Genomic DNA, 121,896 nt, shown 5'->3' with positions numbered 1-121,896 from the left:
GAGTTCCACAAAATCCCTACCCTCTGGAGAGAAGAAATTCCTCCTCGTTATGTCTTTATAGGACAACCACTAATTCTGAGATTATGCCCCATGATCTTACACTCCACACAATGGAAACCCACATCTACCCTGTGGAGGACCCTAACAATCTTGTATGTTTCAAGAAGATCACCTCTCATACTTCTAAACTCCAATGAGTACAACTACTCAACTTCTCCTTACAAGATAGCCCCTCGTTCTGGATTAGTGGTGCTGGAAGAGCACAGCAGTTCAGGCAGCATCCAAGTAGCTTCAAAATCGACATTTCGGACAAAAGCCCTTCATCAAGGGCTTTTGCCCGAAACGTCGATTTCGAAGCTACTTGGATGCTGCCTGAACTGCTGTACTCTTCCAGCACCACTAATCCAGAATCTGGTTTCCAGCGTCTGCAGTCATTGTTTTTACCGAGATAGCCCCTCGTGTCTAGTATAATCTTTTATGAACTTTCTCTGGACTCCTTCCAATGCCAGTGTATCTTTTCTCAGAGAAGGGCCCAAATCTCTTCACAGTATTCCATCTGTGGTCTGGCTAGTACTTTTTATAGTTTTAACAAGAATTCTTGATCTTTATACTCCATCACCTTTCCAGAGTTATGCCAACTGGCTGCTAATCAAGTGCATTTTGGCTCCTTCCCTTTTTAAATAAAAGGTGTAACACAGGAAATCTGCCAATCCTGTAGGATATTCCCAGGATCCAAGCAAATAATTGCTGTAATTGAGATTTACAAGTTGATATTTAACTAGTTTGACCATGTTATGAACATGACACTATGTACTGGAGTGATACCCTCAGTTGGAACTTCTAGTTGGACCTTAACCACTGCCTTTCGACACTTTGCCTTCTGGGTTGGTGCAGTAAAGCTGAAACAGCCCCACCACAGAAAAGGTCTCTTGTTTGTTTTCCAACTCAGTGGGACAACACCTTTTTTGCTGAAAGCAATTGTAAAATGTCTAACATTAGCTTCCCTTCCGGCCCATCTGCAGTATCCCCAAACTTTACAACAGATTGCATTTTCATCATAGAATCCAGAGTGAGGAAGCAGGCTGTTCAGCCCATCAAGTTAGCACTGATCCTCTGAAGAGCATCCCACCCACACACCCCCTACCCTGACCCATAAACCCTGCATTTCCCATGACCAATCCACCTAACTTGCACATCTTTGGACTGTGAGAGGAAACCCACGCAGATACGGGGAGAATGTGCAAACTCCACAGAGAGTCATCTGGAGCTGGAATCTAATCTGGGTCCCTGGTGCAGAGGAGCAGCAATGCTAACCACTGAGTCATACCTAATTTTCCCTGAAGTGAAACTTCAAAATGAAGCAAGTGTGCATTGTCATAGCACCTTAATATTACAAGATATCCCAAAGAAATTCATTCACCTGCTCTTATTATTTTGTAAAGAGTGGTGACTGAATACTTAGAGGCAATTGTTTAATGAAGGAAGAAAGTAGAGAGAGAAATTCCAGAACTTAAGGTGTAGACAGCTGAAAGAATTTCAGGATGCAGTGTTCACAGTTCATACTTACTGACTTCCTAATCTAGCATCTTCCCAACCTTCATATTCTGTAAACATCAATTCAACCAAAATACCATATCATATACTACACCATTGCCCACTTAACTACTTGTGCTCAATGATCTACAATACCTAGTCACTTAAAATTCTCAACTTCATCTTTAAAGCCCTCATCTCCTCCTTGATGTAATCATAAGATACCAAGACGTGGAACTTGCCTCCAGTTGCTCAGAGCACTCCATCGCTTTTCCCACTCTTGTTTCTTGTGCAGCTCTCCTTCCTTTCCCACCACCTTTTGTGATCAACCATCAGTCCAGGGCTCTGGTATTCCCTGGCTAGACCCTCAATTTGTCTCTCTCCTTAAAGACTCCCCTTAAATCCCAGCTGTTTCCCCAAGATTTGGATAATGCCCAATTGTTTGGTTTGACATCTATTTTTGTCAGTCAAACATCTTTGCAACCTCTTGGAGTGTTTTTTCCAACAGTAAAAGCACTGTATTTGCTGGTGCCTTATGTTAGTATTAATTTAAAATTGCAAGCTTTTTAAAAATTAATTTGACTTCATTCCAGATTTTTTGAAAAAAATTAAATTTCACCATCTGCTGTCAGAGAATTCAAACCCAGGACCAAGAACATTACCAGGTTTTCCAGGCCAATATGCTCGTGGCATCATTGCTAGACTATCACTTCCCCCTAATTAACTGTACACAAGGCAAGGGCAAAATTGTAATTTACAAAGAAAATAAAGTCTCAATTACAGATTGCATAACGATACAGGAGCAAAATCATGTTCAGTTTTCACACAGTTAATGGAAACGCCAATGAAACCTGAACGGCATACAGACAAAACAAAAATGAAAAAAAATTCCCTGAAGTGAAACTTCAATAAATAGAAACAAACATGTATTTACATAGCGCCTTCAAAATAAAAGTCCAAGGTGCAGCACAGGAATACTACAGACAAAATCCTATGTAGCAACAGGCACATCCCAAACATTAGATATAATCGCAACTTTTTTGAGCAAAGTTTGGATCAAAATTCTGGAATTTTGATTTGAGTTATTGCAGTCACATGTATCTAAGTACAGTGAAAAGCTTTGTTTTGCAAGCAGTACAAGCAGATCATAAAGACATACAGATCATAGGATGCTGAGACAGAATGAGACACACAAGGTCACAGCTGCACAGGAGATGCAGAGCACAAGCAACGCTATTTGAAGTTAATGGCGATCTTGCTAGCGAGGCCCATTCAGCAGTCTAACAGCAGCAGGGAAAAAGCTGTTCTTGAACCACTGCGTCTTCTTCCAGACAGAAGAAGTTGGAAGAGAGCGTTAGTGGGGTGGGAGGGTCTTTGATGATGTTGACAGCCTTTCCGTGGCAACAACAAATGTAAACAAAGTCCACGGATGAAAGGTTGGCTTCTGTGCTTCCCCCAACAGCATCTTATGGCTACCTACAGCACACAGACTACAGTAGTTTAAGGAAGTAGCTCACCACTGCCTCCTCATGGACGCTAAGATGATAATAAATACCAGTGACACAGTCATGAATTAATGAAAATAAAGAATTGTTAACAGTGCTGGAGCACAGGGCAATGTGGAAAGAACCACACCTCAGTATAAAGCGTTACTTCAAATGAAAATAATGTAGTGAGAAAGAATATTCTTTTGGATAGGGATTTTAAGCAATGATCCCCCTGCATCTCACAAGATGGAACATAATCCCCATTATCTCTTCCCTGCAAATTAAACACTTGGGCTTTAAAACTTCACCTCGTGAATGAAATGCTGCAGTACCCTTTTCACACACAAGAGGACATGAGTTCTCCAGATGCAGCACAATTTGCAGGTTATACAAATTAAAATATGGAAAACAAAACAGCACAAAGCAGTTTCACTGATCATTGTCCAGACCTGGAGTCTGCTTTCTGCTTCAGCCAAAAACACTCCACTACCCTCCGTTAAATCAATCTTCCTCTGCTTTCTGATTTAAACTGCTCAGGTCTAACCTCATCCATTTCTCAGTGTTCTGCATTACTCACCCACTGGGAATCACCACCATGCCCCATCTCCTCTTTGCTTTAAGAAAAATCTCTAATAAATTGCCCAAAAATCTCATCTAATAAAACCACAAGATATAGGAGCAGAATTCGGCCATTTGGCCCATTGAATCTGCTCCACCATTCAATCATGGCTGATAAGTTTTGCGATCCCCTTACTGTTCAAGAATCTGGATATCTTGGTCTTCAATACACACAATGACTTGGCCCCCACAGCCCTCTGCTGCAATGAACTCCAGAGAGTCAACACCCTCTAGCCAAAGAAATTAGTCATCTCAGTTCTAAAGGGTCATTCCCTTCACTCTGAGGCCTTGAGTCCTAGTCTTTCCCATTGATAGACTGGACTTGAAGATTTTTCTATCTAGGCCTCTCAGTATTCTGTAAGTTTCAATCAGGATCCGCCTCCCCCATCCCCACCCTCTAACCTTCAAGTACAGACCCACAGTCCTCAAACGTTCCTCATATGACAAGCCCTTCATTCCCAATATCATTCCTGAGAACCAGCCAATGTAAACAGATTACTTGAGGTTTTATAATTCCTCGCTGCTGGCAGTGTTGAGAGGAGATGGAAAGTAGGACCCCATTCCCAGAACGATATACACAATGGAGCGATCCCAAAACATAACCTTGTTCCCTGTCCACTTTCAACCTGGGAGATATTACCCAATTCCTTCTCTCCACTTTCTCTGTGCGACCAGAGTTTAAAATAAACTTTTATGTCAACCTCTTGGATAATCTCCTGTGGGACTCCCTGGCTGAAAGCTTTGTGAAATCCCTCGGCCGCCCGTCCACTTCATAGGTTGACTCTTTAAAAGGGATGAACTCAGATTTCTCCAGCTTCCTCATTTCCCCTCCCCCCACCTTGTCTCAGTCCCAACCCTCGAACTCAGCACCACCTTCCTAACCTGCAATCTTCTTCCTGACCTCTCCGCCCCCACCCCCACTCAGGCCTATCACCCTCACCTTAACCTCCTTCCACCTATCACATTTCCAACGCCCCTCCTCCCTACATTTTATCTTAGCCTGCTTGGCACACTCCTCATTCCTGAAGAAGGGCTTATGCCCGAAACATCGATTCTCCTGCTCCTTGGATGCTGCCTGACCTGCCGCGCTTTTCCAGCAACACATTTTCAGGTCTGAGTATAGTCCTTATTAAAAAACAAACAAACCCTTACCGTGCTCTTTTCATTTCAAGTAGGTACACAAGGCAGGTAGAAAGTGAACAATGACAATTATTTTATTTGCATTTTAGAATATCCACTATGTAACTTTAATGATATGTACTCCAGCACTTTTGGCGACACGTGTATTGAATTCAGACATAACGGTCGGTTGACTAATGAAATGCAATGTCACAGGTGTCAGGATAACTACGTGCCTCAGTGATTCACCTCGATTTAAAAGTGGGCAAAGAGGTGGGAAATATACGTGTCACCCCTTGTGACTTTGGCTGGTGGGAAAAACTCTGACGGCGATGAAGTTACCAGTGATCCGATATACCACTCGTAAAGTACAAATAGTGTCATGGAGAAATCATTTAAAAATTCAATTCATGCTTTTAACACTTAAATTATTCCTGTACATAACTTTTTTTTAAAAAAATGATTAGTAGCATACCACAGCCTAGAAGATACAAAACAAAACACTGTAATTTACAATTAAAGACCTGATAAAAGTGGGAGGGGGAAGGAAAATGCTGGCATTAAAATCACAAACATTAGCACAGTCCATCAGTTCCTTATTTTGAAAAAAACAGAGCTGGCGGGGGGAAAAAGAAACTGTTGAAAGGGATTTTGTACAATTTGCACTTTGTTTTTCAGAGGAAAAAAATGGATTAGTTTGTCAAATGGGAAGTAATTTCAAACCCAAGTTTTAAATCAAAAGCAAAACAGATCATTTCATGTGGCGATAGCTGGGGTGTTTGTGGGGGGGGGGGGGGGGGGGGGGGGGGGGTCAGATAATGAGGAGTCACAGAGAGGGACAACAGTTACAGGGACACTCCAAGCGGTGAGTGGAGCTGTAGTTCATCTTGATCTTTCACACGGTTCTTTCAACATTAACCTTCAAAACCTCCTTCAGTGGTATAGCAGCTCGCTGAGTACAGTCCTTTTTGATGCTGTTTTGCCCCTCCCAAGTGTAGTGCATCTCCTTCCATTGCAGATTGAACAGCATGTTCCAGGCAGCCGAAAATGACCAAAAGGCTCCCCAAGTTCCCTTCACATTATTGGACAACCGTCAAAAACGCCATCCCTTTGGTGTCAGGGGAGAGCAAACCTTGATGTTGTAAGAAGTCTTTTAAAAACAAAAAAAAAGTGCCTCATCCATAATTAAAACATATCTGCAAAGAGCAGCCACGTTAATTAATTATCCTTTCACGAAAGAAAACCAGCTGCTGGATGAAATTTGTGCAAAAAGAAACAACTGTAAACGTTAAATAAAATCATTTGGACCTCGTGCCATTGGCCGTGGGGCTCTCAGCAGTCAGCTCGGAGTTTGGGTTTTCATTGAGCCCTGAATAGTCCTTGAGCTCAGTGTTGTTTGAGAGTAGGGGCTGTTCGATCTTCTTGGCAGGGATGAACGGCTTCCTGGTGTAGGTGTCACCATCGTCTATGGTTTCAGGCAGGTTCTGTCCTCTGCTTTCGGGCAGGAGCAATATGCAAATGATGCAGATCACTGTGCAGCAGGCAAAGATCACATGGTGAAGGAAGTAACCTTGCTGGTTGTGAAGCTCCATGATTGGTGCCGTCAACTGGCCAAACCCGGCGCTAGCCAAAACCAAGCCCAGTCCTCCACCCCTGAAAAGGCAAAAAAGAAAAAGTGCACGTTGGTTAATGTGGACCATTCTGGAAATCCTCACTGATCTTCCATTGCTTCCCTCACCATCCTGATCAACAGATCTTTTGATTACCAGAAACCATTCCAACCATACAAGCCAGGTGAGTTCAGAATACAGTCACCACGAACCAACTTGGGTCAACTGTTACTTTAATCTGAATGCACTTGAGGACGGCCTCTCATCTGGCAAAACAGAATGAAGTTCTCACTAGATCATCAGCAGGTCAATTCTAAATAAAAATCCGAGAGAACTGTGGATGCTGGGAATCAGAAACAAAAAATTGCTAGAAAAGCTCAGCAGGTCTGGCAGCGTCTGAGAAGAGAAATCAGTTAACGTTTTGGGTTGAAGATCTAAAATTTGAATTTAGGCTGTTGTCAGAAGCAACAAGCATATGTAGATTTTTACTAACCACAAAATGGCTTTTCAATTTAAAATAACACATCAAAATGGATGCAAGTAATGATCTGACTCTGTGAACTTGAACTGATGCTTTGCTACTTTGGTTGTATTTAGAGATAAGAGAGGACAATGGATTTATCATAAGATGAATCATAAGGCAGTGATTTGGTATTCGAACTAACCTTGAACTGCTAGCAGGAGATAGTGATCTACATAAATTAAGAACCCTTTCCAAGGGAATATCATTGGATTAACCTGCTCTTAATCATGTCACCTCATAATATGTGATTAGTGTTTTCTTGTAATTAAGGCTGTACTCTCTCAAAAAAATATAAATACTGTGTAATTTTCAAATGTAATTGCGCAACTTCGTCACGAAACACAGAAGCTTTAATCTTTGTGTTGCTGAACAGAACTGCATCAAGGTGCCTTATTTTAATAAATTAATGACCCTTGCTTTGTACAGACCGCATTCCATTGATTCTTTTGACTGATCTCGAACCAAGAGGCCCTCCCTAAAAACAATTTTGTTGTGTTACGTCTTAGTTAGTCAGAGACGTACCATATCACGTGACCGGAGGGTATAGTCTCATACTCCATCTTACTTCACCTCATGAAGCATAGCACTTTAATCGATGCATGCTCTATTATATATTAATCGCTTAATTTTAACCCAGGCTTGTTGAATGTAAAATGTTTGCAGACATTGTGTTATAATAAATGCCTGTCAGACCCCTCATAACCGCAGGGAGACAGTGAGGACTGCAGATGCTGGAGATCAGAGTCGAGCGTGTGGTACTGGAAAAGGACAGCAGATCAGGCAGCATCCCAAAAGCAGGAAAATCACCGTAACTGCACCAAGTTTTTTATTTGAAAAAGTCACAGGAAATAACCCAAGGACTGTCACATCAGGGAAAAGACATTGCTGAAGGCAAACTGGCATAGTGCTCCTTTGTGCAGAGTGATGTTTAGCTACTCAGGACTACAACATACTGTGACCAATAAACCCATCTAGGTTTGGCATTGTCAGTATTTTCTTCTTGATGTTATTTTCCCTTTGGTTTAAGAGGTGACCAGCAGTCACCAATTGCCACAGCCGTAATACTCTGTGCTAGGTTGCCAGGTTTATATGAGTTGATTCAAAACAAACTAAAAAAGGAAGCAGTCTTAAAGAAGAAATTAATGGCAATAAAAACGACAAGAAGTTTCCAGGACTGACCAAACTCTAACCCAGAGCTTTACAGGAAGGGTGTGGGAACATTGCAAATGCCCCAAATGGTAAGAATAAATTGGTCTCAGAGAAAGCAGCTTCGGTTATGCAGAATAATGCTAGATATTAAGGGTTAAATTATAGCAAAAAACTCAACTAGGGTTGTATTCTCTAAAACATATTTGGTCAAGAGGTAATTCCTTCAGTTTACAAGGCTTTGTTTTCAGGCTAGGGTAAATGGAGTGAAACTCTCTGCTGCTTGGGGAAATCTAGGTTTTGAGTTCATAATGGAGGTTTCCCAGAAGTTTCCTCATTTCCCCTCCCCCCACCTTATCCCAGATCCGACCTTCCAATTTGGCACCACCTTCTTGAACTGTCCTACCTGTCCATCTTCCTTCCCACCTATCTGCTCCACCCCCCGACCTATGACCTTCACTTCCAGCTTCATCTCCCTATCATATTTTGAGCTACTTTCCCCCAGCCCCACCCCCTCCTATTTATCACTCAGTGCTCCCAGGGCCACAAGCCTCATTCCTGATGAAGGGCTTATGCCCAAACTGTTGACTCTCCTGCTCCTTGGATGCTGCTTGACCGGCTGTGCTTTTCCAGCACCACACCTTTCAACTAGAGTTCAATTATGCAAATATTAGAGTGAGACCATTCAGGAGTGACATTAGGGGACATCCTCAGAAGCTGGTAAAAGTTTTTGAACACAAGTGACAATTCATGCTAAATTGATGATTTATATTAAATCAGAGAATAACAGTTTTTCATTAACTAGAATCATAGGGATGTACAGCATAGAAGCCGACCCTTCTGTCCAACTCATCCATGCTGACCACATATCCTAAATTAATCTAGTCCCATTTGCCAGCACTTGGCCCTTCTCCCTCTAAACCCTTTCTATTCGTATGACCGTCCAGAGGCCTTTTAAATGTTGTAATTGTACGAGTCTCCACCACTTCCTCTGGCAGCTCATTCCATACATGCACCAGCCTCATCATGAAAAGGTCACCCCTTAGGTCCCTTTCAAATCTTTCCCCTAAACCTATGCCTCTAGCTCTGGACTCTCACCGCAGGGAGCTAAAAGAAGGTGTTAAGAGGTATTTGGCAAGGTCAGGATCATAGCTTTAGACTGACTATCAGTCACGATGACAGCGAGTGATGGAATAGGCTTGCGGGGGCGAAATGACCTCATGTTCCTACGAAGTTAACAGATTTGCCTTATTTAGTATAGGCCTATCCTGGCAGGATATGAAGTCAGCTATTTGGGTGGTACGGTGGCACAGTGGTTAGCACCGCTGCCTCACAGCGCCAGGGACCTGGGTTTGATTCCTGCCACTGGCGACTGTCTGTGTGGAGTTTGCACATTCTCCCATGTTTCCTCCGGGTGCTCCGGTTTCCTCCCACAATCCAAAAGAAGCGCAGGTCAGGTTAACTGGCCATGTTAAATTGCCCATAGTGTTAAGTGCATTAGTCAGAGGGAGATATAGGGTAGGGGAATGGGTCTGGGTGGGTTACTTTTCAAAGGGTTGGTGTGGACTTGTTGGGCTGAAGGGCCTGTTTCCATCCTGTAGGGAATCTAATCTATTTACATGCCTCACCACCACGATCTTTGTGCACTCTATCAGAAAGACAGGACACCAAGGTTGTGAGAGGAGAGGAGGGAAAGGGAAACAGTTTGATCAGGCGCTCAAGTTCACAAATAGGAAACATTCGGACGGACGTGGGCCAAGCAGAGACAGGTGGGACTAGTTTATTTTGGTTGGTTGGACCAAAGGGTATGTTCCCATGCTGTGTGACTGGAAGCATTGGACAGCCCCTACCATATACACTGAAGATAAGATACAGTTCCTGTATAAGATAACTGGTTTGCCTGAAGTGCTACTTTCCAAAAAACTGCACACAATAGCTGCCTTGATTGCGTGTATTTAAACAAAAAACACAGAGAAAGGGGACACTAAAATAAATCTGAAGTGGAGCTGGGATACCACTGGAATTGCTGACTACAGTTTCACGTGAGGAGAGAAATCACAAGACAGTGAGAGCGAATGATTGTAGCATAAACCATCAGCTCAGTTGTCAGGATGTCATAAATGAGTCACAGTGCAAGGGCAGTGAAAAGCAGAGCTGTCTCACTGCCCCTAATGCTGGCAGATTTGTATGGAACAAACCACATTACTACTGAAATAGAACTATATACTGGACCTTTTGATAATATGTCAGGCTCCTTCAAAAAGCATCAACAACAAAATTGGATAAGGCATATCAGTACAGATTAGTCTACTCCAAGTAGCTCACACTACATCAACACACCCTTCATGGGTGTAAGATCAAATACCCGTGGGTAGCTATGGGTTTACTGACTTAATGCTTATTTGGGACTCAGTCAGCTGTCTGGTTTCATCTACACAGGATTATTTACCATTGTACACCACTGAAAACACTGTACACTACATCCTAGAAAATTCAAAATGCTGAAAACAAGCTTTTAAAAAAAAACTGACCACTCAGCAAACAACAATCTGTGATGCAGAGTGACACCAACAGTTTGGGTTCAATTCCCATCACCAGCGGAGATTACTATGAAGGACTCTCCTTCTCAACCTCTCATCTTGCTGGAGGGACAGTGACCCTCTGCTTAAAATTTACCAGTAACCTCGTATGTGTACACGTACACACACACACACACACACACACACACACACACACACCCCAGCCCTAAGGTCCTCTAGGACTGTGGTGATTTTCCTTTTACCAGAAGTGGCCTTAAACTAATCCCTCCTGCCCAGAATTGACTAAAGACAGAAAGGAGCATTTTCCTTTGGTAGGGTGGTTGGCACAGGTTATACTCCTACAGGTCATTCTGCTGTTACAAGTGTTTCATTAATGCAAATTTGCTATAACACGATTGATGAATTGGGGATACCATTTCTAAAGTGTGTACTCGTTATAAGGTGATTCCGGCCCCATTAGTTTAAATGGTACTGCTATTACATGATTTTCTTATAAAATGGAGTTACAAGAGTGAAACTACCATGTTATAGAAGAACTGACTGTACATATTCTAACCAGCCCCAGTTTTTTTTCTGCTGCTTTGAAACTTTAATACATTTCCAGCTGAATAGCACCTCCAATACTGTCAATTCCATCTTCAAGGGAGAAGCTGGAGGGTATGTAGAACACACTGATGAGGTAATCAGCACAGTTACAGAGTGTAATCAACACAGCAAGGAGGAACCCTGTTAATTCAACACAAATACCCAGAACCAACACTCCTCAACATCATCATTCAGTACATTTATGATAGAACTGAACAGACTGATAATAAACCAGTATGTCATTCTCCTCTTCAGAGAAAATTAGGTTCCATGAGCCCAGCACTAAAACCACATTTTGAGCAGGAACCTTGAATACACATCCCAGAGACAATCTGAGATTTGACAGATACTTTCCCTCAGCTTCCAGCCTTTCCTAAAGGCATAAAGCCCAGTGAAACTCAACAATAACAACGATGCAAACAATTTCAATAAAGTCCTAAGATGTTTGAAGCTGCCTTTTCATAGATTCAAACAGTATAGAAGGGGCCTTTGGCCCATCTAGTCTGTACTCCCAAAACTACACTAAATCTGCACACGTCCCACTTTCCTGCACGCGACACATGTTACGGCATTTCAAGTGCTCATCTGAGTACTTTAAGGTTACCCACTGAGGCAGTTCCATTCCAGACCCATCCCCCATCACCCTCCTCAAATCCAGATGGAGAACGGGTAAAATTCCTGGCGCTAACAGGCTGCTCCTTGGAGGCATTTAAATGCTGGAGGTGATTTCCTCACATTCCAGGAGCAGCAATGACTGTTTTAGACGCCATTGCATTTGCTTTTCTCCAAAGTTCCAAAACAAGGTCAAAACAATGGAACTTTCAAAAGGAGAAGGAACAGACAAAGGCAGCACATGGTGAGGTCAGTGCAGGGGGGGGAGAGAGAGAGAGAGAGAGACCCACACTGCTAACTAACATAGCAGTGACTGCCTTTGCTGTTTAATTCATGTATCATTGGACATCGGAGTGCATCTGGGAAAATTAACAAACAGTGAAATGCACAACTGATCTTGGTGGAACCTGTTTGGGAGAGGTCACAGCACAGAAACAGATAAGTGAATGGTTTTAAGTGTGGCCTTACAGTAAGTCTGCAGTAGTAAGTACTTTCTTGATTATATGTTTATTGAGATATGTCTCTTGATTAAACTTAGAAATATAAGCCATAAGTATTAAGTTAGTCTGGAGCAGTATTTTGTAGAGGAGTAAGACAATGCTACTTTCTGGGTCTGTAGATTGGAAGAAGCAAAAATGGCCTTTAGTAGAGTGATTGCTCTTTTTGCCGGATGTGGAAGTTTAGGGAGAGTTTATGGGTTACGGAGGATTACACCTGCAATAAATGCCTTTGGTTGTGAATCCTATCAGATCAAATGGATGGGTTGGAGCGACAGTTAGAGGCAATGAGGAATTTACAAGAGTATGGGGGGGTGATGGATGGCAGTTATACAAAGGGGGAAAAGTCACAGATACAGCCACAGAGATGGGTTCACTCCAGGAAAGATGAGAGTTAGGTAGGTAGTGCAGGAGTCTTCTGTGGCTATCCCCATTTCAAACAAGTATGCAGTTTTGGAAAATGTAGGGGGGGGTGATGGATTCTCAGGAGAATGTAGCATGAATAGCTAAGTTTCTGGTAACGAGACTGACTCTAATGCAATGAGGGGTGCATCGGGTTCAAAAGATCGATTGTGTTTGGGGACTCTAGTCTGCGACACAGTCTGTGGCCAGCAGCGAAAAGTCAGAATGGGGTGTTACCCCCCTAGTGGCAGGATCAAGGATGTTTCTGAGAGGGTGCAGAGTATTCTCAACAGGGAGAGAGAGGCCAGCCAGAGGTCACTGTTCACAGGGGAACCAATGACGTTGGAAGGGAAAAGGATGAGATTCTCAAGGGGGAATATAGAGTGTTAGGCAAACATTTAAAAAGGAGGTCCTCGAGAGTAGTAATATCTGTATTACTCCCCTTGCTGTGAGCTAGTGAGCTTAGGAATAGGGGGATAGAGCAGATGAATGCATGGCTGAGGAGCTGGTGTATGGGAGAAGTATTCACATTTTTGGATCATCGGAATCTCTTCTGGAGTACAAGTACAAGGAGGACAGATTGCACCTGAATTGGAAGGGGACTAACATACTGGCAGGGAGATTTACGAGAGCTGCTTGGGAGGATTTAAACTATTAAAGTAGTGGGATGGGACTCAGGGAGATAGTGAGGAAAGAGATCAATCAGAGACTGAAACAGTTGATAAAAAAGTGAGTCAAACAGTCAGGGCAGGCAGGGACAAAGCAGAGAACAAGGTAGGACTGATAAATTAAACTGCATTTATTTCAATGCGAGAGGCCTAACAGGGAAGGCAGATGAATTCAGGCATGGTTAGGAACAGGAGACTAGGTTATCATGGTAACTACAAAAACATGGCTCAGGGATGGGCAGGACTGGTAGCTTAATGTTCCAGGATACAAATGCTGCAAGGACAGAAAGGGAGGCAAAAGAGGGGGAGTGGTGTTTTTAATAAGGAATAGCATTACATCTGTATTAAGGGAGGATATTCCCAGAAATACATCTAGGGAAGTTATTTGTGATGAACGGAGAAATAAGAAAGGGATGATCACCTTATTGGGATTGTATTATAACCCCCCTAATAGTCAGAGGGAAATTGAGAAATAAATTTGTAAGGAGATCTCAGTTATGCGTAAGAATTATAGGTGTTTATGGTAGGGGATTTTAACTTTCCACATGTAAGCTGGAACTGCCGTAGTGTTAAGGGTTTAGATGGAGAGGAATTTGTTAAGTGTGTACAAGAAAATGTTCTGATTCAGTATGTGGATGTACCTACTAGAGAAGGTGCAAAACTTGATCCACTCTTGGGAAATAAGGCAAGGCAGGTGACTGAGGTGTCAGTGGGGGAGCACTTTGGGGCCAGTGACCATAATTCTCTTAGATTTAAAATAGTGATGGCAAAAGATCTAAAAGTTGAAGTTCTAAATTGGAGGAAGGCTAATTTTGACAGTATTAGGCAAGAACGGTCTTACAAACATGATTGAGATTTTTGTAGTAGTAACAAAGAGGATTGATGAGGGCAGAGCAGTAGATGTGATCTATATGGACTTCAGTAAGGTGTTCACCAAGATTCCCCATGGGACACTGGTTAGCAAGGTTAGATCTCACAGAATACAGGGAGAACTAGCCATTTGGATACTCAAGTGGGTCAAAGATAGAAGACAGAGGGTGGTGGTGGAGGGTTGTTTTTCAGACTGGAGACCTGCAACCAGTGGAGTGCCACAAGGATCGGTGCTGGGTTCACTACTTTTTGTAGATTATGTAAATGATTTGGATGTGAGCATAAGAGATACAGTTAGTAAGTTTGCAGGTGAGGCCAAAATTGGAGGTGTCGTGGACAGTGAAGAAGGTTACCTCAGATTACAACAGGATCTTGACCAGATGGGCCGATGGGCCGATGGGCCAAGAAGTGGCAGATGGAGTTTAATTTAGATAAATGCAAGGTGCTGCATTTTGGGAAAGAAAATCTTAGCAGGACTTATACACTTAATGGTAAGGTCCTAGGGAATGTTGCTGAACAAAGAGACCTTGGAGTGCAGGTTCATAGCTCCTTGAAAGTGGATTCACAGGTAGACATGATAGTGAAGGCGATGTTTGGTATGTTTTCCTTTATTTGTCAGAGTACAGGAGTTGGGAAGTCATGTTGCAGCTGTACAGGACATTAGTTAGGACACTGTTGGAATATTGTGTGCAATTCTGGTCTCCTTCCTATCAGAAGGATGTTGTGAAACTTGAAAGGGTTCAGAAAAGATTTACAAGGATGTTGCGAGGGTTGAAGGATTTGAGCCACAGGGAGACGCTGAACAGGCTGGGGCTGTTTTCCCTGGAGCATCGGAGGCTGAGGGGTGACCTTCTAGAGGTTTATAAAATCATGAGGAGCATGGATAGGGTAAATAGACAAAGTCTTTTCCCTGGGTTCGGGGAGTCCAGAACTAGAGGGTATAGGTTTAGGGTGTGAGGGGAGATATACAAAAGGGAGCTAAGGGGCAACATTTTCACACAGGCGGTGGTACGTGTATGGGATGAGCTGCCAGAAGTAGTGGTGGAGGCTGGTACAATTGCAACATTTAAGAGGCATTTGGATGGGTATATGAATAGGAAGGATTTGGAGGGATATGGGCCGGGGGCTGGCAGGTGGGACTAGATTGGGTTGGGATATCTGGTCGGCATGGACGGGTTGGACCGAAGAGTCTGTTTCCGTGCTGCACATCTCTAGGATTCGAAATCCCCTCCAAACAGCCTGCGTTAGACTTTACAAAACACCGCCTTGTTATTGGCCCTTTGACAAAGGGGAACAACTGCTTTCTACCCATCCTGCCCATGCCCCTCAATCTTAAACACCTGTCAGGTTCCCCCTCAGCCTTCTCTGCTCCAAAGACAATAACCCGAGCCTATCCAGCCTCTATTCAGAGCTGACCCACTCCATTCCAGGCAACACCCTGGTTAATCTTCTCCACACCCCCTTCCAGTGCAATCACATCCTCCCTATAGTGTAGTGGGCAGAACCACACATAGTACTCCAGCTATTAGGCAAAAACGTTCTGTACAGCTCCAACAAGGCCTCCCTGCTATTATGCAGAAAGATCTTACCAGATGGAAGGGCAGCTTGCTCAATTTAGAGACAGAAGTAGAAACGTGGTGACTTGTGGTGGTTTAACCTCACTCACATAAGGCGAGAGGTTAAGAAGAGTCTTTCACGGTAACCTCAGCTGGTGTGGGAATTGAACCCATACTGTTGGCACACAGGATTGTGACCCAGCTGTCCAGCCAACTGCAAAAACCAAACTGACTGAATGCATTAGATTTGGTTATTATTATCTGTACAAACAGTAGCCCACAGTGGTCTCGATTTTAACCGTAAATCTCTATGCAGTCTACCACATGTCACTGTATTTGATGGACAACAGTAACTGTTAGACTGGCGCACACACTGTCAACTGCAATAAAACAAAAGGAATGCACAAGGAATTTAAAGTTTCCATCTTTGATCTGAGTATGAACACGTGATGCAAAAATGTTTTAAAGGAAAGGCACTTTGAACTTCGACTTTTCAGCTGTCTCACTAAGTCTGGCATTAATGTCTGCCTGAGCTCCTGCCTTCTCCAGGGCTGCGGTGCTGTATATCTGTGGGCGTTTTGGGGCAGCTGTATAAACAAAGGCTGGTTTGCTCTTGCAGTAGAAACAGTGTCAGGAAATGGTTCTGTTGAGTTGGTCTGCACCCATGCTGTCTTTCTCATCTTTGAGACGCTTGTGCCAGATGACCTAATACCTATTCCAATTCCCAAATCTACAAACCATTCGGCTGTTCACCTGCTTTAAACTTTTCCTTCTCCCACTTGAGTATTTTTAGTAGTTTCTTCACGTACATATATGCATCTGTGAGCACATATGTGTAGTGTGTCTAGAGCTGAGAGCATGTTGTGTGCATTTTCCTCCTTTCCCCACCTTCTGTTCTATTTCTTTTCAAGGACTGTATATTTATAACTTTCCCAGTTCTGATCACATCAATACATCCGTCCTCTTGGCTGGGCTGCTGAACGTTGCTGGCTAGGGTATTCGCACCCTGAAAAAGAGATCCATTTATTCATCTGGCTACTAAAAGATTTGCCCCTGACTCAAAACAAAACGCCAGCTGAACATGTTGTGCCCCATGCAGCACAGAGTCAAATCCAAACACTGCCAACTAACCACTATTGAACCCACAGTGAACAAGGAACGACACAAAGCATTTCAGCGCAGGCTCCAAGTTTGATGGAATCAGTCAGGCTGCATTCTGCATGAATTCTCCACTTTAAGGATTAAAATCTCAGCTGTTTCCCTCCAACTTGCAGTGTGAATTCCAGCAGTCACTGGATAGGGGCCCAACTCTTAGCGATGAAGTAAAGGCAACCACCCAAAGTCACTGCCTTCACAGTAAACAACCACACACAAAAAAACTAAAAACTGTTGGGAAAAATGGCCATAAAATCTAAAATCAATGAAAACAAAGAGACTGCTAGATGGCAAAAAAAATTGGGAAAAGTAACTCAGGTGTAGGAAAGCGAGATATGTTTGGATCTGATAAAGATAAATGAGAATATTTAGTAAATGTTGAAAATCAGTACTGTGGAGGAGCAGACATTTATAGGCACAACACAGAAACTAAGAGGTTAGTGGACAGGTACAAAAAATAGTTTAAATTAACCGTGTACATGTATATAGCACCTTCAACACAAACAGCCCAATACATACTAGCAATATCAATCCAAAGAAATGACATGAACAATATAAAAAGGAAGAATTAGGACAACTTAAGTAGGTCTTAAAGGAATATCTTTTTTAAAAAAGGAGCAGGAACCAGAGGGACGGAGAAATTTAGGCTAGTCATTCCAGAGCTAAGCCCCAGTTGATTGAAGGTATGGGCACCAACGATGCAGTAATTACAGATTAGCAATGCACAAAATGTCAGATTTGGAAAATAACAGATCTTCGAGGATCAGAGAGCTGTAGGAAGTGAGCAAGTAAAGGGGGAAGGCTGCAAAGAGATGATAAAATCTCTAGCAATGAAGGGACAAGAATTTTAAAAATTCAGGCATTGCCAGGCCAGTGAGCCATGTAGGTCAGTGAGTACAGATTTGCGAATGGAATTTTAAATGCTGTAATTTTACCAGCCTTCAGTTTCTCTGGCAGCTCATTCCATACACGCACCATCCTCTGTGAAACCATTGCCCCTTAGGTCCCTTTTAAATATTTCCCTTCTCACCTGAAGCCTATGCCATCTAGTTTTGGACTTCCTCACCCTGGGGAATGACCTTGTTTATCTACCCTATCCAAGGTAGGGTAGATAAGATCTCTATAAGGTCACCCCTCAGTCTCCAACTCTCCAGGGAAAATAGACCCAGCCTATTCAACCTCTCCCTAGAGCTCAAACCCTCCAACCTTTTAAATCTTCTCTGAACCCTTTCAAAGTTCACAACAGCCTTCCTATAGCAGGGAGACCAGAAGTGCACACAGTATTCCAAAAGTGGCCTAACCAATGACCTGTACAGCTGTGACATAACCTCCCAACTCCTATAAACCATTCCTGAAGAAGGGCTCATGCCCGAAACGTCGATTCTCCTGCTCCTTGGATGCTGCCTGACCTGCTGCGCTTTTCCAGCAACACATTTTCATCTCCCAACTCCTATAATCAACATAGAGGAGAAGTGGTGACTAACTAAAGCACTGCTTGGTTGACAGGATCAAAGAAAACAAATATTGTATTTTTTTAATCATCCAGAGGAAAACTGCCCTTGTAGATTGATACTTTATACTTTAAGCATAAAATGTGCTTTCTATGTATGGTGCAGTGCAAGTTCAGTTTGTAATGCTTCCTTGATTCTATCTCAGAAGATTCTAGAGTTCTATTTCCAGGTTTGAGGAAGTGCCACACCACAGGCTAATCACCACTATGAACTGGTTTAATAGGCACAAACTTATTTCATGTGGGGCCCACCAGTCTGCACTGGGTTCAATCAAAGGTCCTTGGAAGCGAAAAGCAGAGTGACGAACCTCAATAGAAGTTTTCTCAAGTCTGTTTGGAGGATCATGGACAGAATATCGGAAGGAGTGAAATAATAAATCTGACGATTATCTTAAAAATAAAACTGAAAGAATCACTGCTGTTTCATTAAACATCCAGCAGCCTGTCACATTTGAAGCATAGAATTTTTGACAAATGCTTCAGAATACTGTGAATACACATTTTGAACAGAGTTTGATATTTGTCATGAAGATCGATTGACTGCTGTCCTTGAAATAACATGCATAATTTTATCCATAAATAATACATTTATAGATTGGACTCATTATTTGGTAGGTGGGACCTAGCTAAACTGGAATAAACAGGTTATTTTAATGTGAGGGCAGCTTGGTGATCTTAGCAAAAGGTTATAGAAGATCATAGAACCCCCTACAGTGTGGAAACAGGCCCTTTAGCCCAACACGTTCACGCCAACCCTCCCAACAGTAACCCACCCAGACCCATTCCCCAAACCTATTACTCCACATTTACCCATAACTAATGCACCTAACCTACACATCCTGAACTCTATAGGCAATTTAGCATGGCCAATTCACCTAACCTGCACATCTTTGAATTGTGGGAGGAAACCGGAGCACCCGGAGGAAGCCCTTGCAGACATAGGGAGAGCCACACAGAGTTGCCAGTGGCTGGGACCAAACCCAGGTCCCTGGCATTGAGAGACAGCAGTGCTAACCACTGAGCCACCATACCACCCAATGTAGTAGTGGGGGTGGGGGGGGGGGGGGGGGGGGAGCTTGATAATTGGCTGCTGAGTTGCACTGACTGTTTCAGCTTTGCCAGTAAAATCAAATTCACGATTATTGGAGAAAATAAAAATCTATGGAAGGCAGAGAATGACAGAAACGGGACAGAATTTTATGTGGGGGGGGGGGGGGGGGGGGGAACGTCTCTCCGATAGGCCAAAGACCAATAGGAAGCCTACCCCACACCCATAAGCACCTTGTGCAGTCCAGCTGGGTGCAAAGTGGGACCAACATCCCCTCAAGAGGGAGGTGGTCCTACCATCTACAGCTGCTAAGGCAGCACCAAATGTTCTGGCATCAGACAAGAGCTGGGTGCTGGACCTCCAACTAGTGCCAAGGTGGACCATTAGATCCCTAGACCCAGATCAGCGAGGGGAACTAGGCAGGGAGAGCTTGATGACAGACCCCAAGCCCTCCCTCCCTCCTGTTTGCACTTTAACAAGTTTTGCAAAACAAAACAGGCTGCCTGCTCCAGACCACCTTCCCGTACCAACCATATTGTAGCATGGGAACCAAAGCAGGTCATTAAAGATTCATTATTGGTCGAAATATGGCAGACAGGCTGCCGATTCTAGCACCCTCAACCACTCTGTCTCATTAGCAGCAGCTTGGGAATGGGTGGGTAAAAGAACAGACCGGGTGTCCAAAGTGTTCCCCCATCCCACTTAAAACATACAGGGTGAAGACAGGTCAAATACAGCCCAGAAATAATTCTTCTGTGGGAACTTGTTTATTTTGTTGCTTCTTTGGATCAGTAAATCGTGTTCCCTCATGACAAAGAACAAAGAAAATTTACAGCCCAGGAACAGGCCCTTCGGCCCTCCAAGCCTGAGCCGATCCAAATGTACTCTCCAAACCAGTCGGTCAATTCCTGAGCATCTGTATCCCCACCTACTCATGCATTTATCCAGACACATCTTAAATGAATCTACCGTGCCTGCCTCTACCACCTCTGCTGGCAAAACATTCCAGATGCCCACCACTCTGTGTGAAGTACTTGCCGCATGTATCCCCCTTAAACTTTCCACCTCTCACCTTGAAAGCATGTCCTCTCGTTATTGAATCCTTCACCCTGGGAAAAAGCTGGTCTTTATCCACCCTGTCTATACCGTTCATGATTGTACAAACCTCAATCAGGTCTCCCTTCAACCTCCTTTTTTGTAATGAAAATAAACCTAACCTACTCAACCTCTCTTCGTAGCTAGCACCTTCCATACCAGGCAACATCCTCGTAAACCTTCTCTGCACCCTCTCCAAAGTCCACATCCTTTTGGTAATGTGACGACCAGAACTGTTCACAGTATTCTAAATGCAGCCATTTAGACCAGGATATTTCTCCCTGCACCTATCATTGTTTACAACACATTGGATTGGGCCAACAAGACCTTCTCTGCACTGCATGAATCTATGAAATGGATTTTGAAGATCAGACTCCTATGACAGCACTGCTGATTGAACACTAAATTGCGCACAAAATAATGATAGTTTCAAGTGAGGTTTACCTTAGAGATTTAAATTTTTGCAATTTCATGCAATCATTATGCTTTTCTTCAAAAGTTAAGAAATTGCAAGTACAAACTCAACATTAACAGACTCAATAATCCAAATGCATTCTGCTATTTCAGGTTTATACTGACTTATCATCCAAAGCTCTGCTTACAAACAAAAAGGCGACTTTTTGCTCCTCTAAACTGCGGATATCCACCATTCTCAAGTGAACACAATAGGTTTCCTCTCCTCACACACCCCAGTCTGTCAGCTTGACTCAAATGCTAATCACCCTGGCCAAGTGCTTCACTTGTGTCTCCATTGTCTGTAGATCTGTCAGTCATCCTCTGTCTTCCTTTCTCTGTGTACATTTGTCATAATCAGGGAGTCATGCTTGCATGGCTTTCTGTCTGTCCTTTTGCCTTCATCTCCTGCAATAATTAATTATTTGTATAAATATGACAGACAGTCTGCCAATTCTAGTACCCGCAACCCCTCCATATTATTTAGGAATAGCTCGAGAATGAGTGGGAAAGAAAACGAACAGATTGGGCACCCGATCCAAAGTGTTTCCCTATCCCACCTAGAATATACAGGGTGAAGGCAGATCAAATATAGTCCAGGGTATGAGAAATAATTCATCTCTGGGCGCGTGTTCATTTCGTTGCTTCTTTGGATCAGCAGACGGTGTTCCCCTCATACTACTATTTCTCTGGGGTTTGTCTACATCTGTCAACCTCACAGTCTGTCACACACTTTCTTTATTCTTCCTTCATTTTGTGCCAATTTGTAAAAAATATTTTCAGATTTTACTTGTTGATCATTTCCTGCCACGTCTCTTAATCCAGATCGTGTTACAAATCTATATAAATCTACTATAAATCTTGCTCTGCTTTAAAGTCCAACCTTATTATGCAGCATCTCTGAAATGTTTAAATTTAATATTGATCTCATTCGTTGCACTCCTTCTGTGCAGCTGTAACATCATATTCCTTGTTCAGTTCTATTACCCTAATGCGCTTTGTATGGTATAATCTGTCTGCATTGCGCACACAAAAGAAACTTGTCACTGTACCTAGGTACATGTAACAATAATAAATCAAATCAGTTTTGTTGGGAGCAGCAGCTCAGAAGAACACAGACAACATGGGTTGAGGCACAAATGTGATAACAAGACATTAAAACTTAAGAACACCACAAATACTTTCATTGAAGCCAACAATAAAAACCAAAGAATTGAAAAGAGAATCAAAAAGAACTCACATTCATTTTCTCTGAAAGTCACTTTTGGAAATGCAAAATTCACTTTGTCAAAAACATCTCAGAAACAGCAAGAGTCAAACATGCTATAGAGTTTTTTTTCCATGTCCACTTGAAGTAGACTCCATGTGGATTTAACTCCTGGAACAGGGCTTCATCCCAAAACTTTCAGGCTCCAAGACTAATGGGTCAGGCAGATTTTGTTTTCTGCCCCAGTTACTCAGCCATGGAACGTGACACTCCATTTATTGCCCATCCTTAATTACCCAGGAGGACAGTTAAGTATCACCAAATGGCTGCAGGTCTGGAGCCACATACAGACCAGACCTGGTAAGGATGGCAGATTTCCTTCCCTAATTGATATTAATGAACCAGATGGATTTTTATTGTTCCATGGTCACCACTATTCCAGATTTTTGAACCACCACCTCTCCACCAATGAGTCCCCCTGCAGAGTTGTACACTACCACAGCATTGTATTCAGAGAGGCACACTCAACAGGACAGTGCAAACAATCCAATATCTCACCCAACATGTTTAGTTTTCGAGCCGAGAGATGAAAGATTGCAGAGATAAAGGATCTTTGCTGCTTTTCACAATATCCAGTTAGACAATAGGGTGATGCATGTGTGGAATGAGCTGCCAGAGGAAGTGATGAAGGCTGGTACAACTGCAATGTTTAAAAGGCATCTGGATGGGTATATGAATAGGAAGGGTTGAGGGATTTGGGCCAAATGCTGGCAAATGGGACTAGCTCAGTTCGGGATACCTGATTGACGTGGATGAGTTGAAACAAAAGGGTCTACTTCTGTGCTGTATAACTCTATGACTGAGCAAAGCTGAGTAACAAAGCCAGCAATCTACAGCCAGTCCTACATTAGTCTGATATGGGCTTGGACCCTAATGTTACAAGAGGTCACAGAGTGTACCAATCTGTCTTCTTCACACTCCCACAATAATTATTTCATGAAATAAAACTTTTAATGCAAAACTGGGACAATTCTGGACTGTAGATTTCTGTCTATGAGCAACTACAATGTGACTAGTACAATTTTATTTTTATACAACTGGCTAGGATTGGAAACTACTTCTTCAAATTTGGGCAGGATTTCAAATTGGATCTGCAGCAAGTTAACAAAAAGAGGAGCATAATGAAATTAAAGAATTTTCATCCAGAATTTTTTAAAAAAGTCTTGCCCCTTTTATTCTCAATCCAAAAACCGTCCCCACACATTCTAACACAATGGAGTGAGCTGTGTGTATATTCCATTCACAATCAGAATACTCATACTTCAAATAAAATATTAAATTGCAATGTTTGTTCTACCACAGCCTTACCTGATCACAGTGGGTGTGAGTTCAGCACAGAAAAAGATGCTTAGATTTCCTACTGAATGGGATGCGAACATGCCGACAATGGAGAACACTATAGACAATGGATTGCTCAAGTACGTGGCCAGATCTACAAGAGAGAGAAGAAATTATAGGTTTTATTAAGCAAAAGCCACTTGGAAGTGAAAACACATTTCACATTATCCACTTGGATTAGAAGAGACTTCTGTACATAGGGCAATGTTCAAGATACACGTACAAAGCAACGATAAAGTCAACAGAAGAAAAATGAGGTGGCACGGTGGCACAGTGGTTAGCACTGCGGCCTCATAGCACCAGAGACCAGAGTTCAATTCCTGCCTCGGGCAACTGACTGTGTGGAGTTTGCACATTCTCCCAGTGTCTGCGTGGGTTTCCTCGGGTGCTCCTCTTTACTCCCACAATCCAAAAATGTGCAGGTTAGGTGAATTGGCCATGCTAAATTCCCCGTAGTGTTAGGTGCATTAGTCAGGGGTGAATGTAGGGGAATGGGTCTGGGTGGGTTACTCTTGGCAGGGTCGGTGTGGACTCGTTGGACCTGTTTCCATACTGTAGGGAATCGAATCAAAATCAGACTCCAAATCCATGGGAAATATGAAAATGCAATCATGTCAACAAAATTAAATCGAAGCTAATTAGCTGTAAGTGACCGGAAGCTGATTGATGCTGAGTTATAGAGCATTGAAGTCAAGGACAATGCAGCCCAAACCTAAACAACGTTGCACATTTGGCACTATTACGGGAGCTCTGATCATGATAAAACTCAGGAAAAACTAGTCTGGCACTACATCCTGTGTAGGACCTGCTCCTGAAGTCAAAACTCCCAACCACAGCATTCAGGTATTCAGAATCTCTTCGAAACAGCAACAGGTCTCACTGGGGGAATGGAGGAGAAAACTGAAGCTGTGAATGGAGTTGATGGAAAGTGCGTTAAAGTAATTTCTCTTTAAGTAATCCATTGCCACAGGCTCCAGGGTCAAAGCTTCAAATCACCACCACTCGCAGCTGGTGGAATTTAAATTCAATTGTATTCATTAGAAACAGAAATCTGGAATTGAAAGACTCAGTAATGATAACAAAGAACAGGAACAGGCCCTTCAGCCCAATGAGTCTGTGCTGACACATGATGCCTTTCTGAAGTATAAACCTTTTCCCTCTACATGGTCCATTTGCCCTTATTTCCTGCCTATTCACATTTCGGTCAAGATGTCTCTTAAATGTTGCTACTGTATCCAATTCCCTCTTCTCTGACAGCACATTCAAGGCACTTACCACCCTCTGGGTAAAAAACCTGCCTCTCACATCTCCTTTAAATTTACCTTTTTTAACTTTAACCCACTAGTAAATGACATCGCTATCCTGTGGCGAAAAAAAAGACTCCAACTATTTATGCCTCTCAATTTTGAGAACCCTTATCAGGCTGCCCCACATCCTTCGACATTCAAGTAAAAACCAACCAAGTTTGTCCAATCTCTCCTCATAGTTAATACCCTTCTAACCAATAACATCGTGGTAACTCGTATATGTACCCTCCCCAAACCCTCCCCACCCTCTGGTAGCGTGGCACCCAGAAACATATAGATGATCAACTACTGATTGTTGCAAAATCATCATCTGGATCACTAATATCCCTTAAGGAAGGAGTCCATACCTGTTCAGATCCACAATGTGGTTTACTCTCGACTGTTCTCTGAAATGGCTGAACAAGGCACTCAATGAAAGGGGATGGACAGATGGACAACAAGTACTAGCCTTGCCAGCACATCCCATGAAAATATAAAAGAAAATGGGGGGGGGGGTGTGGCAGAACGGGGTCTGGTTGCAAGAAAGTGATGGCAGAGATCAAGTTGTGGGCACTTAAATGGCACTTTTATCTTCCCTGACCTCAAGGCACTCCAAAACACTTCCAAAGTTCAAATACTTTTGAAACAAATTTGCTGTTTAATTGGCAGCAGCCAGTTTTGATCATGGAGTAGGAGGGGGAAACCAGCAGCAAAATGGATGGCTCAATAATACATTTCAGTAATTTAAGGATAGAAGTGGAGGGGGGCAGGACATCTGCAGGATTTGCTGCCCTTTTAGTGATAATTACCATGGATCTTTAATATACATTTGACAGATGGGACTTTTGGCTTCACGCCTCATGTGAAAGTTGGCTTCTCTCACTCCCTTAATCATGCATTGAAAGGATCAGCCTAGTTTGGGTGCTCTAATTGCTGGCATTAAACCCAAGATATTCTGACAGAGTGAGAGGGCTATTGTTGAGTCAAGTTGAAAAAAAGTTTGTGAAAATAACTGACTGCTCTGTTGAAAACGAAAACATTACGAATCCAATTTTTGGAGAATATAATTCCATTTGAACAACTTAAAATGGAGCAAAGACATTGCTTCGAGGAAGCTACAGAATTAGCATTAGGTGCGGTGCCCAATTTTACATTCATTCACCACAGCCCGAATTTGAATCTCTCAATGAAACAGAGTTCAAACTCCCTTTTTTGCTTCAATAGCCAATTAAATAATTTTCTCCCAGTGACAGATCTATTGCTGAGGGATACAAAAAGAGAAAATTATTAGTTTGCAAATGCTAAACAAAACTTGGAGAAGACTGAACAAACGCCCTTTCCTGTTTAGATGAAAAACCAAACCGAGAAAATTAAAATTGTGGAAGTACAACAAAAAAAAATTCAAAATATTCCAGGAAGTTGGAACGGTTTCCAGGGCAACAGAAATTATGTTTACCGCCTTCAACGTTTTCATGTACGTGATAAGGTGTTTCCACCATCTTATTAAACCAAGTGAAGCCACAAGAGGCCCTTTAACTGGATGTGGTTAACTCTGGTTTCCCGGGTCCTTTGAGAGCCTGTGTTAATGTACCAAGTGAATGCATCAAACTAGAGACCAGTCACCCCCACTGGTAATCAGGACAGACCAGGAATCAAAGCTAGAATCTGCCCAGCATTTATGGTTCTGTATAATGTTGAGTAACAGATTTCCTCTTCAATGGAAGTCACGGAAGAGAGCAGACGTAATTTTTACGACTTATTCACAGCCAGCGCCCCCACACACTCCCAGTCTAATCTAACCACTTATTCCTGAATGCTTTTAGTGACCTGAAGTTGCACTGATGGTGGTAGCTCCTTGGTTGAGGTTGAAGTGGTTTCTCTTCATACTGGATTAGGTTTTTTTGGGTCAGTCCATTAGATGTTTGCATCAAGCCCCGTTCTGACCAATCATCCAGAATCGAACATTTTTAAGCAAGGTTCAATTGAGAGCAGTATGATGCAATTGTTGCCTCCAGTAGGGTAATTTACCTAAAGTGTGCACTTCTAGTGCTTATATTATCTAAAACAATGTAAGGGACAGGGTGTGGATCATGCAATATTGAAGATTCCAACAGGTGTTTATTACTGCTCACTGTTATACACAAAAAGTACATTCCATAGGCCCCTGAGTGGTTGGGCTAGCATTAAGCTGATGATCCACACAGTGCAGCATACTGCCAGTAGTGCGTCATGCTTCAAGTGACCAGGGGTAAGATAGAGATTGAGATCGTTATACATCTGGTGGTGCCATGATAGTGATGTTATCATAAGCACATCTCTTAAAAGGAGTTTTGACTGAGAGACATCATAATGGAGCATCTACATGCAGCTCTCTGCTACACTTGTTACCTGTCGATATTGGGAGACCTCTCTAGAATTTCACGACATGCTCATTTATCCTCCACCGTGAACTAGGAAGGGCCTCCCAAGTAAGGTTTCATCTTAAGTCAGTAGTTTTGCCATTGCAGTCACAAAAATATCTCACAAAAGCTGTTCAACAACCATTTGACAGAGCTCCTGGAAGTCATAATAATTTAAACTGGATTCTGAATGCAAACTTAACATGAAAACAAGTAATTGTAATAAAGTTTTAGTGGGACAGGACATTTTGAATATAGTCATCACTCCTTCATCTTCATTAGAAAATTAAACCACAGCTCCATGAATGCATGGAGGGTCCAACTGACTCTCTGTGGAGTTGATGGGGGGGGTCACTCACATCTATTAGAAAATCATGCATTATAATGCTTTGTCACATCTTTTAACACCTTGGGAGTCTGAAGTGTTTGGGGTCAACATCAGCAATGAACGGTTCTCAAATCTAAAAATAAACAGATAAGTGCTCAATTCCATTGGCAATTTAATAATTAATTACTTCTATTTACGTTTCAAAACTGTAGCATTACATCACCAATTTATGACAGAAAAAACAAAGTTTGACTTCATTCCCACCTTTCCAAAACTAAAATGAGGAAGAATAAAGAAAAGATTCAAATCCAGGCTTATCGAAGGTTCATTCTGATCACAAATGAAGAGCAGTGATTTATTATTATTAAAATAAGGAAGCATTTCAAAACAGTACAGGACCAAAAATAAATCCCAATGTTAGCTGATCTCCTACTTCCTTTCTGAATTGACGGTTAATACAATAGCTCATCTTAATTAGGGCTTCTCTCCATGTTCCTCCAGCTCTCTTGATTTTCCTTATTCTGGGTTTGTCTATGATCCACTCACTGCTATCCTGCTTGGGTTCCACTGTCGGCCTTCAATCATTCCCAGAGGTATAACTCAACTAGCTCCTCCCTATAGGACTCCTCTCTCTGCTATTTTCCGTTTCACATTGATTGATTTTAGTATCGGTTTCCTCAGTGGGATTTCTCTTCAGGAATACATCGCCCACTCAATGCACATTCAAACGCATGTGCATGAGTCACTTGCAGGTGCTATTGCAAAACCACAAATGCTCAGGAAATGATATCTTCATGCAGCTCATTACCTTTGAAGATCAGGAAACTGGAGGCACTAAATATCTGTCTTTTGCTGGGGTTGCGAGCAATAAAAATCAAAAGGAACTTGCTACAAATTTACATCCAAACAAACACGCCAAACAGACGAACTTTAGATCATAGAAACATGGAAAATAAGAAAAACAGGCCATTCAGCCCTTCAGGTCTGCTGTGTCATTCAATAGTAACATAGCTAATGACCCAACTTAGTCCCCTGTTCCCACTTTTTCTCATTGATCTCTTTAGCCCCAGGAACTTTATCAAGTATGTCCTCCATTCCCACCACAAACTGGAGGAAGGAGAAAAGTACATGCCCAGACAATAGGAAATTCCATGTATTTGGTTTGCTGAGACAGTACATTCTTGACCCAGGAGCATAGGTCATATTAGAGTTAGGGATGAGTAAACAGGCAGAATTAGTCAGCTACCATAAAAGACCAGTGGGAGTGGGGAATAAGTCATGAATTTTAAATTTAACTTAGGACTGTTTTGGACAGGATGAATCAGCTATTAAGCGCAGCTGAATGGATAGAAGTATTAATAGACAGAACTAACAATGTGCAGGGGCCAGTGTTGAACAGAACATTGTAAACAATACATCAAGTGGGAAGAACTGCAGTAGACCAAATCCAACACAAGATCATCCAGTTTGAATCCAACAGGGGAGGCGATTGCCTCGTGGTATTATTGCTGGACTATTAATCCAGAGACCCATGTAATGTTCCAGGGACCTGGTTTCGAATCCAGTCATGGCAGGTGGTGGAAATTGAATTCAATAAAAATCTGGAATTAAGAGGTTAATGATGACACTGACTCCATTGCCGATCGTCAGACAAACCCATCTGGTTCATTAATGTCCTTAAGGGCAGGAAACTGCCATCCTCACCTGGTCTGGGCCTCCATGACTCCAGACCAACTAAAGTTGGGTGACCCCTAACTGCCCAGATGGATGATGGACAATAAATGCTGGCCTAGCCAGTGAGGCCATCAACCCATGAAGGAATTAAAAAAGGTTTAGAAGTATTTTATGAATAGCAAATGAGAAAGTGACGAGATCTGTAGACTCCTTTTACTTCCAAATGGAATACAAAGAGTCAGTGGATATAATGTAGCTGTATAAAGCTCTAGTTAGATCCCATCTGGAGTACTGCATTCAGCTTTGGGTGCTGGACATTAAACATTTGGGTTTTGAAGGGGTGCAGAGTAGATTCTCCAGATCTATATTGCAGCTAAAAGGGCTAGACAAGGAGGACAGTTTACATAGACATGGGCTTCTACTTCCTGTAGGAGAGGAAGTGGAGTGATATAATTGAGGCGTGTAAGATAATTAATGGAATTTATTTTGATAGAGAAACATTCCCCTTCGGAGTCCAGAAGAAAAGGGGCATGATCTTAAAATTACCTCAGGTCACGGTCTCTGGTACATCAATGAGACTAAACGTGGACTGGGTGACCTTTGCTGTGTCCATAGGAATGTTCCTGACCTCCTAATTGTTGCCATTTCAATAAGCCCCCCTTTGCTCTCATACTAAAATATCTCAACCCTTTCCAATCTTTCAAAGTACATTGGAAACTCAAAAAAAAGACCTCTTTCTGTCGAGAAACTTTACGTAACTTAATCAATCGGAAAACACGGGCAGGTTATGAACAGTACTTAAAAGGTGAAAACATGTCATCAGTGATTTGGCAATGGCAATAAAAGCCATCCAGTGGTGTTTAAGAGCACTTCTGGATATAGAGAAGAAAAAGATAAAGCTTCTTGCAGTCATGCTCAACACCTGCTGACTAGCGAGAACTGGAACGTTGCAGCAGCCTGAGGCAATGGGTACAGAGCCCAGTGCTGAGGAGGGGCAGCCTTTCAGAGCAATTATGAATAGGCACTCAGTCCTGGCTGGGTGTGGGGTAAAGGCATTTCACTAAAACCGATTATAGGGGCAGGGGCATTGGAGGGGAGAGGCCAGGGGAAAGCTCTTCCACACTCCTGGTCCACAATGATCTTCTATAGGATTTGTCATGGGTCCCAATGGGGTAAAGGGGATGGGGGGAGATATTGGTGGGGAGGTGAGTGGTTTGTTGGTGTGGGAAGTTATCAGGTCAGTTTAGTAGTTACCCTGTCTGTGGGGATTTGGCACATTCTCCCCATGTATGTGTGGCTTTCCTCTAGGTGCGAGAGAGAGAGAGAGAGAGAGAGAGAGACACACACACACACACACAGACGCTCAGAATGGGTTGGATGCTCTTTGGAGCATTGGTGCATACTCAATGGGTCGAAAGCCCCTTTCCGCACCATAGGGATTCTATAATTCAGGAGTTAGACTCTGTCTATAATCGTGTAGCTTTTCCCTGGGTACTTATTATCTGAATTGAAGTTGAACCCTTTGAGTTGTCCAATATTTAGGAGGGATTGCCGATACTGGGGAATTGCCCATCAGAATCTTCAACTTCCCCAGTGATTCCCAGAGTGTGCTGTGGCTGGGACTCTGCTGGGTCCTGATGCCGTAGAAATAACATCTTGGCCTGCAGAATACATGGGCCTTTATTATGTGGTATATGTTATACAGACTCTTGACAGCTAGCGTTAACATTTCTGCAACTATCGATAAAATGGCATTGCGATGTTCAAACTCAAACCTTAGAATCGATTAATTCCTGGGGTCAAGGGATGGGGCAGGGGTAAGAGGAGAGGTGGTGTCATCTTCCGAGGAAGAGGATAGGCAGGTATCCGCTGGAATTTCGAGGTTGGAAAGAAGTGATCTTTCTGAAACATAAGATTGCGATCAAACTCAAGACAGGCGTTGAAAGACACATGTAAGACAGACTAGAATAATGCAGCCAGTTTAAAAACAAAGAATGCCTCATTTCTGATGGAGATAAGAGAAATATTTCTCAAGAATGTGATTCTTATCTACTCTGACTCCCTTAGCAGATATTTTCAAATCAACCTGTTCAGAAATATTATTGCGCACCTCTGGAGCAGATGGGATTTGAACCCAAACCTCCTGGCTCAGAGGTGGGGACACTACCACTACACCACAAGGGCCACTCGAATATAAGAGGTAGCCAGGAAAGGTTTGGCCAGAACCAGTTCTGCCAAGACCTTATCGATAGGTGGAGGGCTTATGTTTCTCTACATACCTGAAGGTGAGAGAGTACGATTGTTAAAAACAAGGTCCTTATCTTTGCATGAGGAAAGGAAAGGGTCACACATCGGTCTCGTTGCATGATGCTGAATGACTTTCTGCATGGAAAGCAAACACCTGTTTCTCCATGGACCTGGCCGTATGTTTGCACAGTATCATGTGCTTCAGCAAAGGGACAAACAAAAACTTGAAGCTCTTCCAACTGACTGGCTATTAAAGCTTTAAGAATGTTCCAGATTATTCCAAATGCTTCACATTTCACTGCTGCTCTCATTGAAATAAGATTCCAGATATCCCCATTAGCCACACCAGGGAATGAGTGGGGTGTGTTGAGTGATCTTTGTACTCTCCAGTTCAGGAGTGAAGGAACATGCCCGGACAGCGAGCTGAATCAGTGGTTGTAATGCTGAAAGTCTGAACCAAGAACCAAAAAGGAATAAAAGAATCGATAGAAGGCCAGTTCATCTCTGTACACAGTTTGTTAGTTAAGCAAACTTGTCTGTTGTCTTCAAAACATTTAAATCCACTTGATGAAATTGATAAGATTTTAAAAGTATTTCACATAACTGGGAAGCTGCCAGCTTCATCTGGCTCTGGTCCTCACTGCTGCCAATGCCAACCTCCCTGGTGAGTAAAGCCCACAATGACAACATACACAAGCAGTGTGTCAGTAAGACCAGGCCCAAGGTCTAAGCAAATTAATCACCAGCAATGTCCCCTCCTGCAAATACAATCACAGCTGCCTCAAAGTTTTAGGGCAAAGCTCACAAAATACAACATTAACATCAGTTATTGCAAAACGCCTTTTGATTATTGATGAGATGCAGTGGAGTGATTTTTCTGTATTTCATACACAATTTTTGTACCTCACGTAAACTTGTATGGCCCATACAATAATTATTTTTCTCAGTTCCTGAATATGGGAAACACCCCGAGTCACCAAATATTCTTTAAGACCACAACTAAATAAAAATCAAATAATCACAGATGCTGGAAATCTGAGTATTTACCTCTTCCAGCACAAACACAGTGACAGCAGTGTGAGCCATCTACAAGATGCCCCACAACTCGCCAGAGATCCTTTGACCCCTTTCCTTTGTTTTGGTGCAGGGTCAGATTTCCATGAGCAATGACCCCTGACCTGAATTTGATGACAATGGTGTACGTAGAACCCGTGGAGGAACCTCCGAGCGAGGGAGCACAGCCTTCGAAAGCACTTTTCAAACCTACAAGTTCCCCACCCACCAGTACACCAGCCTAATTGGAATTATAATCCTTTGCTGTCACAGTGTCAGAATCCTACAGCTCCCTCCCTCCCTCACAGCACCGTTGGTGTACATATATCAGGTGAACTCTGGGGGGGTTCGCACAGATGGTCCGCCCTCACCTTCTCCTTACCAATGAGAACGGAGGAGAAAATACAAATGCTGGCTTGACTGTGGCAGCCTGCTATCTGGTCAGCGCCCTGACGGTACAGCGTGGTGTAGCTCAGGAGCCTGGCTTTAGCATTCCCACCTGCTGCGGTGGTGAGCAATTCGCCAGTTTGATTTCTCTGGTCAGCTGAACTTTGCACTTTTGCACGCCCATTTCAAAGTCTTCCCACAAAGGCAAACTCCCGAGGTCAACAACTGTCTCCCAGTTGTCAGTGTCAACACGGGCTTCCCCCGCTTTACGAAAGACTTGCATTAATACCTATTTTCACTAACCAAAAGAAATCCAAAGAGGATTTTCGCTTATACAAAAACACCGAAATTTTTCCCATTTAAATGAATGCTTCTTCACATTACGCCATTTTGCCTTACAAAAGGTTTCATATGAACTCTCTACTTTAAGATAGTGGGGGGTACTTGGACCTATTATCCATATATCTTGCTGGTGTCCTTGTAGAAGGTATTTAGACTCAAACTGGTCAAGAGATCCTGGCTGTCCACATGCCTTCTACAAGGACACTAGCAAGATACAGGGATGTTGACACTGACAACTGGGAGACAGTTGCCTAATTCTCTGCATGCAGCGTCTTTGGGTACATAGGCCATCATTCATCCAATGAAAATGGCTAAGCTAGCAGAGACATCTGTTGGCTTAGCAATGGGTGCATGCTGATGGGATGAGCTTGATGCATGACCTCAGAGTTGGTGAACTTGTGCTGCCAAAAGATGCCAGAATTGGTTTGACCATTAGCATCATGGTCCAGGATGGTGACATCTTACCATCAGTCAGCTCTGATCACGTGGCACTGGAGGCTGTTGGTAGCTTCACAGATCTGCAACCTGTGATCGCCAGCAACTTGTTACTCGGCGATGAAACCAAGCCAGACAAGGCATCATCTGGAATGAAGTCAAGCAAGACAGAGTGGAACACCAACAACTGGAGACCGGCCAACAACAAATCTATCGAGCTGGTGTCCTCAATGCACTGCTGAAATAGTGAGGCCTGATGAATATATAGTTGGGGTATAGAGTGAACAGTTTCCCCCTTCACTGTCCGACTTAAGAGTCATACAGATGTACAGCTCATTGCTCCACATTGTAGTTGGTCCTGGTGATCTTCTGCCACATGCCATACCAGGGTTGGGCTAGCAAAAGCCCTTGTGCCCACAGTGCTGCATATCTTTAGACACCAGAGAAACTTTAGAACATTACAGTGCTGTACAGGCCTTTTGGCCCTCTATGTTGTACAGACCTGGGAGACCAATGTGAAACCCATCTAACCCACTCTATTCAATATGTCTATCCAATGACCATTTAAAATGCCCTTAAAGTTGGTGAGTTTGCTACTGTTGCAGGCAGTGCATTCCACACCCCTACGACCCTGAGTAAAGAAACTACCTCCGACATCTGTCCTATATCGATCACCCCTCAATTTAAAACCATGTCCCCTCATGCTAACCATCACCATCTATGGAAAAAGGCTCTCACCATCAACCCTATCTAACCCTCTGATTATCTTGTACGTCTCAATTAAGTCACCTCTCAACCTTCTTCTCTCTAACTCCTTTCACAACCATACGGTATCCTAAAGTGCACTATAGTCAAACAGGGGCTAAAGTGTCGTCATTGCTATGACATGGGAAAGTGTTAAAAAGCCATGACACAGATAATAGCACGCCATCAAGATTGAGAAAAAGCAGAGTTATACCAGGAAGCAATGAATGATTCATTATGTCACTTTTAGACAAGTCAAGAATGACTTCACCCCATTTTTCTTTTGAAGGGTTGGCTACACGATCCGGCAGGTAATCTCAGCCGGGAGACATTAGCTCATTGCTAAACTGGTTTGGAAACTTACAGGAATGATGGGTATAAATTTGCAGCTTGTCATTCCTTCACCATTTTATGTAGTCCTCTACACTGCACACCATTCTGTTGTTGATACTTTTCTTAGTAAGAGCTGGGTTGGGCAAACAAGAGCTCTCAACATTGTGAGGCAGATCCCTGTAAATGTTTATATCTAAAAATGATTTGGAGATGCTGGTGTTGGACTGGGATGTACAAAGTTAAAAATCACAACACCAAGTTATAGTCCAACAGGTTTAATTGGAAGCACACTAGCTTTCGGAGCGACGCTCCTTCATCAGGTGGTAGTGGCCTCCACAACCACCTGATGAAGGAGTGACACTCCGAAAGCTAGTGTGCTTCCAATTAAACCTGCTGGACTATAACCTGGTGTTGTGATTTTTAACTATACTTAAAAACAGTAAGTGATCTCTCATCCCACCTCCTTGCTGAAGCATGGAAGAGTTTTGTTTTAAATTAAGAACCTGACAGGTTGGATTTCTGTCTTTCAGCTTTAGGAATACACCTGCCTTATGCAGACGCCCAGTGTTTGGTGGATTCAGACAGACTGCTACCAGAGAGAAATGAACTAGAGGAGTTAATGGGGTTAAAACTCTGATACACAACCCATCATGAATGCAATATTAAAGCATTATTAATACTTAAGTAGCCAGTTCACAGAAGAGAATCCCTTCAGTGCAGAAATAGGCCATTCAGCCCATTGAGTCAGCACTGATCCTCTGAAGAGCATCCCGCCCACACCCAGCACTCCTCCCCTCAACCCCACATTTCCCACGGCTAATCCACCTAGCCTGCACATCCCTGGACACTGTGGACAATTTAGTATGGCAAATCCAAGTAACCTGCCCATGTTTGGGCTGTGGGAAGAAACCTGAGGACCCAGAAGAAACCCATGCAGACACTGAGAGAACGTGCAAACTCTACACGGACAGTCACCAGAGGGTGGGTTTGAACCCGGGTCCTTGGAGCTGCGAGGCAGCAGTGCTAATCACTGAACCACCATGCCACCCTTTGGTTTCAGTTTTGATGATGGATCCATAAGAAAGCTTAGCAAATCTAGTCTTGTGCTAAAAGAGGATTTTGACCCGGAATTAAAAGGTGCTAGTTATTGGTGAGCACTTCCCAGTAGTTTGATTATCCTGCTGCCCACGCGCTTGATATGGTGGGACCACATGTAGTTGGTCCCAAACAGCAAGAAGGGAAGAGGTGAAACAAGTGGATTCAGAACAAATTACTGCAGATATTGGACGCTGAACTGAAAACTAAAAAATGCTGGGGTTCACAGCAGGTCAGGCAGCATCCATGGAGAGAGAGCAAGCTAACAGTTGTGAAGGGGCAAAATCTTAAGTGGTTCTCTCTCCGCAGATGCTGCCAGACCTGCTGAGTTTCTCCAGCACTTTTCTATAGAGAACATTCTGAGGCAACACTGTGGCTTTGAGCTACAGAATGGTTTCACCTGCACAGTCCTATCATTTAAACTTACAAAAAAACCTTAAAGGGCTGGACAGGGTGGGTGCATGCACAAATATTAGTCATGTATTAGTGTTCAAACAAAAGAAAAGACCACAACTTGATCTTCTTGCAACACTTTGCGCAATTCTTTCACTATATTGTCACACCCACTGGAAACCGAACACAAACAGAAACACAGAAATAGCAACACTACAGGCCAGTCAACAGAAATACCTTTTCCAATGAAACTATCTGCATACAAACATAGGCAAACAGGTTTTTTTCTCAACCACAAGTTACAACACAAGGCGGCTTTCAAATATTAATGTTTGCATAAATTTACAAATTAACCCGTCCAGAAATTAGTTTCAGCAACATTTTCTAAAAATCAGTTAGCATTTCTGAAGTGAGGTTGCTGTGAAGAGTTGCCTATTTTTCCCTGAGGATTCACATTCACCACAAAGTGAAAACAAAGAAAACTCAAGAGAGAAGAGTCACTTTCATGGAGATTCTTAGAACATTCCAAATCTTTTGACTGGGCAGACCCACAGCTTTATGGATGGGAGTGTGAAACATTGAAACTAATGGAGATATCTTAGAAGACAGTCACTCAACCCATTGAGTACACGCTGGTCAATAATGAGAGATATCCACCCTCATCATGAATTTCTTCATTGTCACAAGGTCAATATACAAGGCCATTTGGCCCTTCGAGTTTACTCCATCATTCAACATGACCGTGCTGATCCCCTATCTCAATGCCACATTCTGGCTTTTTCCTTATACCCTTCTTGTCTTTAATATCTTAAAAAACCTCTCTACCTTAAAATCCTGGAACTTCCTTCTTAACACCTAATGTGTCATGACACCCAAGGTCTGCAATGATTCAAGGCAGCAGCTCAGCACCTTCTCTAGGATGAAGAGAGACTGGGTCAGCATTTATCACCCATCAGCAAAACCAACCTCTTATGGAAATTTAAGACCTCACTTTCCTCCTCTGAGCATAATCTTCCACAAATGTTCCAACTTGTGTTTCAAAATCATTGAGGGTTTCTGCCTCTACTTTCCTTTCAGTGAGTTTCCCAAACCCCATCACAAGTTGACAAGCTTTTGACTCTCCTACAATCCTTCTGCCAATTACTTTCAAGCCACATTCCCCAGTTATTGATCTGCTAATCAATACGGATCCTCACATAAGTGTGCCTCAGTTAAATCTCCCTCCAGCTTCCCCGATTCTAAAGGGAACAACCCCAACAAGTATTCAAACTTTCCCCAGTGTTGTAATCCTCCATTCTTGTGAACCCCTTGACCCTATCTATTACTGCACACAATTCCTGCAATGCAGTGAGCTGAACTGTCCACAATTCTCGAGCTATAGTCTAACCCACCATTTTACACAGATCCAGAATAACTTCCTTGGTCTTGGGTTTCCCTGCTCCATGCCTTAGACAAAGCAAACATTTCCTATATATCTTCATGTCCAACTGCCCTGCAGCCTTCAATCAATCTTTAGACATGCAACAAGGTTCCTTGCTCCTCTCTACCTTTTTGAACCCTCTCATTTACTGCGTAATTCCTTGCCTGCTCTTGGGTGCTCCTCAAAAAAATTAGATCACCTTTTTGGATTGAATTCCATTGCCACACTCCTGCCCAGTTAACCAGGCCATTGATTCTTAGAACAAAGAATATAGAACATTACAGCGCAGTACAAACCCTTCGGCCCTCGATGCTGCGCTGACCTTTGAAACCCATCTAAAGCCCATCTAACCTACATTATTCCATTAACATCCATATGCTTAACTAATGACCATTTAAATGCCCTTAATGTTGGCGAGTCCACTACTGTTGCAGGCAGGGCAGTCCACACCCTTACTCCTGAGTGTAAAGATTTTCTCTCAATCTACAGGTTTCTTTAACCATCAGTGACCCGGTGGGTAAGTTGTTGGAGGGGATTCAGAAAAATAGGATGCTCTTGCACTTGGAGAGGGAAGGACTGATAAAGGAAGGTCAACATGGCTTTGTGTGGGAGAAATTGCAGCTCTCAAACTTGATTGCACTTGAGGAAGTAACCAAAAACAACTTCTTGTGAGCGGAGCGGTTGTTATTGTTTTCACAGACTTTAGTAAAGCCTTTGACAAGATTCCACGTGGTAGCCTATTTAGTAAAGTTAGACACATGGGGTTCAGGGAGAGCTTGCCAACTGGATACAAAATTTGGCTCAATGGTAAGTCAGAGGGTGGTGGTGGAGGGTGGCTTTTTGGATTGGAGCTCTGTGAGTAGCAGTGTTCTACAGGGAGTAGTACTGAATCTGGATTTAATATGGAGTTCAAACACCTTCAAATGGTGTACTCCCAATTCTTCCTTTTCTTTTAGCTGTTACATTTTATCATGTCCTTTCTCTCCTCCCCCAAAGTGGGACTGTACTCTCAAACCTGGCAGGAGACGCATCATTGCTCTGCCATTCTCACATTCCAACTGCTTAATCTGAACTATCAACACCCTATGTCCACCAGCACCCTAAACCTACTCCCCCCCACCACAAACTATAGCATAAATGTTGTCTCCTCCACACTTCACTTCAGCTCAGAGTAATCCTAGATTTGAAACAGGAGCTTGCTTTCTCCACGGATGTCGTCTGACCCGCTGTGATTATTTTCAGTTCTGATTCCAGCAGTTGCAGAAATTTGTTCCTGGATCCACGTTTGTAAAGAATGTCTTCTAAATTATCATCCAAACCAGAGTCAGAGAGATGTACAGCACGGAAACAGACCCTTCGGTCCAACCCGTCCGTGCCGACCAGATATCCCATGGTTATTAAGTTTGCAGATGACACCAAGATTGGTAGTATTGTGGGCAGTGAAGGAGGTTATCTAAGATTCCACATGGAAAGGGAGAGACAGAGAGAGATGGGGCGAGGGGGGGGGGGGGGGGGGGGCGAGGGGAAACGACAGAGACAAAGAGGGCGGGCGGGAGATGGGGAGGGCGGGAGCGAGTGTAAGGGAGGGCGAGAGCGAGAGAGTAAGGGAGGGCGAGAGCGAGAGAGTAAGGGAGGGCGAGAGGGCGAGAGCGAGAGAGTGTGTAAGGGAGGGCGAGAGCGAGAGAAAGGGAGGGCGAGGAGGGGAGAGCGAGAGAAAGGGAGGGCGAGGGCGAGAGCGAGAGAAAGGGAGGGCGAGAGGGCGAGAGCGAGAGAAAGGGAGGGCGAGAGTGAGAGCGAGAGCGAGAGCGAGAGAAAGGGAGGGCGAGAGTGAGAGCGAGAAACACACACACACACACCAGAATTAGCATTTGAGAGGCCTGTTCAAAAGTCTGATTACAGCAGGGAAGCAGCTATACTTGGAGTCATAGTCATGCTCAGCACAGAAACAGACCCTTCAGTCCAACTCATCCATGCTGACCAGATATCCTAACTTCGTCTAGTCCCATATACCTGTTGTAATTGGGCCAGCCTCCACCACATCCTCTGGCACCTCAGTCCATACATGGACCACCCTTCTTGTGGAAAGGTTGTCCCTTAAAGAGTTCTAGCAGATTTGTCAGTTATGACCTACTCTTGATGAAACCATGCTGACTTTGTCCTATTTTACCGTTCACTTCCAAGTATTCAGAAATCTCATCCTTCATAATGGATTCCAGGATCTTACCCATGACTGTGGTTAGACTAATGGGTCTGTAATTTTTTGTCTTTTGCCTTACTCCATTTTTAAACAGGGGAGTCACATTAGCGATTTTTCAGTTTGCTGGGACCCTCCCCGATTCTAATCATTCCTGAAAGATCACCACAACCAACTCCACTATCTCTTCAATGTTTCTTTAAATTCTCCCTTTGAACTCTGTGGTGTAGTCCATCTTACCCAGGTGATTTACCCACCTTTCGGCCTTTCAGTTTTTCTAGCACCTTCTCCTTGCTGATAGCCACCATACTCAGCTCTGCCCTCTCACCCCTTGGAATTTTTGGGATCAAGTCTTCCACCATGAAGACTGACACAAAGTAATTCATAGAATCTACAGTGTGGAAACAGACCCTTCGACCCAACAAGTCCACACTAAACCTCCAAAGAGTAACTCACCCAGACCCATTCCTCTATCCTTTATTTACCCCTGACTAATGCACCTAACCCACACATTTCTGAACACTACAGGCAATTTAGCATGGCCAATTCACCTAAAGTGCACATCTTTGGATTGTGGAAGGAAAACGGAACACATGGAGGAAACCCACGCAGAGACAGGGAGTCCATGCAAACTCCATACAGACAGCCCCAGGCAGGAATTGAACCCAGGTCCTTAGCGCTGTGAGGCAGTGTGCTAACCACTGAGCCACCGTGCTGCCCTAATTCTTCAGTTCCTCAGCCATTTCCTTACTCCCCTCTACTATCTCTCCAGCGTCATTTACCAGCAGTCCAAATATCCACTTTTGCCCTTTATATATCTGATGAAACTCTTGCCATCTTCCTTTATATTACTGGCTAGCCTACCCTCATATTTAATCTTCTCCCTCTTTTTTTTTTGTTGTCCTATGATGGTCTTTGTAAGCTTCCCAATCCTCTGATTTCTCACTGCCCTTCCCCTCATTATATGCTCTTTGTTTTTATGCTATCCCGGACTTCCCTATTCAGCCATGGTTGCCTCATTTTCCCTTTACCATGCTTATTTTTCCCTCAGGATGAATCTTTGCTGTCTCCCTGAATTACTCCCAGAAACTCCTGCTGTCTTTAGGACAGCTTTTTTTTTTAATCTGTAAGGGGGGAATCAAAGGTCATGAGGAAAAGGCAGGAAAGTCGAGTTGAGGATAATCAGATCAGCCATGATGTCATTGAATGACAGATAACCTGATTGACCAAATGACCTACATCAGCTCCCATGTCCTATGTCGACTGTATGACCACTGGGAACAGATTCCTTCAGGATTAAATTGTTAGAGATTTTTTTAAAAATTAAAGATTTTAAAAAACATACTTGCCTCTTAAATCAGTATTTCCTCCTCTCTAGTTTTTTTTTTCAGCATTCACTCAACCTTTCAATTTTTACAATGTTAACCAACTTAAAGGATTGCAAGATTAACTTTATTATCTGGTTCACTCAGGTCCTAGATAACATCTTTCCCCTCATCATTACTTTATTAACACAGACTTTCAGCAACAAAATACCCTAATCTGATCTAGTCCCATTTGCCAGCATTTGGCACATAGCTGTTTAAACCCTTCCTATTCATATACCCATCCAGATGCCTTTTAAAGATTGTATTTGTACCAGCTGCCTCCATTTCCTCTGGCAGCTTGTACCATATATGTACCATCCTCTACGTGAAAAAGTTACCCCTCAGGTCCTTTTTAAATCTTTCCCCTCACCTTGAACGTAGTATTGGACTCACTAAATATATACTATTCCAGTTTAGATTCTTAAATACCAACGGCAGACTGAAAATGAACTACTAATACCAGGTCATCTTTACAGAGGTAGTTTTAAAACATCGTATTCCAACTTGCAGGTAAGCAATGAAACATTTCACCTTTCCAAGCACCTAAAAAATTCTTCAGCGAATCTCATGCAAAATCTGAGAGGTTGTTGCTCCCAAATAAAGAGTAACCCTAAAGGCAGCAACACCTCAAGCACGCGCACATACAAAGAATAGACAAAGAGGAGATGTAAGGACTTTGGGAGAACTTACAGCTTACGAGGCCCAACTGAAGGAGGGAAGCCAGTGCAGTGAGGATGGTGAAGAGAAGCAACGTGCCTCTTCGGCCCATTAGTCCCACGAGAACACACATGACAGCACAGGACAAAATGCCAATCACTTCCATGATATAGTAGTGGGTGTAGAAGTTTTTGAAATGGTGCTTATCACGGTCCATCAGACTCTTTGCAAAGCAATTGTGGATCCCGAATCCTGTCAAGCTGCAACATTAGAGAAGAAGAATGGAGGGGCTGAGACTGCAGATATTTTTAGGTTGTCAAAATTCAAATGGTGAGCTAAACTCACCAATAGCCTTTCAAATGAGCATCATTACAAGCAAACATTTAGTCTCACTGGGCAGGATTAGCACAACTGACCTTCACTGCGTGTAGGCACAATGACAATAACCACTTTGGAGAAGTCAAGAGGCTAACTTAGATGCAACCTGACCCCAGAACCAACTGGCATTTTCAACCATCTAGATGACAAAAAAGTTCCCTGGTGAATTAACATTTTGGTACATGGGCTGCTATTATACACATCTGTATAATATAGGGATGGCGCAGTGGTGGACTGTTAATCCAGAGATCCAGGAAATATTCTGCGTTTGAATCCTGCCGTGACAGATGGTGGAATTTGAATTCAGTCAAAAAATTTGTGATTAAGAGTCTAATGTTGACCATGGAGCCATAGTCGATTGTTGGAAAAACCTATCTGGTTCATTAATGTCATTTAGGGAAGGAAACTGCCTTCCTTACCTGGTCGGGCCTACATGTGACTCCAGCCCCACAGCAATGTGGTTGACTCTTAACTGTCCTCTAGGATGGACAATAAGTGCTGGTTTAGTCAATGACACCCTCATCCCATAAATGAATTTTAAAAATCCCGAATGGTCAACAGCAAACAAATGGTTTTATTAAAGAGGTGCAGAGGATGTCATTACGAGGAAGGAAACTCTCTCCAATCACTCATTGCATTCACATGAAGGTACAGGGACATTTGTTTATTGCCCAGGAGTTGAACCTACTTTTTGTTTTAAAAACACAGCCAGGTAAAAGCTTGCTTCAATACTAACAAGATGGACAGTAAGTACTAACACATTTTAGAAAGCATAAATGGTTTTACATAAATGCTCACAAATCTCACATTTCTCTCAACAAGGCAACCAGTTTAGATCAGATGAATTACACAAATCAAGACTTTTAGAAGCAAGCGAGAGAGAGAAGAGGAGACTTGGAAAAAGCAGGATAAGGGTTAAGCACATTCAACAGTAAGAATAGATTCCTGTTACTCCTTCTGGCACATAAGACAACATTACAGAATCCCAATTAGCAGGAACAATGTGATTCTCAGCAAAGAACACAGCTTGGAGGAAGAACACCTGGAGTTTGGAATGCTTCATGCTGGATGACCAAATTAACATACCATTTTCTTCTCAATCAAGATCCTCCACACTCTCGACCCTGTAACAAAAACTCCTGGGGCATTAAGTAACTGAGGTTGACAGGATGTCTTTCCCATCAAACCTCTGGATGATAAGTGGAAAACCTGGCCATAATAACCCGCTGTCCCCTGGTTGTGATGTTTGGATCAAGAGGTCATACTCTCAGACTAAAAGGTGCCTGGGAGAAGCAGGCATTTCTCCAGTCCGGGTTTAGTGCCTTCGGGGTTTTCTGTCCCAGAGTGTTTTGGCTGCTCTCAGGATATATTCCAAACAAAAAGGAGATTAAAGGAATTGAAGAATATTGTCCTAATGTGAGAACATGGAGGCCAGTGGAAGCCTTAATCTTACTGAATGGTGTAGCAGAGTTAAAGACCAGAATGGTCTATCCCAATCCTATTTAAAGTTCCAGTGTCTGCATGTCAATTCTGTGGCAAAGGGCTGATGCAGTCTCCATTTCCAAAGAATGCATTGCTTTGACTTTGCTAATTAGGTTAAATTTTTTAAAAAATCTTTAAACCTAACCAGGCCAGTGGGTTGATGAGACATCCTTTTTAAAAACGCCCAATTTCACACTCCATTGACCCGAATCTACTTCACATCCACTATGTGGGCAAGGTTAAAACAGGGCCCAGTTTGCTCTAATCCTGACAGTCTTGAACTGCAAGAGCAAGACCCGTGATATATCAATGTCCTTAAATCTTCGAAATTAAATGCTGCATTTTACTCATGCTCAATGCGCTATTATTTTTGTTTAAACTGACTGAAAGAAAATTAGTTTTAAAGCCAGTCCAATAATTAATCAAGAGAAGTTATTGTGACAGTGACACAGTATAATTACTTGCCAGTCATAAATCTGTTGCTAATTTTATATTGCTATGAGTAATGCAGTAAAGTTAAAAGGCCATTTGATCCCATTGTCTCTATCAAATGATGTCAATGCCGGTCAGTGAATTATCAGCCAGACATCTAATTAATGACTTCAAAGGCCTAATATTAAAGAGTGAAGCTCAATGTTAATAACTACCATTTGAATTCCCAAGGCTTTTGAGCATGCTTACATGTGTTTCCCATTAGGGAAATGAAATAAACTATCATAAAATGCAGTCTTTAATCCAGAACTGCTTTGTACAGAGCATCTCTGAAGCTGCACTTGTTGATTCAGGTCAGGCAACTCTGTCCGTCTAGGCAAATTCATCAATTCTGACATTTGTCAGTTGAACAAAAATGTTTACCAGGAAAATTACATGCGGTTTGGAGGTTATTTCCAGCTCGAGTTTGAGAATTGATGGCACAGCCCACTCTAACCAGCAACGGCCGTCAAATAGTACCCTGGCTCCAAGGAGCAAAAGGTTGCACCCAAGTGATGCTCCCAGTTTACTTTTAATATATAAAAGATATTGCCCCAACAGTTTCAGAAGGTGAAACTTTACAGATGCCAGATGACACCCAATTGTTTTCCAATTTATGGGCTTCTCAAACGTAGAGGAGTACTTCATGCAAAAGATATTGAAGTTAAAAGGTTTTTCACAGGATGAATGAAGCATCAACTGGGGAAGAAAAAAAAGTGTTCCTTCATTGGTTAGTGTTGATGAGCACCTTCTTTACATGTATATCTTGCACATACACGTACTTTCATGCTGGCTAACATATCAGGCAAATCGTTGGACTGTGTACAATGCTACTTAGGCCCATTCCTTGAATTCCTCCATTACTTTTTTCAAAACTTCTTTGGGTTCTTCATTTTGCTTCCCATTCCCATGTGGCCAAGTTATCTTTTTCTTTCTCCCTCATCTTAATCTCTAACTTGAAGTCTCCAGAGAAATCTAGTACAAGCCACAACACATACAATTACTTGGATTCGATATCTTTCCTCCATTGCCTCCACATTCACCTCTTCCCATAGCAAAATGGCAGCTCAGCTTTCACCTCATCATGGAGTATGACCCTGACTCGCCTGTGGCTCATGACTAACACTCATTCCCATTCTCAACCTTTCACCTTTGGCCTAGTGTACTCAGACAAGCAAGCACACACAAACTTCAAGAACAATATCAATCTTACAATGGCTTTGTGTGTCAAATAGATAAGTAGTATCTATGAAAACCCCAAGTTTGATTCATCGCTTGACTGGCAATCTCAATGAGGGAGCTGCGGTTATTATAGTTCAATCAGAAACCAGGATGAAAAACTGCTAGGTGGTTGGGTGTTGTCAGGGATAAGTGCCTGCTTGGCTCCTCCTGATGACTCTCCAATCATCCCTGTTGCAAAGCTGAATTAAAACACAGCTGGGAAACTGGCAATGGCTGACTGGATTGTCACAACTCACCAACAGGAGCTATCAATCACAAATAGCTTGTTGGACAAATAATATCCAGATAGCACAAGATGGAGTAGCAGAAAATCAGTGAGCAAAAAAAAAGCTGGTAACCAAACCATTATTGCACCCAACTTCCAAAAACACTATTAAGGCTAAACAAATTTTCAAAATTGCTTTAAGAAGACAAGTACTTACGAATTTACACAAAGTACCAAAATGTGTTTCCATAAGATCCTCGTATAAAGCAATTTGACGATGAATGTCTTTTTGGGCCTTAGCTTTGGCTCCTTGTCAAATTCTAAAATGAAGGAAGGGAGAGAGAAAACAAAATGAGTGAAATTGGAACTTCTCTCGTTCAGCAATTTGGCTGTTTAATTAAACTCATGGAGCATCTTATACAATGTCACCTCACCTGGAAGAAATTCTTTGACATCATCTTCCGCGTCTATTTTATTATTATGGGCAAACTCCAGAAATAGCTCTTTGGCAGCTTGTAGTTGGTGCGTGGCCAACAGCCACCTGAGTGATTCTGGGAAAATACTAGAAAGAGAAAAAAGGTGACAAGACATAAGTATATACAGCAATTGATGCTATAAATTCCCCAGATGCAAAGGTCAAAAGGTTACCACACACTATCAGCAGCCTCAGGGATTGAATTTTAAAGACAATTGTTATGTCTTTTTGTCTGTGGGGGGGCCCCATAATTATGCAGAGGCCATGCATGCTTTGATGCACACAGGACGTCAGCAATTTTAAAAGTCAGCTTCAATCTTAATTGGAGATATAGCGACCCAATTGTAACCAGCAGAGGCCCTAGAACCCACATTTCTTTCATTAGTTTCTCGTGGCCCACAAACAAACCAAACTGTTTACCCAATATCCACAACGTGAACTTGGGCTCCCCCCAACCACAATGCTTGCTAAATCCTTCCTACTCACTGCCTTAGCATGAGCGATTATGTATTGTAGAGTCATAAAGCCCCTCAGCCAGAATTATTTCCCTGTCCTAACTCAGTTCAGTCCGAGCAAGACATAGATGCCATCCAATTCCAGCCCGAGGGTATATCAGGTGGTGTGCAGTATGGACGAATTGGTGTACTTGCTGGGCTTAGCCATGACCTGGTCCTGCTTTGCCCTCTCTGGGATGCGTTTGCCTGCACCCCAACTGAGACCGTGTGGTGGCAGGAGGGAGCCTGGAGTGTAATGGTCAGGGGGCTGCAGGTCGGTCTGGCCACAGGAAGAAGGCTGAATGAGGGAAGAGTGATTGCAGACAGAATGTGAAAATGCAGGTGTCCACTCCATAGCTTTGAGTCAAAGATGTACAGCATGTAAACAGACCCGTCGGTCCAGCTTGTCCATGCTGACCAGATATCTTAACCTAATCTAGTCCCATTGCCAGCCCTTAGCCCACATCCCTCTAAACCCTTCGTATTCATATACCCATCCAGATACCTTTTAAATGTTGTAATTGTACCAACCTCCACCACTTGTTCTAGCAGTTTATTCCGTACACAAGTTGCCTCTTAGGTAGGTCCCTTGTAAAAGTTTTCCTCTCTTACCCTAAACCTCTGCCCTCTAGTCCTGAACCCCCTTTGAAAAGACCTTGTCTATTTGCCCTATCCATGCCCCTCATTATTTCATAAACCTCTAAGGTCACCCCTCAGCCTCCGATGCTCCAGGGAAAACGCCCCAGCCTATTCAGCCTCTCCCTATAGCTCAAACCCTCCAACCCTGGCAACATCCTTGTAAATCTTTTCTGAACCCTTTCAAGTTTCACAACATCCTTCCAATAGGAAGGAGACCAGAATTGCACGCAATATTCCAAAAGTGGCCTAACTAATGTTCTGTACAGCCGCAACATGACCTCCCAACTCCTGTACTTCAAACGTCTTCATCATCCTAATTACTTGCAACTCCACTTGCAGCTAGGAGGGGAATACACACCTGTCTGGGTGCCCTACAAATATAGCAGGAGGTAAATTGATCCCTTGAGTAACAATGGAGGTGGAGGCCATCAAGTTCCTGCTGGACCATGCGTCAAGACTCACCCCCACCCCCAATGTAGAAGTAATGCTCACTTCTGCCTCTACTGACCCTAGAGTGGAAGATCTCACACAGAGTCTTCACTTCACTAGATCTGGAGGAGACAATGTATCTCAGACACACTCATCTCTGATCATATCTGGGGAGCTGAGGGCTCCACTAATCTTTCCTTTAGCGCTCAATAGCTGTGCTTGTACCAGCCAGACAAAAAAAAAAATTGTGAATTGGCACACCCTAAAAGAATAATCACACTGCCAAGTCACGACTGTCTCCATGCCCAGGCAACAGGGACAGAAAATCAAAACTAAAACAGGTTTTCACCACTGAACAGAATCCAACACTATCGGAGGCTACAGCCATTGTAATTGAAGTTAAAAATCACACAACACCAGGTTATAGTCCTACAGGTTTACTTGGAAGCACTAGCTTTCTGAGCACTGCTCCTTCATCTGGGGGTTGAACTATAACCTGGTGTTGTGCGATTTTTAAACTTTGTGCATCCCAGTCCAACACCGGCACCAGCAAATCACAAATTGTAACTGAAGAGAACGAGTTGCCAACATTAACTACCTGGAAACAGATAGATACTTGGAAATAGCAGTCAGAATATTAATATTAAAGCACAGTAATATCCACACCATAGCTGAATGCAACAGGAGATGCAAGAAAACGAGGAGTATTTTTCTCTGGTTAAGCATTTAGGTCTCAAAAAGTGACACAGCCAATGAACAGTGAGCACAGGAATGAGAGAATTCAGCATGGCAGAGCAGTCATGTTTGCATAATGTCCTCAAACCAAACTGATGGCTTTGTCTTTGTGGATATTTTCTAACAAAATAGATCATTGGAAACAGACAGATATTGCCATTCAGAATATATTAGCGTGAATGGGGAAAATAGCACAGAATTGTCTCAGAGGAAAAAAAATGTACTGGCTTCCATTTAAATGGTGATGCAGTGAAATGTATCGCTAGAAATTGACAAATTTATCCAATTTAATTACAATGTGGACAATTATTTTGGCTGCTCAAGTCCAGAGAAAGCAATTTATGTTCTGCTTTGCAAAAAACAAAGCTGGAAATGAAAACCTAATACAGGTCATCACTTGGTGTTGAGTATCATTTTAATCGATCTTGCTGACATTGAGACTCCCACAGATCATCCACATTCTAACCAGCATGGGTTAAAATGCCTAAAGATGACCTCGTGTGCAGCCTTCAAAAAGTATAGGAATTCAATTTGTAATCAACAATTACAGGTTTGTGTTAGTTCAGACTTGTTCAAGTCATAAGCAGCAAGTCTAGTTTGTAAAGAATTCCATGCTGGGAACCTTTACTGTATTTTCTGACGAAGATTCTTGCCCTTCTGTGGTAATGTACTCCATTCAAAAATGTTTACTCCAGCAACAATACATTTGCTCATTGAGTAGTTTACATGAGTTGGGATTTCATAATCTCAGCAGGGAAATGGTGCTCACACAAAGCATGCCCTTTGGAAATAAGGGGGCAATATTGAGCCCATTTACCCCAACCACAAACTCAAAGCAGAACAAACAAAAATAACTTACTTGAAGATCCTCCTTTAAAACATGGCAACTTGTCCCAAAGCACTTTGCAGCTAATCTAAATTGCACGCCGAGCCAAATGGCCAGAGTAGTAGGTGCAAAGAATGTCAAAAGGATGAAGACAGAGGGGTTTAGGAGGGAATTTGAGCAGCTGAAGACTTTTTTAAAAAAAACATTCATGCATGGGCGGCACGGTGGTTGTGGGCGGCATGGTGGCACAGTGGTTAGCACTGCTGCCTCACAGCGCCAGAGACCTGGGTTCAATTCCCGCCTCAGACGACTCTCTGTGTGGAGTTTGCACATTCTCCCAGTGTCTGCGTGGGTTTCCTCCGGGTGCTCCGGTTTCCTCCCACAGTCCAAAGATGTGCAGGTCAGGTGAATTGGCCATACTAAATTGCCCGTAGTGTTAGGTAAGGGGTAGATGTAGGGGTATGGGTGGGTTGCGCTTCGGCGGGGCGGTGTGGACTTGTTGGGCCGAAGGGCCTGTTTCCACACTGTAAGTAATCTAATCTAATCTAAATCGGATGAAGATGTCACCAGCTAGGCCAGTATTTATTCCAGCACCACTAATCTAGCATTTATTTCCCTCAACCCTAATCGCTCCCAAGGGTAGTTAAGAGTCAACTATGTTGCTGTGGGAACGGAGTCACATGTAGACCAAACCAGGTAAGGATGGCAGCTTCCTTCCCTAAAAAGGGCATTAGTGAACCAGATAGGTTTTTCCTGATAATTGATTCATGGTCATCACAAAACTCCGAATTCCAGATTTTTATGGAATTCAAAATACCACCATCTGCCATGGTGAGATTGGAACCGGAGTCCCCAGAACATTACCTGGGTCTCTGGATTAACAATAATACTACAAGGCTGTCACCTTCCACTAAAGGCACAACAATCCTCTCAAGGCCAGAATTGGAGGACTGTGGAAATTGTAGGGAGGCTCTAGGAATGCAGGAGACTGGAGAAACAGGGAGTAAGAGGCGGCCCTGGAATGATTCTAAAATACACAGACATGAACTGTAAAACAGAGGCATTGACAGACTGGAAGACAACACAAGTCAGTGATGGATAAACTAGAAATGTAAATAACTTCAACTGAGCTCAAGTTTAGAATGGTAGACAATGTTACATTTCAGAAAGACAGCTGACGAAGAATAGAACTGGAATCGTAGTAAAGACTTCATGAAAGTGTACAAACAAACAGTCACACATTAAAGGCATGCATATCTAAACATAATGATGTCAATTTGTCTGTGTCTGTTTATATAGGGACAAGTGAATCCTCAATTAATCCCACATACATTTGAATTTAGGTAATAGATGTGAAGCTGGCCTGGTGAGTGCTGGAGTGTAGATAAGGGGCCTTGTAGCAGAGTGGTAAAATCCATATCTCTAGGTCAGTAGTTTGGGGTTCAAACCCCATGTAGAGTTAAGACTTAACATGTCTGAAATGGGTTGGTTTTAAAAACACTTCGATCTTTGAATATGGATGGAGGGTTTCTGCAGATGAAAGCAAAAGCAGGACTAAAAAGTCACAGACATGGAAGCAGACAGCCTTGTTGGTGAACCATGGGTGGAAAGGTTGCGTCAATATCAAATCTGACACCAAGTTTGTAAAAGAAACTCTGAACAAAAAAAGACACAAAGTACTGCAGATGTTGGAAACCAAAAACCATCAGAAATTGCTGGAAGAACTCAGGAGGTTGGCAGCATCTGCAGAGAGAAAGTAGAATTAACGTTTCTGAAGGAGGGTCACTGGACCAGAATTGAAAACAATCTGGTTCAGACTCAATTGCAAGAGAGGACCCCAGAACTGTCAGTATTTAAAAGGTGGAACCTTAAAAGACACCTTGGTAGAAGATGAAAGAGCCTCTGAAGACTTTTAGAATCATAAAATCCCTACAACGTAGAAACAGGCCATTTGGCCCATCAAGGCCACATAGACTCTCTGAAAAGCATCACACCTAGACCCCACTTTCTCCCCCACTATCCCTGTAACCCAGCATTTCCCATGGCCAATCCACCTCACTCACACATCCTTGGACTGTGGGAGGAAACCACAGCACCCAGGAGGAAATTGGAGCAAACATAGGGAGAATGTGCAAATGACAGACAGACACACAAGCTCGAAGCTGGCATCCAACCCTGGGTCCCTGGTGCTGTGAGGCAGCAGTGCTAACCACTGAGCCACCGTGTCAACCCATATTTGAGCATCCTAAATGTTGGAAACTCAAATATTCAAATTGTTACCAACGGCTGATACTTCAAACCACGAATCAAACATGAAACATTTCAAAATAGTAAATTCAAGATAGAAATGTCACCAGACTTACCACCAGTAAGGGATCATAAAAATAAATGGACATATAATGATAGCTTGCAAAATCTGCCAGTCCCGACAAAGGGCAGCAAGGCCTGGCAAGAGAAGCTGACCCCCCATTGCAATGAAGTTTGCTACCATGGTCATCATGAATCTGTGTCGAGGGAGGGAAATCTCAATACCTGTTATTAGAAAGGAGAAAAACTAGGGTTAGCTGGAACAACTTATATTTACATTGGAACTTATAACCACTTCGCAAACCCCAAACCATGCAGTCGTGATCATCGCCAATGATTCATTAAACAAACAAATTCTGACTTTGTTGTATAGGATTCCAACATTTCTTACTGGTGGTTTTGCTGAGAAAAATGATTCTGCCCAGATACAAGTAGGGTTTGCAGTTTCACAATCAAAGGTTGCTTTTATTATATTGGATCCTGTTCAGGTTTTATAAGTCCAACTGGTTTCCAGTAAAAAGCCACAATCAGTGGGGAAACGACCACATTTCTCGACAGCATTTGTCCTCACTGATCAAGCAGCTTCAAGGCAAATGGAAATTCTCAAGCTGAAATCAGACAGCTAGAAGCACTCATGGACAATACATGGGCTCACTTCCAGTTGTCCTGGACGAAGTGCATTTAAAAAAATAACATTAAGGAATGGCTAGTGAATGCCTTCTTAAAGTCAAAATTAAATACATCAAAAGTCAAAAATAAAAACAAAATCAAATGTTCCTTTGTATTTATGCTTTGAAATGTGGTGATTGGATGAAGAAATCTCAGATTTGGTTATCTGACATTACAATAGAGAAGAAGATAAGGTGTAAAGTTTATTTAGATTCAATTGCACTGGGTGCAGTTGACTGTCGATTACCTATTAACTTGTTGTATGACCAGGGCATTTAGTTTTAGAAGGCTAGTTATCACTTCCACATTCCTTTAACATAGTGTAATTTTAAATCCTTACTACAGGGTTCTCTGTCCGTTTTGAGGGGTCTCTGACTCCCTATGCATTGCTGATGCAGAAACACTGAAGGTGTAGAGGAAGGTAACAGGCTGGAGTTGAAACCTAATTAAATCAGGAAGTGAAGGAGTCAAGTGGAGGTTTGAGAGTCCCCATATGGAGTGTAGGAGGAAGGCAGAGGAGGAAAAATAAATAAATACAAAAATGTCTGAAGTTCCATTTTATAAGATGTAATATTAAATTGCTGGAGATTCTCACTGGGGTCGCTACAATTGATTCAAAAGAAGAAAACATTTGCAAAAGGAGCCAGCAATGCTACCAGATCATTTGTCCACAATTCCCAACTTGAATTATCACCATTCCACCCAACAAGGAGGCACTGGCATCTCTCATTGCAGTTCGGCATACTATGGTCACTCCTCTCTTCATTAACTTCTGATGTTGGCCGACCATTCAATCTTTCCGGAATGGAGTCTGCTGTTCCCTGCTGCTTCACTTTCTGCTGTCATGGGATTCTCACCAAGCTCCTCTAATCCTTCCTAGATTCCAGTTGCTTCGAGATGCTGGGGCTTCGATTTTCCTGCAGAGAAACTCATTGGTTTGTTACTCTGCCCAGGTGATCCCAAGAATCCGGTCAGCCATGCTGGAGGTGGCAGAGCAATCCCTCCGGCTATAACCATTTTGTCTGTTTGTCCATGAAATGGATGTACAAATCGCTTTTGATTCAAAATAAGAGACCTTAAAATTTATTACTTTACTTCTAAAAATCTGCATCTAAAACTGGCCAGTTTTGTTAAAGGCTCAGGTTGAAAAAGGTTTCAATCTGATCAAATGTACACACACGTCAATGGTTACATTGAAAGATGGTTGAAAACCGGTATGAGTAACTCTTGCCTGTTAAATCTAACAATTCTTGTTCTGTCTGCTCGTTTGAATGATTCCCATCATTAGTCACATCATTCATTAGCCAGTTAAGGGCATCCATCCCCTCTGGGGGTGTCAGCAGTCATTATATTGAAGCCACTGTTTCTCTGTGACCATCCTCGGCAGATATGGTTTCATACTGACGGCCCTTCTCCCCACCAGTCCAGCAGCTTGCCCTGCTCAGTTTACTCTCTGACCGTCTGAAGTCATACTGTATCCCGAGAAGAATGTCTATAGTGCAGCCAGACCTGGGAACATCTGGTTTGTGTGGAAGTCTTGAAGCCAGCATAAAGCCCTTCATCAGTCCGCACATCACTCACTACTTCAAGCAACAATGGGAAACACAAAGCACTTGCAGAATTATAACAGGCGTAATAACCAGCAACTAACCTGCAAATAGTGACAAAAAACAAGGAGTGTTCGGCCTTAGAAGGCTCAGAAATAGGAATTAAGAACTTGGCTCCAAGATGGCACCATAGGTATCTAATAAACACTGCATGCTAACAAACATCAGAATGCAAGTGCTTGCATTGTAACCCACCTGAATAATATTAAAGTTGTCAATCAGCTGAAAAGCAGTTCAGATGACAGATGTTTGGTTGGGGAGATTTCCCCGTTTAATCTGCAAACAAATCACCAACCTCTCTTCACTTGTTAGGTGCACGCTGTACAATTGCATGGAAAAGCAAAGATTGTCTAGGTTGATTCAAATAGACTGCCCTTGCTGTTAAAAATACTGGTAGCACTACAGGGAGAGCCTAACTTATCCAAACAACTACTGTCTGACAGAGGAGAGGAGGAGTCACTGTTGCACACCGGAAAGCAGACATCCTGGTGGCTTGGAGAAAGCTTACCGGACTAATATCTAGAACGAACACATTGAACAGAGTAAGCCTGTATCCAGTGGTTAGAGGCAATTTGCTTGAAGTACACTAGATCCCGAAGAGACTTAACAGGATGGATGTGGAGAGGATACCTCCTCTTAAGTGCTTAATTTTGGGGGGTGGGGGGTGGGGGGGGGGGGGGGGGGGGGTGGGGGGGGGGGGGGGGGGTGGGGGGTGGGGTCATGGGTTAAAAATAAGGGGTGGCCCATTTAAAACAAAAACAAAATGTTTTCATTCTGAGAGCTGTCTCTTTTTGGAACTCTCTAGAAAATGGTGGAAACAAAATCCTCGAGTATTTTTAATGCAGAGCTAGATAGATTCTTGTTTTGGGGGAAGGGAGTGGAAAGTTAAATCGGGGCAGGCAGGAGTATGGATTGGATGTTATAATCAAATTAATCATGATCTTAATGAAATGGTAGAGCAGGGTCAAGTGGCTGAATGGCCTACTCCTGTTAATTGTTCATATGTTCACATAGTCTGGCACTTATATAGCTTTTTATTCTAGATTTCTTTCTAGTCCCCAGGTTTCTGCAGCACGATTGGAACCCTTGCCTGTTGTCACTTGGTCCAAGGCTTTGGATTAAAACATAACTATAATGCTACCCGCACCCCATTCATGGTTTAACAACGCTAGCTATTTAAATATCAATGGAAGCCATCTTCTTCAATCAAAGGCCTAGTGATGAAGATGTTTTACTCCGTGCTTTTATCCAGGCTCATCAGGCAAAGCTACAAGGTCATATTAAGCAGAACTGACTCTTTGCTTGCTGTTGATTTATTGTGTGCACATGATCAATTCACAGGAACCGCTGATGCATTACCTTGAAATTAACAGGTGGAAACGGATACAAAAATGTCACCAGTTCGGCAGCCAGTCAGGGCAAGCCTTGGGCTCTGCTGACTCGAGATGAGGAGTGTTCAGTACCAAACAAATCATTAATATAATCCTTTCAAATTCTGCCTTGCACAGATCCATTTGTAGAAATGGATCAATGGTATTTTTGGAATGTTGCTGTCTCTATGGCAGTAGCTACCCATTCCATGTGTATTCTTGAGAAGTTGGTTACAATATTGAACTATAAACAAGAGACTTTGTGCCACCCAGGTTGATAGGGTTGTTAAGGCAGCACACGGTGTGTTAGCTTTTATTGGTGGAGGGATTGAGTTTTGGAGACACGAGGTCATGCTGCAGTTGTACAAAACTTTGGTGCACCCACACTTAGAGTATTGCGTACAGTTCTGGTTACCGCATTATAGCGAGGATATGGTAGGTTTGGAAAGGGTGCAGAAGAGATTTATTAGGGTTTTACCTTGTGTGGAGGGAAGGTCTTATGAGGAAAGGCTGAGGGACTTGAGGCTGTTTTCGTTCGAGAGAAAAAGATTGAGTAGTGACTTAATTGAGACACGTAAGATAATCAGAGGATTAGATGCAGTCGACAGCGAGAGCCCTTTTCCTTGAATAATGATGGCTAGCACGAGGGGGCATAGCTTTAAATTGAGGGGTGATAGATATAGGACAGATATCAGAGGTAGTTTCTTTACTTGGGGTAGTAGGGGTGTGGAAAGCACTGCCTGCAACAGTAGTAGACTCGCCCAACTTTAAGGGCATTTAAATGGTTATTGGATAAACAGATGGATGAAAATGGAATAGTATAATTTAGATGGGCTTTAGATTGGTTTCACAGGTTGGCGCAACATCGAAGGCTGAAGGATCTGTACTGCACTGTAGTGTTCTGTGTTCTACGACTCAGTTTGAGAAGCAGACAGATCATGAGCTACGGAGGGGGCTGCTGAACAAAACATAATGGAATTTTAATAGAGTGGGTGGTCAAGTTCATCTTTTTTTTAAAAAAAGCCATTTTAAAAAAATGTATAATTCACTCAAAACACAACATATACTACTCCCAGTGCTGCTTTAAGTAGAGCTAGTGAATCATCACTTTGTCCATGCTGCCAGGCTGAGGGATGATGAAGAATTTGTTTGTTAGTCCCTCAAGGAAACCACCCCTACAGCAACAACATAACTGACACACAAAGACACACAGCTCACAAGCGATTTGCTGGATTGGCATTGCCACGGCACGGATTTATAAATCCAACAATTCACACAAGGCTTTTTCAACATTTTTAAGACATTTTTCAACTTTGTCAAGACCTGAGCGAGGAGTAATCACTAATGCTGCAACATTCTGTCCCCTCCTCCCTATTTTTCAATATGCGTGTAATTAGATGCAGCTTGATAATTGCCTGGATCGTAAATACAGATGCCAAAAATGGCTGATGTCAATACTTCACTAATTAAAGACCACTGCCATGAGGGAGATGAGAAAACACCCATCTTTGCCATCAAAAAAGGTAAACAATTTAAATACCTGCATTCATGACAATAAATTAATTTTAAAATGAAATAGAATTAATTTAGTATTTTAGTTCATTATTCCATAAATGCAAATCTTGCAGATAATTAAATTGTGGGCACTGATCATTCAAACCCTAACCTGAATTTATCCCTCATTCCAACATATTTATTCCCAAATCAAAAACATTTATTAATAAATTGTCATCAAATTCTTTTAACAGAGTGATTTTTAAACCAAGAATCTCAGTGATTATGCTCTTAGTTAAAATATTTCATTAAATAGGTTAAATCCAAACATCTCTTCATTTACAACTGTGTAATGAGTTATGCAAAATATACCTGAAATGCAGTGAATGGGAGATGATGGGGTGAGAAAATTATTTGTAGTTTAAAAGGAAGTCTTCAAACGATTATTCAAGTCATTCAAGTGCACTGTGAAGTGATAACAGACTCTGTTATCTTTGTGTGGCTGACTGGCGATGTACCTCTTTGAATCAGACACTTGGAAATGAACCAGACGAGAAACCCTTCAGCAAACGTGCACGTTGCACTCTGAAGAGACCAGCAATCGAGGCCAGAGATGTGGCATTAGGGAATTTCTAAAAAGCAGAGTTGCCCTGAATCCAGTAGACCTCTCCTATCCGCCTCCCGTCATCCTTGCAGCAAGTGTTTGCTAAAAGGTTTCGGAAGCTTTGAAAGCTCGGTTGATTTAGTACAAAGTGCTCACACTCCTTTGATGGGGACAGGGCAGAGTTAAGGAGGAGAGAGAAAGAGGGGGAAAAACAGGGACACAGTGATTGTTCTCCTGTGGAGGTTTCAGTCTTGTATGTCCCTCCGTGAGGATCAAAGGTTGGAATTGGTTGCTACCTGGATAAAGAGAATACATGCTTGACCATCCAAGTGACATCATGTTCCAGCTTTAGGCCAAGAAATCCAGTGAAGCTAAAAATGAAAATGAGAAACGACACATAGCCCAGGTAAGATGTTAGCTACAGAAAAATCCAACAGTTCTCATATCTCAATGAAATCATTTCTATGAATGATTTCAGAATTTTGCTCTCTACTACTCTGAATGAAAAAGGATTTTTAAAAAAAATCTGCTCATGTTAATTTTCAAGCATTAGGCAGAGGTGTTACTGGGTCATACTTGTGAATGGCTATCAATTTCCAGCAGTCATGACTTAGGAGGTAGATTTCCCTCTCCATGGCTGTTCTTTTGCTAGAACAGTACAGATTTATGTGAAAGAGATAAATGCTTAAATTCCTTAGGATGTGGGGAAGTGAAAGTTGGCGGAAATTATGGAGCCAGAGCAGGAGAAATTACCAAGGGAGAGCCACTGATTATAATCCTGGCTGTTGGTAATACTGGGTACATAAGAAATAAAAAGGTATAAATAAAAGACAATTTGGAAAGATCTCAGAAAAGTGAAAGAGTCAACCATTTTTTTTCCCCCCAAGCAAGAGCCTTTATAGATTCTCAAATCCAAAGAATCACTGATGCCATCACTTTTCTCTCCGGAGAGAAGGAGGAAGAGAGGTGGCCTGATCGAGGTATACAAGGTAATGAGAGGCTTGGATAGAGTCAATAGCCAGAGACTTTTCCCCAGGGCAGGATTGACTGGCACGAGGGGTTATCATTTTAAGATAAGAGGAGGAAGGTCAGAGGAGACGTCGGAGGTGGGTTCTTTATGCAGAGAGTTGTGAATGCATGGGATGGTGATGGAAGCAGAGTCATTAGAGACACTTAAGTGACTGGACATGCACACGGACAGCAGTGTGTTGAGGAGTGCGTAGGTTAGGGTATTTTACTTTACATTCGGATTAATCCTCGGCACAACAATCCTCGTGGGCCGAAGGGCGTGTTCCGTGCTGTACTTTATATGTTCTATGTTTAAAACTCAACTGACAAACGTTTCCTTTTGGTGAATTTCTGTACATTACCAAATGTGATTTTGTTTCCACTGCAGAAACATGCTCAGAGGCTAACTCACTGACTTTTCTCACTGAACTCTAAAGGAAAAAAATTACACAAGCATTTTTCCAGCTACTTTAATTTTTTTTAAGCAGCTCCTAAATACCATATCTGCAGATCTCGCTCTTGACTTCAGAACTGAACCTTCTTGCCCATCTCTTTCACTGGCCATAAAAATTCAACTTCGTAAACACTTCATCCATGATCTCAACAGATGACATCTCTAGTTATTTAGTTCATGTCACATGGTCTCGTAGATATATTGTTAAATATCGTCTGTGACCTTTAGGAAGTAGGCAAGTCACCTTCTCAATATTGAAAACCAAAAACAAACAACCTTTCAAGCCAAGGTTCCAAACTAATAATAATAGACTCTAAATGTTCATCACACAAAGAGAAAATGCTATTTCAAGACATTTAGAACAAGAGATCAGGAGAGAATCCTTCACAATGAGAGCAGACAGACCGTAGAATTCATTTTCGGGATTAGTGGTTGAGCTAACAAACTGTTAACATTCAAAACTAGATTGGATCGGCAGATGAAATAAAGGGAATGTTGGAATACAGGATACGGGTGAGTATGTATGATTAGCTGTATTTGTTCACAAGGTGGGTAAATGTGAACACACAAAATCAGCCTGTTTTCCTATTAGAGTTCTACTTCTCTATCAAGCACAGTTTTAATGCTAGTTTATTTTTAACCCAAAAGTCAGTTAAAAAACAAAGATAGCCCAACACCCATTTGTTTCTTTCACACCACCAAATGCTGGAAGGTTAATTTTAAATTTCTCTTCAGTTTTCAAACAAACAATCACAAAACACAGGAAGCATGTTTACTTTAATTTATAGTAAAAGCAAAGGAGGACGACTTTGGACCCAACGAAGGTTCCACACAAGCCTTCCCCCACCCTTCTACATGTAACCTCACCAATATATTTCTCCTCTCTCTCTCTCTTTTGCACTTATCTAGCCATCCCACGAATACATCCAAATTAACTTTGACTACTTGTGTAGCCAGTTCCACATTCCCGTAGTCACAAAGCAAAGAGGCCCTTCGGCCCATCAAGTCTTCACTGACTTCACTGTACTTATCCTATTTCCAGCACTTGGCCTGAAGCCTTGAATGTTACAATGTTTCAAGTGCTCATCCATATGCTTTTTTAAAAGGTTGAAAAATTTCTTCTCTCAGGCCACACATTCCAGACTCTGACCGAGAAACATTTTCCTCAAACTCCTCTAAACCTCCTGCCCTTCATCTTAAAATTATGGCCCTTGTTATTAACCCTTTAACTGAGGGAACTGCTGCTTTCTATCCATCCTGTCCATGCCCCTCATTCTTGTACACCTCTAATCAGGACCCACCCCACCCAGTCTTCTCTGCTCTAATAAAATCCATCCTCTCACCTCATCCAATCTCTGTCCATAGAGAAAATGCTCCACCCCAGGCAACATCCCAGATAGCAATATTGCTTCTAAACTAGTTAGATTTATTAATAGCCATCCTTTACTAATGATCTAACACACAACTGGGTTTTCAAATCAGTAGCTGAGAAATTTCAAGCTCTGTTGAAAAGCATGATGGGATACAATTGGTTGCCAGATGGACACTGGAGCCAATCACCATTCTCCTTCCAATGCTGTTTTTCCTTTTACTTTGGTAATTCTTGCAAATTGTCCCAGTGAGTGCAAGTTGAAAAGCTTTGACCTAATGTGCTTTTTCTCAGTAAAACTAAATTCTGTACGACCAAACAACTATTGGTGTAAATTTTTCTATGTGCTACAAAAGCCAGGCAATGAACAGTATGACCATATACAGCAGACCGAATTGGCCAAATGGCCTCCATTTGTGTTGTCATGTCTCTGATTACCAGTCCTTGACATGAGGGTCATTCAATAGGAAGGATGTTCATTGAAATGCCTTTGCTGCCCTTGCTGCTTGTAGGAAGGGTGTTACTTCAGAGAGCAGTAGATCCAATGAGGCACAAGCTGATCACAGATCCCCAGCCACACCTTAGAACATAGCACAATACAGCACAGAACAGGCCCTTCGGCCCACGATGTTGTGCCGAACATTTGTCCTAGCTTAAGCACCCAACCATGTACCTATCCAATTAAAGGTCACCAATGATTCTGACTTTGCCACTCCCACAGGCAGCGCATTCCATGCCCCCACCACTCTCTGGGTAAAGAACCTACCCCTGACATCCCCCCTATACCTTCCACCCTTCACCTTAAATTTATGTCTCCTTGTAACACTGTTGTACACGGGGAAAAAGTTTGACCGTCTACTCTATCTATTCCTCTGATCATCTTATAAACCTCTATCAGGTCACCCCTCATCCTTCGCCGTTCCAATGAGAAAAGGCCTAGCACTCTCAACCTATCCTCACACGACCTATTCTCCATTCCAGGCAACATCCTGGTAAATCTTCTCTGCACCCTCTCCAAAGCTTCCACAACTTTCCTAAAGTGAGGTGACCAGAATTTCACACAGTACTCCAAATGTGGCCTAACCAAAGTCCTGTACAGCTGCAACATCACTTCACGACTCTTGAATTCAATCCCTCTGCTAATGAACGCTAATACACCATAGGCCTTCTTACAAGCTCTATCCACCTGAGTGGCAACTTTCAAAGATCTAGGAACATAGACCCCAAGATCCCTCTGCTCCTCCACCTTACTAAAGAACCCTACTGTTAACCCTGTATTCCGCATTCTTATTTGTCCTTCCAAAATGGACAACCTCACACTTAACAGGGTTGAACTCCATCTGCCACTCCTCAGCCCAGCTCTGCATCATATCTAAGTCCCTTTGCAGCCAACAACAACCCTCCCCACTATCCACAACTCCACCAATCTTCGTATCGTCTGCAAATTTACCCACCCACCCTTCGACTCCCTCTTCCAAGTCATTAATAAAAATTACAAAACAGACCCAGAACTGATCCCTGCGGAACTCCACATGTAACTGGGCTCCAGGCTGAATATTTACCATCTACCACCACTCTCTGACTTCGACCGGTTAGCCAGTTTTCTATCCAACTGGCCAAATTTCCCTCTATCCCATGCCTCCTGACTTTCCGCATAAGCCTACCATGGGGGACCTTATCAAATGCCTTACTAAAATCCATTTACACTACATCCACTGCTCTATCCTCATCCACATGCTTGGTCACCTCCTCAAAGAATTCAATAAGACTTGTAAGGCAAGACCTACCCCTCACAAATCTGTGCTGGCTGTCCCTAATCAAGCAGTGTCTTTCCAGATACTCATAAATCCTATCCATCAGTACCCTTTCCATTACTTTGCCTACCACCAAAGAAAGACTAACTGGCCTGTAATTCCCGGGGTTATTCCTATTCCCTTTTTTGAACAGTGGCACAACAGTCGCCACTCTCCAGTCCCCTGGTACCACCCCCGTTGACAGTGAAAAAGAAAGGGAGGTTGGAAAATATGGGTGGGGTGGGGCACAGGTGTTTGGAGCAGTTATTTCATCAACAAAAAAAATTCAAGCGAGTGCCCAGAGAAAGGCACTGAAGGGAAGGAAGTCTCGAGTTAAGGCCCACACTAGAAGTCACAGAAAAGTGGCTTCCAGCTTTTCTAAATAGAAACTAACAATTCTTTAAAAAGATGGAGTTGGAAGTGACCATCTCCATGAAGTTTAGAAGGTCCAAAGCACACCGACTGACGTAAAAGTCCCTGTTTGGGAACTTGGCTTCAACATTTTAGCCTTATTTCCATTTACCCCTTAGTCTACACCATTTCAGCAGGATTCAGTGGTCATCAAATTGGAGGTCTGGCTGTAAATCTGAACGAGTCAAAGATGAAAAGGTGCCTTTGGTTGCAATCTCTGTCCCATTCCAGCCCTGCTTAAAAATTGGGAGGAAGAGAGACTTGGTCCCTTGATGTGATTATGCCCATATAACCTTCACTCATCAGGAGATTCTCTGGCAAAACAATTAACCAGATGGTAACATCCTTTCTGGTTGCTTAGTAGGATAAACATCAGAAACCCAATCTACTCAGGCTAACTGCACTGGGACATCTACAATATCATTACTGTAGTTGCATTATTTATTAAACATAAGATGACAATTTGCATTCTGGTTCACTCGGTCTACAGCTATTTCCAAGTACAAAACTTGACACACATACTTGAATTTCTTATGCTTAAGGTGATTCCACAAGGGGACAGAACACTCTGCTAACAGCATCACTAGATTGGAAAACAAATCCCTTCAGATAGTCTCGGATTACAAGCTCCTGAGCCTCCCCTTATTCTACAATAAAACGACTTTGAGATTCTGCTGAAACTAACAACCACCGAGAGGTAGTTAACCTACAGTGAGAGCATGTGAAAATTATTTTACTCACCAAGAATCCCACAAGAACTGTTACATAATTTGACTCATTAAAATAGAACTACCACAAGAGCACAAATAAAAATTGGAAGTGCATCTTTTTTTAAAATAACATTGTTAATTTTAGCAATGACCATGAAAATTAGAGTTTGATTCCAGACCTTTAATAAACCTGTTTAGCACACAGTTAAGGCAATAATAAATGGTGCTACAACCACAGAAGTGGAATAAATGGAGTATTTTCCTCACTTTGACCATTGTCTATTATATACAGTCATGTATAACAATAGATAGTGTATAGAATAAGGATTCCCTATTATATATAAGGATTAGCAATAGCGCTTACAATGGCTGACGCGAAGATCAGTGAGTGAGGGGTTAGTCAGAACGCACTCTGCTCATCAATGCAGGAGCACATAAAAAATGCACGTCCTTGTCATTTTACTGCCAGCTGCTCTGCTGAAACCATGTTGTGAAAGTTGCCCAAAGAATTGCTTTTGTTTTCCATTCCTCCCAGAGTCATTCTCATCACGAGCTTGGAATATTTCCCAATAGGTTTCCGTCTACTTCAAAGCACCCAAATCAGCATTAACCAAATTACATCCTGTCGAGTCTGTGCCCACAGTGCATTGTAGCTCAATGTCTTGTCTACAGCCTCTGATACCTACCCTCTATTATCCAGCTCAGTGTTACAGCTCCCACTTGGTACAGCCCCTGCCTATTTAGTGCCAAAGCATCACCAGTAATGGTTTCTCCTCCCAACCTTGCACTGTACCATTGCAGTAGGCCGAGGATATATTGTCTACATTCTGTCTTGTGGGCTGCCTCATGTGAAACTTGTCCACGGATGGTCACTCTGAACAGGAAAACCAGCTTCTCCCTCTGCCGCCTCTCTCCTCCAATTGTCACCGGTTACAAATTTATCATTACTTCTAACATCCTGTTCTGCAAGTTCCTTCTGTTAAATTTTAGGGAAACTGAAACCGCCGCCTTCAGCCACCTGGTATAATGTCCATCTCACCCACAGACACGATCTCAGGTTGGACCCGCCTCTTCATGATTCGTGACGTCAACCCAAACCGAGCGTTCCAACCCTATATCCTTCCCCATCCAGACTGCTGCCTGCCCATGTTTGCATAACTCTACTTGAGAAACCCTCCCCAGTGACTATGTCACCTTGATACTCATCTGTTCTTCTAGAAAGTTAGTATCCAGACACAGCAAGTAATTAAGGGGGTTAGTAGAATGCTCTCTCCTACATTGGGAGATGAACAGAACATACAAATAGGCATGTTAGGTTTACAGGGCATTAGTGAGATTTGAATATCTTGAATAGTGTGCGCAGTTTTGGCCTCCGTATTTAGCGATGGATGTGTATATGTATTGCAAGTGGCTCAGAGCAGGTTTACCAAGCTCATGTCTGGAACGAACAAGTTGTCTGGACAGGGTGGGTAGGTTTCCTCTGAAGAATGAGAGGTGAATTAATTGAGAGATGCAAAATTCAGAATCGTCTTGACAGGGTGGATGTGGAAACGGTATTTCCTAGTATGGGACAACACGCAGGGGAGTGGGCAACCAATTTGCCCCACAGGCCCCTCACCATCTTACTGCCACCCATGTTCACACCAATCTGCATTCTTGCCTACTGGGGGCAGGTAATGTTCAGCTCCCTCCTGCCATTTTACAAATGCAGGTGGAATTTAGGAAAATCCAACACCATTACAAAAAGACCTGTTAACAATGAGTGCTAAGTAGAAGCAATTACAAACTAGCGAACAATCAAATGCTTTAAACGACATTGTAAATCCATGACTGAAGTAATCATTGTACAGTCTCCAAACTTCACTTACATTCTTAGTCATGCAGTTTGAATTTTACATGGTGCTTTACTTCAAATTGATTCTGCTTTCAGTGCAGAACAGCCAATGTGTAGTCCATGAGAATGCTCGGGGCCAACACAAAAGTTATTAACAACCTTTGCTGAGTACAAAGATTGCTGCTAAAATTAAGTAAAGGTCAAGGTAACAAATGAATTTAAAAAGGCAGAGTGTTTGAATTCTGGTTCAATAAATGCTTTCAAAAACAAGGAAAAGGATTTCAATTGCTTAACACTGCTCATCAACAAAATCCAATTTTGTTGTTGCAAACTTCGAGTAGAGAGACCAAGAAAAGAGCATGCATTTGAATAGCAACCTCCAAGATCTTGGGGCATTCCAAAATGTTAAGGTTTATAAAATCATGAGGGGCATGGAAACAAGGTTTTTTTTTCCCCCCCAAGCAGGGGAGTCCAAAAATAGGGAGCATAGGTTTAAGGTGAGAGGGGAAAGATTTAAAAAGGGACCCAAGAGGCAACATTTTCATTGCAGAGGGTGATGTGTATATGGAATGAGCTGCCAGAGGAATGTGTGGAGTCTGGTACAATTACAGCATTTAAAAAGGATCTGGATGGGTAGATAAACAGGAAGGGTTTACACGGATATGGGCCAAACGCTGGCAAATGGGACTAGATTAAATTTAGGACATCTAGTTCTCATGGTCGAGTTGGTCCGAAGGGTCTGTTTCGGTGCTGTAGAACTGATTCTGTAAATAGGTAATGAAAGCTAATAATCACCAATTAAGTAGTCACGGTTGTAACGTGGGAAATATAAATGGGGTTTGCACATTCTCCCAGTGTCTGCATGGGTTTCCTCCCACAATCCAAAGATGTGCCGGTCAGGTGAATTGGCTAGGCTAAATTGCCAAGTCAGGGTAAATATAGAGTAGGGGAATGGGTCTGAGTGGGTTACTCTTCAGAGGGTCACTCTTCAGAGAGTCAACATGGATTTGTTGGACTGATGGGCCTGTTTCTATACTGTAGGGAATGGAATCTAAAAAAAAACTACACAGCAAGACAACTAGTTAACTCACTTTAGTGATAGCTTTGCTGGAAGGCTGGGTCTCATTTTAACACTTTCCAAGAGATGACACCTCTGACAATGCAGCACTCCCTTAGTGCTGCACAGCCTGCAAGTCTCGAGAGTGGATCAAATTCAGTTTTACAAGACAGGTGCTGCCATTTAGACATGGCTTCCACTTTCAAATACATTATTATAATGGTCCACTGTTAGGTTAGATTCATTAGAAAGTCACTGAAATCTTCAAAGTATAACCAAAAAGGGGGTTGGGTCAGTAAAGTGAGCCCACTTGCTCTACAAGCATTGTACAATTTTCTGCAGCATTCTAGGCAAATCTCTCAGATAACTGTAAACATATCCAGAACAGATACAAGTGAGCTGAAATTTCTCCTCACCAACCTCCCCTCCAAACTTAACTGCGGAACTGGATAAAAATAGTTTTGCCATTCAATCCATTCAAACTGGATTAGCAACATTCTGCTGGGGACTCACTGACCAGAGCCATATAAGTCCCTTCCCGGTTTTACTCCTGAAAGTGACAGCCAGTAAAAACACACTCAGTTTAAACCCTGAAATCTAAGGCATTGAGGGAGTGACCTGTTGAGATCACCTCACAATGCAAATCAAGTTGAAAACTGAACTGACAAGAATTTCCACTCCTGATCCCACGGTTAATTGTTTTTGAAAAATATAATTACACCTTATTGAATTACGTGCAACTAGATTTTTAACGATATGCTGTTTATAATTATTTATGCACAGCCTCACTGGCTCTGAAAAAAGTGGGAGATATTTGTTCACTGTCAAATTTCTCCAGCTTGTTGAGAATTTGTTTTACAGAAGTTCCATCATATATGGGCATCTGACATATGAACACTCGCACTTATGAACACAATCCTATACATGGGTGTAATGTTAAAGATCTGACATATGAACATTTCCTGTACTTACGAGCTACTGCGTTACATTGTCCTGCACTGCCTTTGACTTGCGAACGCACCCTGGAGACTGCATGTAGCCTTCTTTTTAAAAATATATTTAAGATATTTTAGCTAACTTAATCCATGCGTATGTCACAACATTTAATTGACAGCCAGTAAATTTTTTAAAAAGTGAAGAGATTCATGAAAAAGTAACCCAAAACAATTTTGGAAAAAAGCCCAATTAAAGTGCAATTTGACTCCAACTATTACAAATAAAGCTTCCAACAATACAAATGTTCTTAAATATAGTTACAAAAGCAGGGAGGCCATGTTGGAGGTGTACAGAACTTCAGTTAGGCCACAGCTGGAGTTGTGTGTGCAGTTCTAGTCACCACATAATAAGGTGGATGTGGTTGCGCTGGAGAGGGTGCAGGAGATGTCACCTGATACAGGTTAGCTATGAAGAGCCCAGAAGATCAAGAGTGGACCTGATGGGGATGTAGATTATGAGGGGCATGGACAGGATGAGTAGAAAGCAGCTGTAACCCTCAGGTGAAGAGCCAATAACAAGGGACAGAATTTTAAAGTGAAAGGCAGGGGGTTAGAGAAGACATGAAGGAGTTAAAAAATAAAAATCACCCAGGAGTGTGATGGGAATCTAGAAGTCACTGCCTGTGAAGATCGTGGAGGCAAGAAACCTCTAACAAGTACTCAGGTGAGCACTTAAGTGTCATTATCAAGGCTACAGTCCTAGTATGGGCAAGCGGGACTAGCGTAGGTCATACTATATTGTTATGGACTAGACCAAACCCCTCAAAACATCAAGGAGATAGCCCAGAACCCTAACTTTTAGCTTGTTTAAAGGCAAGTCTAAAGCAGTGTGTTCCAGATGTGATTTGATTGATCAAACTACTACTAGGTTTTAAGCAAAATATACTGCTCTTAAACCACAGTTAAAATACAAACTAAAAAAAACATTACTTTAACTGTACAAAAGTATTAACAAATATATTATTAAACTATTACTCATCAACTTCTCTAATATAGAAGCATCCCATAAACACCCCCTGGGCAAAGGCAAATTCAGCAAAACAGATTTCCCTCACTTGCTCTCTTTTCTAGTTGAGCAGAAGGAACATTGACAGAATGAACCTAATAGTAGAGAGAGAAGTCAAGCTTTTTGCACAAGGGAGGCAGGGAGGCAGGGAGGCAGGGAGGCAGGGAGGCAGGGAGGCAGGGAGGCAGGGAGGCAGGGAGGCAGGGAGGCAGGGAGGCAGGGAGGCAGGGAGGCAGGGAGGCAGGGAGGCAGGGAGGCAGGGAGACAGGGAGACAGGGAGACAGGGAGACAGGGAGACAGGGAGACAGGGAGACAGGGAGCGCTGTATCAAACAGCTTTAACTCCAAAATCCCAAATTCAACAACGGAAAGCAAAATTAAAATCCTGGGTCTGAGAGCCTGTCTCCATCCATTCATGCACTTGTCTACTTTTTAGAAAATAAAGCCAATAGCTACTAACTCTGCTTCCCATTACAGACACTTCAGCACCAGGTTTATAACAGCCCTCTTCAAGAAAAATAGAATAGAACAAATCCCTCTTAAAGCACAGACCCAATGGGCTGAAGGGCCTCTGCTGAGCTGTAGGATCTTACGATGGAGTTGATCAACAAGCCAGCTCAATAACAAAATAAACCAACATAAATTACTCAACAGGAACTTATCAAAAGTCAATAGCTCCCTTCAGGAAAAAAAACACACAAATTTGCTGCTTTAAAGCAACCAACTCACTCTACTCATTGATTCAGCTCAGAAAACTCAGATTACAGATGACTGCTGTCAAATGCATGGCTTTTGAAACAGTCCAGTGATAACAGAAACCGTTCAATGACTCAGAGTAACAAGCAATGTCTTCAGTTGCCATTTGCAGTCTTCCAACTAACTTTTCAAATATCACAGCGAGCAAACCACAGCCTCATTTTTGCCTCACCATTTCTAAGTTCTCGACACATCGAGGAACGCCTGAATAAACTGCACATCATGCTTCAAATCAAAAATACCACAGCTACTTGTGTGAATAATTCATTAAAGAAAGCACTTGTGGGACAATGTTTCATTTTGTGGTGTGAAACATAATTTTTAAACACTTGGCTCAAATATCTTGTGTTGTGGAAGGGTTGGGCTATAACTGTTTAGAGTCATGTGAAACCTTGACATGGAAATCAATTTTTCTTTAAAGCCAAATTGTTGTGGGAGGCATTGAAGTAATTTGGGGAGGTGGGGGTTCATTTTGGGCTCAGTTTGAACCCAAACAAAAGAGCATTATTATGAATGAAATTAAAAATACTGTGGACATCATTTAATCATTCATAGCCTACTCAATATTGACAATATTCAAATTAAAATCAGCAAAAATAAAATCTTGAAACTTCTATGTTAATCATTTATTTACTGGTACATATTTACACATCTGCAACAAAATTTTAAAAAAACTTAACCTCACTAGGATTTGACTTGGTTTGTAAAATCTTTGTGCTTCGGTCCCGAAAAGCTGGGGTTGACTTGTACCGATCAGGAAAATGAAATGCTACAAGGATAACTTTTGACACAAGACTGATTTTTATACATGTATATGTGGCAATCAATTTTGGCAAAGTGTTAGCAATGGATTTAAGACAAAATATTTACAACATTACCTTCTTCGCACTTATTTGACTTAAGTCATGCACTTTTTAAAAAAATGTGAACATGTCACATATATGGATGGGTGCAGTCATGCTAAATCACGTTGGAAGGCTCAGTTAGATTCCAGAGCGATTTGACACTTTTACTTTACTCCATTCCACTTTCAGGTTGGGCCCTGACTCCTGTTTTAAACGGGTTTAACAAGAAAACAACTGGGGCATTGAGCCAAGGCAACACTCCTGTGGCAAAGCAGAGTTATTGCAAATGACATTGAAGGTACGTGATACACTGAGTCATAGTATTATAGAGATGTCCATCACGGAAACAGACCCTTCAATCCAACTTGTCCATGCTGACATTCTAAATGAATCTAGTCCCATTTGCCAGCATTTTGTCCACATCCCTGCATACCCTTCCTAGTCATATACCCCCTTCCTAGTCATATACCCATTCAGATGACTTTTAAATGTTGCACTTCACTTCTCCAATTTGTACCATATTTCTTTCTGGGGGAAAATACTAACGTGGTTTCTCTCACCACAGATATTGCATGCTTTTGATTTTTTATTTCAGAGTTTCAGCAGCTGCAGTATTCTTTGTTTATACCAAAAACTTATCTTTTGCAAGATTTAATAGAAAGGGTGCATATTAAGACTTGAAACTTATTTCTGTTGATTAAAGTCTTGAACGCCAATACAATGGGAGAACTAAGAAAACTATAAGCACGAAAATGATTGTATCCAAAAAGGCATTGTTTCAAATCTATACTTGATCTTCTTCAAAAAGCGAACTGAATAAACTGGAATATCGACACCTCATTATTGCCAAGAATCTTGCAATAACTTCAGCAGAATGAGGCACAAGTGGGCTTTTAAGCAACTTTTTCACCTCAAATACCACTGAAAAGTTATGTTACATTTATTGAACATAAATTTTCTTCCACAACATTAATACCACAGTTTTTTTTGAAGAAGAGATCTTATTTAAAGTTCATGATACTTTAACGTCTACTTTAATCTCACTTCTATATCCCAGCCATTTCACTGGTTTTAACATTCAAAAGTGAAAGGATTAAGTGGTTTTTACTGTCTAGTTCGCGGCCAATGAACATGCTTCAATAATAATGGGATGCCTACACAACTCATTGTTACTGGACAGAAGGATCCCGGACTTTGTGCCAGGTTCATATTTGATATCAAAAGTGGATGGAGTTTATGGAGGTTATAATATGGGATGAAACAAACACACATATTTCTCTAAGTTTAGTATGAGAGAGTCAATACAGCTGCGTCAAGGTCACGTCTTACAAATTTAATTGGATTCTTTGGCAAAGTGACACATGTAATGGAAGTGGGCAGTGCAATGCATGTTGTACATTTGACCTTACAGAAATCATTTGATATCGTGCCACATAGCAGGTCAGTTAACAAATTAGAAATGTTTGGGACTGATGGGTCCTTGGCTGCATGGATTAGAAAGTAGAAATAAACGGACATTTCTCAGACTGAAGAAGAGTTGAACATGGTGCTTCCCAGGGAATCACTTTTGGAACCCTTGTCTTTGATTTATACAAGTGGTTTGGAAATGGGCGTTGCGGGCAAAAAATCTCTAAATTTGCAGATGACACTAAACAAAGGAGAATAGGGAATTGCAAAGATGGCACTGAGCAACGTCAGAGGGACATTTACAAGTCGGACAAATGGGCAGACACCTGGCAGATGAATTTGACTCATTTTTTTGCATTTAATGCACGGTGGTAGAAGAAAACATGGAGACACAATATAGGCTCAATGGAACAACCTTTAAGGAAGGACAGGAGCAGAGGGTCCTCTGGGCTCATGTGCCTCATTCCCTGAAGGTGGTCAGGCAAGGTAAAACAGTTGGAGGCTTACAGGATCCTTGGGTTTGTCAATAGAGGCGGAGTGTTTAAAAACAAGAAGGTGGTAATGCTACCCCCTCCGCTAATCTTTGGTCAGATCACATCTGAAGTATTGTATTCAGTTCTGGGCACCCTATTTAAGGACGGACATTAAAGCCCTGGAAAGAGTGCAAAGGAGATTTACTACAATGATACCAGGAATGAGGGATTTTTAGATAGAAGGAGAGATTACAAATTGAGCTTATTCTCCTTGGAGTAGAGAAGTTTAAGAAGTGACCTTATTGAAGTGCTTAAAATGAAGAAAAATTATGACAGGGTAAAGATAGATATTCAGTTTTCACTAGTGTCAGTAACTAGGGTCACAATTTCAAGACTGTTAGCAAGTGAGCTAGGGATGAGATGAAGGGAAACTACTCCGTTGTTAGGATTTGGAGGTAAATACTATGAGGTTTCACAAGAGAGCTGGATATGTGTTTGTAAGTGAAGTTAGAGGACTATGGAAATAGGGCTGAAAACGGGACTAGCTAGGTAGCTCTTTCAGGAGCGAGTACAGAAACGATGGGATGAATGGCCTCTTTCCCTACAGCAAGATTCTACAATATCTGGAAAAGCAAAGTCCTTGCCATAAAGAGCACTGAATCTTTCCACAACACCCTAGCAAGTCACGTACATTTGTAAAATACAAATTACAAATAAGCTAAAACCTGACATAATTCACAAAGGAGTAATTTCAATTTCATTCCTGATGCCAGATCTATCCATTGTACGCATCTCATGATTTTCTCAACAACAAGCAGCTAATAAGTAAGACGATGCCTTATACCAGCCCAAGTCAGCTACAAAGACTCAACTCCAATGAATCAAGTATGAGCCCAATCCTAAAATGGAGTGGGAATCTACATCATTTCTCTCAAAATGTACTAACCTGGATCGGTCTACAACGCAACAGACACTAATATCCCTCCAGGAAATCACCAATCACTCCTGTACGATATGGAATTGTGTCACATTGTTCTATAATGAGTCAGAGGTCAGTAAACACACACACACACACACACACACACTCAGGGATCATTCAAGAGAACAAACACTTTGATTATCCTCCTCAAAAGCTTGAGATTTTAACTTTCCAAAAATTACCATTTAATTTTTTTTTGTAAGAACTTGCCTCCTGAAATCTTCTTTCACAACAGAAGATATTTCAGCAAAACAAAACCCCTCTCCTTTCAAATTATTGACCGTCTCCTTCACCAGGTGTTTGAGGGGTGAGATCTTACAGCTGGATATAAAGTAAATGACCATTTTCATGCAAGCTCATTGACATCTCAGAGATCTGAACTGACCTGCTGTCACACCCTGTGAAACTAAGTGAAATGTACAGACAGTTACCAAAGGGAGTTTGTAATATAGCCTGGCTAAACTCTGGTTTCATTACAATGGTCTCCATTAGTGTAACATATCTTTCTGTAATGCCACTAAAGGAGACTTATAGTGCACCCACTAAAACTTCACCCAAACTCCTTCGAGAGCACCTTTCAACACTATGAGCTGCACCAACTCGAAGGACAATGGGAGAGCAGATATATGGAAAACACCACCACCTGTAAGATCGCCAAATCACAAGCTTCTTTATCCTGTCAAAACCCTCAGGATGAAATTATGCCACTGTTCCTTCACTGTTGCCCAGACAGACCTTCGAGCCATAGAAATGTATAGCAGGCAAACAGACCCTTCGGTCCAGCTAGTCCATGCTCACCAGATATCCCAACCTAATCAAGTCCCGTTTGCCAGCACTTGGTCCAGATCTCTCCAAACCCTTCCTATTCATATACCCATCCAGATGCCTTTTAAATGCTGCAATTGTACCAGCCTCCACCACTTTCTCCAGCAGCTCATTTCCATATTCACACTACCCTCTGCCTCTTAGGTCTCTTTTATATCTTTCCTCTCTCACCCTAAGCCTATGCCCTCTAGATCTGGACTCCCCCCACCCCAGGAAACAGACTGGGTCTATTTATCCTATCCTATCCATTTATCCATGCCAGTCTTGATTTTATAAACCACTATAAGGTCACCCTTCAGCCTCCCATACTCCAGGGAAAAACACAGTCTCAATCTGTTCATCCTCTCCCTATAGCTCAAATCTTCCAAACTTGGCAACATCCTTTGTAAATCTTTTCTGAACTCTTTCAAGTTTCATAACCACCTTCTGATAGGAAGGAGACCAGAATTGCACGCAATATTCTAACAGTGGCCTAACCAACGTTCTGTACAGCCGCAACATGATCTCCAACTCCAATATTCATTGCTCTGACCAATAAAGGAAAGCATACCAAATGCCTTCTTCACTATCCTATCTACCTGCGACTCCACTTTTAAGGAGCTATGAACCTGTACTCCAAGGTCTCTTTGTTCAGCAATACTCCCTAGGACCTTGCCATTAAGTGTATAAGTCCTGCTAAGATTTGCTTTCCCAAAATGCAGCACTTTGCATTTATCTGAATTAAACTCCATCTGCCACTTCTCAGCCCATTGGCCCATCTGATCAAGGTCCCGTTGTAATCTGAGGTAACCCTCTTCGCTGTCCACTACACCTCCAATTTTGATGTCATCTGCAAACTTACTAACTATACTTCTTATGCTTACATCCAAACCATCTTGTATAAATGACAAAAAGTAGCGGACCCAGCATCGATCCTTGTGGCACTCCACTTAGAATTCCTTTCCCATCAACACTGACACTACACAGCAAGGCCTGCAGCAGTTCATGAAGGCACCAGCTTCTCCTGGGCAATAAATGCTCACCTGGCCAGTGATTTTCAAACTCAATGAACAAGCAGAAGGATGCCATTCAGCACCTCAAGCTATGCTGCTGTTTAATAATATCATGGCTAATTTGATCAGCTAGCCCCAGTAACCTCACTTTGACCTCTATTTTAGAAATATTCTACTTTCACTTCCTTTTCTGGAAGGGGAAAGAACTTCAAAGACTCATCACCATCTGTGAGAAAAGAAATTGCCTCCTATCTTAAACAGTGACCCCTTCCATTAAAACAGTGACACTTGGTTTTAGATTCTCCTGTATGAGGTAGAACTTCTCCACAATCACCTTGTGAAGGTCCCATAGGATCTTAGAAGAACAAAGAACGACACAACACAGAAACAGATCCTTCAGCCCCACCGCCCCCAAGCCTGTGCCAACATGGTTTGCCCTTCCATACTAAAATGGTCTTCACTTACAGGATCCATATCCCTCAATTCCCTTCCTACTCATGTATTTGTCAAGGTGCTTCTTGAATGCTGCTACCTCTACTTCCACCACCTCCTCTGGCCATACATTCCAGGCACTTACCACCTTGTGTGTGAAAGATGTGCCTTATACATTGAACCTATGTTCCCTGGTAACTGACCCTTCCACCTTGGGGGGAAAAAAAGCCACATTGTTACCTCTCTATCCATGCCATTCACAATCTTGTAAATTTTAACCTTCTGCATTCCAGTGAACCCAAACCCAGTCTGCCCAACCTTTCTTCATAGTTAAGTTCCCCATACCAGGCAACATCCTGGTAAACCTTCTCTGTACCCTCTCCAAAGCATCCACATCCTTCTGGTAGTGTGGTGATCAGAACTGCACTCAATATTTCAAGTATGGCCTCAAGTTCAATAAAGATGCAGCATAACTTACCTAACCTTATACTCAATGCCTCTTCCAATGAAGGCAAGCATACCATAGGCCTATTTTTAAAAACTACCTTATCTACCTGCACTGTCACCTTCAGTGATCTGTGGACCTACACACCCAGATCCCTCTGCATATCAATACTCCGAAGGGTTCTGCCTTTCACTACATAATTTCCACCTATAAATGACCTTCCAAAATGCATCACCACACATTTGTCCCGATTAAACTCCATCTGCCATTTTTCTGCCCATGCCTCCGACTGATCTATAATCCTGCTGTATCCTCTGACAATTCCCATCTTGCATTTCGATCCACATTGCTCCAAGTTCCCTAGATAACTTGTTCAAAGCAGACAGTGGTCCAGCAATCCTCCTCTGAACAACACAAGTAGCACTGTGCTGAAATTAAACACCTGAATAATCAGGAAGCATGCAGGAAATGGAATATAAAATCAAAAGGAGAGCCTACATACTGCAGGTAAGTGAAAGAAAACTTATATTCCTCTTATAGGCAATCACACAAGTACATACATCATTGCAAATAGCTCTAATCCTTTAAAACTCAAGACCATAAGACATAAAAAGAGGCCATCAGTCCATCAAGCTGCTCCATCAACGGGACAATGGCTGATTTGATCATCTTCAACTCTAGTCCCTGACTGATTAAAAATCTCTCAGCCTCAGTTATAATTAACCCAGCCTTGACAGCTCTGTGTGTAAAGAATTCCACAGACTCGCCAACAAGGTGAAAACAAACCATCTGTATGCAGCAATCCATAAACAGCAGCTTTTAAAAAAAAGGATTCAAAAAGCTTCCATTTATATTGCATCTTTCATGATCTTGGGACACCCCAAAGTGATTTGTGTTAATAAATTTGACGTCTACTTATGGTTATTGGAAATGTTGCACACAATTTATGTGCAGCAAGTTTCCCCCTTTCAGTAATGTAGATGTCCTAAAAGTACAAAATGAGATCCAAATATTAGCTGCGAACACAGGAAAACGTGCCTGCTCTACTTCAAAATAGCTCATAAGTACATCTCATCCAAAAGACAGTACCTCTGACAGTATTGCATTCTCTCAGTACAGCAATGGAAAGGCAGCCTAGGATATTGTGCTGTATAGCAAAGCTCCCTATGTGATGTGCAACAATTCAGAACATACCATTCAGAGAACAGACAAGAGTCATACAACCAACCTTCCCTTTCGGATACCCACTCTTATAATGCTGTTGATGGTATTGCCAACACATTGTAGATAGATTTGTTACTGCTGATCCTTTTTGCTGATACGAGGTGAACTATTAATACTAATGGGGATGGATGCCCATACAATATATGCAGAAGGTAGACTCAATCTTGAGAAACATTAAAAGGCTTAATACTTGGTACATATTAGCTGGGTACATTACATCTGAGCTATATGATAGTCTCAAGAGGCATCAAGCTCAACGTAAACGTAAACACACATTATACCTTTGCTATGTATTAACATGAAGAACAATCACTGCAGTACTGGTTAGGACACTGGAGCACATAAGGACACTAGCTAGCTGCTCCCAGGAACAGTCCTTGATCTCCCGTTGGATGGACCCTCACAGGTCTTATAAAATACCTCCGGGTGAGCCCTCACAGCAATCTTAAAGAGGCCTGCGCTGTGCAACAAGGTGGTCATGGACAGCAAAGGGAAATCCAGGAGAACATGACTCTGGAGCTTGAACCCACACCCTTCAGACTCAGTCACTAGCAACACTGACTCAGCAAATCTTACTATAATTCTAGCCATCTGCTCCCAAGCAAGTTGCTCCACATACCAAAAACAGATTAGAAACTTCTGAAAGTTTATTTAAACTAGAGTTTCTTCAGTCACAACATTTCAGACTTTCTACAGACCAATGTAATAAAAATGATCATCTTTTCTGAATTACAAAATAAAGCAGGGAATAGCTGCAGAACAGCAACAATTCGAAAAGGGATTTGGGGAATGGCAGCAGATATGTAGTAGTTAGTCACAAACATGGTGAAACAACTGGAAAAGCAAATAGAGTATTGCAATCACAGTCAGAACAGTGGAGTACAAGCCCACAGAGGTTATATTACAATTGTTCATGCACTGGACAGACATGACATGAAGTGGTGTGCAAAATTCTGATCACCACATTAGAAAGGATGTGCAATGGAATGGATACAGTGAAAATAACAGGAATAAATAAAATGTGGAAAAATGATCAAAATAGAAAAAGGAAAGAGGATGACTAGACAAGCATCAAGGATCAGGAAATCACCAGGGTACTTAACATTTTGAAATGGCTTAGATAAAGGCACCCGAAATATTCCGGTCAGGGGTCACCACAGGATAAGACTGACAAAAAGTAAATTTTAACACAAATACTCAAAGCAAAAACAGTGATAAACATTGGGAAGAATATAATTGGGCAAGGCTGTGGAGTCAGAAAGCATAGAGAAATCTAACATACAAGATGCCAACCTCGGCGAATGGGTTTTTTCTCACGTTCTAACAATGAAGCACTGCATTATTTTTGAACTATCCTCCTTCCCTCTTGAGCTATTTCCCAGATTGCTGTGGAAAATCTGAAAGAAAAATCAAATGTATTTTTTTTTGCAATAGTCCCTCCACAAACCAGATTGAAGTAAAATGTCAGAGCTGTATAGAGGCTCAAACATCCAACTTTATCCAACGCTTCCCTCTATTACTTCAAAAAAGTGCCCAGTGTATAAAATGTAAAAAAGCAACTTTTTTTTTTAAAAAGAGCTTGGATTTCAACTTTTGTTTAATAATTGAAAGCAGTAACCATCCGAACAAGAGACAGTGGTGGATAATCTAGCAAATATTTGACCCTCTCCTCCCCAGCATCTTGCAGTAAAGGCATTACACAACATTCAAAAATGTATTTAAAAAGCATACATTTTATTGTCAGTAAATCACTCCGTTTTTAAGAACTGGCAGTGATTCTTGGCATGCAACAGCCATGTTTAACATTCAAATAAATAGAAGGTGTTGTACTTTAGGGTCACATGCACAACCACAGATTTGCTCACACTGTTTCAATCTTTTTGTGATCATGTTATCAACATGCAACAAGATAAGTTGAAGTAGCTGGGCTATCAGGCCATCTTTATTTAAGCCTTTCCAGAGAGTGTAATTGGCTCAGTTTGTCACATTTTATGTATACGTCCCTGCAGAAGCCTTCATGACCAACATTTAAAGTAATGAGAAGCAATGAAGCTACATAAGCAATGTGTGCCTGTCACCAGTGACTGGGAGTACCCTCAGGAGCTGATGGAGGTGTGAGCAGAAACCAAAAGGAATGCTAACCAGTAGGTTGGCCACTAATTACAGGCACGCACCTGCAGCGATCCAACCACTCTATAGGTGCACAAATTGGAATAGCCCAGAACCCTCCTGTGACGGTGCATCTGTTAATGAGCAGTTCACACAACTTGGAGAGACAGAAGCATCCCAAAGGCACTGAAGTAAATAAGTGTGTCATCTGTTGTGGTACAGAGTCATATCCTGAAAGGAAACGCCTCAGTTCAATGCCAGCAATGAGGTAAGGCGCTCAACTGAGTGCAATTGGACTCCGTGCCCTGATGGTCAATACAGTGAAATAATTCACTGAGATGTTCTTATTCCTGACTACTATTCAATGACTGACACTAGGAAATCAAGGGCAGATGAAAGAAGGGATGACAAGGTTGACAGTGAAGGGCAACAAAGCTGAATATTTTTTTAAAAATTTCATTAGAGTGCCAAGAGTCTCTATGAAATAGCACTTCAGCAAAAGCCATCAAGTTTAAAATAAGGCTACAAAAATGCAAAATACACTGCAGTAGGAGTTCAGATTAAAAAGGTGTCAATCTAGCTACTTCTATACTACAGACTTACACCTGTGTCATATGGAGCTGTGTTACATTAATCTATCCACCACTTGTAGGAAAACATGATTCATTGTGTCAGTGGAGCCACAGGAGTACAGAGTCAATTCCATGAATCTATGCAAGATGGGTTTTGATGCAGACAAACTCAGTCAACAGGAGACATGAAGTGGTCCATGATGTGAACCTTTTCAGCAGGCCCATTGGAGGAAAAGAAAGCACAATGAAACATTTTCTCTTATTTTAAAATAGCAAAGTAACCAGCACCAACTTGTATTTATAAATCGCCTTTAATATAATTAAAAACACCTCAAGGAGCTTTATTACAATATTGTAAAACAAACTGTCAACAACCTAAAGCTAAGTCAGAAAAGGGTTTCAAACAGCATCTTAAAAATGAGAGAAAGGGGAGGAAGGTGAAGAGGTTTAGGAAGAAATTCCAGATTGAGGGCTTAGGCAGACGGGAAACACAACCACCAACGAAGCAGCGTTTAAAAATACAAGAGCTCAAGAGACGGGAATTGGAGGAGCACAGATTTTGAACAGATATAGATAGAAGATTACAGACATTGGGTAAGGTAATGAATTGGAGACCAAGGTATAATGATTAAAAATCAGGGTAATGCTTCATGGGGGAGCTAGCGCAGGTCAAATAGGACAGGGGATGATATGGGAACGTGAACTCGCCCAGTCTCAAGTTCACACAATGAGAAAGGTTCTTAACCACACAAGACTATGATGCTTTGCTCCTGGGACATTTGTTCATGCAGATAATAAGGATATAATTGGAAAGACTGATGACAATAGGAAGACTCTCCCTTTGTCAGCTACAGAACCAGAGGTTCTGGGAATAGGCAGCATTACAGACCCACAAGATTGGAGCCTTCACTTATTTTGCTGTTAGTCATCATTTGAAGGAAAATAAGTGCATATACTCTAATCTCTTCAATAGGCTGCAGCACTCTAAATGCAAGCTTCCAATGGAATACAGCATCTGAACACCAAGTAAAACTATCTAAATTCTCCACGCACAAATGGTACCTGAAGCCATACATTTTGGAAATATTTTGAGATAATCTGTTGAGTCAACGGCAGCTGTAGAGTACCCGGACCTTAGTGCTAACACTGAGTGCATACAGATAGATTGTTCTGTGATACAGCACCATCATTAGATCCAGCCCCTATTAAGCAAAGAATCTCCAAAAAACATTGTACAATATGGTCAACTTTCTGATGATATCTGAAAATCTTTCCTGCCCAGTAACAGTAAAGCTACAAAGTAGCAGTCACATGTTTTGTCAAAGGGTACCGTGACATGGTTTGCTGGAAGAACACTTTGGAGTTCATGACACAGTAAATATGAACAATTATATCTTAATTCTGAGTCACATTTTACATCATTTTAGGGCCCACTCCAACTGATTTACAGCACTGTATAATTTTCCTGCTCCATCAGGTAGCAGCAGCCAATTAAAGGGCACTTTCAGAGACTGCCACAAACACTGGGTGGACACCAGGGGAAACAGAGAGAATTCCAAACACAGAATGCTCACTGAATTGCAGAGATTTTGGCAGCAGAATCAAAACAATCCTGCAGAAATATCAGGCCTGAAGTAGTTTGCACTGGTAAATTAAGCTGGTGGTGAGGGAGAAACCATCTGATGGCTTTTAATATAGATAAATAAGTCACCGTTCTTAAATAATATAGATAGTAAAAGCCATTGAAGAATATTTATTCATAATAATACACAAAGCCAATTACTCTAGGTCAAATCATTGAGCTGATTAACTCCTTGGGGCAGCACAGTGGTTCAGTGGTTAGCACTGTTGCCCCAGTGCCAGGGACCCAGGTTCCGATTCCAGCCTCGGGTAACTGCCTGTGTGGAGTTTGCACATTCTCCCAGTGTCTGTGTGGGCTTCCTCTGGGTGCTCTGGTTTCCTCCCACAATCCAAAGATGCTCAGGTTAGGTGAACTGGCTGTGCTAAATTGCCCACAGTGTTCAGGGATATTTTGGTTAGGTACATTAGTCTGGGGTAAATGTAGAGTAGTAGGGGAACGAGTCTGGGTGGGTTACTTTGAGGGCCAGTGTGGACTTGTTGGGCCAAAGGGCCTGTTTCCACATTGTAGGGATTCTATGCTATAAAATCCTTACTTCGTTCAATACTCCCATATTACAACAACTTTCACATTTTAAAAAGTAAGGCTGGCATCATTACCAGAATTATTTAATTTGTCTCCCATTCTGTGTTACCATCTAAAAGGGGTCCCACAGGGATGTCACAGATCAAAATGGAGCTGGGGATCAGGTTTATGATGAGATGCTGGTTAGTGGATAACCAGATGGGCACTGACTGAATGAAACAAAGTGAGGGCATTTATGGCACAGTGGTAGTGCTCCATTGTCTGTCTGAGACAGAAATGTGTCTCAACATATTCCAACAAGTTGATTTAAAACAACTATTAGATTAGATTCCCTACAGTGTGGGAAACAGGCCCTTCAACCCAACCAGTCCATACCGACCCTCCGAAGAGTAAGCCACCCAGACCCATTTTCCTCTGACTAATGCACCTAACACTATGGGCAATTTAGCATGGCCAATTCACCTGATCTTTGGACTGTGGGAGGAAACCCAAGCACCTGGAGGAAACCCATGCAGACACGGGGAGAATGTGCAAACTCCACACAGACTGTCGCCCAAGGCTGGAATTGAACCAGAGACCCTGGTGCTGTGAGGCAGCAGTGCTAACAACTGAGCCACCGTGCCACTTCTATATACAGGGAAGACAAGAATTCAGTGTTGTTGGAGTTTGCAAGGTATGACTAGAAACAAAACGGACTAGCAGATACACGTCTGGATTCTGTCTAACTGACATTTAAGCTCAGGGATTGAACACTTTACTCTGCAGATTTGGCCTGCCTTGTACTTTGAGATGTGTCTCTACACAAGTGTTTTCAATAAAAAAAGGTATAGACTTTCCCCCTTCTCTAAGCCAACAGATACAGTTAAGTAAAGCTTTCCCTATTCAACATGACATCGGACACGTACGGTGGTCATGTCACTGGCAGTGATTTGGGGATAAATAAAGAATGTGCATTCTGTTCTATTCACCTTGGGCCATGGTGGTACCAATGCCTCATTGTATTTACATGCACATTCAAGTTTTACTTAAACTTCTCTGAATCAGTAATCTTATCATTAAGATCAGTACAGCTTTTCAGAAAAAAAACACTAGTACAATTCACAACAGGTTTGAGTTCTATATTATTGCAGGTTTAATGACACCTTTTGCAAGGTCTTGCCCCCTCAGTGGGAAGGTTAAAGAGGTACCTGCCAAGGATACTGACAGCTCCTCCACAGTCAGGAAATCTGCTTGGGGTGTGTGTGTGTGGGGGGGGGGGGGGGGGGGGGGGGAAGGAGAGCGGGAGTGGGGGGAGTTGGGGGAGTTGGGGGAAGTAGTCTGCCTCAGTCTCAGGAGGTGGTCCCTGCTTCGAGAGATGTCAGCCAGTCACAGCAGATGGCAGGTCAAGTCGTGGCCATTGCTTAGATTATGGGCAGTTTCAGAGGGAACTGTTTATCATTGAGTCTCTCAATGCTCCCCTTGCTCAATACTGGCCTGCACAGCAAAACTGCCAGGCTGGCCACGATATGAACCTCCAGACCCCTACCAGAGATTAAAGGGACTCAATAGGCCCTGAATGTGCAGGCCAATTAATGCCTCTAGAACGCTTGGATAAGTTGAGACAAGTTGAATGTAGTTGGGTAAACAGTAAGTAGTGCTGAAAATTACCAGCAGAAAATGCAGCCCAGCGTGGGGAGATTCTGCATATTAGAGGATCTGCATTTATTCCACAAATGAATACACAGCTCTCAGTACACCCCTTGGTATTTTACATTCAAAGTAGTTCTATTTTGATGTGAAATCTTCGGTGTGTTGGAAAACAAGAGGATCGATTTGCACAAGATCTCACGAACAGACAAAAGATGCAAGGTAAAAACCAAAAGAACTGGGGATGTTTTAAATTTAAAAAAACCCAGAAGTTGCTAGAGAAGCTGAGCAGATCTGGCAGCAGTGAAGAGAGAAACAGAGTTAACATTTCGTGTCTGGGGACCCTTCCTCAGAATCAGAGGTGGTGATTTTTGGTTACGATAACTGAAACGTTGGTTAGGATCTGAACTCCTGACCACTTTTCAAAATGATACCAAGGCAATCTACAGACAATCTTGACTTTCAATGGCATTAACTATCACTGAAACTCCCACGATCAATATTCCATGGGTTACCATTGATCAAAAACTGAACTGGAAACACCATATAAATACAGTGCTCACAAGGGCAGGCCAGAGTCTCAAAATGGTGCAGCAAGTAACTGACCACCTGACTCCGCAAAGCCTGTCTGTCATCTACAAGGCGCAAGTCAGGAATGTGACCAAATACTCTCCAGGTTCCTGGATAGGTGCAGCTCCAACACTCGAGCAGCTGGATACCATCCAGACAAAACAGTCCACTGGCACCACATCCACAAACATCCGCTCCCTCCACCATTGATGCTCAGTAGCAACAATGGGCACTGCAGAAATTCAAACAACCTTGGATAGCACCCTTCAAACCCAATGACCACTAACCATCTAGAAGGACAAAAGCAGCAGATACATGGGAACCCCACACCTACAAGTTCCCCTCCAAGCCGTTGACACCTGACCTAGAAAAATATTGCCATTCCTTCACGGGCACTGGAAGTAAATCCTGACATTCTCTCCAATAGCATTGTGGGTCTGCAGCAGTTCAAGAGGACAGCTCACTACCACCTTCTTAAAAAGGAAAACTGGAGATGACAAACAACATGCCCATGACTGAATTTTTAAAAATCACAAGCGTTACAGAAACTAAAGGTAAAAGGGGGCATTTAAAAAAGAATTTGAAGAAAATATCTAAAAAGAAAATAATGCTTTTTTAAAGGAGTGAACAAATCAGTAAATAGTTAAAATTGAGGACGTCTCAGGAATAAAAGAGTGAATCTAACTGTGGAGCATGAAGGTATGGTGGAAAAATTCAATGTCTTGCAAAATGTGTTTACAAGTTTATTAGTAGTGTTACACCAAAATAGTTTGAGCACATCCACTGGTCACATCGCTAATTGGGGTCCCAGATATAGTAAATGAAAAAAAATTGTAATGCATGTCTTGTTAATGATACTGGTCTAATAATCCCTGACGGGCAATTGATTAACTGCGGGTTAGCTTATTTAAAACAGTAAACATAATTTATGACAGACATCACAGCCAATTGCGCATGTGCAACTTACAGAACCAGAGCAAACTAACTAGCTAGCAGGAAAAGTCACAACATTGTATACACAACCACAGAGTCCTTAAAAGGTCACCTCTATTAAAGGCAAGGGACACATACAACAATAGACAGTGTCTTTAGGCATAGTATCTTAATACTCAGAGAAGGTTATTTCATATGCATGGGCACCTTGATTTTCAATATATTTGTTGACAAATTAGAAAAATGAAAAGCAGGGTGTATTCATCCACTTTACCAATACCTTCCACCCCGACCTCAAATTCACCTGGACTGTCTTAGACTCCTCCCTCCCCTTCCTAGACCTTTCCATTTCTATCTCGGGCGATCGAATCAACACGGACATTTACTATAAACCGACCGACTCCCACAGCTACCCAGACTACACCTCCTCCCACCCTGCCCCCTGTAAAAACGCCATCCCATATTCCCAATTCCTTTGTCTCCGCCGCATCTGCTCCCAGGAGGACCAGTTCCAATACCATACAACCCAGATGGCCTCCTTCTTCAAAGACTGCAATTTCCCCCCAGACGTGGTCGACGATGCTCTCCACCGCATCTCCTCCACTTCCCGCTCCTCCGCCCTCGAGTCCCGCCCCTCCAACCGCCAGCAGGACAGACCCCCACTGGTCCTCACCTACCACCCCACCAACCTCCATATACATCGGATCATCCTTCATCATTTCCGCCACCTCCAAACGGACCCCACCACCAGGGATATATTTCCCTCCCCTCCCCTATCAGCGTTCCGAAAAGACCACTCCCTCCGTGACTCCCTCGTCAGGTCCACACCCCCCACCAACCCAATGTCCACTCCCGGCACCTTCCCCTGCAACCGCAAGAAATGCAAAACTTGTGCCCACACCTCCCCTCTTACTTCCCTCCAAGCCCCCAAGGGATCCTTCCATATCCGCCACAAATTCACCTGCACCTCCACACACATCATTTATTGCATCCGCGGCACCCGATGTGGCCTCCTCTATATTGGGGAGACAGGCCGCCTACTTGCGGAACGTTTCAGAGAACACCTCTAGGACACCCGGACCAACCACCCAACCACCCCGTGGCTCAACACTCCAACTCCCCCTCCCACTCCACCATGGACATGCAGGTCCTTGGACTCCTCCATCGCCAGACCATGGCAACACAATGGTTGGAGGAAGAACGCCCCATCTTCCGCCTAGGAACCCTCCAACCATAAGGGATGAACTCAGATTTCTCCAGTTTCCTCATTTCCCCTCCCCCCACCTTGTCTCAGTCAAATCCCTCGAATTCAGCACCGCCTTCCTAAGTTGCAATCTTCTTCCTGACCTTTCTGCCCCCGCCCCGGCCTATCACCCTCACCTTGACCTCCTTCCACCTATCACATTTCCAACGCCCCTCCCCCAAGTCCCTCCTCCCTACCTTTTATCTTAGCCTGCTGGATACACTTTCCTCATTCCTGAAGAAGGGCTCATGCCCGAAACATCGATTCTCCTGCTCCTTGGATGTTGCCTGACCTGCTGCGCTTTTCCAGCAACACATTGTTAAGCTCTGATCTCCAGCATCTGCAGTCCTCACTTTCTCCTTTAATGGTTACAGAAGGAGGTAACATTGAAGTAACTATTCACGTGCAAAGTACACTTACTTGTGTTGTGCAAGCACATGCAAAGTATTCCAAATTAAGAATAATGCAAGCAGATCAAACTGTGCTGAGAGATTGAGTTAGCAATCTCTAACGGATAAGGATACGCCTGTCTCTTTGTTGGCTACGTAGAGCAGTTGATCTTCCGTAATTACACCAGCACCACTCCCCACCTCTTCCTCCGCTACATTGATGACTGCATTGGCGCCACCTCGTGCTCCCGTGAGGAGTTTGAGCAATTCATCAACTTCACCAACACATTCCACCCTGACCTTAAATTTACCTGGACCATCTCTGACACCTCCCTCCCCTTCCTGGACCTCTCCATCTCCATTAATGACGACCGACTTGACACTGACATGTTTTTACAAACCCACCAACTCCCATAGCTACCTGGATTACACCTCTTCCCACCCTAGCTCTTGCAAAAATGCCATCCCGTATTCCCAATTCCTCTGCCTCCGCCAGATCTGCTCCCAGGAGGACCAATTCCACCACAGAACACACCAGATGGCCTCCTTCTTTAGAGACCGCAATTTCCCTTCCTACATGGTTAAAGATGCCCTCCAATGCATCTCGTCCACATCCCGCACCTCCGCCCTCAGACCCCACCCCTTCAACCGTAACAAGGACAGAACACCTCTGGTGCTCACCTTCCACCCTACCAACCTTCGCATAAACCAAATTATCTGCCGACATTCCGCCACCTCCAAAAAGACCCCACCACCAGGGATATATTTCCCTCCCCACCCCTTTCCACCTTCCGCAAAGACCGTTCCCTCCGTTACTACCTGGTCAGGTCCACGCCCCCCTACAACCCACCCTCCCATCCTGGCACATTCCCCAGCCACCACAGGAACTGTAAAACCTGCACCCACACCGCCTCCCTCACCTCTATCCAAGGCCCTAAAGGAGCCTTCCACATCCAAAGTTTTACTTGCACATCCACTAATATCATTTATTGTATCCGTTGCTCCCGATGCGGTCTCCTCTACATTGGGGAGACTGTGCGCCTCCTAGCAGAGCGCTTTAGGGAACATCTCCGGGACACCCGCACCAATCAACCACACCGCCCCGTGGCCCAACATTTCAACTCTCCTTCCACTCTGCCGAGGACATGGAGGTCCTGGGCCTCCTTCACCGCCGCTCCCTCACCACAGACATCTGGAGGAAGAACGGCTCATCTTCCGCCTCGGAACACTTCAACCCCAGGGCATCAATGTGGACTTCAACAGTTTCCTCATTTCCCCTTCCCCCACCTCACCCTAGTTCTAAACTTCCAGCTCAGCACTGTCCCCATGACTTGTCCGGACTTGTCCTACCTGCCTGTCTCCTTTTCCACCTATCCACTCCACCCTCTCCTCTATCCCCTCCCCCACTCACCTATTGTACTCTATGCTACTCTCTCCCCACCCCCACCCTCCTCTAGCTTATCTCGCCACGTTTCAGGCTCACTGCCTTTATTCCTGATGAAGGGCTTTTGCCCGAAACGTCGATTTCGAAGCTCCTTGGTTGCTGCCTGAACTGCTGTGCTCTTCCAGCACCACTAATCCAGAATATGACAAATTAGTCAGGAGTATGTGTGAATTAGTCACTGCAGCCTGACAACACATCTCAACAGAGGGGAACTGGAAGTTATAGCTACAATTATTCAACTTTCTTTCAAGGATGAAGATTGTGCCAGGGAGCTGCTGAGCAGAAAATGAGGCAGAAAGGTCATTAGAGAGAATGGCAACTAAAACTTATATCAGCTTTCTGTTGGACTTTGGCTCAATCTACCAGCTTACTTTCCTCTATGTGTGAGCAGAGTCCTTTGTGTTCTTTCAGTGAAGCAATAGGAGAAGATATTCGGTCTCAAACTCTTAGTTTATTTTAGCAGTAAGTGGATAAAGTATACAGAGCTCTGGGTCTAGAGCTTCCCGTCCCTGACAAACAGCAAAATGTGTCAGTTCACGAAGTCTGACCTATTCCTGTCCCTGACCCAGTCTTTTATACAATACAAAACGTCATGCAATCACGGAGGTGGGATTGTCTTCTGATTGGCTGTTGATCGGACTCCATTCTCCGCCTTCTCACGTTCCCGGATGTCCGACCCCATGTGACCTCCTCTTGCGCGCGAAACAGATACATCATCAAAGGCTTCCGAATGCCTCACACCAACCCATATATTTACATTTCCTAACCTCGTTTGTGGGAAAACTCATTGTTAGTTGCTAAAGATTAAATTTGAAAGCATTTAGGAATGCACAAATGTTCTTCAGAGAAGGGAATCTGCCATTCTCATCTGCTCTGACCTAAATGTGACTTCAGACCCACAGTAGTGTGGTTGACTCTCAATTGCCCTTTGAAATGGCCTCGTAACCAATTCAATGACGACAATCGCACCACAGTGGTATGCAGTTGGGGTGGAGTTACTCTGGGACTTCTCAACATTGAATAATGTTCCAGGATACAAATGCTACAGGAAGGATAGAAAGGGAGGCAAGAGAGGAGGGAGAGTGGCAACTTTGATAAGGGATAACATTACAGCTGTGCTGAGGGAGGATATTCCTGGAAATACATCCAGGGAAGTTATTTGGGTGGAACTGAGAAATTCTTATTGGGATTGTATTATAGACCCCCTAATAGTCAGAGGGAAATTGAGAAACAAACTTGTAAGAAGATCTCAGCTACCTGTAAGAATAATAGGGTAATTATGGTAGGGGATTTTCCCTTTCCTAAAATAGACTGGGACTGCTACAGTATTAAGGGTTTAGATGGAGAGGTATTTGTTAAGTACGCACAAGAAAATGTTCTGATTCAGTATGTGGATGTACCTACGAAAGGAGGTACAAAACGTGACCTACTCTTGCGAAATAAGGCAGGGCAGGTGACTGAGGGGTCAGTGGGGGACCACCTTGGGGCCAGCGACCATAATTCTATTAGATTTAAAATAATGATGGAAAAGAATAGACCAGGTCTAAAAGTTGAAGTTCTAAATTGGAGAAAGGCCAATTTTGATGGTATTAGGCAAGAACTTTGGAAAGCTGCTTGGGGGCAGATGTTCACAGGTAAAGGGACGGCTAGAAAATGGGAAGACTTCAGAAATGGATAATGAGAATCCAGAGAAAGTATATTCCTGTCAGGGTGAAAAGGACAGCTGGTAGGTATAGGGAATGCTGGATGACTAAAGAAATTGAGGGTTTGGTTAAGAAAAAGAAGGAAGCATATGTCAGGTATAGACAGAATAGATCGTGTGAATCCTTCGAGTATAAAGGAAGTAGGAGTATACCTAAGAGGGAAGTCAGGAGGGCAAAAAGGAGACATGAGATAGCTTTGGCAAATAGAGTTAAGGAGAATCCAAAGTATTTTTACAAATACATTAAGGACAAAAGGGTAACCAGGGAGAGAATAGGGCCCCTCACAGATCAGCAAGGCAGCCTTTGTGTGGAGCCAGAGAAAATGAGGGAGATACTAAATGAGTGTTTTGCATCAGTATTTACTGTGGAAAAGGATATGGAAGATATAGACAGTAGGGAAATAGACGGTGACACCTTGCAAAATGTTCATATTATGGAGGAGGAAGTGCTGGATGTCTTGAAATTCATAAAGGTGGATAAATCCCAGAACCTGATCGGGTGTACCCTAGAACTCTGTGGGAAGCTAGGGAAGTAATTGCTGGGCCTCTTGCTGAGATATTTGTATCATCAATAGTCACAGGTGAGGTGCCGGAAGACTGGAGGTTGGTTCATGTGGTGCCACTGTTTAAGAAGGGTGGTAAAGACAAGTCAAGGAACTATAGACCAGTGAGGCTGACGTCGGTGGTGGGCAAGTTGTTGGAGGGAATCCTGAGGGACAGGATGTACATATATTTGGAAAGGCAAGGACTGATTAGGGATAGTCAACACTGCTTTGTGCGTGGGAAATCGTGTCTCACAAACTTGATTGAGCTTTTTGAAGAAGTAACAAAGAGGATTGATGAGGGCAGAGCGGTAGATGTGATCTATATGGACTTCAGTAAGGCGTTCGACAAGGTTCCCCATGGGAGACTGGTTAGCAAGGTTAGATCTCATGGAATACAGGGAGAACTAGCAATTTGGATACAGAACTGGCTCAAAAGGTAGAAGACAGATGGTGGTGGTGGTGGTGGCGGGCTGTTTTTCAGACTGGAGGCCTGTGACCAGTGGAGTGCCACAAGGATCAGTGCTGGGTCCTCTACTTTTTGTTATTTATATAAATGATTTGGATGCAAGCATAAGAGGTACAAATAGTAAGTTTGCAGATGACACCAAAATTGGAGGTGTAGTGGACAGCGAAGAAGGTTACCTCAGATTACAACAGGATCTGAACCAGATGGGCCAATGGGCTGAGGAGTGGCAGATGGAGTTTAATTCAGATAAATGCGAGGTGCTGCATTTTGGGAAAGAAAATCTTAGCAGGACTTATACACTTAATGGTAAGGTCTTAGGGAATGTTACTGAACAAAGAGACCTTGGAGTGCAGGTTCATAGCTCCTTGAAAGTGGTGTCGCAGGTAGATAGGATAGTGAAGGCGACATTTGGTATGCTTTCTTTTATCGGTCAGAGTATTGAGTACAGGAGTTGGGAGGTCACGTTGCAGCTGTACAGGACATTGGTTAGGCCACTATTGGAATATTGCGTGCAATTCTGGTCTCCTTCCTATTGGAAAGATGTTGTGAAACTTGAAAGGGTTCAGAAAAGATTTACAAGGATGTTGCCAGGGTTGGAGGATCTGAGCTACAGGGAGAGGCTGAACAGGCTGGGGCTGTTTTCCCTGAAGCGTCAGAGGCTGAGGGATGACCTTATAGAGGTTTACAAAATCATGAGGGGCATGGATAGGATAAATGGACAAAGTCTTTTCCATGGGGTCGGGAGTCCAGAACTAGAGGGCATAGGTTTAGGGTGAGGGGGGAAAGATTTGAGAGACCTAAAGGGCAACATTTTCATGCAAAGGGTGGTACATGTTTGGAATGAGCTGCCAGAGGAAGTGGTAGAGGCTGGTACAATTGCAACATTTAAAAGACAATTGGATGGGTATATGAATAGAAGGGTTTGGAGGGTATGGGCTGGGTGCTGGCAGGTGGGACATCTGGTCGGCGTGGAGGGATTGGACCGAAGGGTCTGTTTTCATGCTGTACATCTCTATGACTTTAGACTCCCGAAGTCTCATGGCTTCAGGTTAAACATTGGCAAGGAAACCTCCTGGTGATTACCACATCCTGCCCTCCCTTGGCTGGCGAATTGATACTCCTCCATGTTGAGCAACACTTGGAGGAAGTACAGAGGGTAACAAGTGTGCAAAACGTACTCTGGGTGAGGGACTGCAATATGCAAAGGTGGCTCAGCAGCTGCGTGACTGATCAAGCTGGTCATAACTGCCAGGGTGACTCTGCAGCAGGTTGTGAGGGAACCAAAGTGGGAAAAACATACTCCACACCATCCTTACCAATCTGCCAGATGCAAGTGCATCTGTCCATGACCGTATTGGTAAGAGTGACCATCACACAGTCCTTGTAGAGACAAAGTCCAGGGCTCCCGTTGAGAATAACCTCCATCATGTTGTGTGCCACTATAGTGCTAAATGGAACAGACTTCGAAAAGATCTAGCAACTCAAGACTGGGCATCCATGAGGCACTGTGGGCCATCAACAGCAGCAGAATTGTACTCCAGCACAATCTGTAACCTCATACTGGCATATCCCCCACTCAAACATTACCATCTAGCCAGGGGAATCAACCCTGGCTCAATGGAGAGTGCAGGGAGGGCATGCCAGGAGCAGCACCAGGCATTCCTGAGATGAGATGTCAACCTGGTGAAGCCACCAAACAGGACTGCCTGCACGCCAAACAGCATAAATAGCAAGTGATAGACAGTAATCCCAAAACCAACAGTGCAGATCTAAGCTCTGCAGTTCTGCCACATTCACTCATGAATGGTGGGGGACAATTAAACAACTCATTGGAGGAGACAGCTCCACAAATATCCCCATCTTCAATGGAGGAGGAGCCCAGCACATCAGAGCAAAAGATAAGGCTAAAGCGTTTGCAGCAATCGTCAGCCAGAAGTGCCAAGTGGATGATCCATCTCAGCCTCCTCCAGTGGTGCCCTGCATTACAGATATCAGTCTTCAGCCAATTCCATTCACTCCATTTCACATCAAGAAACGGTTGGAGGCACTAGATACTGCAAAGGCTATGGGCCCTGACAACTTTCCAGCAATAGTACTGAAAACTTATGCTCCAGAAATTCCCGCTCCCCTCGACAAACTGTTTCAATGCAGTTACAACACTGGCATCTACCTGCCGTGGAAAATTACCCAGCCATGTCCCGTACACAAAAATCAGGACAAACCCAACCCGGTCAATTACCACTCTCGATCGTGATTAAAGTGATAGAAGGTGTCAACCTACAGCACGTGGACTGCAGCAGTTCAAGGCACCAGCTCAGCACAACCTTCTCAAGGGCAACTAGGGACAGACAATAAATGCTGACCAGCCAGTGACACCCAGATCCCACAAATGAATTAACAACAAATAAAATGGAGAATGGCTAGAACGCATTTGTCAAAGGTTGCTTTGTTCAACAATTTTAGTAGAGTTTTTTTCTGTGCTGAAGTAGCCAAATAGTTAGAAGAAGCACAAAGTGAATGCAGATGCAATGCGCATACATTTCCAGAAGGTGTCATTGAGTCATACAGCAGATCCTTCGGTTCAACTCGTTCATATCAACCAGATACCCCATTTGCCAGCACTTGACCCATATCCCTTTAAACCCTTCCTATTCACCCAGATGCCTTTTAAATGTTGTAATGGTGCCAGCCTCCATTATTTCCACTGGCAACTCATTCCATACACGCACCATCCTCTGTGTGAAACAGCTGCCCCTTAGATGCCTTATAAATCTTTCCCCTCTCACCTTAAACCCATGCCCTCCAGTTCTTAATTCCCCCCAACCCTGGGGAAAGGTCCTTTGCTATTCACTCTATCCGTGCCCCTCATGATTTTATAAACTTCTATTAAAAAGTCACCCCTCAGCCTCCAACACCCCTGGGAAAAATAATTCCAGCCTATTCAGCCTCTCCCAGAACTCAAGCCCTCCAACCCTGGCAAAATCCTTGTAAATCCCTTTTGAACCCTCGCATGTTTCACAACATCCTTCCTGTAGTAGAGAGATCAGAAGTGACTACGGTATTACAAAACCGGCCTTACCAATTGTCCTGTACAGCCGCAATGTGACCTCCCAATCCCTATACTCAATACTCCTCTCTAAGGCATTGGAAAAAGAGGGAACAGAACTACAGAAGCCCATTGACCTACAGGAAAACAAATAACTTAATTTTAAAGTCATGGGGCAGGAAGGAGTCAAATTCTGAGCCACCTGCACATTCAGGAACAGAAGCTGGGAGGCTGCTTTGGTTTTCAAGCAGCCAGGCCTCCCCCACACACTGTGCCAACTTCTTGACCTAAAGCCCAGCTTACACATTAGGTGGCAGCAGGCTGACCCGAGATCTACAGTAACTGGATTACTGTTAGGGCCAGGCGTCTGGTCGGAGGTGTCTCCTCCTGGTCCACAAGGGAAAAATAAAATTGAAAATGTCGCACGTCAGCCTCTTCTGATCTTCGTTTAACTGACAAATTGAATGAGGCACCAAGAAACTTTGTAAACATGTGCATGTGTTTTATTATAAATCTACAGTTTAACACCAACCAACCTTGCCCTTCTGAAAAAGAACCCAACTCAAATACAGAGTCCAATGAGCATCTCTGACTCAAATCAATTCTGGGGTTGGTTCACTCAAAAAAGAACCTGCATTTTGAACACTGAACAGGAGTGGCCTGGCAAGAGAAACCTCATTGCTCCTGGAATCAGGTTAAAATAGCAAATTCAATTAATATTGTGGACCATCACATGGGGGTGAGGGTTATATTGAAAAAGGTTCCTGAATCGACAGGCTGAGACATTTCCATCCACAGCAGAGTTTCTTTATCAAAAAAGTGCTACTCACGTGTTACATAGAGTGTGAGAAATATCCCTGCCAGGCAGAATCCCTCGAAAAACCTTAATGTGCTGAACATAGTCACATTCACAGAAAGAGCTACTGTTAAGCCAAAGACCAATACGAACATGACCGAGAGGACAAGCACCAGCTGACGGCCAATCCTGAGAATTAAATGGGAATCAGATAATTAAAAGCAAGCCTATCAGCAGCAATATTAAAGATGCTGGTCTCTATTACAAATCAACACTTGAATAAAACCCAATAGTGAGACCCTAATTCCAAGGCACATTCGCCAAAAACAATATCAATCCATAGTTGGCCTTGCCCAAATATTTGGACCTCAGATTGTACATCCATCAAAATGATGGATAAAACTATTTACATGAGAGAAAATAAAGCAAGCTCAAGAGCCCACTTGAATGAGGAATGCATCCTCTAATTTTACTCTTAGTGTGCAACTGTCCCAAATGTAATTGGCATTCCACCCAATTAAGACAAACAACAAGTGTTGAACTTACCAATCTGCTAAGCTTCCAGTCACCAAATAACCAATAATCAATCCAACCAGTAATGAAAACTTGGCAATATGGACTTTCCATGAAGAATTGCAAATCAGGTTCCACTGAAGAGGATAAAGAAATATTAACAGACTTAGAATTTTACAAATAGTAAACAGTTTCAGTCTCAAAAAAATAACACTAATTGATGGCACAGTCTTTTCCTGAGATTGGCTTATGCTAGTTCCCAGTCCTTTCGCCATACAACCTTGTAAATGTTACGAGTACAGCTTCTGCTTGCAACCTTGGCATTTCTCTTCTACAGAGTTCCATTTACGAGGCTAACACTCTGCTCCAGGAGTGAATCGCTTTGCTCCAGTATGCTCTTTTTGAGAGACAGTGAGAAAGGCAATCAGGTTTATTGCTTTGCTTGCAAAACAAGGCTTTTCTCATCCTGATCCGTATGGTCTCAAATTTCCAGTAATGCAAAAATGCTTATATCCTCCAACTCTTTAAGGGATATAACTTAATCAATTTTACTCTGAATAACATATGCAAAACCAGAAAGTCCTTTCTGAATATCACAGTTAACAATTCGCATGGCCAGAGCAGAGGGAACAGAGTAAGGGCTCTGGCTCCAAAAACAGGAACTCCAGACATCTCTAAAGAGTCAAAGTTAAGTTGCTGGGATGCCCATTGTTGAGATACATTGAGAGTACACAATTAATCTCTTGGGGATTTGTACTTATTCTAAATGCAACTCATTTGGCATTCTTGTTCACAATAACTACACTTTTCATTACAAGCACACCCCACTACTTATGAGGCTACTTATAACAATAGCAGGTACTTCCAAAAATGCACAAAAGGACAGTTAAGAGCACAAACTCCAGGAAAAATGTACCATTAGCATAATTATTTCAACATGGAATACATTATCAAAAGTTCGGATCTTCTCAAAACAGTGTGCAAGTGTAACATTTTGAATATTCACAGCCAGTTGATGGAGCAAAACTAGAATATTACGGGAAAGAAAGTATATTTGACACTTTCTTTCTCTTGCACTTATTAGATCAAATGCAAGAATACCAAATTTCAAATATCACAACAATTTACACGACTGAACAATAAAAGTGCAGATTTATTGAAAAGTCAACTCCAGCTGGCCTAGGCACTGGCATGGAGAACCTGGCTCTTGGATAACTCAACCAGACACAAGCCTTGCACATGTTCCTTTTACTTGTAAAGAATGGATCTTTGTGGATGAATGCAAGTCACTTGTAGCAAAAGTAAATGAACCACATTACAAATTGACTAATAATCTCAGACTCATTGTCAGTCTGGCTATTGGCACATTTTGGATTAGGCAGCACGTGCTGCCCAATCTCAGAATCACATCTAACAACAAACATTTGGTTTTGAGCTTTACACGTGGTTACCAAGTGGTTCATTTCCACCTGCTAAAAATGACATGCTCTCATATTCAGGCGTCGGCTCTCTGCAAACAAGCAGATTTAGTTGGGAGCCTCACATCCTCTATTTGTTGAGCTAGACCTCATCAACCACTCAGCATGCTTGAAATTTGGCATTCTTGTATTTGCCCTGATGACAGCAAGTCAAAAAGCATCGGCAACTTTGAACACTATTCTGGTATCACTGATCCAGACGCCTCTTCAATGTTATAACTGTACCATATAAATAGGAAGGGTTTAGAGGGATATGGGCCAAATGCTGGCAATAGGGACGAGAGTAATTTAGGATATCTGGTTGGCATGAAGGAATTGAACCGAATGGTCTGTTTCCATGCTGTACAGCTCTGACTCTATGTCTCACAGTGACACTGAAAACCCAAAAATGTTTCATATTAGAAAGACAGTTTTCGATAGGAAGAACCCGGAACAATCTATTTCAACGCTGCTTTTATCCAATTACCTGGGAGAGGAAACAGGAAAGACTAAACCACAATTTCCTACTTTTAATCAATATGAACTTTCTATTAAGCTGACACAACTATGTGCCATCCTCAGTCTGTATACAGCTTGGAAGATGAGCATGTGATGATCAATAATATAAAATCACAATGAAAGAAAAGGAATGGTTTGTAAGAGGGTTTAATTTTGCATGATATTATTACACTGCTGCTGTTGGGAGTAGCAAATTCACTGCTCTCCGAATGAAGCGCACAGTTAGGAGCACACCCAAAGATAAATAATGGGTTTCCCAACCTTTGACTGAAAACAAGAATCCTACGTATCTGTTACAATTTAGCCCTTAACTATGTTGAGATCTGTACTTCCAGAATTAACCAGCACAAGACCAACGTAAAAATAGTTATAACTCAACAGCACAAAATGCTTAAAAAGGTAGAAAAACTCCTCGCAAAAACTGAAGTAATTTTAGATGTCTCTAGTAGTATAATGTTGTTTAGCCATAAGCCTGCCCTCTTTAAGTTTGATTTGGAGATGCTAAAAATCACTCAACGCCAGGTTATAGTCCAACTGGTTTAATTGGGAGCACTAGCTTTCAGAGCTCTGCTCCTTCATCAGGTGGTTGTGGGCTAGCTCCGAAGACTAGTGCTTCCAATTAAACCTGTTGAACTATAACCTGGTGCTGTGTGATTTTTAACTCTAAGCTTGGTTGTGTGAAGGTGGGGTTACTTTATCTGAAGAAGCATTTTATAATTAGATTACATTTAGACAGTCAACAGGTAGTGTCAGAAGTCAACTGAGAAGCTCGCATGCAAATGAAAACTCCTGGAGTGAAACAATGAGCTCAAAGTACAATTGTTATGTATTCACAAGGGGATAGAAGGACATTAACCCAAGTCAATAAAATCAATTATTCTCTCTATCAAAATCAGCATATGCACAGACAGAACTACAGAGGACTCTCAAATGTATGAGATTTGCTGCAACTCAGGTAGCAACAAATAACAGATTTGCCCACAGAGTTGATGCTGCCAATCTGTGGACTGCCAGGCTGGTAAAGTGTGCAATGATACCTCACAAAATGCTGATATACAACTACGACAGCAGTTCTTCTTTCTCTGTTGCAGACATGGACGATCTTGTTAGCTTGCCCTCCAACAGCATTGATGGTGCAGTTGTAAAATAGATTGTAATTTACCAAGCTCCCTGACATCTCCCTGAGTACACAGACACATTGTTAAGGCTGACCTGAAAGAAGCCTACCATGCAACCTGGATTCCCAGATGGACTCCAGTTCTGCTGGAATGGGAATAAGCACAGTGGCACCAAATGCATGTCAATCTCCATGCTAAAGCACCTGAACTCCTCCCTGACGATGACAATTTTTCAGAATTGGCTGCTCAGGAATTACATAAGAACACAAGAACGAGGAGGAGTAGGCCATCTGGCCCTTCAGGAGTGAGGTGCTAGAAAAGCACAGCAGGTCAAGCAACATCAGAGGAGCAGGAAAACTGACGTTACGGGCAATAGCCTTTCATCAGGAACGAGGTACTGATCTCCAGCATCTGCAGTTCTCACTTACTCCTATCTGTCCCATTGAGCCTGCTCCGCCATTCAATAAGATCATGGCTGATCTGTTTATGGACTCAACTCCATTTACTGTCCTCTCACTTTATTGTTCAAAAAACTCTATCTTAGCTTTAATAACATTTACTGAATTCATTGGGCAGGGAATTCCATAGATTCACAATCCTCTGGGTGAAGTTCAACCTCAATTCAGTCCTAAATCTGCTCCCCCTAATCTTGACGCTATGCCCTCTTGTTTTAGTTTCACCTGCCAGTGGAAACATCTCTCTATGTCTATCTTATCTATTCCCTGCCCAATGTAAAGCACCAACTTGTTCAATTTTAAGAAAGGCTCAGTACAGCTCCAAACAGGCCCAGAGAGAGAGAGAGAGAGAGAGAGAGAGAGAGAGAGAGAATGGAAACATTTTCTTTACCATGCCATTTACACTTGGATGGTTTCTCAGATAGTTTCATATTCCTACTTCCCACCCCCCAAGTCAAACGCATTTTAAAAGCAAATTGTAAAAATGTTCTTTCCAGCTGTACAGCACAAATATTGTCAGTGCATTAAAGAAACATCTGGATGACTTAAAATAGCCTATTTTTTGCAATCTTGCTCCCTCATTTACATGATCAACCATCTGATATTTGCTGGAACTACAGATTAATTATAGATCTCTTGCATGGGCTTGAACATTCAAACACTGGAATAGTTCCTCCACTCACATCATCCAGAGAGTCAATGTAGAGACAAATATTAGTCCCTGGCTTACACATCTGTACAAAGTACAAGGCAGAATATCAAGAGACAAATTAATAGCAGAATAACGAGAGACACACAGGACGGTCTGCCTTCTAATCCATATTATAACATTTCAAGTTGCCTTTGCTTCTTTTCTCAAGAACCCCAACATCTCAGAAAAAATTCTGCAACTTCACAACTGAGTGAGAATTCAGAGGGGGCTCTCAGTAACCAATGTCAGCTTCAGCTCAGAAATATCATTCACCTCTGAATCAGCTGGTCACCAGTTCGAACCCCACTTGAGCATATAATCAAGGTCAATGTTTCAATGCAACACTGACAGAGAATCATAGTGTCAAAGGCTCTGTGCTGTCTTTTAGCAGGGGGGGTTAAACTGAGCATGCTCAGATGATCATTAAAACAGCCTGAATTTTTCTGAGAGAGTGTTTATTTCGCTCAATTGCTCATCTACCTTCCTTTCAAAGTCATTGATCATTGCTTGTTTCTGTCACTCCCATATGTAGCAAGTTCCAGGTCATTTCATTAAAAAAATCCTTTTGCACCACCACCCCCATAACATTGTCCCAAAACCTTAAATCTGGGTCTTTTAGACCACCCCTTTCCCCAAATGAGGAGGAACATACCTGAAGGTAACTCATTCCTTGACTCGTTCCTGCCTGACCCCTATTTTTCAGAAATTTACAGTTTGCTCGATGTGGATTTGCACAAACTGGAGTAACATATTCACCAGAAAAAAAAAGCAGTGACTACACTCGAATAAAAAAAGTGGCCCACTTAACACCTCAAAGTACATTATGATCAAAGTGTGAAACAAATAGAAGCTCTAATTCCAAAACTGTAATCCATCTCCAAACCTTGCAGGCTGCTAGTTAGGAATAACGGATCTTGTAATCACTTCTTTAGCTTGGATACCTCGGCCACCCAAGTGTCCATGCTGCATGGGACTGTTTCTACAGTTAGGCACCCCTGGTGTCAAACAGCATTTGTAAAGGGAATTGTGTGCAAATTGCATATTCCTTGCATTTAAGTTACAAAACATAGAAAATCATGCAATATAGGCTTATAAACTGATGAGCACATGCAGCATCTCAAGCACCTGGTACATACAAATTGATCTATGACACTTTACACTCTGTGAAACACTTGAACCACTAAATGACAGGGGATCTCTGAGGTACATACTTATTTTGATGTAGAAAATCCTGACTGTTAGTTTGGTTGGATTTAACATTCAAGACATCAGGACAGAAATCTTCGTGCATAAAGTTAACAGACATCTAGGCAGGGTAAGAGACAGTAACTCTGATATTAAAGAACCTGAGCTGGTGCAAGCAATTAAAGTTCTTCTACTATGTCAGGAACTCATTATAATTGCCCCAATTCCTGCTCAGCAGCGGACAGCAGGAACCAGTGTAAGAAACGATCCACAGCAATTAGGAGAAGGGAAGGGGATGCAGGAGAAAGAACCAAAAGCGCAGCCCACAGAATGGGCTGGGAGAGTGGAGGATGAAGGAGTAAGTGTAAGAGGAACAGAGAGGCCGCACGCTCCCCATCAGTGCTGAGAAAGCCACTTGGTTTGTGAATCAAGCAGCTCTCGCCTCAAATCCTTGGAAACAAGTGAGCAGCAGTAAATGTTAAACTGTGTTCCCCATTGCGAGAGACCCAGTTAAATTAGCAAATAAAGTGCTCCATATTTAAAGCACTATTGAGCATCTCTTCCTCATCTTAGGGACAGGAAATAAGGGGCTTTTCAGTCTATACACCTGTAATCCGATAATGCCTGTGCTTCAGCAGCGAGATCTAGGAGGCAATTTCATCATAAAACTTCATCACAGCCAAGCCTGACCCCACCTTGACCTCACATCTGTGGGGGCAGTCCAGTCTTGTGGGAGTAACTGAGTAGAAACCCTGACTCACTGTTCCCCCATTGCAGCCCAGGGACATGAAGGATGACTGCATCAGGCCATTAGGATCAACACACTGACTGGGAACAGATTCTGAGAACCACTGTGCCACGTTATGCCAGGTAGCAGATTGCCTTGAGAGCACAGTCACGTTTCAATAATGAAATTTTCCCCTACTTGGTTTTAGTGCTAACACTATAAAAGGTATATATCCCTTCCTCCAATCATTAACACGGCCCTTTGGTTCAGGGCCCTTTTTACCATTTATTCCACTTGCTCCTCATCCATCACCCCCACATTTTCAAGCTCATGAGACCCATCACTATTTTTCAGCCTCTTTCTGTCCCAAAGAAGAATCATATCAGACTCAAAATGTTAACCCTGGTCTCTGCACAGATGCTTCTGGGCCAGCTGAATTCCTCCAGCAGTTTATTTTTATTATCAGCCTCAGTAATGCACTGCTTTTATTTATTATATTGAAAAAACCTACATACCTAATTGCTTTCGTGACCAGCAAATCTTATTGGAATGTAAAATATGTGGGCTGACAAGCAGTCCATAAATCTTCTATTCTCTGAATATTTAGCAGTAAAAATAATCCATCAGGAAGTAAAACTGTACTTTAGCACCTCCCTCTCGACTTACTTTACCTCAAAAGAAATGCAACAAAGAGTGTACTCCATGAAACTTCTCACTGAACCTCTGACTAAAAGGTTTTACCCAGAACACACATTAGTTTTTCTTTACAAATGCTGAGAGGGGTACTTTATGGTTTCAACACTTTTTTTTAAATTCCCCTCTACACAGTATTCTTGAGCTGCTAGGTTTCAGTTCTGACAGTGGAACCTGACTCTGAGTGACCGCATCTTACACTGTCACAGGATTCTGGATTAGTGGTGCTGGAAGAGCACAGCAGTTCAGGCAGCATCCAAGTAGCTTCCAAAATGACGTTTCGGGCAAAAGCCCTTCAGCTTATTCCTGATGAAGGGCTTTTGCCCGAAACATCGATTTCGAAGCTACTTGGATGCTGCCTGAACTGCTGTGCTCGTCCAGCACCACTAATCCAGAATCTGGTTTCCAGCATCTGCAGTCATTGTTTTTACCTCTGTCACAGGATTGTTGAGCCAGGAGACAGCCATTTGGCCCACTGTGTCAACCAATTGAAAGAGAACTACAAATTAGTCTCATTGCTCTGCTCTTTCCTCACAGCCCTGCATACCTTTCCCTTTCCAATGCACATCCAGTTCTCTTCTCAATATCTTAGCTGGAAGCTCCAAAGATTTCTGTGCAACCCACTGCACATACCACTTGTAGAATCCCAGCAAATGAAGTTCTGCACAAATTGGCAAAACATAACTTCATATTCTATGACAATTTCTAGATGGAAAAGTTAAACAACTTTACTTCCAGTAATTACAAAGTCAGATGTACAGCGTGGAAACAGACCCTTTGGTCCAACACGTCCATGCTGACCAGATATCCCAAACTAATCTAGTCCCATTTGCCTGCACCTGGCCCATATCCCTCTAAACCCATCCTATTCATATACTCATCCAGATGCCTTTAATTTGAATTATTTTGCACAGACATAAAATAAAACAAAAAGATTCCCACTTTGTTAACATATCTTTCAGGAAAAAGGCTTATTTCCAGTTTGAGATTATTGATGGACATTCTTGACAAAGATAGAATTTTTGTTCTTAAATGCTCATTGAGATGTTAAAACAGCATTGCTGCATGATACAAGGTTTTAGTTAGATCACAGTGGAATACTGTGAACCATCCTAACCCCCTTATCTAAAAAGGGGGATATAATGGCACTGGCAGCTGTCCAGCCACAGGTTTGCTGGGTTGGTCCCGGATATGAAGTGACTGTCTCCTGAGCAGAGGTAGAGTAGGTGGGTATTGTACTCATTAGCACTTGGGGGGGGGGGGGTTGTATTAAAACATATAAGCTTTGTAGGGGATTGGACAGGGTAGATAAGAAGTTGTGGAAGAATCCAATCCTTGTGGAGGAGCCTAGAAACTGATTGCATCATTTCAGAGTAAGGGAGTACCTATTCAAAACAGGTACAAGGAGCATGTCACTTCTCCCAAAGGGTAATGAATCTGTGGAATTCATTACCATGGAGGGCTGTACAGGATGAGATGTTAAGTATATTCAAGGCTGACGTAGACATATTTTTAATTAGTAAGGGAATAAAGAATTACAGGGATAAGGCAAGAAAGTGGAGTTGAGGTTTAGCAGATCAGCCATGATCTGACTGACTGATGGACAGACTCAATGGGCTGAATGGCCTCCTTCTGCTCCTTTGTTATGGTTGAGGTTAAAATAACAGCTATTGTTAAATTTCAAAGGGAGTTATCACAGATACGAATAGGTTCTCTGATAAGGTGCATCTTTTTTTAAAATTAAGAATTAAATCGGGTTTAAAAGACTCACTTAAACTGGAACAGTTTGTTTAAAACACAGTTTTAAAAAAAAAAGATTGTAAAGGAACAGACAGCAATAGACAGCTCCTCTGAATTCCTTTCAAAGATTCTTTTAGTCAGCAATTGGTCTCCAATGTTTCATTTTATTTCGAAGGAAATATTAGACTGCATCGTTCTATCAAGAAGCAACAACATTGCTATGAGCAACCCCAACAGAGGGCTCAATCTGCTGCTGCTTGCTCATTCTGAGCATGTCAAGAGAAAGAATCTCCATAACAAAAGCCTTTTTGACATTACTCTCACAAAGGGCAGAGAGTTCAGATAATTATAAAGCATCACAGCTCTTTGGTCAGCCTGCTTTAACTTGATGGAACAAACTTTGAAAAAGGGTAAATTAATTAACCATTAGTGGGCAGGTCCTAAATCTTTCATGAAGATGCCTTGTATTGGTAGGTATTATTTAGAAGGCGGACAAATAATATGGTGGCTTTCATATTATTCAGATTCTAGAAGAGTCTTCCACCTTTTAAGGGAAAGTAACACAGCACGAACACTGAATTCCTGTTGTTTCAGCAAGGTAAATGGTTGCCATTTTTGCCTTGAGGAGCAGGGCTTCCCATGTGTCATTTGATAACAAATAATTGTGATTGAAACATGCCAGTGATGACAGAACAATTCTATAATTATTGTTGCTGCATCAAATTAGTCTGACGTCATTAACTCAAGAGGAAAGATCCATTGGGAATATAGCAAAAGCCTTTTCAAAACAACAGTCCTTCGTTCCCCATGTAGTTGTGCCTATAGTGACTCTGTCTCTACAATGCACAGAGACTTGCTAATCCAACACCCAAATTCTACACATTGCTCCAATCCTTTTTCATTCCATGGCATAACATTTCAGAAATTCTCTTTATGGTTTACAACAAATGATCTAATCCATTAACCCACATGATTCAAAATCATGAGGACATAGGGTGATTGCTTAAAGAAAATACTTTGGATGAAATATTTTAATCAAATGTCAAATCTTGGCATCCAAGTAGCTGGATTTGGATATAAACACAAGTGGAAAGGCAATCAAACAAAAAAATTAAAATATGGAGTAAAGATACATGTGAAATTTAAAAGGGACATATAAACAAAATGATTATAAAATCCAATCCATTCACTAACAGCTTTTGGGGAAAGGAATACATCTCCTTATCCCGTTCTGACTACAGGTGACTTCAGTCACAGAAAACATGGTAAACTCAATGTGCTCTATGCAACTAAGAATGAGCACTAAAAATACGGCCTCACCAGTTTCAGGCATATCCAAGAGCAATTATTTTTAAAACTGCCTGGATCAGGAATTATCAGGCAAGGCACGTGCTTTATCGAAAAGGTTTGTATTATAAACTCCAGCTCTGAGAAACATCAATTATTACCATTTCTCACTCACGCTGATGTCAGTTCTGTGATCTGAAGTTACCTTGACAGAACAAATGCAGGATAATGCAAGTACATTTAATAAAATCAAAAACACCAAGTTGCTTACTCTTTCTGGTTTTGTTTACTTCCTAAAAAAATAAAGAGAGGGGTTATGCAAATCTAGTGAAAAATTACATTCTTTGGAGAGGATAGCTACAGTATGCATTACTCCTAGTCAGATGGACCATTCATGTTGTTAAGCTGTAGACTTTGTGCCAGGGCTCCAATGGTTACTACAGCAGGACCAAGTTATATTGCTGACTCTGCAACACTCAAAACAGAGGAGTATCAATCCTCAATGCAAACCTATGGCAGTTTCCCCACTGAGTTGGTCAGGTGAATACTTAATGAAAACAGGTAAAACTCCACGTTCAAACCCCAATCACACTGAATTAGTTAGGCTAGGCTAATTGTCTTCAGTATCACGGTTGAGTGGAAGCAAGTTAGCATTCTGGCTCTCATTTGGTAACTACCAACGCAGACGTGGATGAGGTCAAGGCCAGGTTTGGCTGTAACAGACCCTGTGATGGACAAGTCTGCAAACCCTAGCATCTATGCAGCTAAACTGGGCTCTAGTACCTACCCGAGCAGAGAGAAAATTCCCCTAGAACCAATTTACTTTGGTTAGATCAATAAAAGCAACACTGGACCCCAGTGTAAATAATAGCATGAGGCCCAACTAAACTATTTAAAACCTGAGCACTGGGATCCATTCCAAATTATTACAGACGCATATACTCTTTATAGCAACCTGCTCAGACATGTTACAAGACACTTTGGGGACAGGTGGGACTTCAACTGGATTCAAAAAGGTAAGGACACTACCATCATGCTGCACGACATGACATTAAACTGCATCCACCCAATCCAGCTAAGATAAGGAATGCTCAGCACAAAGCATAAATTGGGTTGATCTTGTAGACATTTAAGCAATTTATTGGTTGTTGGGTCCATTGGGAGTTGAAATTGGAAGTGTAAACTGGCAGAGTAAGAGAATATACAATATGCCAATCAGTAAAAGCATCATCCCAATAGCATTTAGTCAATAGCTGCGAAACCCATTGAGATAAAGGGTTCCAGGGAGCTGAGCACAATGTGCTCTGAAACTTATTAAAAGCTTAGTTAACAATGAACTCCACCACAGGGGGTGGAATGCTTCATCTCCCCCTCCAACTCCACTTTGATTCATTATCCTCTCCGTTAATGGCTTCCATTGCTCCTAATGGGCTTTACATGCAAGTTATTCAATTGGAAACATGGGCGATTTACTAGTGACAGTTAATGGATGGAAAAAATACCACGGGTGATTTAGCGATGGGAAAAATACATGGTGTGTCAGAGCACTTCTGGATATTAAAACAGAAATTACAGTGACCTCTCAAAGTTATGAACTCCAGTTTAACATTAGCTTCACAAGATATGTTCCCTTCCTCAAGATCTGAACTCCCTGGTTTGGCTTCAGTTTGCTGCATTGTGAAGCCTAAAGCAGAAGTACCCCACATCAATAGATGAAAAACCAACCTTTCCTATCACTCAACATCCAGTCTCATAGATAGAGGCTTAAACACTTGTTAAAATGATATACCTTCCATCGTCTATAGCACTGCGTCATGACATGACCAGCTCCTTCACCAAGAAACATTATGAATGGGAGGACAGGGAGTTAAAAAAAAAAGTTATTTTTTTCCCTGGGGCGGGGGAGTCCAGAACTGGAGGACATAGGTTTAGGGTGATGGGGGAAAAGATACAATTGGGACCTAAGGGGCAACCTTTTCACAGAGGGTGGTGTTGGATGGAATAAACTGCCAGAGGATTTGGTGGAGGCTGGTATAACTACAACATTTAAAAGACATCTGGATGGATATAGGATTAGGAAGGGTTTGGAGGGATATGGCCCAAGTGCTGGCAAATGGGACTAGATTAGGTTAGGAAGTTTGGTCAGCATGGAGAAGTTGGACCGAAGGGTCGGTTTCTGTGCTGTACATCCCTATGACTCTATAAACCTATTATCTCAAGAGCACAGCACAATGGTTTTTACTGGCGTGGATTGTGGGTAAGAAATTGGCTGAGAGACAGAAGCAAGAGAGCAGTGGTAGACCTAAAGGAAGTTTATTAATGGAATTTGTCAGGTATCAGTGGAACCCTGCATTTTCTGATATACTGTATATTAATGGGACATGTTTTGGTGCATAGGGCAGAATTTCGAGGTTTATGGATGATATAAATCTTGCAAGAAAGATATAGAGCAGAATTTCAGATGGGCACGAACAGGTTGGTGAAATGAGCAGACATAGGAAAACTTTAGTTCGATGTGGAGAAATGTGAAGTGATTCATTTTGGTAGGAAGCATATGAAGAGACAATACAAACAAGAGCAAAATTCAAAAGTGGGTGCAAGGGCAAAGTGATTTGGGTGTGTACGTACATAAATCATCAAAACTGGCAAGGTAAGCCGAGTGAACAGTTAATAAAGCATGTTGTATCCTAGACTTTATTAACAGGGGTGTAGAGTAGAAGAACAAGGGTGTCCAGTTGAACTTATGAATTTATAATGACACTAATTCAGCCTCACCTGGAGCAATGTGACCAGTTCTGGGCACCCACTGGAACAAGTAAGTAAAGTATTGGAGTGAGCACAGAAATGATTCACAAAACATAATTCCAGGAAAGAGGAACTTAAATTATGAAGATATGTTGCACGTTAGGATGGATTACACAGATATCACTGGCAGGAGATCTGATACAGGTAGTCAAGGTCATGAGGGATCCAGACAGAGACAAACTGTTCCCATTTGTAAAATAATTGAGAACAAGCTGCCAAGGATTTAGTGTGCTTGGTGAAAGAAGCAGAATAAAAGGGAGGAGTTAATGCTTTTGGTAAGCAAGTGATTAAAGGCTGGAATGTGCTGCCCCATAATATGAGGGAGGCAGGTTCAACTGAGGCATTCAAAAGGAATTAGATTGTTGTCTGAAAGGGAAGATAGTGTAAAAAGACAGGGGTGAGGGGGCAATAGATTGGGGCTCAGTAAATCACAGATGGGGAGAGACAGCACAACTTCTATAGGCCAAATGGCAGCCTTCTGGGCTCTAACTATTTGGTGGTCAGAGCAGATATTTCCTAATCAAGACATCTGAAGAAACTCAGCCAGTGTTTCAAATCCCATGAGTTTCCCGCTCTAAGTTGGTCTTTCTTTCAGATTTCTAGCATGCACAGTTCTTGTGTTTTTATAGATATTTAAGCAGAGGTGTCATTCCACACCTAGAACATGAACCCAGGCCTCCTGGCTCAGAGATATAAACACAACCAGGATATTTAGGGTGAGAGGGCAAAGATATAAGAGACCTAAGGGGCAACTTTTTCACACAGAGGGTGGTACGTGTATGGAATGAGCTGCCAGAGGATGTGGTGGAGGCTGGTACAATTGCAACATTTAAGAGGCATTTGGATGGGTATATGAATAGGAAGGGCTTGGAGGGATATGGGCTGGGTGCTGGCAGGTGGGACTAGATTGTGTTGGGATATCTGGTCAGCATGGATGGGTTGGACTGAAGGGTCTGTTTCCATGCTGTACATCGCTATGACTTTATGACTTGTTCAATCTGTACATACTGGGGAGGTGTCACTGAGCGAACTGGAGCACAAGTGAAGAAATGGACAAGACATTCCAAAAGGAGGAGGGTGGATATTTTGGCCAGGTATCCAAACGTATTGGGGGTGGGGAGATGGCCGTCATCCCTGGTGCTGAAAGTCTGGGGGTTCGAATTCCATTGGCACCCCTCCCAGAGCTACATCCAGGCATGTTAATGACAAGGAAAATAAACCAAAAAACATTTTAGCAATGTCTCCCACCGCCACACGCCACCCCCGACCCAAACTCACCCCACCCCCCTCAAACTCGCCCCCCCGACCCAAACTCAACCCACCCCCGCACAACCCCCCCGACCCAAACTCACCACCTCTCTCAAACTCAACCCCGACCCAAACTCACCACCCCAACTCAAACTCAACCCCACCCCCGCACAACCCCCCCGACCCAAATTCACCCCACCCCCGCACACCCCCCCCCGACCCAGACTCCTCCCCCCACCCCCGCACACCCCCCCCCGACCCAGACTCCTCCCCCCTCCCCCGCACCCCCCCCGACCCAGACTCCTCCCCCCTCCCCCGCACCCCCCCCGACCCAGACTCCTCCCCCCTCCCCCGCACCCCCCCCGACCCAGACTCCTCCCCCCTCCCCCGCACCCCCCCCGACCCAGACTCCTCCCCCCTCCCCCGCACCCCCCCCGACCCAGACTCCTCCCCCCTCCCCCGCACCCCCCCCGACCCAGACTCCTCCCCCCTCCCCCGCACCCCCCCCGACCCAGACTCCTCCCCCCTCCCCCGCACCCCCCCCGACCCAGACTCCTCCCCCCTCCCCCGCACCCCCCCCGACCCAGACTCCTCCCCCCTCCCCCGCACCCCCCCCGACCCAGACTCCTCCCCCCTCCCCCGCACCCCCCCCGACCCAGACTCCTCCCCCCTCCCCCGCACCCCCCCCGACCCAGACTCCTCCCCCCTCCCCCCGCACCCCCCCCCGACCCAGACTCCTCCCCCCTCCCCCGCACCCCCCCCGACCCAGACTCCTCCCCCCTCCCCCGCACCCCCCCCGACCCAGACTCCTCCCCCCTCCCCCGCACCCCCCCCGACCCAGACTCCTCCCCCTCCCCCGCACCCCCCCCGACCCAGACTCCTCCCCCCTCCCCCGCACCCCCCCCGACCCAGACTCCTCCCCCCTCCCCCGCACCCCCCCCGACCCAGACTCCTCCCCCCTCCCCCGCACCCCCCCCGACCCAGACTCCTCCCCCCTCCCCCGCACCCCCCCCCCCCCGACCCAGACTCCTCCCCCCGCCCCCGCACCCCCCCGACCCAGACTCCTCCCCCCGCCCCCGCACCCCCCTGACCCAGACTCCTCCCCCCGCCCCCGCACCCCCCCGACCCAGACTCACCCCCCCCATACTCACTTCACCGACCCAAACTCACACCTCCCACCCACTCACCCTCCCGACCCAAATTCAACCCCCCCATACTCACCCCCAACACAAACTCACCTCCCCGACCCAAACTCCCCCCCTCCCACTTCCTCCCCAACCCAAACACCACCCCCCCCCCCCTCCCGACTTCCTCCCCGACCCAAACACCATCCCCCCCCCGATTCCTCTCCGACCCAAACACCCCCCCGACCCATACTCCCCCTCGCCATATTCCCCCCGAACCAAACTCCTCCCGTCCCACCATACTCCCACACTCCCCTCCCCCCCGACCCAAACTCCCCCACCTCCACACTGCCCCTCCCCCCCGACCCAAACTCCCCCACCTCCACACTGCCCCTCCCCCCCGACCCAAACTCCCCCACCTCCACACTGCCCCTCCCCCCCGACCCAAACTCCCCCACCTCCACACTGCCCCCCCCGACCCAAACTCCCCCACCTCCACACTGCCCCCCCCGACCCAAACTCCCCCACCTCCACACTGCCCCCCCCGACCCAAACTCCCCACCTCCACACTGCCCCCCCCGACCCAAACTCCCCCACCTCCACACTGCCCCCCCGACCCAAACTCCCCCACCTCCACACTGCCCCCCCCGACCCAAACTCCCCCACCTCCACACTGCCCCCCCCGACCCAAACTCCCCCACCTCCACACTGCCCCCCCCGACCCAAACTCCCCCACCTCCACACTGCCCCCCCCGACCCAAACTCCCCCACCTCCACACTGCCCCCCCCGACCCAAACTCCCCCACCTCCACACTGCCCCCCCCGACCCAAACTCCCCCACCTCCACACTGCCCCCCCCGACCCAACCACTCCCCCACCTCCACACTGCCCCCCCCGACCCAAACTCCCCCACCTCCACACTGCCCCCCCCGACCCAAACTCCCCCACCTCCACACTGCCCCCCCCGACCCAAACTCCCCCACCTCCACACTGCCCCCCCCGACCCAAACTCCCCCACTTCCACACTCCCCCTCCCCCCCCCGACCCAAACTCCCCCACCTCCACACTCCCGCCCCCCCCACCCCGACCCAAACTCCCCCACCTCCACACTTCCCCCCCCCACCCGACCCAAACTCCTCCCCCCTCCCACACACACCCCCGACCCAAACTCCCCCCACCTCCACACTATCCCCCCCCACCACCACACTAACACCCCGACCCAAACGCCCCCACCACCACACTATCCCCCCCGACCCAAACTCCCCCACCTCCACACTGCCCCCCCGACCCAAACTCCCCCACCTCCACACTGCCCCCCCGACCCAAACTCCCCCACTTCCACACTCCCCCTCCCCCCCCCGACCCAAACTCCCCCACTTCCACACTCCCCCTCCCCCCCCCGACCCAAACTCCCCCACCTCCACACTCCCCCCCCCGACCCAAACTCCCCCACCTCCACACTCCCGCTCCCCCCACCCCGACCCAAACTCCCCCACCTCCACACTTCCCCCCCACACCCGACCCAAACTCCTCCCCCCTCCCACACACACCCCCGACCCAAACTCCTCCCCCCTCCCACACACATCCCCGACCCAAACTCCCCCCCCTCCCACACACACCACCGACCCAAACTCCTCCCCCCTCCCACACACATCCCCGACCCAAACTCCCCCCCCTCCCACACACACCACCGACCCAAAATCCCCCACCTCCACACTACCCCCCCCCCCCCCGACCCAAACTCCTCCCCCCCTCCCACACACCCCCCCACCCAAACTCACCCCCCATACTCACCTCTCCGACCCAAACTTACGCCCCACTTCCTCCCCGACCCAAACACACCCCCCGGACTTCCTCCCCGACCCAAACACACACACCCCCCGGACTTCCTCCCCGACCCAAACACCCCACCCCCCGGACGTCCTCCCCGACCCAAACACCCCACCCCCCGGACTTCCTCCCCGACCCAAACACCCCCCCGACCCATACTCCCCCCGCCACACTCCCCCCAACCCATACTCCCACGCCACACTTCCCCCCCCCCCCCCCAAACTCCCCCACCTCCACACTTCCCCCCCCCGACCCAAACTCTCCCCCCGACCCAAACTCCCCCCACCTCCACACTATCCCCCCCCCACCACCACACTAACACCCCGACCCAAACGCCCCCACCACCACACTATCCCCCCCCGACCCAAACTCCCCCCACCACCACACTAACACCCCGACCCAAACGCCCCCACCACCACACTATCCACCCCGACCCAAACGCCCCCACCACCACACTATCCACCCCCCGACCCATACCTCCACCCCCCCCCTCCCCCGACCCATACCTCCACCCCCCCCTCCCCCGACCCATACCTCCACCCCCCCCCTCCCCCGACCCATACCTCCACCCCCCCCCCTCCCCCGACCCATACCTCCACCCCCCCCCTCCCCCGACCCATACCTCCACCCCCCCCCTCCCCCGACCCATACCTCCACCCCCCCCTCCCCCGACCCATACCTCCACCCCCCCCTCCCCCGACCCATACCTCCACCCCCCCCTCCCCCGACCCATACCTCCACCCCCCCCCTCCCCCGACCCATACCTCCACCCCCCCCCTCCCCCGACCCATACCTCCACCCCCCCCCCTCCCCGCCAGACCCATACCTCCTCCCCCCCCTCCCCGCCAGACCCATACCTCCTCCCCCCCCTCCCCGCCAGACCCATACTGCCCCCCCTCCCCGCCAGACCCATACTGCCCCCCCCTCCCCGCCAGACCCATACTGCCCCCCCCTCCCCGCCAGACCCATACTGCCCCCCCCTCCCCGCCAGACCCATCCTCCCCCCCCTCCCCGCCAGACCCATACTGCCCCCCCCCTCCCCGCCAGACCCATACTGCCCCCCCCTCCCCGCCAGACCCATACTGCCCCCCCCCTCCCCGCCAGACCCATACTGCCCCCCCCTCCCCGCCAGACCCATACTGCCCCCCCCCTCCCCGCCAGACCCATACTGCCCCCCCCCTCCCCGCCAGACCCATACTTCCCCCCCCCTCCCCGCCAGACCCATACTTCCCCCCCCCTCCCCGCCAGACCCATACTTCCCCCCCCCCCCTCCCCGCCAGACCCATACTTCCCCCCCCCTCCCCGCCAGACCCATACTTCCCCCCCCCTCCCCGCCAGACCCATACTTCCCCCCCCCCTCCCCGCCAGACCCATACTTCCCCCCCCCCTCCCCGCCAGACCCATACTTCCCCCCCCCCTCCCCGCCAGACCCATACTTCCCCCCCCCTCCCCGCCAGACCCATACTTCCCCCCCCCACCCCGTTACCTTGGTGACGATGTTGTGGGTGAGGGCGGCGGGTATCCTGTATTCCCGGTGTTTGCACTGACAGCTCTGGCTGCTGTTGGACCAGGAGGAGCTGGAGCTGGGGCTGGGGCTGGGGTCCGCCGTCTGTTCCCCGCCGCCGCCGCCGCTGTGGGTGAGTGTCCGGCCGCTCCGGTTCGCGGAGACCAGGGCGTGAGCGGCGTGTTCCCCGGGAGCTCCGGCCAAGCGGCTGCTGCTGCTGCGGTTCTCCCAGCACAGGATCTCCGGCTCGGCGGTGAAGAAACAGTCCGAGCTGCGGCTCAGCCCGATCAGGACAGCGGGGATCCAGGTCAGGAGCAGGATCTTCTTCTGGTACCTACCCAGACCCCCCAGCAAAGGCAACACCGTCCCATCCACATCCCGGCACCGGGGAGCTGGCAATTTACCCCCGGAGGCTTGTTGCTGCTGCTGCTGCTGTTGTTGTTGTTGCTCGTTTCTTTCCACTGCCATTTACACTTAAAAAATTGTAGATATATTTATATATATTTAAACACCCAAACCCGAGGCAGTTGCTGAATTATTCCATTGGAAACCAATTTGGAAATTGATAAAGCTGGCTGTGATTCTGTTAACAAAACAAAAGGGTTGAAGAGTGGGAAACCCAGGCGGTAGAGGGATGAGTGAGCAGCTCTCAGTCACACACTGGGCAGCGCTAACTCGACTGGATCAGCATGTCCTCTGACAGGGACTGAGGCTGCCTTTCTTTCTCCCCCTCCCACCCCACAAACGCCTTTCCCGGAAGATAGCTCGGAGTCCTCGCCTTCTCCACCTCCTCATAACTCACACACAGGTAACCACACCTGCCCTCTCCGACACGCCATCTTTCCCAATCCCTTGCAGCAAAGAATGAAACGCGTTTTGTTTTTTTTTGAGAGGTTGTCTTCCTCTCCTCTGTCAAACCTACACCCTGCCTGCCTCCCCCCTCACTGAGCCCGCCCTCCGCCAAAACCCTACCTAGCTCCGAAACCAACCTGCCTTAAAGCTGTACAGTCCCTTCTGGTATCAAACCCCTCGGGCACTTTCCTCTCCACAACCTGTTAGTTCCCAATCCCGCCCTCGTTTAACTCACGCCCAGTGCTTCCTGAACCAATTGTACAATTTCCCTTGTGCAACTGAAATTAAGGCTGGCCTTTAAGAGACTTGCAACTTAAAGGACACTTCAGCGGATAAGACTCGCTCGGAATTCGACATTACGGAAAATGATTTTTGAAACTCTTACATAAGATAATTATATCTCATTTAAAAAGTATTTTTGAAACATTGATGATTATGGAAGGGAGGGTGTTGAACTCAAGGACAAAATAATATAGATTTTGTGCAAAGTGAGACTGGTAGAAGGTGTTTGGGTTCAATTTCCTTCTTAACACGTTATAGACTACTGCTCAAGGGACTGCTGGGACGAGGGGAGTTTGAATGAACGCCCCGTGGAGATTATTGATTTTTTTTAAAATCCAGTGTTTATCTGGTTCCTATAAAGCAAAAAAAAACAAATTACCCTGCACACATGAGTCATCGAAAAACTTTACTCACTCTACCGTCAGTGGGGCTGCGGTCTTCCACTGGAACGTGTTGTTAAATTAATCCTGTGCTCCACGAAATTCACACTCAACGAGGGGAGTGTTGGTTTCCCCGTGTAAAAGTTTTGAACTTTTATGGATTTTCAACATTTCTCTGGTATATGCTCTCCCTAAATACTAACCTATAGGCTCTTTGTATACAGTAATCAAATAAGCATTATTTTAGTGCTAATCAATATTGTTAGGCATCAGATCAATATTCAGCCTAGAGAACAAAAAAAAACCTTGAAAAGATTCCTTACATGCATTAATAACCTTTGCAGATAGCAACAAGACAGCTTGAAATTACGAGTTATGGAAATGGGTATGCAATATGTCACTATGCCAAAACATTCTCTTCTAGGTTCTATTAACATTGGCCTAGATCAGCAGGGAATGGGTGGTTTGAGTTATAGGGAAAGGCTGGGTAGGCGAGATTTTTTCACTGGAAGTTGAGGTGACCTTATAGAGGTTTATGAGGGACATTGATAAGGTGAATGGCAGATGTCTTTTCGCTAGTGTGAGGGATTTCAAGACTTGGGGACATATTTTTATGATGAGAGGACAAAGATTTAAAAAGGACACGAGGGGCAACATTTTTACACAGAGAGCAATTCATGTGTGGAATGAACTTGCAGAGGAAGTGGTGGATGCAGGTACAGTTAGAATGTTCAAAAGCCACTTAGATAAGTATAAGAATAAGAAATATTTGGAGGGATATGGGCCAAGTGCAGGTAGGTGGGACTGTTTTGTTTGTGATTATGGTCAGTGCGGACTGGCTGAACCAAAGCACGTGTTTCCATGCTGCACGACTCTATGTAATTAGTTGCAAAGGAACAGGGCTTGTCATTTAGCTTACAAACACTTACCCCACAAAATGTAAAACTAACTTTAAAGTAGAGACTTCCTGTCACCAGGCACGTGATCCAGAGAGGATCCAGGCGATCCAGAATATATGAGGCTCTTCAACTAATCAATCATCACTCAGATGCACAGAGAATAAAGCAGAAAACATAATTTGGAGTTAAGTACAGATAGGATTAAGGGAGCAAGGTATTTAAAACAAACTGTGAAAGAGTAAATCCGTAACTTTGATTTTCTTCTGAGATAGTGAATTTTTTTCAGGAGCAGAGAGGCTCTTCAGCAGGAATGATCAGTTATGCTGTTGATAACTCATTTATTCCTGAATGAAGTCTTGGATTTTTTTAGTGGGAACTATTAGCATTTGCACTAAGTCCATACATAGTGGTGATTTCAATCCTCAGTGTATAAGTGCAAACTGGAGCCAACAATCTGGCAAGCACCTTCTAGATTTCACATCTAACTGCACAAATGTAGACCTCAAATGTTATTTCAGTTTACTCTGTAATATGAGTGCTATTAGTTTCAACATTAAGAACCAGGGCCAAATCTGATGAAAAATTCAAATGTCTGTTGACAAGTCTTTGTCCCATTCATTTCTTTATGTCTATTTGCATTAAGTTGCTTCTAATCCTATTGCTTTAAGGAATTATGTCAGTTTTATGATTTACAAGCCTCTCAAAGTTCAAGAAAGTTTAAATTTGGATTTTCAGCATCAATATGTGTCAAAATTTCTTCATGTTTTCTGTACCATATGGTGAACCCATTAAGTATTACTGATAATTAAATATTAACTTGACCTGGTAGAAAAACTTGATTGTGACATTGTTGCCACTTAATTACAAAGGAAATGTAGCATTGTAGTGATGTTCTGGACGAGTGATCCTTAGGCCTAGCCAAGTGAGTTTGAACACTACTTTGCAAACTGGAAGAATTCATATTAAATTAATCAATCTGGAATAAAGATCATGAAATTACTGGATTGTCGTAGGAATCTATCTAGTTTGCTCATATTTTTCTAAAGAATCCTTGCCCAGTCTGGCAACACCTGACTCAACATCCACAGCAATGTGTGGTTGACTCACTGTAACCCTCCGAAATGGCCTAGCAAGCCATTTCATTCAAGCCCATGTGGAAAGAAACACTATAAGTAATTCAGTAGTTTATGAATGTGGGTCACCAATTACTTACCTATGCAATTAGGGATGGATTAGAGTTAGTTCCCATTAATAAATAGTAGAACAAAAAGCAGATAGTCTCACAATACAAGGTGGATTGCATATCCAAGTTTTCATGTTTACTTGGCATGTTGTTCAACAATAAACTAATTTTTTAAGTTCTATTTTGCACCGACAGCTAAGTATTCAGTACAACGCCAGTTTCTCAGGTTGTTTGGGCTTTGTGAATCAGATATTGTTAATATTCTAATTCTTCTGAAGGTGCATATTAATTCCAATCTGTGAGCCAGGACTTGGCAGTTCTCCAATACCTCACCCAGAGAGTCATTTCTCTTGCAAAGGTTTTGATGGAAGCTCAGTTTTCTGAAGTGCATGAGCAGTGGACAACATTACTCATCTGACCTCAGGAGTGTTAACTACTTACATGATCATGGAGCATATGAGAAGTGAACCTAATTCTGCCTTTAGCCAAGGTCCTCACTTCTAGCAGAGTCAATGTATAACCATCAGCAATGGCTGATTGTTGCATGAAGTTAATTTTAATTTTAGCAATTCTGACAGATTTAGAATGGTAAGAATCCATTCTGCATGACTCAGTAATACACCACACCTTGCATTTTACCATAAAGTCATTAGGGTGTATTTTATACTCTGACAAGTACTTCAAAGTCAATGACACGTAGGTTATGACCAGGTAAGGAGAGGAATTGGCTTCCCTCTTTTTAACACATTCTTGGTCTGTTGCAACAATTGTTTTAAGTTTTTGTAAGCATGCAGCCATCAGACTTCAATTAAAACAGTTGTAGAAAATGAAAGAGCTGAATTCCAAGTCTTGTGTGAAATTAGGATGCATTTTAATATCAACTAACCTCAAGAAAAAAGACAATGCAACATCAAACACATTTATAAACAATTAACACATTTTTTTCAAAGAGGGTGGTACAGGCAGAAAGAAGTAAAGCTACACCGTTCAGTCTGTAGAGTCTTTGAGGTGTCAGATTTTAAATTGAGGCCAAAGTTGGTTAATTGTTGACTTGCATCCTCAGCAATAGCAGAATCAGTAAATACCTTTGAATTCTTGGTGAATGGTTGTTTTTCCAAATTGCTATTTCACAGGCATCACTTGGCAGGATCACAGAAGAAACAGGTGGATTTTGTTTTTCCTTCTCTCTGCTCTACTACTCCAAAGCAGCTGTTGAAAAGTAGTTCAGTGTGTTTTCCAGGGTCTGGCTCCACTGACTAACTAGTGGGCCAGCCTTTCATCTCCCATTATATGAAATTATCATACATGTGTGAATTAAACAGGAGTGGTGAAATTCTTTATGTTGACTCAGTTGCCTGGTTTCACTGTCTTTAGATGCAAATAGTAATTGCAATTTATCTGACTTCCACATGAACCTCAGAAAATTTGCCCCAATCTGTGGTCAGTTGACCACTGCAACCATTTTTGGCTAATGGGGTTTCTTCCTTTTCAAACAAAATGTCCAAGAAAAGTCTCAGATGTAGTAATCAGATGGTGAATGTTAAAATTTAATCATTTCTACACATTTACTATAATTGTAATAGGCATGGCTTAGATCTTAGCATAAATATAAAAAGGTGGATTTTTTCATCTAAGCAGCATGTCGTAATCTCCCTTTTTGTGCTGTGCGTCATCATATACCAATTTCAGTGAATCAATCCCAGATTATAAAATTTAAGCACAGTCAATCAGGGAGATTAAAATAATTGTGCCTGTATTCTCTAAAGTTTAGAAAAATGAGAGATGATCACATACAAAATTCTTATAAGGCTCCACAGGGTGAGAATGTTCCTCTTGACTGGGATCTAGAATCAGAGAAAACAGTTTCAGCTGAGGAGGTAAACCATTTAGTTATGAAATGAGATGGAATTTCTTCACTCAGAGGGTGATGACTGTATAGTGTTCTCTGTCTCTGCTGATTGTGGAGGTTTGGTCACTGAGTATACTCTTGGTTTAGATGAATACATTTGTAAAATATAATGATGTCAAGTGATTTGGAGATGGTGATATAAAACGTTCCTGTGTTCCTATCTTGAATCAAGGAGGTCTCTTATTATACAGCGTATAGATGGTAGATTGCAGAATAGAGTTTCAGTTGTCAGCATTGTTTCATTGGGAGATGTCTTGCATATCTGATTTTGAAGGTTATGGCTTTCAGTCCCACACTAGGGCCTGTATGTAAACTCAGCTGATTCTTATGTGGAACTTTGGGAGATGCCCTGTTGAAGGTGCCATCCATTGGATTAGATGTAAAACCAAGGCCCAGAGATAAATCTTCCTCTGGCCTCAAGAAAACTCAGTTCTGTGTACACAGACTTGACCCATACCTGACTTCACATGTTATTATTGCCTTTTCACACCAGCATCAAGTTTGTTGTATGGTTTGTGAGTGTGGAGTTGGGTTAGTTAAAACACCAACCTCAGTTCCCCATCACAATATACCAGCATCCAACAGTGTTTGTTCAATAAAAGCTCCTTTCTCACTTCCCTCAGCTGCACCAGCCACATCCTGACCAACCTAAGATCTCCAATTCACCCAGATCACACCATGCCAACTCTATTCCTTCCATGACACCTCTATGTCTCCGATGTATCCTCCATAGCCATTCAGTCAATGTGCACATTGAACACTCCTCAGATTCAATGCAATTCCAAAAGAAAATATTTTACATTCCAAGGAATTAAGTAATTATCTCACCACCTCCATATCCATGGGCTATCAACTCCATAAACGCCTCTATATTATTGATACTGAGGAGAATATTCTACCAAATGTTACAAAACAGGGTAAACCCCCCCTGCTTAATTTAAATCAGCAACACAGAACAGGTTTATCCCATGCAGTAATCTGTGAAAATCCGAGAGGCCAAGAACTAGTTAAAGTAAAAAGTAACAACTTTATTTCTTAAAGTATAACAGAGAATAATTAACTAATAACTATTACAACTCCATTCTTTACTTTCCCTTCTCTAATACTAGTCTGATAAAACCTCCCATTAGATTAGATTCCCTACAGTGTGGAAACAGGACCTTCAGCCCAACAAGTCCACACCACCCCTTTGAAGAGTAACCCACCAAGATCCATTCCCTCTGACTAACCTACCTAACACTATGGGCAGGTTAGCACGGCCAATTCACCTGACCTGCACATCTTTGGACTGTGGGAGGAAACCGGAGCACCCGGAGGAAACCCACGCAGACACGGGGAGAATGTGCAAATTCCACACAGGCAGTCGCCCGAGGCTGGAATCGCTAACCAATGAGCCACCATTCAAATTTCAAAACCAGTCAGCTGTCGAATCTTCTCTTGGTATCTCCCTCTGTAGATTTTCTTCTTTTTAGGAATTTCTGTTTCAAAACTCACTGATCATTATAGGTACCTTTAAGGGAGCTAATTCTCCGGGCAATCTGTAGATGCTGGAGGCTTGGCAGTCCTCTCTCAACTGTTGACGTTTGCCCGATTGTGTCATTGGTTTTTAATATTGTCAATATACTAAATTCAAACTTGATTGGAGTTTGGTTCTTTTTTAGGGTATAATTTAAACTGATTGGCCTAATTTGAATTTGTTTTTGTCTCCAGGCAACCAACTGCTGGACCAAAAGGTTGCATTATATCTTGTTGAGAACACTTGGTGCTGTCAGGTAGTTCTGCTAGCTTTTAACTTTCTTAAAGATACAGTACACTTCTACACCTTCATAACACTTGGAAAAAAAATTCTTATAATCTTATTAGCTGGTGTCAACAAACCAGCAATTAGTACAAGGTGGCAATCTGTTAATCCAATTTCTTGAAACTGTTAGTTATTCTTAGATGAATGAATGAAATGCATTCGACCTTGAAGCACAGCCCAGCATTATAATGGCCCCAGTTACTCAAAAGATTGCTTCCTGTAACGGACAGAACAGAAGGTAACAATTTGAGTTTCAAACCAGAACCTTTGTCAGTCATTATAAGGCTGGTTATACTTCTGCAAAATTATTGAATTATTTTCAAGCATCAAATCAATGTTCCCTTATCCACCCAAACCATCTAAATCATAGTAGCAATTATGACTACACTGGCTGACAGGACATTTTGAACATTGTTCATTCTATTTGTCTAATTAGAAAAAGTCATTATCAGACATGTAAACAAATACACAAGGCTGCCTAATGTGTAGGTTGTATATTTTAAAGGACAGATCTCTGACATAAATCACTGCATTAAAACACATTATCATTGCAATAGAGTATCTAATAGGGAAATCTGTAGCTATGAAAGAATTTGCACTTACCTTTCAGAATATTCAAAACTCCTCCACAGATTTCACATTTCCTTCATGGACTCCTAGATGTGCCAAATTTTTACCGGCCTTCCAAAACCCCCTACCACCAAATATAAATAGCGCATGGGAGGAATGCAGTTTCCATCCTCAATATAAAATACACCAATTCAGTTGAGGGAGGGGCGTGTATTTTGCACACTAGGCATTCACAACTGGAAAAATTGCAAAGGAAAATGGCGTGGAATCAGGAATGTGGAGGAAAATCGGATTTCTTCCCAAAATGATGCAAAGTGTGACCATTTGTCTACTGAAAAGCACACTTCATGCAGTTGAAACGACTGCTCCTGGCAGTTTAATGGGTTGCGTAGCCATCGTACTGTTTATAGAAGAACAGGAAATTCATTCAATGTCCTGACCAATTCTACCAAAACCAGAGGAACCAGGCATTCATCTATTGTTGCATTTGGAACTTTGCTGTGGGAAAAAGTGATTGCACTTCAAAGGTGCCCGGTATTATGAGGTGTTTCTGAGAACTTTGATGCAGCATCAAATGGTTCATTTTCTCTGAGTTTGTGTGGCCTGCCTTGCAGGTTATAGGTTTTTCTGGAAATAGTTGCAATCATGTCATAAAATGTTCCAATACTTGCCTACATAAATCACCAAATAATGTTACTTAAAGAGTCCTGTAATTTCAAGGTACGAATCAATGATGACAGTAAAACATTAATGCTCAAATCCAGAGAATCCAAATAATACCCAGACAGATGCTATTAAAGTCAGAATGTTGCGAGTGCACTGGGTTGTTGTGCCTCCTCTTTATCTCAAAGCAAGGCAGATTTAGTCTAAAACGAAACAGTTTATTTATGGAACATTCAAATATCTACAAACTCGTCGGGTTTCCAAGATACGTGGGGCAGAATCTTTTACTCACTGACGTGACAAGATTGGAAGTGCATAGAGCACTTATTGAGGTGAGGTGGAAATATCTGTAAATACAGCCTCCTTCTCACCTCTATCAGAATGAAGTTATGAGCAAGAAGTCAACCATGGAGAAAGTGAGGACCACCG

The 121,896-nt window shown here is 43.4% G+C and overlaps 1 protein-coding gene across 1 annotated transcript; it reads right to left on the bottom strand.

Annotated features, from left to right (window-relative positions):
- Positions 1 to 4,829: 4,829 nt before the first annotated feature.
- Positions 4,830 to 113,968, bottom strand: LOC140464883 (solute carrier family 22 member 23-like). The gene is made up of 9 exons (XM_072560454.1): positions 112,911 to 113,968; positions 94,579 to 94,682; positions 94,067 to 94,221; positions 51,726 to 51,894; positions 46,199 to 46,326; positions 45,982 to 46,084; positions 42,020 to 42,246; positions 23,603 to 23,726; positions 4,830 to 6,410 (listed from the first exon to the last, which is right to left on the bottom strand). Exons 1-9 carry the CDS (start codon positions 113,394 to 113,396, stop codon positions 6,056 to 6,058), a joined length of 1,851 nt encoding a protein of 616 aa, XP_072416555.1. The 5' UTR covers positions 113,397 to 113,968; the 3' UTR covers positions 4,830 to 6,055.
- Positions 113,969 to 121,896: the final 7,928 nt, after the last annotated feature.

The sequence above is a fragment of the Chiloscyllium punctatum genome, chromosome 41, assembly GCF_047496795.1.
Source record: "Chiloscyllium punctatum isolate Juve2018m chromosome 41, sChiPun1.3, whole genome shotgun sequence".
Lineage (NCBI taxonomy): Eukaryota > Metazoa > Chordata > Chondrichthyes > Orectolobiformes > Hemiscylliidae > Chiloscyllium > Chiloscyllium punctatum.
This window is presented reverse-complemented; position numbering and strand designations above follow the sequence as displayed.

Coding starts and splice junctions, on each gene's coding strand:
- LOC140464883 (XM_072560454.1), bottom strand. CDS start 113,396: ATGGCAGTGGAAAGAAACGAGCAACAACAACAACAGCAGCAGCAGCAG. Junction 94,683..112,910: donor CCCACAACATCGTCACCAAG/GTAACGGGGTGG, acceptor TATCCTCTTCAG/TGGAACCTGATTTGCAATTC. Junction 6,411..23,602: donor CTCACACCCACTGTGATCAG/GTAAGGCTGTGG, acceptor TTGCCTTTTCAG/GGGTGGAGGACTGGGCTTGG.